Below are 127,884 nucleotides of genomic sequence, written 5' to 3' on the forward strand. Positions count from 1 at the left end.
CATAGTATTTGACAGTTATAAATACCCACTGGTGGATGTGTGAGCATGGTATTTGACAGTTATAAATACCCCACTGGTGGATGTACGAGCATAGTATTTGACAGTTATAAATACCCCACCGGTGGATGTACGATCATGGTATTTGACAGTTATAAATACCCACTGGTGGATGTACGATCATGGTATTTGACAGTTATAAATACCCACTGGTGGATGTACGATCATGGTATTTGACAGGTATAAATACAACACTGGTGGATGTACGAGCATGGTATTTGACAGTTATAAATACCACACTGGTGGATGTACGATCATGGTATTTGACAGTTATAAATACCCACTGGTGGATGTACGATCATGGTATTTGACAGGTATAAATACAACACTGGTGGATGTACGAGCATGGTATTTGACAGTTATAAATACCCCACCGGTGGATGTACGATCATGGTATTTGACAGTTATAAATACCCACTGGTGGATGTACGATCATGGTATTTGACAGGTATAAATACAACACTGGTGGATGTACGAGCATGGTATTTGAAAGTTATAAATACCACACTGGTGGATGTACGAGCATAGTATTTGACAGTTATAAATACCCCACCGGTGGATGTACGATCATGGTATTTGACAGTTATAAATACCCACTGGTGGATGTACGAGCATGGTATTTGACAGTTATAAATACCACACTGGTGGATGTACGAGCATAGTATTTGACAGTTATAAATACCCCACTGGTGGATGTACGAGCATGGAATCTCACAGGTATAAATACCCACTGGTAGATGTACGAGCATGGTATTTGACAGTTATAAATACCCCACTGGTGGATGTACGAGCATAGTATTTGACAGTTATAAATACCCCACTGGTGGATGTGCGAGCATGGTATTTGACAGTTATAAATACCCCACTGGTAGATGTACGAGCATAGTATTTGACAGGTATAAATACCCACTGGTGGATGTACGAGCATGGTATTTGACAGCTATAAATACCCACTGGTGGATGTGCGAGCATGGTATTTGACAGTTATAAATACCCCACTGGTGGATGTACGAGCATGGTATTTGACAGTTATAAATACCCACGGGTAGATGTGCGAGCATGGTATTTGACAGTTATAAATACCTCACTGGTGGATGTACGAGCATGGTATTTGACAGTTATAAATACCCACGGGTAGATGTACGAGCATGGTATTTGACAGTTATAAATACCCACGGGTAGATGTACGAGCATAGTATTTGACAGTTATAAATACCCCACTGGTTGATGTACGAGCATGGTAATTGACAGTTATAAATACCCCACTGGTGTATGTACGAGCATAGTATTTGACAGTTATAAATACCCACTGGTGGATGTACGAGCATGGTATTTGACAGGTATAAATACAACACTGGTGGATGTACGAGCATGGTATTTGACAGTTATAAATACCCCACTGGTGGATGTACGAGCATAGTATTTGACAGTTATAAATACCACACTGGTGGATGCACGAGCATAGTATTTGACAGTTATAAATACCACACTGGTGGATGTACGAGCATAGTATTTGACAGTTATAAATACCACACTGGTGGATGCACGAGCATAGTATTTGACAGTTATAAATACCACACTGGTGGATGTACGAGCATAGTATTTGACAGTTATAAATACAACACTGGTGGATGTACGAGCATGGTATTTGACAGTTATAAATACCCCACGGGTGGATGTACGAGCATGGCATTTGACAGTCATAAATACCCACTGGTAGTTGTACGAGCATGGCATTTGACAGGTATAATTACCCACTGGTGGATGTACGATCAAACATGCTGAAGAGAGAAGCTCTATCAATACCATTTCCTGGAGACAAGAAAACGAAATGGCCCCTTGACCTTTGAATCACTCAAGCATTAGTAGTTATTTTACGCCAGCTTCTTTCGATAATTACCGTTTTGTTAAGAATTGACTTCTTCGCGGACTTACATGCTGCGTGCTAGGGCTGGGGCAAGTCCAAATTTACTACCCGGGTACCCCCCCCCCCCTTTTCCTGACCCTACCCGGGTACCCACTGTAGGTCTCAGGAGATGTCTCAAGTCCGATTGGGAACATTTTTAGCAAAGCCCTGGCAAAACGTATTTAGATACATGTATTAAACAATCTGGTCATTCATACACTGAAGCTGAATTAAGTTATATTTTTATTCAACCGTATAAAAAATCGGAAGGAATGCGCATGGGTGCATAGTCAGAAAGAAATGCGAACATTAGTGACTTGTAGTGTAACCATAGAGTTCTAGATAATTTTTGTCATTAAAACGGGTCCGGGTAGTCCTGTACGTGGTACCCGGGTCCTACTCAGTACCCACCCGACCCGGGTACCCGAGTTACCCATCCCAGCCCTACTGCGTACACCTGTTTATGCGTTTAAATCTCCTGGCAAACAAAAAAGTCAACAATACTTACTTCACAGACTGCTTATGTAATCATGAACAAAAATATAGACAACGATACGAAATCAGTGACATCGATCTGCGCAATAATGCAACACAAACTACTCGATGATCATTATTATTATTATTATTGTATATTACTGTTGTTTGTTGTTAACCCCCCTGGATGCCATTTGGACATATATATATGTCCCTACACAAAACGCATGTTAAAAGAATTGAAATAAAATATTTTTGGATTACCCAAGCCCATAGCAATTGCAACATCGCAAAAAGCAGTAAATTTCCATCACATCTGTGTCATTTTCACAACTCTACTGTCAATAAATAACGCATATGGACATTTTGTAAAAAATCGCATATTCAATACGTTTGCCGAGCTATAAACTACTGTTAATCACGTTAATGCTTTACAATATTTACATAGACAGTTAGGGAAATGGTTGTGCTGTTATAGTGTGAAATTTGAAAATTGTGGGTTTTATCGTTGTTACGTTACGTCGTTTTTAGACGAAAGTGTGCAGTTTCCAGAACGTCACTCGCAAATAAACTCGGCACAGCGATAGTACACAGGCTATTTTTAGGTGGCAGCCAGAGGGTTACGCCGCAATCAGCAATATTTCAGCTATATGACGGCGCGGTCTGTAAATAATCGGGATCGGGTGGTCTGGCTCGCCGACTTGGTTGATGCATGTCATCATATCCAAATTGTGTAGATTGATGCGCATGTCAATCACTGGATTGTCCGATCCGGTCTCGATTATTTACAGATAGCCGTCACATAGCTGGAATATTGCTGTGTGCAGCGTAAACAACAAAACAACCAACCAACAACCAACCCACGCGTTTGACGGTCCCTCAATCCAGAAATAAATTACGCCTACACTAAACATTAGATCTTGGGCAATTTGGGATATTGACGTCCTCCCCTTAGACTACCCCTATCGTACCCAATTCGCCATTTTGTCTGCTCATTGAGATACTGTCTTGGAGGCACATTTAAAACGTGTACTTAGTTCATTTGCATAAGTGATTGTGAGTCGCAATACTTGTGTGCACGTGCATCGAGTGCTGTACATGCATGAAACTGTGAAATTCCATTGCGATTAGATGTAGCGTTCAGGTGAGCGAGAGCATGGATCGCTTTGCCGCCAAAAAGTGTATGACCCGTTGCTAGCATATGACATCATAATAGTTAAATGACGTCATCATTTCGTGTGCTCTTTTGTCAACATTGACAAAATGGCCGATGTACGTTGACTTCAGGTGGCCGAGGTTTGTGAAGCGTTTTTTCTCATAATCTGACCAAACAAAAAGCTGGTCCAATGTACTTGGTAATCTTTCACTTCGTTATCTATGCATGGTAATAGTCTCAATGCAATGCAATAGCATGGCAATGTCGAAGGAATACTATTTTGGTGATAAGCTATGAGATAATGAAGATACAAAATACGTTCTAGGCCTCACGGCACAATCTAACATATATACGTCACAAGGCACATTCCGAGACCGACATATTAACGATTAAATTGGAGCTTCAAATGACCGGTATTCAGATATTCGTAGGTTGAAGAAACCTGTTTTGCCAAGAGATAGACGCCATCATCTTATGAACGTTCAATTTTGTTTTCAAGCGCGACCTTGACCTTTCAGAACTTTTGCGGCGAGTTTGTTTGTTATTATTATTAGTTACATGGTCCTGTGGTCTATGTGTCCTATATCTATTTAATAAATGTATATATTAAACTTCTTAAACTCAACAATATTCCGCTTATATGATAGTAGTTTGTAAATATGTAAGGATCAGAAAGTCCAGTGATGGGCATGCAAATGGGAAATGATGGTATGCACATAGAAATAAATATGTGCCGTTTGGTTACAGAATAGCGTCCAAAGAATATAGTTTTGTATTTATATGCATTTAAAAATATAATTGAGCACTTGTTTATGTTTGGAAAAAAATTATTGAAAGAAAATAATGCTGAGCTCAAATCAAATCCTACACCCAAATGAAAATCTGCAAATGGTTGCTCCCCAACCGATATCCAGTACTATCCACTAGGGCTGGGACGAGTCCAAATTTACTACCCGGGTATACCCACCCCCCTATTACCCGACCCTACCAGGGTACCCACTGTAGGTCTCAGGAGATGTTTCAAAATGTCCGACTGGGAACATTTTTAGCATAGCCCTGGCAAAACGTATTTAGATACATGTATTAAACAATCTGGTCATTCATACACTGAAGTTGAATAAAGTTTTATCTTTATTCAACCATATAAAAAATCCAAAAGGAATGGTTGCATAGTCAGAAAGAAATGCGACCATTAGTGACTTGTAGTGTAACCATAGAGTACTAGATATTTTTTGTCATTAATCAATATATCACGTTACTAACCACGGGTCCGGTTAGTCCTGTGGGTACCGGGACCTACTCGATCACTACCCAGCCGACCCGGGTACCGAGTTACCCGTCCCAGCTCTTCTATTCACAGTCTGTTATGGCTGGATGGCGGCCTTTAAAATTATAGTAGAACTTCCGACATTGGGGATTTCCTTATATATTTTCAATATTTGTGCTGGTAATTGTTTCAGGCCAATTTTGCTGGCTGCCCTCAGTGTGTTAAGCGTGCTTTGACCTTGGTCAAAATGAGCAGCCGTCAAGTCCCAGCTTCTGTGCAACATGACCTTGCCTGACCTTGATGGTTTACTGACAATGATACTTGATGTTTCAGATGATGAAGATGAAATACTAGCAAGCATGATTAAGGCCATTGGATTGGGTATTTTCCTCATCTGTTTGGCTGTCACAAGCTCACCAATCCCCTTGACCCTGATAACGGTAACAATATTGGGGCTATTTTCACTATTGCCACTATCGCAATAGTTCGTTCGTTGGTTTGTTGTTTAACACCGCAGTCAGAAATAGTCCAGCTATATGACGGTGGTCTGTAAATAATCGAGTCTGAACCAGACAATCCAGTGATTGACACCATGAGCTAGATCCACGAAGTTGGGATACGATGACATGCATCAACCAAGTCAGCGAGCTTGACCACCCGATCCCGTTAGTCGCCTCTTACGACAAGTTAAAAAGTATAGCCGCCTTTTACTGCAAGCAGGGTTGCTGAAGACCTATTCTAACCCGGATCTTCAAGGGTCACTCATAAATAGAAGTAGCAGATAAAGTAGAGTGTTAGGGAGGTTTGAGTGCGGCGTAAAAATACAAACGGACAAAACAGAATATGTAGCCACGTTCCTATCATCAGGTTTAAACAAAGGAAAATTCAATAACAATTGCCCCTTTATCCGCTTTGTTTTCTCAGACGACAGGACCAGCGAGTGACAGGAATGCAGGATCATAAATGAAAGCAGCCCTCTTAACTAATCCTGTTTTTTTTCAGTTTTGAAGTAATTAAAATTCCCTACGTGCCATAATTGCCAGGGGAACTCTATGTCAGAGGTAGTGAAGCTGTTGTAGCATCTCGATATTGTTTCAGACCTGTGAAGATTCCGGGGTAGAATAGGTCTTCAGCAACCCGTGCTTGCTGTAAAAGGTGACTATGCTTGTCGTAAAAGGCGACTAACGGGATCGGGTGGTCAGGCTGGCTAACTTGGTTGATGCATGTCATCGTATCCCAATTGCGTGGGTCGATGCTCATAATATTAACCACTGGATTGTCTGGTCCAGACTCGATTATTTACAGACCGCCCTCATATTGCTGGAATATTGGTGAGTGCGGCGTTAAACAACAAACCAACAACCAAAACCATATTGTTTCTCAGGAACGTCCCTACCCGCAATTATGTCAGACGCAAGGAGACTGTGAAAACCTCTATCAAACGTGCCTCAGGCCACTGCACCAGAACTTTGGGCACTGTATTGGGGAGGTAAAACATATCGTTCGTTTCAACCATAAAGAACTAAGTAATGTTTATATTTTATGGCTTGACCTTTGACCTTCCATTAAGTTGAGCTGCCTAACTTGCCTATCCTGCTTCCTTAAAACGGGAATATCGACAAAATATGCGTATTGCTATTATAAATTAATTCTCGAAAATATGGAAATTGTATTTTCTAATTGAAATTGAATTTCTAACGAGCTTCAATGAAGTGACACAATTTGAGCACGCATCTTCCCGAGGCAAGAGCGTTAACTGGCTATAAAAGTCCAGTTTTTCCTTCGGAGAGAGGCTGAGCTAGTCATTTTGAAATACCTTTTAAACTGCATCATGCTATATGCTTCATAGGAGCCCGGTACTACCCCAAAGCCAACCCCAGGTGTCACAGAACAATCCACCAAAGATGGACGCCAGAAGAGAGAAGTCATCAGTCAATGTATGTGTACAGGCTGTTACAGGCCCGTGAAGATCTGGGGCAGAATAAGCCTTCAGCAATCCATGCTTGCCGTAAAAGGCGACTATGCTTGTAAGAGGCGACAAACGGGATCGGGTGGTCAGGATGGCTGACTTGGTTGATGCATGTCATCGATCCCAATTGCGTGGATCGATGCAGCATGCTCATGTTGTCAGTCACTGGATTGTCTGGTCAAGACTCGATTACTTACAGGCCGCCGTCATATAGCTGGATTATTGCTGAGTGCGGCGTTGAACAACAAACAAACAAACAAGCTGTTACATCGATTTACATGAAACTTTCTCACTCAGTCCATGGATATCTCGCCAAGCCATATCGGAACGAATTTTGTGGACGCGACTTTAGCCAGTAGTCCGAAGCCAAACTCTAGTCAGTTTCTGTTTGGTCTAGTTTGTTCAGCTAATTAAAGTCCACACAATAACACTAAAAACTAAGATGTTAAGAGACAAGTCGGGCTAGTGTAACTGTTGTGCACAGACGGTGGTTGTCACTCAACATAACACGGCCTATCAGATGTCATATATACAGAGACGCTAAACTGTGCGTCCAGTATGCACAGATGTAGATAATGGATCCAGAAAACTATGCACTGCGTCTCTGGTGACGCACAATGATATTCATTGTACCTGCAGTGCATCAAGTGAGTGAGTGAGTGAGTTGGGTTTCACGCCGCTTTTAACAGCGTTCCAGTTATATCACGGCTGTCAGCTTAATGTGGGAGGAAAGCCCGAAGTGATGCAGGTCTCAGACGTTTACCACTTTGGTGAAACCCACGAGCACGGGTATGGTGCTGACAAACCTAGAAACATAATCGAGGCGAACCGGGATTCGAACCCACAATCATAGGTTTCTGGCGTGCCCAAGGGACGCAACTCTGCACAGCGAATCTCGGCTCCTTAGACAACTGGGCCACCCGTGCCCTCAGTGCATTAAGAGCAGTTATGGGTGTCTGTCATTTCATCCATCAACCATGACCCGTGTCCGCATGATCTTTGATTCATTCCGGTACTAAAGAAATGATCAACATCTACAGTACTCAGTACTTTACAGGACCCTCATATTGCCTGCACGGGCCCTTTAATATTATTATTATTGGGGTCTCTAGACCCCCACTTTGGTAAGTCAATGTAAAACCCTGTACAACAGCTCCTGTCTCCAAATCAAAATGCATACAATAACACGTCTTCAAAAATGACCGTGATGTTGTAATTTATATGTGACAATCAATGAACTTCAGTGTATCCCATGCCCTGTGGTTCACTTGAATAGATTACGTTCTATCCCTGCCGTTGATCCCGCTAGTGGTTTGGAGACTGATGTGGACGATGTGAGGCAGTGTTAAGACGTGTCTGTCATGTGGCACACTTGAATAGATTACCTTCTATCCCTGCAGTTGATCCCGCTAGTGGTTTGGAGACTGATGTGGACGATGTGAGGCAGTGTTAAGACGTGTCTGTCATGTGGCACACTTGAATAGATTACCTTCTATACCTGCAGTTGATCCCGCTAGTGGTTTGGAGACTGATGTGGACGTATGTGAGGCAGAGTGTTAAGACGTGTCTGTCATGTGGCACACTTGAATAGATTACCTTCTATCCCTGCAGTTGATCCCGCTAGTGGTTTAGAGACTGGTGTGGACGATGTGAGGCAGAGTGTTAAGACTTGTCTGTCATGTGGCACACTTGAATAGATTACCTTCTATCCCTGCAGTTGATCCCGCTAGTGGTTTGGAGACTGACGTGGACGTATGTGAGGCAGAGTGTTAAGACGTGTCTGTCATGTGGCACACTTGAATAGATTTACCTTCTATCCATGCAGTTGATCCCGCTAGTGGTTTGGAGACTGATGTGGACGATGTGAGGCAGTGTTAAGACGTGTCTGTCATGTGGCACACTTGAATAGATTACCTTCTATCCCTGCAGTTGATCCCGCTAGTGGTTTGGAGACTGATGTGGACGTATGTGAGGCAGAGTGTTAAGACGTGTCTGTCATGTGGCACACTTGAATAGATACCTTCTATCCATGCAGTTGATCCCGCTAGTGGTTTGGAGACTGATGTGGACGATGTGAGGCAGAGTGTTAAGACTTGTCTGTAATGTGGCACACTTGAATAGATACCTTCTATCCCTGCAGTTGATCCCGTTAGTGGTTTAGAGACTGATGTGGACGATGTGAGGCAGAGTGTTAAGACGTGTCTGTCATGTGGCACACTTGAATAGATTACCTTCTATACCTGCAGTTGATCCCGCTAGTGGTTTAGAGACTGATGTGGACGATGTGAGGCAGAGTGTTAAGACGTGTCTGTCATGTGGCACACTTGAATAGATTACCTTCTATACCTGCAGTTGATCCCACTAGAGGTTTGGAGACTGATGTGGACGTATGTGAGGCAGAGTGTTAAGACGTGTCTGTTATGTGGCACACTTGAATAGATTACCTTCTATCCCTGCAGTTGATCCCGTTAGTGGTTTAGAGACTGATGTGGACGTATGTGAGGCAGAGTGTTAAGACTTGTCTGTAATGTGGCACACTTGAATAGATACTTTCTATCCCTGCAGTTGATCCCGCTAGTGGTTTGGAGACTGATGTGGACGTATGTGAGGCAGAGTGTTAAGACTTGTCTGTAATGTGGCACACTTGAATAGATTACCTTCTATCCCTGCAGTTGATCCCGCTAGTGGTTTGGAGACTGATGTGGACGATGTGAGGCAGAGTGTGAAGATTTGCCGGTCCTCTGCCGACTGTGAGGCCATCAGTCAAGTGTGCAACACTTCACGTCACCAGCTCTCTGGACATTGTATTGCAAAGGTAAGACCACCATTTGTTTCATCCCTGAAGTGTTACACCTATTGGAAGTTTATGGTGTGAACTATGAACCATTTGATTTGTTGTTAAGAAAATATGTAGGTCGACACAAAGTGTATCGTACAGCAGCGTTAGAAACTTAATTTTTTTGTGTACTAGTCCTTATAATGATAGCATATAGCAAAACCCTTAAAAACGGCAAATTTCTACTACTCCTATTGGGCAAGGACCCCGGGACTAGTGCCAATTTCTATCGCTGTACAGTAGTTTTTAATCATCTAAAGTTTGATTTGGATTGGTAGGTGATGAAAAATAATATTCTTTGTCTGGTTTGGGTCCTTACAAATAGTCTCCATATTAAATAATATGATTTGTCATTGGAAAAAACTTGTTTTAGTACGCTGGATTAGTTTTTATCTTCAAGTGATCTTTTACTGTCTGTGGTATAAAAAATACCTTGTCATTTGGATTTGATTTTGTTTCTGAATTTACAATTTGATTTGTACACCAAGTTAATAAACGTAAGAACTAAATAATGTTTTGTAATACAAATGGTGTTTGTCATGTAAGTGACATACAGGTGGGAAATTTGAGTTTGAGATTAGAATTCTTTTCATATCCTAGTTTTGAACTGGGGTATCATCACCTTTTGTTTCCATTTCTATTGTTGTTTGTTTGTTTGTTGTTTAACGCCGCACGCCGAAATGATTTGGTATTGTCCGGCACAATGATCCGAGCAGGTCACTTGAAATTATCCTTTCAAAATGTTCTTGTCATCATACTCTGTTTCATAACAGGAAAACGTTACGACTACGACTACGCCTACACCTACCCCAGGTGTCACAGAACAATTGGAGAAGTTAGGACCAGGGAAGATCCATGGAAAGACACCAGCCGCCCCAAATCAGACCAAACGGTTGCAGAAGCGCATGAAGCGGAACAGTGACTGGATTAGAAATATCAGGTATCTTGCTCTATCACCTGGTTATGTTCTGTAAGTGAGGCAATGTTACTCAACATTTTTATTTATTTTAGACCCCAGAAGATCCAGGTAGAATTGGTCTTCAGCAACCCATGCTTGCCGTAAAAGGCGACTATGCTTGTCTTACAGGCGACTAACGGGATCGGGTGGTCAGGCTCGCTGACTTGGTTGATGCATGGCATCGTATCCCAATTGGCTGGATCGATGCTCATGTTATCAATCACTGGTTTGTCTAGTCCAGACTTGATTATTTACAGACCGCCGTCATATAGCTGGAATATTGTTGAGTGCTGCGTTAAACAACAAACAAACAATTTACTTTAGTTGGTTTACAAAAACGTTGTCCGAAAATGTGGATGGTTAAAAATGAAAGAAATCCTGACCAGTCGTGCTGCTTATACAAAAAACAAACTTAGGTCACACCATCACGGAATTACTGTTCAAGCTGAGAAACAATACCAATTGATAACTGATGTTTTGTTTTGTAAGGATATACACATTTTTTATACTTGTTATTCACCATTTCTTCTCATGTTTTTTTTTCAATTGAATTGAACGATGTTTAATGCAAAAATATAAGCATGAAAAATCTTTGTCACAGCTCGTAACCTGGCACGATTACATCTATGAAGTTCCATATTTCTAATAAAGATCGCAATTTCCTGCTTAAAACGTTCAGAATAACACGATTCAACAAAATTATTTCGTCAAATTCTGAAATTTATCATACCATAGATGTAATTTGATTGGCCGACTTAGGTCACGTGCTCAGATTTGACCAGTCACGAACCTTGTAGCAGATTTTGGCAAAGACAGAGTCATTAGAAACCTATTTTATCGAAGCTTTCTAGCGACGTGTCACATGGCAGTCTTCGACGAACGTGTTATTTGAAAACGGAGGTATCTCTTCATGTTACTGAACGGACAGCCGCTGTTATCGGGAAATGGGTGATGGCAGATACCAGATCTATTTACAATTCTTTTAAAAATATTTTTCGAATTGCGTTTTTTATGAAATCTTATAGATTCTGTTTGCAAATATCGTCAATTTTGCGCTTCCTTGGTCCTTAATCTGGACGTTATGAATGTGTTTACATTTTCATTATTTACAACGAACATAATTAAGTTGTAAATGCATTATCTAAATAATGTGATAAACATAACATATGTTATAAACAATAGGATTGGAACTTGAAATGATGTATAATATGTGGTAGCAAAGATGATTTACAAACATGCAGATATTTTCTTTGATAAATGTTTTATGAGTGTAATTTAATTACTTTGTTATCTGAATGTCATAACATGCATAATCAGCCATTATTTATATGCAGCATAAATCATGATCATGCAATCTTGTGATATATATTTTGAAGTTTTGAGTTGAGAAAAAATAATTGCTTGTTGATTTTTGATTTTGCTTGTAACTTTTAAAACCACAAGCAAAAATTTGCTTGTGCCTAAAAAAATTAAATTCTAACCCTGTAATTCACCTGAGTGTAATTAAGAATTGACTTCCACTTTGTGTGAGTTCATTGGAGTATAAACCTTCATAGAGTGAGGGCCAAACTGTATGAACGTCGGAGTAAAATAGTTCTTCAAAAAGAGAGGTGACATGAGCGTATGGATGCACAACTTGCTCTTCAGAAACATCTTACGCAGTACATGTGTTCAAATCATATCCTCATTAGATGAGAAAGTTCTGTAAAGAACTACCTCAGTAAGTCAGTCACAATGACAGCGCGTCGTAATACATTTACATCGAGTACAAGACGTCAAAATGGCCGACACGATGAACGTGACGGGAGAGATTTCCGAAGTTGTTAATGAACCTGTGGCGGTTACATGTGTTAGTCATCATTGATCAACTGGCCGATCATTGAAAGGTGAATAAAGATGCGTCAAACAGACACTAAGGCAAATTCATAGATTGCTGGAGACGGTCAGTGTCAGCCGAAGACACGGATTGAGTCGATACTACGATAGTTTAGATTTCTTCGTTTGTTCATTGGGATAGGCCGTAGCGAGGATATTCGTGAACAATCATGCAGTCACGTTCTCTGACATTTCTCAATGTATACTCATTACTGAAACGCTGAGACCAAAAATAAAGGTTCTAAATGATCAGGAAGAACACTTACCGTATTCGACGTAATAAGCGCCCCGCTCTAATAAGCGCCCACGGCGATATTTGCTAATATATTGGCTAGTGAACAATTCCAATTCCTTCCGATTGATCAATGTACACAAGACTTATTTATTCGTGTATAGTACACACTCGTGTGTTATATGCACCCTTAATTATGGGCAATTAAATTCTTGAAAAATATATATGTTGTGTATAATACACACAGACTTTTTTTTCTATCATTTCAGGCTGTCAGCATAAACCACGAAATTTACGATCTTTCAACTCTGTTGTTTTTCACCAAAATTTTATTCTAATAAGAGCCCCCTATTTCTAATTTTGAGAGCGCCCTGAGCGCTTATTATGTCGAATACGGTATGTATGTTTTCGTGCTAGGGAATTCCCAGGGGTTTCCCCAGGAATGTGGAAGTAGTCCGTCAGTGTTTACGTCATTTCAAGAACACGGTCGCGTGAAAAACGTACAAGTAGAGATTGCTGCAGAGCATCAATAGCTCCCCGCCATATAATGTTATGTGCAGAGGAAGGAAGTGTAAGCTATGGGAGGAGAGAATTTGTGTTAAGTACAAATTGGTTGTTATTAATGTACTTATCTTTGGAAAGCACAATAAAAGAAACAGTGTCTTTAATTGGTCAGCACAAAGATAACCCAGGCAAGAAAACTGGTCCTGTCAGGCAAAACTTGATGTATACCCACTATTAGTACCAATAAAAAAAATCCTATATAGATAACACAACAAATGTCACTCTAAAGCATGCTTTTGCAGCAAATATCAATATTTCTGGTCAAAATGTTGGTTGGTTTAAATAAAGCAAACTTTTAAAATAGTAAACACAAAAAATGTAATGAATACACTCTAAATATACTTCAGTTCAAATGTAAAAAATCACGCAATCATTAATGGATTCCCATTTATCTAGCAGCAAGTTAGGAACATACAGTTTGGTCACGTTATCTATAAATATTGAGAATTATCTTACATATTGTAAAAACAAAGGCCATAGGTCACTTTTCTCAAAACTTCGTTTAAGTAATCACAAACTAAAAATTGAAAAAATTGTAGATATACAAAAACACCAACCCCATTTGAACAACGTCTCTGTGAAACATGTGATGTCTCAGAAGATGAACAACATTACGCACTGTCTTACATAATACAACCAAGAAAGAGAATCACAAATAATTCCCAATCATTATAAAGAATTTGGTACACTCTGTTAAAAGGAGCAGATTCTTAATAAGTTTACCAACAGTTATCCAGAAACAACTTCCAAGATCTGTTAACATATCAACAATTACAAACAAATTCCTTGTACATGTATGTACTACATTACCATAGTTTTGCTCAATTCTCATATTAATTCCATATCATTATAAAACACTTGTTTTAGAAATTAAATTCTACCTCTTTTGAATGTTGAATGTTCCTGTGTTTTTTAATTGTCGTTTATTGTGCATGTATTTTGTAGTTTGTGATTGTGCAATATTGCCACTGTTTCTTCATGGAATGTTCTGCAATACATATGTCATCTAAAACATCTTTGTTGTATAATAGTTTCTTACAGTTGTTTACGGGGGCATGGTTGGCCCAGTCGCCGAAGGCGCTGCAATTCGCTATGCAGAGTTGTGTCCCTTGGGCACGCCAGAAACCTATGACAGTGTGTTTGAATCTCGGTTCGCCCCGATTTTGTTTTCAGCACAAAACCCTTGCTCGTTGGTTTCACCAAAGTGGTGAACGTCTAAGACCTGCATCACTTCAGACTTTCATCCCACTTCAAGCTGACACGGAATACTATTCAAGACGGCGTTAAACCCAACTACCTCACTCACTCTTGTGTATGGTTCCGTTTGGTTAACTGGGTTTGTGTTGTGATTGCTTCCGGCTTAGATTGGAAATTTGTTTAGAAGAATGTTACTATGTTCAACCCAAACATCGTGAAGATATCATGCAACCGTATTATCTTTTTGGAAAATAATTGCAAACTACAGACCAACCTGTTGATTTCCTATGTATCCAGAAGCAAAGAACATATACGGGTGTATGATCTCTGCTGGAAGTTATTTTTTTTGTCAAAGCAATAAACCATGCAGAAACGTAAACCGCCGCATGAAACGGTATGTACCATACATTACATACAGTGAAGTATTTAAAACAATGCTGTGCTCAACTATGCACAGCAAGCGCCATACATGTGATTATGAAGACAACTAATAAACAAATTCTCATATCAAACCCGTTGTTTTACATGTGTTGTTTATTGAAGAAAGTCATACTTTATGGAAGCCTGTTAATTAATCGTGTTGAACAATATGTTGCAATAGCAGTGTGAAAATTGAGTGCGCGTGACAGGCTTGGCCTAAATTCCTTCCTGGAACGTTTCTCGATGGCTGCCTGAATAACATACGATACATTGCAAAGGTAGTGCGCAATTGAACTGTTCGGGGAAGGGAGACAATCACTCACTCTCAGTGATACAGCTTGAATAAGATACGATGTACAGCAATGCAAGGTCAGTGCGTGAATTTATCACTTCTATACTACGCCTATAGCTAATGGAGATAATCGCTCAATGCGCAATAGTTTATTCTTACAAAATATAGACCGGTTAACTTTAGCGAAATGGGATCATTTTTAGCTCTTTTAAAAACAAAATGAACAGATTTCATGGGTTATCAGCATTACGAAAAGTGACTAAGTCTCAGATAGCAAGACGATTTTGAAGTATCTCTTATTGCTGGAAAAGATAAACATCAACATTTCACGCACATTTCACATGATTTGTATGTTTCGTTTCGGTAACTGTGTGGCTTGAAATTTCTAAGAAACCAACATGTCGACTTACATGCTCCAAAATTAACCTCTCCCGTATACTTCCCCGCCTTAAGGGCGGGGAAGAATGAACGTCAAATTGTGTCGTTCATACACTTATGAACGTCAATTTCGCGGTCATGTGACCGACCTCTCGTCCAATGGAAAAGCCGTATATCGTGTAAACTTCAAATTATAAAATTATAACAAATTATCAACCAAAACTGGCTCTCACAGGAGATATCGCTGCAATGAAATTGCATCACAATGCTTTGGAGAGCATCATGATGTCATTGGTTACCATGACGTCACAATCAAATGACATCACTAATGGCTCTGCTACTGAAGCTCTTAGCAGTACTTTTTAGTAATTTTACACTTAACACTTTCAACACCGTAGGCCGGTTTTCCGGCCAAGAAGCATCGAGTCCCCAAACACCGTAGGCCGGTTATCCGGCCAAGTATATATTTTTATGGACCCTCCTGTAATATCATTCATTTATCAAATCTATTACATTTCCCAATGTCTGAAATACGTATTCCATTTCAATTTATCATTTTTTATCGATAAATTAAAAAATTATTCACTTTTTCCCGCGATGTTATTGAAAATAAAATTCTCGGACACACATTTCGACAACGGGTCCACATCGAACACGTCAAAGAGGAAAATAAAGACGTTTTAAAAAAATCTTTAAATATATTATACAAAGTAATAAATAAAATCAACAAAAATATATCTAAAAGTAATCAAACTTACATCTAAGTTATTATTTCCATCTGTTCGTGCGATCGGGTGTAACGTAAGTCAAATGACATCTCGGCTTTCGTCGCCTCCTTGAATTCTCGGCTCGGACACGATGTTTAATGCAAAAATATATGCATGTAAAATTTTTGTCACAGCTCGTAACCTAGCACGATACATTCACGAAGTTCCATATTTTTAATATATATCGTGATTTCCTGCTCAAAACGTTCAGAATAACACGATTTAACAAAAATCTTTCGCCAACGTCTGTAATTTATCAAACACGAGCTTGTATCATATGTATCATATGCCATTCTTCGACGAACGTGTTATTCATACGAAACCTCGAAAACGGGGGTATTTCTTCATTTTACTGAACGGACAGTCGCTGTTATCGGGAAATGGGTGATGACAGAAACTATTTATAATTCTTTTTAAAATGATTTTCCAATTACGTAAACAATGAAAATAAAACAGAAATAGGTAAGTGGATTTTATGAAATCTTATATTTGCCGAAAATCGTCAAGTTTTCGCCTCCTTGGTCCTTAATCTGGATGTTAACAACGTGTTAGCGTACATTTTTATTTACAACGAATTAAATTAAGTTGTAAATGCATTATTTTAAATAATGTGAAAAACATAACTTTCATAATTATAAACAATAGGATCAGACCTTTCAAATGGTGTATAACATGTATTAGCAAATATATTTTACAAGCAGATATTTTCTTTGATAAATGTTGGCTTCATCTATCACATAAGAGTCTCTGGGAACTCGGTGTCCCAGCAGTAAACACTTCTGGTTGACTGGTGTTGAAAGAGTTAAGACACTGCTTATTACTGTCTACAAACTGAAAAAGTTGGAAGAATGATGTTGCATGATAAATCAAATCTCACCCTCGTGTCCATATAGTTAAAATGAATAACTATGTCGGACAAACATGTTTTTATCAAAAGTCTTGTTTTACTTCTTTCGTATTTTTTTACTGTCAATCAGTCTTGTGAACCAAAAGAAACCACGGTTTTGTAGAGTTGATAGAATATGAGTGGTTCCATCCCCTGGCCATATCTCTCCAGGACTTAAGAGATGGTACTTGTTGTTACCCTGTCTGCCGCTTGGGGATAAAACAAGGACTGGTCGGCTTGTACTCAGTATAATGTGTTTGTGTGGGTATTCAGGTTAAACTGCCGCATGATATCTCAGGGGGCTAGCAGTATCAAACTGAACTTGTGCAAACAACCACACATACATGTGCATAATATTTAAATATAGGTCCAATGATGTTAAACACGAAATTAAACCCTATTTCACCTCTCCTCATTAGCATTTCGTTATAAGTGTGTTCGTTATAAAAGTAGTTTACTGTATTATGTCACAATACTTTGCAGGTCACAGCCTCAGCCCAGGACAGTTTCCACCAGGGACCCAAGCAAACGGTATCAAAAGCGTTCCCTGAATCTCGATTTAGACATAGACCATGCTTTGGATAGTACTTTGTCCGACTTGGAGGTCAGTCGACTATCTGACTCTGTGAAAGCAAGTAAACCCCTCATGGATACCCCCAAAGCTGGAGCAAACCTGAAGAGAGATAGAGGGGTGGTGGTGAAAGGGGATGTGGAGGTCCATGTGACACACCATGTTATTCATACCACGGCTGATAATACACCCATTGGCAACACATCCAGTACCTCAAAGGTTGTCAAACTTAAGCAGTTACATGGGCTTGAAACCAACTGGAAGAGGATCATGAATGGAGGAAATGATTTCCTCAATGCATCTCTTCCTAAGCAGCAGCTTGACTTGCGTCAGATGGGCTCTCTGTTAACCAGTGTGGCGAAGGCAATAAAACATGATGTTAATAAAGATCCTTTGAAAAAAGGAAATTACAAGTCTTATTCTGGAGACATTGGCGACATTCAAAAGGAAGGCCGTCGTGATCCTTTTAAATATGATGATATTAATGATCTTCATCAGGGTAATAATCATGATGATAAATCGCGTAAAAATGATAAGGAGGAGAAGGAGGAGGAGGATGACGAGGAGGAGGATGACGAGGAGGAGGATGACGAGGAGGAGGAGGAGGAGGATGACGAGGAGGAGGATGACGAGAAGGAGGAGGAGGAGGAGGATGACGACGAGGAGGAGGAGGAGGAGGATAATGACAAGGATAAATCGAAGAACGTCAAAAGTAAGAAGAAGCGCAGTTACGACAATAACACCAAAGCATTACACAAGAATAGGAAGGGTGCAAAAGGTAAACAAAAGAGGAGTTTTGGTATTGTTCAAGAAGCTGTCGAGGCAGTGTTTTCTGACAATCATCATCACTATTCAGACGAATTCTACAAATATTCAAAAGTGAAGACAGACAGAGACAGAAGAAATATAGGGTCAGTGAAAGAGTTAGCTCCCGTGCCTCACAACGGGAAAATTGTCCCACAACAATATGCTGTTTTGCATACGCCAAAAGATGTGTCATCGTATCACAAGCAGTCTCAGGGAATCCCAGGTAATTATACTCGTAATGTGTTATTACTGCCTGTTTTTCTCACAGTCAGAACTTCTCAAAGTCAACGGTTCATTGGGAAACGCAGATGTCGGGAGCTTCAAAACAGGGATAGATAATCAGCGGTAGAAAGTAACAGTTTCAGTCTACTAGTCCTTATATAGTCCATATAGCAAACCCCTTAAAAATGGCAAATTTCTACTAGTGTGCTTGCACTATTGTGCAGTTTGGCAAGGACTAAAGGACTATTGCCAATTTCTAACGCTGATAATTCTCTTGACACTGGATTTTAAATACAGTTGGGTCTTTGACAGCCATATACCTAACAATTTAGTCCACTCGTCCTTAAAATGATAACATGTTGCAAAATCCTTAAAAAGGTCAAATTTCTAGTCCTTGTGATAACATAACTATTGGGCATTTTAGCAAGAACTATGGGACTAGTGCCAATTTCTAACACTGGTCTTTTGGTTATCTTCGAATTCAGACAGGTTGTGTTTCAGGTTTTTAAAAATAATATTGGACATGCTGGGTTTTCCTGAAATAAATATGTTGTCAATTAAAATAAATAGAGAATATAATGCAGCCAAGTGTGTTTTCATATATCGTAAATATCATATAGTTTTGTTTGTTGTTTAACGCCGCACTCAGCAATATTCCAGCTATATGTTATTGTACATGTATTAGGAATAAACATTGCATCGTGCTAATTTGTGAGAGCTTTTATATTTGATATTTAGCATGTTAATGATATGGAAATACATGAGGAAAATAATATCTTTTTTTTTTACTTGGCCGTTGAAGATACAACTGTTTTATGGCAATAAGCTGGCATTACACATTGTTTGATACCAAGGCCTGTGCTTATGTACTCCCGGAAGTAGTTTCACAAACAAATATTGAAAACTTTCGACATTGCTGAGCTTATTCAATGACATTACGTGTAGAGCTGATAGATCTTGTGCTTAAACACCTGGGACCTGCATCACTTTCAGCAATAGAAAGTGGCACTGGTCTTGTAGTCCTTGCCAAACTGCCCAATAGTTAAGGTTTCATAAGGACAAGTAGAAATATATATATGGGAGTTTGCAATATGTTATTATTATAAGGACCAGTGGACTAGAAATGGACTTTGGACCGTCTTCTCTTTCTCCCCCCCCCCCCCCCCCCCAAAAAAAAACAAACAAACAAAAAAACACCAAAAAACAAACAAAAACAACAACCAACAAAACAAAAACAAACAAACAAAACACAACAAACAACAACAAACAAACAAAACAAACAACAACAAGTCAAATAGTCTGTTATATTGTATCTAGCAATTTGTTCTTTCTTAATACTGAGTAGATTACATAGAACTCTTGTTCACTGTTACAGCCAGCAGTAGGTGGAGCGAGTGTAGTGTTACCTGCGGCCTGGGGTCTCGGCGGAGGACGAAGGTGTGTGCGGATATGACCTGTACACCTGGACAGACAGAGATAAAACCATGCATGATGCCGACCTGCTGATGCAAAGCAGCTCAGCCACACCAGCTGAACACTGTCTGGCGTTGACCTAGACCTCCTGGATAACCTAAACCTAATTCCCACAATGACTCGCAATATAACCTTTGAGAGACTAACAGTGAAACTCTGCTACTCCAGGGCCCACTTGCACAAAGCGATCTTAGTGCTACGACTATTGTAAGCCTATGTTAAAGCATGGTAGTTACGATCATCTTAGCGCTAAGATCCCCTTGTGCAAATGGGACCAGGTCCTGTTATTTTGCATGCCCCGATTTCCGGATGATCGATGTTGGGATTATCAGTATGTTAATTAGGGGATTCTTTTTACATAGTTGGTTAACGGAATTGTGTTTTGATCCTGGTGGTGAAAAGACATACATATCTTGACGAGGCACATCATCCTGTATATCTTCAGGGCTTCCAATTCGATAAACCTACACAAACCCAAGGACCTATTCACATTGTTTTCGCGTTAATTACCTGCCCGTGATTTTCATGAACATTTTACCAACCAGTCAAATGTTGAGATAAAGAAAAAGAAAATGGGTAAGGGATGTAACTCGTATTGCCTAGAAACCAAAGCCATCGATATTTTTTTTTGGACAAATTTTTTTAGGGGTTTCTTTTGCGTGTCAGTCAGTTTTTCAAAGTTGAATCCCTCGCAAACTCGATCATAATCTGTGGTACATATTAACATGTTGCTTATATCGCCAACCAAACACTGAGGCTGGTTTGTAACTCGCATTCTGATTAGTGCGTTAGACCTAGTAGCGTAGCCAATCAAATTGGCAGAAGGAAATCAAGGGCAGGTAATTCAAGATCGCGAAAACCTTGTGAATAGGTTCAGTTCAGGTTTACCGAACTTCGAGCCCTGTGAGATATAAAGGATGGAGGCACATGTATGTCGCAATTTTTACCACTTAAAGGTCAAACGGATATGTCATATAAAAGGGCCGTAACTCTTATGTCTAAATTGCTTCAAACTTTGCAGTGAACACTTCTCAGTGTATTTTAGTATTTAGCATTTCGCAGTGACTCCTCCATTGAACACAAATTAATTTGAGTGATATTTCATGTTAGGTTTGTCATTTTTCATGTCAACATTTTTCACACCAACATCTCCACCCAACCACCATAATAAATAAGCACAATAGGATGTCAGCTGGAATTATTTAGTAAGGCTGTTAATAAATTGTTTGTTTCTCATGGCTTTTTCTCAAAATCAAAAAGGATTTTTTTTTTTAATTTAGGTTACAAATCTCACAAACTAACATTGATTTAATGTACCACTTAATGTATTTTGGCCACGACAGAAGAAAAAGAAAATTAACTTGAAAAAGTAATTTCTTTACAGTGATTAAAAATAATTATAAATAAATCGGGCAGGGGCTTGTCGTCATGAATACAAGAAATGCAATTTCCCGAGCCTCTTGTCAGCATTGCACAACTCAAACTGTTGTCTGTGGGAGTGTCAACGACATAGTTGTAGTCAATATATCGCCCATGAGAGTGAGAGAGTTGAGTTTAACGCCGCTTTTAACATTATTACAGTTATATCACGGCGTGTCAGCTTAATGTGGGAGGAAAGCCCGAAGAGATGCAGGTCTCGGACGTTTACTACTTCGGTGAAACCCACGAGCACGGGCATGGCGCTGACAAACCTAGAAATATAATCGGGGCAAACCGGGGTTCGAACCCACATTCATAGGTTTCTGGCGAATCGCGGCGCATTAAACGACTGGCCCATCCGTGCAAACGGTGCAGTCGGTAATATTCCACATATATTTCAGTTGTCAAAGATACACCTAAGTACATCAACAAAAACAAATAAGTCCCATTTGCTTAAAATTAATATGAGAATTTAAATAATGACGACTGTATTGTACCTTCTGAAAATATACAGTGATGATTACACATGTCAATCGTTCGTCCGGGCTGTGAAGATCCGGGGTAGAATAGGTCTTCAGCAACCCATGCTTGCCGTAAAAGGTGACTATGCTTGTCGTAAGAGGCGACTTACGGGATCGGGTGGTCAGGCTCGGTGACTTGGTTGATGCATGTCATCGGTCCCAATTGTGTGGATCGATGCTCATGTTGTCAATCACTGGATTGTCTGGTCCAGACTCGATTATTTACAGACCGCCGTCATATAGCTGGAATAATGCTGAGTGCGGCGTTAAACAACAAACCAAACCAAAAACCAATCGTTCATCCGGAATTTTGTTTATTCAGAATAGTGTTCATCCTGAAATTTGTTAATCAGGAAGACATCACTGGACGTCTCAGATATTCTTTAGGATTAGCATGTGCTTGTCAGACATCCTTGTCATTTTGTACATAACATGTATGATAGCATTACTCACCATTGCATTTGTAACATATATATTTATAGATTATATAGTTCATTGTTATCAGATACCCTTTTGTATTTTGTCTTTGCAACATGTAGATACAAGACCAGTGGATGAATGTTGAACAGTGCTGTCATCAGTACTTACAGATTTGTGTTTTGTTCGTTTGTTGTTTAACGCCACACTCAGCAATATTCCAGCTATATGACGGTGTTCTGTCAATAATCGAGTCTGGACCAGAAAATCCACTGATTGATATCATGAGCATGGGATACGCAACTGGTATACGATGACATGCATCAACCAAGTCAGCGTGCCTGACCACCCAATAACGTTGGTGGCCTCTTACGACAAGCATAGTCGCCTTTTACGGCAAGCATGGGTTGCTGAAGACCTATTCTACCCCGGATCTTCACGGGTATGATCTACTAAAAAGTTGGATACTTACTCATCCACATCAGATCATAACCAAAGCCCAGGTTTCAGGAGCAACCAAGGAGCATTCAACCTGGATGGCTGAAACTGGGGTAGTTGGAAAGTCATCCATGCTAATTCGCGAAGCTTTAGTGAGTGAGTTGGGTTTAAGGCAGCTTTTAACACTATTCCAGTTATATCGCGGCGTGTCAGCTTAATGTGGTAGGAAAGCCCGAAGTGATGCAGGTCTCGGACGTTTACCACTTTTGTGAAACCCACGAGCACGGGTATGGTGCTGACAAACCTAGAAACATAATCGGGACGAACCGGGATTCGATCCCACAATTATAGGTTTCTGGCGTGCCCAAGGGACGCAACTCTGCACAGAGAATCACGGCGCCTTAGACGACTGGGCCAACCGTGTGCCCCCCTGACATTTTGAGGCATGGTCAATTCTTGATAGTATTAAATAATACTTTATGAAACGATAACATTGAGGATTCATCACACACACAACATAGAGTCATAACATCCCACCCTTGTTTTGGCATTAATGCACTTCAGCAGATATATAACTTGACTACATTTTTTCACAACATGAAATGTTATAACCCCACGTTAGTCTCCGGTCAAAATGAAAACCAACGCCCATACAAATTCTGTTTCGTGGTCACCAAATGTTAGCTCTCTTTTTGTGGGAATTTTACGTAGGGTTATCATTGCAACAAATTGGCATTGAAAATACTTATTACATTTTTCATTTGGTAACCAATATTTTTTTACTCATCTTTTCATCACTCTATTGGTTTTTTTCCAAAATGAGCTAACATTTTGAGATTAAAAAAAGTAATAAAAACGTTTTAGATATACATAAGTGTTCTAACTAAAGGAATGACTCGGAAGGTAAATTAGGTCGTAATTGTGTTTCGGAAATTAGCTCCATTGAACATGTTGAACGCACTCAAACTTAATTGGGTATTTACGCATGCTGGTTTTTTTTATACATGTGAGTTTTTCATTAAATGCATGCGTTGCTGTACTCAAGTTACTCAGTGATTGGGTTTTTCATATAATTTTTTTGATTTATTAATATTATTATTATTTTAAAAAAAAATTATTTTATTTTTTTTTGGGGTGGGGGGGGAGGAGAGGGGGTATTTTACGCAAATACGCTGCTTATCTGTAGCTCTGTAAATCTGTGAAAAAGACGTAATTATAACATTGAAAAGCACAGGCTAGTAACACTACCTTGTGGGGAATAATTTTATATCAAATGTATACCAGGGAAGCCCTGTCCGACGCACACGAATCCTCATAAACCAATCACGGGTGTCCACCATTGTGTTTGCGTAATAACCTCTGAGGAAGACCTCGTGAGTTAGGTAGCAGATGAAGTATGGACGTATGGGCGTAGTGTTTCAAAGGTCCAAAGTCAACAATTGAAACTTCATTATGGATGACCCACAACCTCCTGATCAGTGGTTAGGCACTCTTACAAATACTCCACAGTACTGGTTGAAGACGTGTGGTTCAATCCAAGCACAGGCGTCCGTATCTAAAAATAGACGGCCTCATGCATATTCATGACCATCTCCACACGCGAATTTGTAGTATATGTAGTTATCTGTTATCGCGAGCCCGTGTGGAGATGGTCATGAATATGCACGAGGGCGTCTATTTTTAGATACGGACTCCTGCGTTCCAAGGTACCACCATGTCAGAGAATATGATATATTTTAGGAGCGCTTCTATAGGCTGTCGTAACGCACTTGTTTCGACAGTTCATAAAACACCCCTCACATTATATAATTTTAAAATAAATCCGTGTCTCCATTTCACATCATATGGTTTTTCAATATCGAAAACGCACAACACGTAATCTTGATTGCATAAAGCTTGCTTTGCTTCTGTCTGCAGTCGTGATGGTGATCTGTACATGGACGACCCTTTCTAAAACCGGGTTATAGCTAAAATGGCACCTCAGCAAAACGTCACCGGGCCAAAACGTCACCTCGCCTCAAAACGGCACCTTAACATTCACGGTCCTTAACATTGTTGTCAGGACGAACAATGAAGATGACAACTAAGATTGGTTGGTTTGTTGTTTAACGCCGCACTCAGCAATATTCCAGCTATATGACGGCGGTCTGTAAATAATCGAGTCTGGACCAGACAATCCAGTGATTGATATCATGAGCATCGATCCACGCAATTGGGATCGATGACATGCATCAAACTAAGTCAGCGAGCCTGACCACCCGATCCCGTTAGTCGCCTTTTACGACAAGCACAGTCACCTTTTACGGCAAGCATGGGTTGCTGAAGACCTATTCCACCCCGGAATCTTCACGGGTCGACAACTAAGAAGAACTGTATAATGTGTATATATATGTGAATATATGTAGTTATCTATGACTAACTGGAAAACTGTAAACACATCAAATAACATGTAAATACATCAAATAGCACGAAATAAATCATATATACTACTACATAAATCGCTCTTATCGTTATTAAAAATAGAGGTGCCGTCTTCGCCCGGCTCAAAGTAGCCGTTTTCGCCAAATGCGGTGCCGTTTTCCCCAGAGAAACCTGTGACGTTTTGCTGAGGTCCGTTTTAGCCTGGACCCACTGCATGTGCATGGCCGACTTGCACAAAGCGATCTTAGCGCTAAGATATTCGTAACTCCCATATTTTAACATAGGCTTACGATAGTCGTAGCGCTAAGATCGCTTTGTGCATGTGGGCCCAGCTGCACCCTCTAAAACCTGAAAACTTGTGGGAGAAGCCTATTCTTCTCGAGACAAAAATCCAGTATATTTGTGACCATAATTTCCATAATTTTGCATAGATTGGACGTGAGTGAAATATTTGTCTAAATGATGCAGGTTCAGTTGAATCTTTCACTTGTTGGGGGTACTGGACTCGGTGAACATTTCAGTTTTTGTAGAATTAACTCCCTTGGCTCGTTAACTGCAAACTCAATGCAGCGCGTTAAATCTTCGTCGGTGTGAGGAGATACCGCCACTTCCGCTTATAAACATTTACTTTGTTTGCATGTGAATTTTATCACATCGATACAATTGACAATCAGCGATGCTGTCGAGGTCTGTACGAGCTGAAACTCGAAGTCGAGCTAAAGAGGATATCAAGAGAGTTATTAATGCTATAGATAAAGTTAGAAAATGGTGAGTATGACTTTACCGGTGGCATTTTACAGGGTTTCTCGATCTATGGATTGAGGTCCAACAAAAGCCACCTGGCCACAGATTTGGTCAGGACAGTACAATGAAATCTGTGTATTGTAATTCGACCTGAATGCATTCCGAGTGTTTCCTTTTATCTACATCACTATGGTGAATGATTATGCGAAAGCCATAAGAGCCCATTAAGCCCAATAGTTATTGCTTACACTGTTACAGTGAGTGAGGCAGATCAAACGTTAAAACGTCAATAATACTAAAACTTACTATGTATTCTCAGCAATGTTTGAGATAATTTTAAAAACCCAAGAACACAGTCGGGCAGGTGACTGTTAAGTGTTGCCTGCTGATCTTCAAAGTTACCTGCCCACATAGAGGCATTATGAATATTGAAAAATCGCAGAAACTAATAGAAATCATGTCTTGATTTTGTTGAAATAAAGCAAACAATAACTTGAGAATTTACAAGAAGTTATAATAAGACTGAATATGTAAGTTGTCTTAAAATTAAATTATCTGCCAGACAGTCGGGTAGGTGAAGGAAAATTTCATGCAGCCTGACAGGAAAGTTTCGGGCAGGCAGTTATTCTGGGCACATTTTTTGGACACTGATTATTAGACACATCAGCTGATCCCTTAATTATAGATTGAAGATTTGGTTACAGCTCCACCTATCAAAGTTTAGCCCTATTATGGTGTGGGTGGGTGGGGTGGGAAGAGGGGTGCTGGGATTTTGTATGAAGACTCCTGCCATTGAAACTAAAAAGTTTTGTCCACTTGCCCATGTAATGAAATCATATATCATGTATGTAGCAAAACCCTTAAAAATGGCAAATTTTCTACTACCGGTAGTCCTTATAATGCCTTAACTACTTGGCAGATTGGCAAGTATAGAACTAGTTCTAATTTCTATCACTGAGAATAAATATTTTTTTCAGCTACACGTACATCATGGTACATCTGAAAAAACACATATCTCTACAACAATGTATTTTTTATGGCAGACAATTTCTACTTTTTTCAACCGTAAAAAGCATATTTTGTTTCAAGCAATATTTGGGGGTCATATTTGTTTTACAATATATTTTTGTAGTAATCACAGTCTCTTAAAAATAGTCATGATCCATAGAGCTCCAGATAAGCTTTTGGTGTGGTGGGTATTTTACACATGCATTTTAAAATCATTGGGTATCAGTAATTCTATCTGGGTATTCAAATTTCTGTTACCCACTAGTTTTTACACATGTAGGTATTTAAGTTAAATATTTAAAAACACTATTCATCTCGTCCCTGCAAACTGGTGCCGTGTGGGTTCGAGAGCTTTATCGGACTCAAAAATACCACGATACTTCCACAAGAAAGTGTGATGGCAAATGATCATGATGTAACTGTCATCGTGGAGTTTGGCAAGGTTGATGGAATGCCCGTTTATAATTTCAAAATAAGATGCTGATTTGCTAATCGAATACGCAGGGTTACTTCACAATATTTTGATGATACGCACAAGTTTTATTTTTGTAGCTTATCTGTAATGTTCGTTGCGTATTTGATATGCTTGGATTTTATTTTATTGCGTATTTCTGCATTTCTGATGCGTATTTTACGCAGATACGCAACTTATCTGGAGCTCTGGATCCTAATCTTTTTGTTCAGTACAGAAGTATGGCATTGCAACAAGCACAGAGGTACGAGAAATGCAAATAACATGAAAATGAGTTCACTTGTTATGTCATGGAAATATATGTCTATTTTTCAATTAAGTTTGTTGTGTTTATGTATCATAGTTACATGAGGAACTGATCATGCTTTTATGCTTAGTGTAGCAATATTGTCCTTTTCAGGGAGAAGAAATGGGTGACAATTGGCGACACCACCATGAGGATATACAAATGGGTACCAGGTAGGACATTTCTGCAATGGCATTTTTTTCCAAAGAATCGGGGGCACGGGTGGCCCAGTTGTCTAAGGCGCCGCGAATCGCTGTGCAGAGTTGCGTCCCTTGGGCAAGCCAGAAACCTATGATTGTGGGTTCGAATCCCGGTTCACCCCAATTATGTTTCTAGGTTTGTCAGCACCATACCAGTGCTCATGGGTTTCACTGAAGTGGTAAACGTATGAGACCTGCATCACCTTGGGGTTTCCTCCCACATTAAGCTGACAAGCCGTGATATAACTGTAATGCTGTTAAAACCCAACTCACTCACTCACTCACTCACTCCAAAGAAGCACCTGATTGCATTAGATGTTGGTTAATAGTGTGATTATTTAACTGTACTATTATATATATATTCAAGAAGGACACAATTTTATGAATAACAACTTCTTTAATACTGTAAAAAGTGACGTTTCGGTACAGATCCTTATACCGTTGTCAAGCAAGACTGAATGAGGGACATAGTACAGAATATGTATAGTAGGTGGAGGATTAACAGTGCATACATGAGTTGGATAACATGTGTAAGTGTGGACAACAGAGGGATAATACTGTCACAACACGGTGGCCAGAGAACAAGTAATGCCTATCAAACAATTTATTATGTACAGTCATGCCCCGCTTATACGGACTTCAGATATCCGGAAACCTCAGTTCCCGGACGATTTTCATTCAAAACGAAATAATTACTATATAAATTTACCCGTATATACGGAAATTCAGTTTCCGGAACCGGATGGTCATTTTCATACACAAAACAAGGAAATGCACACAAAATTGTCTCACTTACCCAGACAATACACTTCCGCTGGTGGTAATCCTTTGATTCGTGAAAAGTCAATTAACCAAGTGACACTGAGTTACGTTTGAGATGAGCTTGTTTATTGTACATGTAATCCCATTCAATAAATATGGCGTCTGTGGAGGTCAGAGGTCAAAGTTGTGACTTCAAACTGTGAGTTAACTGGCCTGTCAACCAGCGAAACGTAAGCGACACGCAGTTACAGCACGCGAAAAAAGGGAAATTTGTCTGTTTAACATGTTTAAGGAAAAACACCCGTCAGCAAGTTTGGAAACCATCAGTAAGCATTATGGCACTGAATTTGGACATCGACAATTGGTGACATTTTAAAAGACAAACAGAAGTGGCTAAAGAAGCTGGCTTCAGTTAAACGGAAATTCGTTTATACGGACGAATTGTGAAATGACACAAGTGTCCGTATAAACGAGGCACGACTGTATATTTTTTCAAAACACATTGCTGATACATGAATTCTGAGTCTATCACTTGTTTGATGTTTACCTGAATCCCAGTTGTTTTTCATTCACATGAAATCAATCCATTAACTTGATTAATAAAAGAAGCATTCCCTGCCTCATCCAAATATTTCGTGTAAATTCGTTGACTTGTCATACAAGACAGGCCCATACATAGAGAATCTCACCCGAGTGTCTTTTGATATCAAATATATCAACACGAGTTGATAAAAGTGGAAAAATTCCGAGGGCTTGCCGAGGGTTTTTGCCACTTTTATCAACGAGTGTTGATATATTTAATGTCAAAAGACACGAGGGTGAGATTTTATTTATCATCCAACATCATTCTTCAACATCATCAGTAATTAGCAGTGTCTTCAGTGTAAAAGGTACTGCTAACAGCTTCAGTAGCAGAGCTATTAGTGATGTCATTTGATTGTGACGTCATGGTAACCAGTGACGTCACAATGGTCTGCAAAGCATTGTGATGTAATTTCATTGCAGCGACATCTACAGTGTAGATATCGCTTGATCTCATCCAAGCGATATCTCCTGTGGGAGCCAGTTTGGGATGATAAATCTATTACTGTTTGTTCTCTCTAGTTTAAGGTGAATGCTTGTCGTAAGAGGCGACCAACAGGATTGGGGGTCTGACTTGGTTAATGCATGTCACCATATCCCAATTGTGCAGATCAATGTCAATCACCTGTCTCTCTGGTCTAGATTTGATTATTTTCAGACTGCTGTCATATAGCTGGAATATTGCTGATGTTGTCGTTCGAGAAAGAAAACCCAATTAACCTTTTTTTATAATTGTTACCTTTGCTAACTGGTTGATGGCAGATATCTTGGCTCTGGAGGTCTTTGACTAGTGCTGTAACCATGGTAATGATACGGCGATACAGTATTGTATCTCGATACAGAATAATAACAGAAACTCTTCAACAACCAGCTTCGCAGATTTTCTAGTATTTCCCTGTTGGCTATAAATAGCACAACAATCACAGAGCCCTCCAGCCTGTGTTTCTGCCCTATGATATCCCATCTTCGAACTTTGAAATTGAAAAACAAATGGTTATGGGTTCATGGGGTTGTGATTCACCTGCAAAAAGCAAGAAAAAAGAATATCAACTTATGAAATACAAGTACTGTTTCAGGATATGAATTGTATCGCACCCATAGCATCGGGATATAAAACATATTGCAACATCACCATATTGTAAAACCTCTACTTTTGATGACATAGATCTTTTTGGGGCAATATCTGTAGACCATGTAGATCACCCCCAATCTTTTGACAATTGTACTTAGTGCCCCTCCCACCCCCCATCAATAATGATGTTGGTAATCAATGCATAAACATTGCTTTTTCATTTTAACAACAATGCTGTAGACAAATGGTAGAGAATGTGAAAATATTATTGCACATGTTCTTCGCATAGATATTTAGATTTTTTAGCTTGAATCGTATGGATAATAACAATAATAATTTGTTACACATGTATTATTATGAGATAAGAATCCTAGTTGCCATGGTTACCTGTTGACTCATTAAGGGATGTTGTCATATATGTATCTATGGTAACTGATCAAGATATTTCTGTAATTTCAGTTGCTAACCAAGGATCCCCTCAAGTAAGTATAAGCCACCTCATCCCTGTGAAGATCCGGGTTAGAATTGGTCTTCGGGGACCATGCTTGTCATAAGAGGCGATGTACTGCATCAGGTCGTGAGCCATGCTGACTTGGTTGATGCATGTCATCATAATCCAATTGGGGGCACGGGTGGCCCAGTCGTCTAAAGCACGGCGATTCGCTGTGCAGAGTTGCGTCCCTTGGGCACGCCAGAAACCTATGATTGTGGGTTCAAATCCCGGGTTCGCCCCGATGATGTTTCTAGGTTTGTCAGCACCATACCCGTGCTCGTGGGTTTCACCGAAGTGGTTAACGTCTGAGACCTGCATCACTTCGGGCTTTCCTCCCACATTAAGCTGACACGCCGCGATATAACTGGAATACTGTTAAAAGCGGCGTTAAACCCAACTCACTCACTCACTCACTCACTCACTCATAATCCAATTAATCAATACTCACGTTGTCAATCACTGGATTGTCTGGTCAAGACTAGATTTCTTTACAGACAACCGTCATATAGCTGGAATATTGATGAGTGCAGCATTAAACAACAAAGAAACCAACAAACTAGCTATGTCAACAATGTTATTGCATTATTAGTCAAAGTGAAACTTGTGTGATGTGATTATGCAAATGTTGGAACTTCTCTCCCTTGTGTGTTCCACGTGTTCAGGACCGTCACCATGGTCCAGTGGTAGAACGTCCGCCCAGAGAGAGGAAGGTCAGGGGTTCAATCCCTTGTCACGTAATACCAAAAGACGTTAAAAGATGGTACTTGTTACCCTGCTTCGCCTTGGCATTAAGGGCTAAAACAAGGACTGGTGGGGTACTCATGTTAAACTGTGGCATGGTATCTCAGTGGGCTAGCACTATAAATCAGCATCAGTCCAGACTAGTACAAGCAGCCACACTTCGCTATACAAGTGCAATAATCCTGGACGTGTCGTTAAATGCTGTTTCACATCACCATGTTTTCAGATAAATTTGAATGTATTTGTTTCTGGGTCATGTGATTCCTAAAGGTGATGAGTCAGCAAAACATCATTTCCTTTCTCTGGTATTCATCAGATATTGACCAGTAAACATGGTACAAAAATGGCTTGGACTGAACAAATCAAGGGCTATTTGTTCCTGTGTCAGTTAGAAATATGGAATGCCTTTCATGGTTCGCAATTCCTTGTCTTTTAATGACAATGGCATGGTTAAAATATTTTTCCCAGTGCCTAAAAGGCACACTTATAAATAATGTTTTTTAAACTTCAGTACCTTGTGACAATGTTTGTTACATGGAGCTGGGGCGGTCTAGTGGTTAGAGCATTCGCTCGTCATGCCGAAGACCCGGGTTCGATTCCCAACATGGTACAATGTGGGAAGCCCATTTCTTGTGTCCCCCGCCGTATTGCTGGAATATTGCTAAAAGCGGCGTAAAACCACACTCACTCACTCACTCACTCACTCACTCACTCACTCACTCACTCACTCACTCACTCACTCACTCACTCACTCACTCACTCACTCACTCACTCACTCACTCACTCACTCACTCACTCACTCACTCACTCACTCACTCACTCACTCACTCACTCACTCACTCACTCACTCACTCACTCACTCACTCACTCACTCACTCACTCACTCACTCACTCACTCACTCACTCACTCACTCACTCACTCACTCACTCACTCACTCACTCACTCACTCACTCACTCACTCACTCACTCACTCACTCACTCACTCACTCACTCACTCACTCACTCACTCACTCACTCACTCACTCACTCACTCACTCACTCACTCACTCACTCACTCACTCACTCACTCACTCACTCACTCACTCACTCACTCACTCACTCACTCACTCACTCACTCACTCACTCACTCACTCACTCACTCACTCACTCACTCACTCACTCACTCACTCACTCACTCACTCACTCACTCACTCACTCACTCACTCACTCACTGTTACATGAAGCCAGTGATGAGTGTACTTTCACACAAGGAACCATGACACACACATGGAACATAATGCCCATGTGAACATGCTTAATGCACATCATGATACACAAGTTCAGGCTACCCACAGGACTACCTGGACCTTGGGGTTGTCACATCATATATATTTTGATGACAAACATTATCTAGAACTCTATGGTTACACTACAGGTCACTAATGATCACATTTCTTTCTGATGATGCACACATTCCTTCTGACTTTATATGTTTGTATAAACATAAGACTTCGGTCAACTTCAGTGTAAGTATGACCAGACCGTTTTATACATGTCTAATTACATTTTGCCAGGAGTACAGTCAAACGTTTCTCAATCTCTTGAGACCTATAACAGGTACCTGGGTAGGGTCGGGTATCCAGGTAGGGTTGGGTAATAGGGGTGGGTACCCGGGGAGGTTCGGGTAATAGGGGGTCGGGTATCTGGGTAGGGTAATAGGGTTGGGTACCCGGGGAGGTTCGGGTAATAGGGGGTCGGGTATCTGGGTAGGGTAATAGGGTTGGGTACCCGGGGAGGTTCGGGTAATAGGGGGTCGGGTATCCGGGTAGGGTAGGGTAATAGGGTTGGGTACCCGGGTAGAAAATATGGACTCATCCCAGCCCTAAATTCCATTCCAACAAGATGTGTGGATGTGATATGTTTGTGTTCCAGTCGTCTCGGTCAGCCCAGAAGGGTTTGTTTAAACAGAAGGGAGGCAAGTCTGTCGGAGACAAGGAGAACATGAAAGAATTGTCTAACGGTAAAACACTGTGTGCTTACTTCTTCTTGTATACTTGTAATCATAATGACTTGGTAGCGTTATCTTCATGATAGGGAACACTTGCATTATACTGGATGCCATGTTTCCATTCTCCTCTTTCAGAAACAAATATTTGGAAAATAGTTAGGCAATACTCAAAATTAACAGTAAATTATTAGCCATTTCATAGGCATTAAAATTTGAAATTCAATTTATACATAAGTGGTAATAAGATGCAAATAGAAGTTTTATAATGGCGTGTGACCACCTATCATGTATTTAAGTCAGGAGGAACATTTCATTCTACAATGCTCTAGTAATATATTTTCTGAACTTTATAATAGACGTGAATAGACCATGCTAATTTAGAAAGAGCTCAAATGTAACAAATGTTCTATTTGGGATAACACTTTCTTAGTAAATTCCAAATTCTAGTACGTTTTGGGGTTGAGTCTAGTCCAGGATTGGAACCCATACTCTCAGATGAGGCACCTAATTGCCAGCACACAAAGTCAGCGATCTAATCCACTTGGTAATAGGCGATGGCATTTAGTAATCTGAATAATGTAAGACTTTATTCAAATCCATATGGATGAACCTGTGATAAGATGGCCTCTTTTTCATTATTGTTTGCATATAATTGTAGTCACTTAAAACATTTGTAAGAACTTCTTTTTGGTGAGCTGCAGAATTGTTTTTGTTGAATTGTGTTTTTATTATTAGGCATGGCCAATTTTGATCTGTTTATAGAAGTCCTGTACCAACATGACGTAGGGTGTGACATACTCCGGGTATACCGTATTCAACGTAATAAACACCCAGGGCACTCTCAGAATTAAAAATAAGGGGGCTCTTATTAGAATATAATTTTGGTGAGAAAAAAAAACAGAGTTGAAAGATCGTAAATTTTGTGGTTTATATGACATTTACATACAACAAATACATTTTTCCAGAATTTAATTGCCCATAATTAAGGGTGCACATAACACTTGAGAGTGTAGTATACGTGAATAAATCAGTCTTGTGTACATTGATCAATCAGAAGGGGTGATAATTGGGATTGTTATCAAGACAATATATTAGCAAATATCGCCGTGAGGCCAATCCAGAAAAAAACTGGCCATGTCATAATAAGATTTTTTTTTTTTTTAAATAATAATGATGATATTAAATGTGTTTCTTCAGTTGGTTTCATTGTGAATTATTACTGTATTCTCTTCATATACTATGATATACATGGGGGTGTCAGGATTCACGATGAGTCAATGAATCGCAAGTTTCCACCTCATGTTGTAATAAACCTTCATATATAAGTTCATATTTTTATTCTGTATTAATTTTCAAGACATGAAACTTTTTTGGATAACAACATAAGATGTATCATGTCTTTGTCGTCGTCCACTTTCTAAATTCCCATCAAAGACATAGTATTTACAATATCTAATCAGGCTAGCATTTACCTACCGTCTGTCATGAAACGAAATTTTAATTTAGATTGATGCTACCTTTACAACGATCCTGAATAAGTCAGCAAGCTCTTGCCAACCAGGGCCCACTAGCACAAAGTGGTCTTAGCGCTACGATGATCGTAACCCCCATACTCTATCATAGACTTAAGATAGTCATACTGCTAAGATCACTTTGTGCACGTGGGCCCAGATTGCATTGAAATGGATTAGTTCATGCAAAACCAGTGCAAATTAAGTATAGCGATGGGTATCATGACTCAAGTATCTTTAAGATAGGTGTATCGTGACACCCCTAATATAATTCTTTGTATATTCAATGTTAAAGTGCTTTCTGTGGGATCTGCATTATACATCATAATACATGTTACTTTCTACAGCATTATCTTAGTATTTACCATGGAAAGGCCCCATTCCATACCCCTACCACCCTAATCTAATGCCTTGATGGCAGAAGAATTACGATGACCGTAGCTATTCCATGACTTTGTGTAAAGGGGTTGTGCTAATTGTGTTTAATATGTTTTAATGATTAATTAGAATGATATCCCCATTGCTGTTTAGTCTACCCGTACCTACTGTGATGGCATCTGTCTGTGCTTGCCCGGACCCTGTTGTGTGTGTATGCTAATTGGTTGCTGCCATTTTATTTATTTCTCCCAGATTCCTCCTCTCAGTTTAGTAACCATGGTAACCACCTGCCTAAGGGCGGGACTCCATCGTCCAAGAGTCGTAGCTCTAGTAAGTCGGCCCCCGCGGTCAGTGGGCGGGGTCACCAGTTGGGTCCCGCGTCATCCTCGTCCTCGTCATCTGCTGATAAGCCAGTTCTCGCTAAAAGTCAATCTAGTCTAGGTTTGCTTTTCTGTTCTGCCTCTTTCGTTGCATCCATTCACAATGTTCTGCTTCTGTTTACACAAGTGTTCGAAACTAAGGAGGAATCACTCGGGGTCCTAGTTGTAAGCAGTGTTTGCATTTACGGCGTCCCATTTACAGAAATATGTACTGAAAAGAAATGGGACGCGAAAAAAGAAACCTACATTACATGTTTTTCATTTTGAAAAAATAGTTTACTGTACACATAACTTAATGTTTTTTTGTTTCGAGTTTCTCTCACCTCCCAAAATCCATGTGATCCACATGAAGACAGACACTTAAAAATTTCAACCAGACACTTTATTTGTGCTCAGAATGGCAGGGGGGCGGTCGGGTAGCCTAGTGGTTAAAGCGTTCGCTCGTCACGCCGAAGACCCGGGTTCGATTCCCGACATGGGTACAATGTGTGAAGCCCATTTCTGGTGTCCCCCGCCATGATATTGCTGGAATATTGCTAAAAGCAGCGTAAAACCTCATTCACTCACTCACTCACTCACTCAGAATGGCAGGTTAAAATTCACACATTCACCATTCGTGCCTACAGTGACTGTGGGTAACGCGTCCAGGGGGACCCCATTATTTTAGAGTCCAAACACTGGTAAGCAATGTCCAGAACAAAACATGGAGGTCCATAGGTTAATCTAAAGGACCTTGGATCACCTTAGTTTCGAACACTGCACTTGCTGTGAGGTCACATGGACATGCCTGAGTTAGACTATACTGATGGTAGGAAATATGGGAACATCTAACAATGGATATAAGGAGTTGGTGCAAAGTGCTGTGTGTACTATGAGGAAACTGGGTATTTTTCAGAATCTAGTGAACGTATCAAATACTATTGTTTCACTCCAACTCCAACCTGCAATATTTCTTCTGTTCCCATATTTAATTCCATCAGTGTAATTGTTATGTATTGTTGGTTATGGAGAGGTATCTATCCAGATAGTTGGATTAATGACTGAAACTTGACTGATAGATCCTTGACTGATATACACTTGACTGATGGGTCTTTAATAGATAGATCCTTGACAGATAGATACTTGAGTGTTGGACCCTTCACTGATAGTTCCTTAACTGACATATCCTTGACTGATAGATCCTGGACTAATGGCCCTGACTGACAAATCCTTGTCTGATGGCTCCTAGACTGATAAATCCTTGACTGACAAATCCTAGACTGATAAATCCTTGACTGATAATAGATCTTTGACTGATTGATAGATCCTTGACTGATTGATGGATCCTTGACTGATTGATAGATCCTTGACTGTTAGATCCTTGATTGACAGATCCTTGACTGATAGATCCTTGATTGAGAGATCCTTGACTGATAGATCCTTGATTGACAGATCCTTGACTGATAGATCCTTGATTGAGAGATCCTTGACTGATAGATCCTTGACTGATAGATCCTTGATTGAGAGACCCTTGACTGATAGATCCTTGATTGACAGATCCTTGACTGATAGATCCTTGACTCTTCCTGCACCTGCATGTTCGACCTCCTTGCTGTTTCTGTGTTGAATGTGTGTCCTATAGTGTTTGTTGTTGGGTAGAGGCTCAGCCTGGTGTGTACTGTTTCTCCATGCGGCGTGCATGCTGGGCCCAAGGAGATTCAGTCTCCTTTCAATCAGATCTATTGCTCCAATATGACACCTCTCTGCACGAAGATCCGCATGAGACGCCTCCATAGAAGATTGTGTCAGTTGAACCATCTAATCAGCCAACCAGTGCCAAGGATTCTAAATTCTTGATGTAAGTCAGTTAAGCTTTCAAACAAGCATATCTGACTTCTGTATCTCTAAAACGAATACAATTGGGGAGTTCTGACTGCCCAAAATAAAGCCGCATGGCTGTATTGTTGTGGATATACTATGCACCCTGTAGTTTCTGACGGGCGTGTCATCCCAAGGGAATACGATCGAAGGAATATTTGTGTTTGAGTAGATTTTCATTTGTACAATGGAGCTGGTAAAGAATAAAGTTGAAATGTTTTAGAAAGCTGGCATTTGATTGGCTCAAGAGTCCATGTATGCTTCAATATCATTGGGCAGTCCCGGTTCTCTCCAGGTCCATCTGACACGACATTCTATGGAGGTGTTCGTAGGTCTGGACTCAGAGAGGTATAGTACCCGAGTACAAGATCAGGTCGTCATAAGATTGGAGGTGATTATTTGACATTGTGGACCTTGTGGGACATCTCAGTTGTGGCCAGCAAATTAATCTGTAGCTAACTATTTACGCATCACATTTTGTATGGTCTTCTGTGATATGCACACATGTTCAGGGAATGATTATTGCTTGAAGATATGCATGTTTAATGTAACACATGGACACTGATATGACAGACAATTATACATGTCGTATGATTTGAAATTCTCTTTTTTGTAATTTGGTCAGTACTGTCAGTGACATACAAAGAATACAAAACATGCTAGATTCTGAAAAGTTTTCTTTTTTCATAGAGAAAAGCTAAAATCATATCAAGAAGGGGAAAAATATCCATACGAGGCAAATTCCAGTATTGGTGAATGCTTGTGGTTAGAATTTCAATAAAATATGAAGAAAAATGTTATATTGTTTATTCACCATTTTCACAAGTATTGATTTTTTATGTGAAAGAAATCAAACAAACAAAATCAATCAAACAAATTGAATTTTGTTGTTGAAAGAACAATACTCAAAGGGAGGTAATCCTGATTAGCTGGTATTTTTATTTTTTACATTTTTTGGGGGCACAGAGAAGAATTTAGAGGCTGCAACCATCACTGACCCTGTTAGGAACTGAATTGGTCCCCAGTACCATGTTTGCCATAAGAGCTGACTAAATTTTGATTGGATGGTAATATGTAACCATTGTAACCTAAGTAATGTACTACTAGTGCATCAACCAAGGGTTTGTCTGGCACAGGGCCCTGTTCCACAAACAATCTTAGCGCTAAGGCAATTGTTAGCCTATGTTAAAGTATTGAAATAATGATCTTCTTAGTGCTAGGTAGACTTAACATCTAGTCTCTGAAATGAACGGGCCGTCGGTTAGCCTCGTGGTTAACGTTCGCTCGCCACGGCGAAGACCCGGGTTTCGATTCCTGACGTGGGTACAATGTGTGAAGCCCATTTTTGGTGTCCCCTGCCGTGATATTGCTGGAATATTGCTAAAAGCGGCGTAAAACCATACTCACTCACTCACTCTGAAATGAACATATTTACAGGTACAAACAGTTGTTAAGTTATAGGTATGAAATATAATAAAAAGGAGCCCAGAGACTCTTCATATTCAGCAGTCATCTAGACTTGCTAAATATTATAGACTTGTATGGGTTGTATTGGATATATTTGTTTCAGGGCCTGCATGACAGACATAGACTCTGATATACATAGGCCACCATAATATAACTGATATATACTGTTGACTATGGCATAAAACAACATTCACTTGACTTATGAGCCAAGCTGTAATATTACTGGCTACAGATTAACACCCCATTTAGCCACTCCCATATGCATGGTGATAGTACTAATACGTGTTGTGTTGTTGAACACCCCCAGGGTGTGTCCCACCTTTCCCAGCATGTATCACTGTCCTGAGCTTGTATGATACACTGTTGATGTGAGCACAGTTGTCTCCCTTGCCAGGGATGTCGTCCATGATTAATGGTGTTGATAGAAATAGGATGTTTATGGCTGTTACTAATGTTATTATTCATGGTGAGGGCTAATGAGTTTAGAAAGAGTTTCAGCATGATGTGTTGGGAATGGTTTAAATCTGTGATTCTTTCTTGATACAATAGAATGAAAATTGATAGATATGATTATTACCATGTGTCTATTTGCAAGGTAAATGTGGAAAACAAAATATATACTCGATTCTCATGCCTCCTTCAGCTGATAAAACACTCCTAAAAACTAAAAAGGCATAAAAGTCAATGCTTTTATCGTCTGTTTATATTTTTCCCCCTTATTCAAGCGATTCTAATTTTTAACAAACAATGACTCAATGTAATTTTATTATTGCATTTTATAATTTTGACCCGGGTAGAATTTGATTGAAATCAATATGCGAAAATTTTATGCTTTTTAGTACTTTTCAGAGACAGTTTACCATTGTAAAAGATGTGATGAAGTTTACCATTGTAAAAGATGTGATGAAGTTTACCATTGTAAAAGATGTGATGACTAGTCAAATTCAAGTTTAAAGGGGTGTCTTCTTATATTTCCAACCTGGCAGAGCTATTGTCAGTGTTCACAGGGGTGTTCACAGGGGTGTTCACACATATATTTACTTCAACGTGTGTAACTCTGTTGTCTGTGTTGACACAAATGTTTGCTACACTGTGTGTAACATGCTTGTTTGTGGACCACTGGCATGCAATGATATACCTACCCAGCCATACAGTCAGTCAGTCCAGTAGGAGGACACATGCTTGTGTGGACCACTGGCACGCAATGATATACTTGTACCTACCCAGCCATACAGTCAGTCAGTCCAGTAGGAGGACACATGCTTGTTAATCATTTGCTTTAAATTGCATGTTGAGATAAATATTCTATTTAGTTACTGAGCTTGATATATATAGTAGAGCATCACTTACTGATCAGATAATGTGCATGATTCATTACAGTAAATGCCTGGAGAGTTAGTGTAGGCTGAAGAATAAATGATGTCACAAGTTCACAAATTCCTTTCCAACCATTCTGAATTGAAGGGATGTATCTTCGCCTGCCCAATGATCAGTCTGTAACCCGATGTTTGCAGAAAATGTCCGTACAAATTCCCAAATTGGTGTTAAAATTTCCAAATTTATTGTGTTGTATTTGTAACTAATGACATGGATTTGTAGTGAATTGTATTTCACTGACAACAGGACCAGTGAAGAGGAAGTGGCCTTACTGAGTGAGTGAGTGAGTTTTACGCCGCTTTTAGCAATATTCCAGGAATATCACGGCGGGGGACACCAGAAATGGGCTTCACACATTGTACCCATGTTGGGATTCGAACCCAGGTCTTCGGCGTGACGAGCGAACGCTTTAACCACTAGGCTACCCGACCGCCCCCTTACTGCTTAGTTTGACATTATTGCAATTATGCAATGTCAAAGTACAATATTAAATATTTCTGGATTTAAGAAAGTAGCAAATTTATGTTAAAAATTCCAAATTTTAAATGTTTTTTTTTTTTTAATTGACCCCAAAGGGCATTGTAGGAACTCTTTTAGATAAATCCCTGAAAAATCTGACAAATGTTTTGTCAGCTTTGTGAATTGTGAACTTCTGACAGTGCTTTGAGTCATGTTATTCCCTAGTGTTATACCCTGTCTCTTCCTAGTCTGTAGGAACTTGGCTTTTTCTGTAGTTTATTTGAGTCTATATAGGTACACTGATGATTTAGGACGAAGGACTTGAAGCTAGGTGAACGGTTTGACAGTATGCTGGATGTTGCTTGTGTATTTCAGCTTCCGCCATGTTTGGTGAGGACAGCACCCAGCAGTCCTTCAATGACAGTGAGAACATGAATGAGGACTCCAACATGTCCTTCCCGGATCATTCTGTCCCGGACTTTTCCCAGGACAGCAATGATGTGGATCCAGATCTCAGAGTGGGGTTGTGTAAGTGTGCTGTAGGTCCAGATCTCAGAATGGGGTTGTGTAAGTGTGCTCTAGGTCCAGATCTCAGTGGGGTTGTGTAAGTGTGCTCTAGGTCCAGATCCCAGATTGGGGTTGTGTAAGTGTGCTCTAAGTCCAGATCTCAGTGGGGTTGTGTAAGTGTGCTCTAGGTCCAGATCTCAGAGTGGGGTTGTGTAAGTGTGCTCTAAGTCCAGATCTCAGTGGGGTTGTGTAAGTGTGCTCTAGGTCCAGATCTCAGAGTGGGGTTGTGTAAGTGTGCTCTAGGTCCAGATCTCAGAGTGGGGTTGTGTAAGTGTGCTCTAGGTCCAGATCTCAGATTGGGGTTGTGTAAGTGTGCTCTAGGTCCAGATCTCAGAGTGGCGTTGTGTAAATGTGCTTTCGGTCCAGATCCAAGATTGAGGTTGTGTAAGTGTGCTGTAGGTCCAGATCTCAGAGTGAGCTTGAGTAAGTGCGCTCTAAGTCCAGATCTCAGAGTGGGGAAGTGTATGACTGCTCTCCTTCATAGGACTATGTATATGGTGTAATTCAACATGTTAAGAAAGAAAGAAGCTCACACAGCAATTTTCTTCATATGTAGAAACTTAAAATATACTGTAGGACATTAATTAGAATAATATTTGTCCCAGAAACCTACAATTATGAAGTAAAATCCAAATGGAGCCCATATCATTCTAGGCTTTATTTCAATTTCAATTCTATTTTTTTTTTTTATTCATAGTAATAATAGATATCCCCGTTTAATCACTTTAAATATATTCTCATGGGTCTGGGACAACAAAATGATGTGAGGCAGGGGTAATCGTATGTGGGGTGGGTAGGAATGAAAAGCTAATAGTTATTATATTTCGGCATTAATATCTTTACCATGGTTCCTGTTGACTTAATACTGATGTTCTCTTTTTCCTGTATCAGCCATGAGCCTGAGCCGAGACGAGGACAAGTCACTGAAAGGAGATGAAACTAACGGTAGGTGTGGGGAAAATAGTATATCTCACAATATTCCATTTAAACATGCAATGCACAGCAACTTTACTTGGCCACACAGTAGTGATTTTTCAGTATGAGGTTCGACCAACAGGACTCACCACAATCAGAATATGTTCTGAAATGTTTTTAGGTTTTGTTGGATTGGATGGGAAGAAATATAAGACAAAAATCTTTTTAAAAAGTAGCCACAGTAACTGTTTGACTTCAGACATAATAAACAAATTTTATATTTGGAATAACACTTTCTTAGTAAAGTACAGATTCTAGTCCTTTGGGTTGAGTCCCATCAATCTAACCCAGTCAGCCACCTAGGCTTCCATAATAATGAAAGTCTGACAACTGGTAGTCTAGATCACATACTTTGTGTACCCCTCTGACACATGTAAATTGACAAGGCTCCCATCGCTGAAAGCTATGAATACACAATGCCTTTTAGAAAGTAAGACATAATAGTTGAATGCATCGTATTCTACTGAAAAATAGTTAAGGACCATCTGATTCTTTCATATTACTATCGTTAATCTGTCAAGGCAGAAAAACCAGCATTGTAATAACATCATATATTATAGTAAAAGGTGAGAATAAGGGGGGCACGGGTGGCCGAGTCGTCTAAGGCGCTGCGTTTTGCTGTGCAGAGTTGCGTCCCTTGGGCACACCAGAAACCTACGATTGTGGGTTCAAATCCTGGTTCGCCCTGATTATGTTTCTAGGTTTGTCAGCACCATACCCGTGCTGTGGGTTTCACTGAAGTGGTAAACGTCTGACACCTGCATCACTTCGGGCTTTCCTCACACATTAAGCTGACACGCTGCGATATAACTGGAATATTTTTAAAAGCGGTGTTAAACCCAACTCACTCTCTTAAAGGTGAGAATAAGATTTCCCAGTCTGACGTCACACAAGCCCTATTTCACGGTTTATATGCAGTGTTTGAAATAAAGTTGCCAGGCTGCCAGATTCTTTCATATTACTATAGTTAATCTGTCATTGTATCAATCAAGTGATCCCTAACCCTTTAGTTGGTATATATATATAGTCTCTAGTCACAAACGAAGACTACAAAGCCTTCTCTGACAAAAATAAGTTTATGTAAACATGGTATACGTTAATGCAAAAGTATTGAAAGCTTTAAATAGAATCTGCTGACCAACAATAATGTATTTCCAATTCAGTGACTAACAATCAGTTGTGTTGATGACAGCATCTTTAGGTACACTGTCGTGATTAGAAAGTTGTCAGCCATACAGTTTCTTGTTATTAACTTCATAAACAAATAAGAAATATTGAACTTCACAACAGCTACCTACCCATCATGCCCTTGGTATTCAGTTAGTGAGTGAAAGAATATTTTTATAAACTGTTCAAAATAAGCGCCTGCCCATAGGCCCATAGCAGGTAAGTCTTATGTTGGGCCGGTAGTTTCAAATTTGTATGGGACCCTATGACCTGCAGTAAATTTATGTGTCAATTTATTTAGTTTTAAATATGAGGCCCTGTGGATCCTGATGGCTGGCATCTTTATATATATTTCAAACACTGCATATTAACCGTGAAATAGGGCTTGTGTGGTTTCAGACTGGGAAGTCTTATTCTCACCGTCGACTATGATATGTGATATTCATTGGATGCTGTGGGAGATCTCGCTGACCGGAATATGGACTGGTGCCATGATGTCATATTTGAAGATGGGATGGGTGGATGCAATCTCATTTAAATCAGGGCCCACTTGCACAAAGGGATCTTAGCGCTAAGATGATCGTAACTACCATACTTTAACATGGGCTTACAATAGTCGTAGCACTAAGATCGCTTTGTGCGATCGCTACCACTACACTAAGATCTAAACGCATCTTATTACAAGTCACATGTGAACTTTGACGGACCAATGAAATGACTAACAGGAATTTAACACTGGCCAATCAGAAAACAACTTCAAGCACCGCATATAAACAGTTAAATAGGGGTTGTGTGGTCTCAGACTGGGAAATCTTATTCTCACCTTTGACTATAATATGTGATGTTATTTGAATGTTGTTTTTTCTGCTGTATTGGGTGATCATGTGACAAAGGACAAATTAACTATTAACACACAAGAAAGTGGTCAAATGTAACAAATGTTATATTTGGGATGACACTTTCTTAGTAAAGTACAGATTCTCATACTTTTGGGGGTCGAGTCGAAACCCGGATGCAAACCCACACTCCCAAAGTGAGGCAGCTAGTCGCCAGCAAACAAAGTCAGCGATCTTATCCACTCAGCCGCCAAGGCTTCCACAAAAATGAAATTCCGACAACTGGTAGTCTAGATCACATACTTTGTGTACCCCTCTGACAAGTGTAAATTATCACGGACCCAATGGCCAAAAGCTATGAACACACAATGCTATTTAGAAAGTATTCAAATGTTACAAATGTTATATTTGGGATTCACAAAGTATCTGATCCAGACTACCAGTTGTCAGACTTTCATTTTTGTGGTGCCTCACTCAGGGAGTGTGTGTTCCAATTCCGGATGGGACTCAACCCCAGAAAGTACTAGAATCTGTACTTTACTAAAAAAGATTCATTTTAACATTTTTTAAATTGACTATTGTCACAAATTTTATTGATTGTATCATGTGGCATCTAGATCAATCTCATTAAAATCAGACCTTAGTTCTCACTACCGCTAAACAAATATCTGAAGACATCCCATTAGGGGTCACATCAGAACGACCTTTCATCCGACCAATCAGTGCGTCGCTTACCAGATTATTACCACTTTTATGATTATGAAAGTGACAGTCAGAATATGATTTCTAATCATGCAATCTCGAAAACTTTAACATGGGGTATTCCGAACAATAGTTACGGGTTTAACGACTGAATCCTTACAATCTACACCATCGATTAACCATTCCAGAATATATTTTGTTCAGGTTTCAAATTTTTAATTGAGAATTTGTCAAAATATGTTTCGAAGCATAGTCGCCAATTTGAAATTTGTGCCATAAAGCACGAGAAAGCTGCCTTCTGATTGCTCATTCCATTGGTCAGTCAAAGGTCGGTCTGGCGTGACCCGTAATGGGATGTCCTCAGATCTTTGTTTAGCGATAGCGAGAACTTAGATCTGATTTTAATGAGAATGCATCTAGATTAGTAAAAAAAGTCGACATCACCAGCTGGTTACTGGCAGAGAATGCAAGTCAAGTGGTGTGCAGATGTGTTGCGCAGATGTGTTGCGATGTCTTGCTTGGTCTTCCTGCGTTGGCTCTAGAATGGAGGCCATTTTGTAAAGATGGTGTGTCCTGTGTCACATGATTCACAGTTAGAATTCTTCATGCTAAAACTCTTCACTACCGCCAATTTACAGTTAAATCAAACTCACTCACTTACTCCATGTTTATTCCATCACAGATTCAGAACCCCCAGTGTTGGAGCCTGAACTCGACCAGCCTCCCAGCAAGCGCTCCCGCTCAGACACGCCCACTGCCAGCTGATGACGTCACTGCTAGTCATGTCATTGTGTAATGCATTGTCATTGTCATGTCACGGTTTGGGGATCAATGTCAGTACACTGGTAACAGTGTTCAGGGTGCCGTTGTACAAAACAACCTTAGCGCTAGGACTGTCATAAGTCTATGTTAAGGTGTGGGAGTTACGATCACCTTAGCGCTAAGATTGCTTTGTACAACAGCACCCTGGACTAGGTTGAAACTGGACAAGTCACAGTAATGTCGGCAACAAGCTCCTGTATGCTGTAACAAATCTCCATGCATTGGACACTTTTACTATTTTACTTATGTTCATCAGTTAGATTCCGACTTTAGACTGTCATTGTCACACCTGAATAAAAGGGGTTAGTTTTGTATGTGCCTGTGACTGTCAGGTGAATCAGTGGGGATAGTTTTGTATGTACCTGTGACTGTCGGGTCTGGTGTGACAGGTGAATCAGTGGGGGTAGTTTTGTATGTACCTGTGACTGTCAGACCTCGTGTGACAGGTGAATCAGTGGGGGTAGTTTTGTATGTACCTGTGACTGTCAGACCTGGTGTGACAGGTGAATCAGTGGGGATAGTTTTGTATGTACCTGTGACTGTCAGACCTGGTGTGACAGGTGAATCAGTGGGGGTAGTTTTGTATGTACCTGTGACTGTCAGACCTGGTGTGACAGGTGAATCAGTGGGGATAGTTTTGTATGTACCTGTGACTGTCAGACCTCTTGTGACAGGTGAATCAGTGGGGATAGTTTTGTATGTACCTGTGACTGTCAGGCCAGGTGTGACAGATGAATCAGTGGGGGTAGTTTTGTATGTACCTGTGACTGTCAGACCTGGCGTGACAGGTGAATCAGTGGGGATAGTTTTGTATGTACCTGTGACTGTCAGACCTCGTGTGACAGGTGAATCAGTGGGGGTAGTTTTGTATGTACCTGTGACTGTCAGACCTGGTGTGACAGGTGAATCAGTGGGGATAGTTTTGTATGTACCTGTGACTGTCAGGCCAGGTGTGTCATCTGGATCAAGGGGGGTAGTTTTGTATGTGCCTGTGACTGTCAGGTGAATGAGTGAGGGTAATTTTGTATGTACCTATGACTGTCGGGCCTGGTGTGACAGGTGAACCAGTGGGAGTAGTTTTGTATGTGCCTGTGACTGTCGGGCCTGGTGTGACAGGTGAACCAGTGGGAGTAGTTTTGTATGTACCTGTGACTGTCGGGCCTGGTGTGACAGGTGAACCAGTGGGAGTAGTTTTGTATGTACCTGTGACTGTCGGGCCTGGTGTGACAGGTGAACCAGTGGGAGTAGTTTTGTATGTGCCTGTGACTGTCAGATGAATCAGTGGGGGTAGTTTTGTATGTGCCTGTGACTGTCGGGCCTGGTGTGACAGGTGAACCAGTGGGAGTAGTTTTGTATGTGCCTGTGACTGTCAGATGAATCAGTGGGGGTAGTTTTGTATGTACCTGTGACTGTCGGGCCTGGTGTGACAGGTGAATCAGTGGGAGTAGTTTTGTATGTGCCTGTGACTGTCAGATGAATCAGTGGGGGTAGTTTTGTATGTACCTATGGGGGTAGTTTTGTATGTACCTGTGACTGTCAGGCCAGGTGTGGATCTGGATCAATGGGGGCAGTTTTGTATCAGAATAAGCTGGAATCCAAACTTCTATAATTTGATATTGGTTTGATTGGAGCTAATAATATTCAATGGCTGGCCTTAAAAGCTTGTAAATCAATTTCTAGATCATGGACAGAATATGTCTAGTCAACAGTGACATGCACACCCATGTATGAAAAATGAAATGTCTGGTTTGAGAGAAAATTTTCAGCAAGGGAATTTATTCAATATAGATTAAAGGAGGACTACATCTGAAGGTGAACCAGTATCTGTTTGTAAAGAATCTGATCTTTTACACGTATTTCCTTCAGACTTCTGTGTTTGTGACAGCTCTACACATTGTTAGGTACACTGGCCAATGACTTGTTAGTTATGGCCGATACTGCTGATGTTTGTATGAAGTTTTGCCATAATGCTCGTCATCAACCATGGGCATTAGCCTTGCAACATTTATATCAACATGAATGATAGAGTGGAAGAACATGAGAAAATAAAGTTGAAATTATAAACTGTGTTCTTGTAGTCTGTTGCCTGACCGATGTTGTACTAATGGTAAAAATATTTCTAACAGTGCCAGACTGCCATTCACTCACTTCGGGATTCCGGGTTTGAATCGGTCCCAAGCAACCTATGCTGGTTGTAAGAGGCAACCATATTGATTTCTGGATTGTTTGATCCAGACTTGATTATTACTTCGTTGGGCGGGGGATATAGAAACGGGCTCCATCTGTCCGTCACGTTTCGTTTCCGGAGCATAACTCAGAAACTGTTCAATATTTTTCCATGAAACTTTGCATGTCTGTCAGGTACATGCTGATCTGGTGCCTTTTGCTATTTAGAAATTTTAGAAATGTTTATTTTTTACGTTTCCATGGCAACAACATGGACTTAGGTTCCAAACACTTCTTTTTTTTACAATTTCCATGACAAGTTCCAGGTTATGGTTTGTCTAGATTTAATTATGTCATAAATTCTGCAACAGGGGTGTGGGATATAGCTACGTTAGTGGCAAACTCTTGTTTACAGCTTGAATAATGCCAAGTGTGCTGCCTGTCTCACATTTATGGAAAATGGAAAAAAAGTTGTATTTGTTAACGTTCATCAGCTGATGAAGACAGTGCCTCACGTGACAAATTCTATGATGTGCGAAGTGCTTCATGACAGATTTGCTCATGTGAGGCATGTCAACAAATACAACTTCAATCCTTATATTGACAGATACATAAATCATAACAAAACAATCCATTAAACATCAATCTTTAATTATCTAAAGCGGACTATATGAACGCAGAGGGTCGTCCCAAACATTCCATTTTGAGTGACATCCCTTGGTTTTACAAACGGCAGAAATGGCAATGTCATTCACTTGAAATAGAAGTTGCACCCAGTAAAGTTGGCATTGGAAAGAAATCCAGACCGGGCTGAAAATGGATTGATGTTACCCGGTAACGTTCTGCGAACTCTTGGTGATTGTTTGAGTCATACTATGGCTGCTGATGACGGGGATTACCGCTTGAGGCGCCGCATTTGGATTACCCGAAGCAATACACAAGTGTGGAGCCCAGTGATTTCTTTTGGTAAGTCGAGCATTCTCTGTTATAGCTTCGAATGGACGCTTCATTTCAGTGACCCGACATATAAATGATCTGTCTGGCTTCAAAGCCTGCATCATTCATAGCCTGAATCTCAGTTTTCCCCAATGATTTTTAATGTTATTTTTAGACATTGAGGAATTCCCCTAAAGTAGTTCTGTATGTCTCCGCTCACGTGACATACTGACGTTCATCGGGAAATGAACGACCGTCAGCTTGGTAGTGTTCACCTAGGCGAGGTCACCCGCTGCTGTCAATATATATGAAGATAAAGTGCATTATCAGACGTAGTTCTGCAACTCCTAACCCTTCTGGATTCTGGGTTAGAATTGGTCGCTAGGAAACGGATCGGGTGGTCAGGATTGGAGATTTGGTTGATGGCCTGCATCATACCAAGACAGCATTAATTGTTAATCTGGAGCAATACTGAGTGCAGCATTAAACAACTCACAAAGCAAACCTTTCTCAGCATCTACACTCTTACCTATTGCAAGATAGGGGTGGAACAATACATCGGTGCATTGTGTATTTTCATGCAACAATACAAAGTGATACACTTGCTAAAATTGATTACTTATGACTAGTTTAATGAGCCCCGACCCCAGCGTTTTTGTTGGGCAACTATTGCAAAAATAGCAGCTATGAACAAGTCTACGCTAGCTTATCCTTTGGAGTGAGTACAGTTTTACGCCGCTTATAGCAATATTCCAGCCATATCCCGGCAGGACACCAGAAATGGGCTTCACACATTGTACCCATGTCGGGAATCTAACCCGGGTCTTCGGCGTGACGAGCGAGTGCTTTAACCACTAGGCTACCCGACCGCCCCCTTCTCCTTTGGAACCTCTGAATCTTTATAGTCAAGACATTTCCCTGTGATTTGATGTACCTATACCTATTGCGATATGTATTGTATCATGACCTCTGTATCATGATACATGTCGTATCAAGACCTTGCTGTATCGTTTCATCCCTATTGCAAGGGTTACTGTGTTTTTTCATAGAAAACAAAAAATAACAATAGATATTTGTTAACAAAATGGCTTTATTGCCTATTAAGCTATGAGTGATTTTACTATAACAGATTAGGTACAAATTCATATGGTTATATTTCAAAGGACAGTTGACAGGACAGCAGAGATAAGAGAAGACACGGAAAGACAGAAACACACGTTCCTCTACACACTATAATCATAATACTGACAGTTGTGTGGAATATGTTATATGTCAGAAATCACAAGAATCTTGATTCTGGAAATAGAGTCAATAGATTCGAGTGATTTCTCCGACTTAAACCATGTTATAGTTGATATATCATTTCACTATAACTTTTGGATAATGACTTAGTGTTGCATTACCGGTAGTTCTTAAAATGCATGTTCAGAACGGCCAGTGAATTCCAAGTCCAGAATCACCTGCAACAATAATAGCACAACGTCTTAATGGTTCAACAGAAAATAATTGGAAGTCAAAACATTTATGACTTGTAATGCTCGAAATATCACCACAAATATTAGATTCAAGTGTCTCCATTGATCTTTGAATAAAATATTAATAGTGATAGATTCACATGACACGAATACACATGCTTATCGTGTCAAGTAATACCAAAATCGGAAGGGTAAAATTTAACAATTTGGATTAAAAACTAAATTTTATAACCAACTTGTAAAACCCTTCTCTATAGTCATGATTCCTCACACTATATAATTATGCAGTACTTGCTGCAGAAAGTACATCAAAATCACAATGAAAATGTAAAGGCTAGTAAATACTGTTATTGCCTGGGCAGGCATATATATATTTTTTTAATACCAGCTAGTCTGAAAAATGAAACCTCAGTGTTTATTTTTCTGCAAGAGGAACTGAAATGTCCCTTCAAGAGCGAGACATTCAGTGATGATGATAAAGTTTGTGTGAAACTATAGCAGTATCCTACAGAATCCACTTTAGTGACATCAACATTATTAATGACAATACATCATCTGTCTTAAATACATGAAAGTTCGAACTGAACAACTGCACGACGGTGAAGAGATACAGACAGGGAGACAAGAACAGATGAAGAAATGCAAGCTGTACAGGTGATGGAGATGATGAAACTTCACCATCCTCACCAGTCAAGGAATAGCCTAAGGTACAAGAAATTTTAGAACTGCTGTTGTAAACAACATTACAAAATGGCATTCTACTGAGATGATCGATATGTATCTTTCTTTGACTTAACCACAACCTCTCTCTTCCCCCCACCCCCCTCTCATGTAGGTTACCTGTGAGTACCAGTCAGTGTTTGTACAAGGAAGTTACACCCGTTACACCCGCTCAAAGCCAATTTGATGCTGAATCTCAGATATCAAATCAAGTTTGTTTGTTCCATGATAAAGGACAGAATTCATGCTCAGTGTAGTTTAACAACAAAACACTATGTACTATTGACTGACTGGACTATTCACACACCAATACAGAATGCACAAAGGTGTTTCACATGGGCAAAAACAGGTTGGCTAACTCCATAAAGTTTTCACATACAAATATTTGTGGCAGACGCAAGTGAAAATCATGTGATATCTATGCAGTATCTGATTGGTTGTAAGCAGCCATTCACACATCAAAATCTAAGGAAGAGAATATATGGATGTCAACTTCTTTATTATTAGGAACACAACTTTTCGGAGTAAGCATATACTCCTAAATGTTGTGTTCCTCATAATAAAGAAGTTGACATCAATAATCTCTTCCTTATGTGAATCACTTCTAAAGGCCTTTCAAAGACCTGATCAAAATCTAGTTTGAAAAATGTTGGCCAAATTATTGGTGAAAATAGTAACCGATTTTTTCTCTCGCTAACAGTTTGTCAAACTCTTGAAATTGAAATTGCAATGTTCACACAGTCAAACGTATGTTTGTCAACACAAACTGCAAACATAAATTTGTTGAGTGAAGCCACCTTAGGACAAGCATGATCGTTTGCGACTGTCAAACCTCCTTGTCTCGTATCAGAAGGCACCAATGATTCATCCAAAAACATCAGGACATCAGTATACCACTAAATACCATTTTGAATATTCTATTAAAAGACGAGATTTTCACAAGATCAGTCATCTTTCTTGGCGCCGTTGTACAAAGCGATCTACCTTAACATAGACTTACGACAGTCGTAGTGGTAAGGCTTCTTTGTACAACGGCACCCTGGTGCGTAACGCAAGCATCACTTGAACCGACTCACCAGTAATGGTACGATCATTACCAGTGAATTTGTTCCGGAAAAACAGATTTGACAGTCCCAACTACACACAAAACCTGTATTCCAATTGACAGCAAATTATAAATATGGATGGAATTTGTGAACTTTATCAGAATGGACCAATGACAAACAGGACAATATGGATACCTACACCCTGACATTGGTGTGATTGCATGTGTAACCCCTAGCAACGAGTCCTGGACTGGCGAGGATGAAGTACAGAATGTCCCTGTGGGACTAGCACTAAAGCAGCACATACGAAATATATACATCAATGCTGAATACATCTGTGGCGAGTCACACAGTTATACAATAGATAGGTGTACAGATAGATACACTGTGCATACAATGCACCTGGATATTCACAATGAGAACACTCACCTAACTTTGTACATAAAGGAGCGCTCGAAACTAAGGGGGTCCTAGGGTCCTTGAGGATTGCTCTATTAGCATTTGAATCTAGGGACCCCCTCAATCATGAATCTACGGACCCCTCAATCATTAGGGCACTGACAAGGACCCCATGACTTTCAAACTGTTAAGTTTAACATTACAAAATTTCAACCAAAACCAAAGTTGAACTGACAGCAAATATAAAGACTCTTGTTCGAAACAATCTGTCCCACAATCAAGGTATTTTCTGGACGAGTATGAGTTTCCTATAAACAGTTTTCATATTTAATTTTACTATTCAGGTGAGAGTTGGGAAAGTAATTTTCCCAGGTGATGAAGAAAAAAAAGGATTAGAGAAAGATATAATAAACTTGCAGCTGACAATGTATTCAGCAAGGACACTGGCCAAATTCTGTGTGATGATAAAAAATGATGAACAATAATGAAATGTTATCTAAAAATATGGCTAAAAGAATATACAAAAGCAGGGTTATTTGAGCTAGCTTCTAAGTCATAAATATATCATTTTAACAACTAATCCCCACTTTGTATTTTCAGTCTAAATCTACTGAGCAACACGTATGGACTCCTCCTTCTGGTCAGTCTGTTTCATAATACTCTTCCATTCTTAGAAGCCCCTCCCTAGAGGTGTGAGCAAGTTATTCCTACATGTAAACTGCTATGGTTGGCTGGTTTGTTGTTAAACACCGCATTCAACAATATTCCAGCTATATGGCGGCGGTCTGTAAATAATCTAGTCTGAACCAGACAATCCAGTGATTAATATCATGAGCATCGATCCACCCAATTGGGATATGATGATATGCATCCACCAAGTCAGCGAGTCTGACCACCCGATCCCGTTAGTCGCCTCTTATGACAAGCAATAAACTGCTATGGAATGAATGTAAGGCACATTGGCCTTAACCTTTGAGGAATTCTTATTAACCTGAAACTGAGGTATAAATATGACAATGTTAAACCAGGGATTCAACTTAACAATACCCTGAGTAGTTTGCCAATGTTAACATGTCCCAAGGACTAGTAGAATGTCGGGGTTTCAAGGCACCCTTACATGTTATCACTGTTTGTAAACGTCAGGTTAATTTCTATCCCTGTAAACCCTGTAATATTCACATGCACATCAGCTGGATATTAGTCACGGTTTCCCATAGATTGTACTGGGATACACTGTTTTGCTGTCACTAATGTATCTGAATGATATTTGGATATACTTTTACCATAAATGCGATCACACAACCATTATCAATATGCTATTCAAAAGAAGTTAAAGAACACCCAATTCTTTCATATTACTGTAGTTATCTTTCATTTGAGTAGAATATTTGCAGACTGTATTAACTGTTATTGGAAGAGATAGCCTATAAATACTGGCACTGGCATTTTATAAGCAATCGTCAGAAAAAATCTGAAACAAAATAATTCAAGATGCAGAAGCTTTAGCAATTGTCGAAAAATAAACTAATATCACAATATTAACAAAATGCCTATTTAAAATCCCTTAGCAAAGATGTAATAAAATGTAGCAAAAGAACTAAAACATGAGAGTATTTCTGATGTCATCTAGGAATACAAATGAATGTGTGCTTCTGGAAGTAACCAAATCACAGGTAATATATATATATACACAACTAGTGTACAATCTGTCAAACTGAAATGCCACAGCACGACATGTCTACAAACATTGTTAATATCATGAATACTGATGCTCTATGATGCATTGTCATGGCAACACAGGTCATGTGACATCACAACGCTACTACAGCACAAAGTCTAGCACTTTTAGTACACAGTGGTCTCGATTCTTCGCCGCGCTTGAGTTCGAACTTTCAGGCTGCCATTTGTGATGGGTGATGCTGGTCGCCTGAAAGCAGAAGGATTCAGAGAATGGCAATCACAGACAATTTTAGGTGTGGTATTTCAGTTAGGTCACAATAAAAACATTTTGTTTCAGGCAACCCCCTAGCCTGCAAAATAATTAAATAAGACTGAAAGGTTTGTTAGAACCATTAACATTCTTATTTTTTAAAATGTAAATGTCCCCAAATCAACATGTGTATGTTTGTTGATCTGTAAACATTTGCAGTTGATCATATATGAATCTTCCTACCCACTCAGTCTCATAGGACCCGAGTCCCTTGCCATACACAAAATAGTATCACTGATGGCCTCATCTGATAAGTGATTGCACAACCATGCTATTTCAAACCAGAATCTCTCAAACAAAGGTTCCATAATACAGTCTGTCACTACCTTTGGTCAAGATATGCAAATCAACCTTTTTGTTTTCCGAGATAGTGAAGTGTGTGTTACCTGATCTTGGCCCGGTCTCGGAGCGTGGTGGGCGTGAGGGCGGCCAGTGCCTGCATGTTGGCTGTCAGTGCCTCCACTTCCCGTCTCAGGCGTGTCGGTGTCTCCACCATCTGTCTGCAATATACATACATCACACTGATACACAGACTCATACATGGCTCTGAAAAACATACTTTAGGACCCTCTTTTTTTAAGCAATTGGAACATTCTTGCATATTTTTCAATATAGGGTTGTATTTGAACACTTCAACATCATTACCCTCAAGCCAGTAGCTATTGCTGGGCGGTTTTGTTATGTGACGTCTAGTTTTGTCAACAAGTTTGTTTGTTTGTTGTTTTACTGCTGCTCAGCAATATTACTCTATATGATGTCAATCTGTATATAATCGAGTCTGGACCATACAATCCTGTGAATGACACCACGAGCATCGATCCTCACAATTGGGATCGATGACATGCATCAACCAAGTCAGCAAGCCAGACCACCCAATCCCGACATCTCTTAGGACAACCATAGTCGCCTTTTACAGCAAGCATGGGTTGCAGAAGACCTATTCTACTCCGGATCTTCACAGGTCTCTTCAACAAACATACGCAGAGACTAAAATGAAACTATCAACCAAGTCACCAAGCCTGACACCCAATTAATATAAGCTGCTCTTACAGACAGCATAGGTTGCTGGGGACCAGTTCTAACACAGAACACCCACATTCCTAGACGTCCAATCACATCAACCTCATCTGCCATAAAGGAAACAAAGCCTACCCTTTGCCCATACGGGGTCCATGTCTGGGTGCCTTCACAAGCTCCTTAGGGGTCTCTATGTAGAAGGGGGAGTAGATCTTGGTGTTTCGGTACGGAGGGGTCTTCCCAATGGTTCTCTTCCCCGCCCGAGTGGGTGTCCGTGGCGACATGCCTTTCTTTTCCTTCAGTCTCATCTTCCTGCGGGTCGACATGCGGAATTTCTGGAAAAGAATTAAACAGATAATTATCCTGATTACACTTAGAATAATCCTTAGTCTCTGAAAAAATACAATTATGATTTAGAAATGCAATTACATTTAAATTGAAAAGGAGAACCAGTCAGATGGGAGGATTCAGAACCTGAACTTGTGGAAAATTTAGACTTACTTCATATAGAGCTATAGGCATAGCATTATAGTAAGGGCTGATAGGAGGGGAAAATATTTTAGTTGAGGAACTGAGACCTACATTTAATCAAATCAGCTTTCACTGAAAACTTGAATGAATCTAATGATATGTTATTGTATTGTTTGTTTGTTGTTTAATGCTGCACTCAGCAATATTCCAGATGTATGACAGTAGTCTGAAAATAATAATGTCTGGACCAGACATTGACACCATGAGCATCAATCTACACAATCGGGATCGATGACATGCATCAACCAAATCAGTGAGCCAGACCACCTGATCCCGTTAGTCGCCTCTTACAACAAGCATAGTACCTCTTATGGCAAGCATGGGTTGCTGAAGATCTATTCTACCCTGGATCTTTACAGGATTAATTGCAAAGACAGACAATCCATGAAAAATAATAATCAAGCACTGCTAATCTTATTTTCCAGCTTGTGAAACCAAGTAAAACCAAACCCAAACAGATTCCAAAAACGTGTGTGTCGTGTTGGTAAGGGTCTAAACAGTCAATTACTACAAGGCATTGTTGAGACATTTCATTATCACTATTGACAACCCTCTGTCTTTAATCTCCTTGTTTATTAGCCCACCACTATCCCTACAGTTGTGGAAAACAAACAATAACAGCTCAACAGGTTTCCATAATCGTGATAATGGGTTTGAAAGTTCACACTTCCTTGCTTATCAAATCTGAAATAGGGCAATATCAGTCTGTATATTCCTCTTGTCATAAGAGGCCAGTGAAGATCCAGGTAGAAAATAGGTTTTCAGCAACCCATCCTTGTCCCTAACAGATGACTATGCTTGTCGTAAGAAGCGACTAACGGGATAGGGTGGTCAGGCTCACTGACTTGGTTTGATGCATGTCATTGTATTCCAATTGTGCAGATGCTCATGATGTTAATTTACAGGCCGACGTCATGTAGATGGAATATTGCTGAGTGTGGCGTTAAACAACAAACAAACATCAAAAGACTGATGATTTGGTACGGATGGTAGTAGTATGAATGTTACTTTGGACAGGGTGACTTGTATTTCCCAGATTACCACGGTTACAGCTTAGCTTGACACTACTGTATTTAATCCAATGCTAAAGTAATGATAATTCCTCTGAATTTATCAAAATAAGGACAAAAACACCTTCCCACCATTGTGCCTTGAGCCAGGCTTCCACTGGTCCTCAGCTGAAAGTCCTAAATACATCCCTGGCATGTTTACTTTGAGCTGCTTGAAGGATTGACACTGATGCATCAAGCCATGTCTCTGATTACTGTCAGTACAACACTAGACACATATCAGGTTACCCCTTCAGGGATTTAACTAAACCTGTGTTCAGAGGCCGATACTCGAACCCAGGTCTGTAAGAAATGTCAGAGCAATTCACAAAATGGAACAAAGAGTTTCCCAATTCATGTTCATATAGTTATAACTAATGTTATGTCTTTCAGGTGGACTTGTATCTCACTGATATTAGGACTCATGGAAGGAGAGGCTTTGATGCATGGTTTTACATTATTGCTTTGAATGCAGTGTTAAAACACCTTTGAATTGCAATTTTATTTAAAAAATGCCAAGTTTGAACAAAATAACTGTTCCCCTCAACTTTTGACAGAAATAATCAGATATGTCAGATATACTGTATTCGACGTTATAAGCGCCCCACTCTAGTAAGCGCCCAAGGCGATATTTGCTAATATATTGGCTAGTGAACAATCCCAATTAGCACTCCTTCCAATTCAGCAATGTACACAAGGCTTATACATTTGTGTATAATTACTCACTTTAGTTTTTATGCACCCTTAATTATTGGCAATTAAATTCTGGAAAAATATATTTGGCGTATATTTGACCACAAAATTTATGATCTTTTACTTCAGTCCCCCCCCCCGCCCTTCTTATTTTTACAGCACCTTGAACGCTTATTACATCAAATACAGTATTTAAATATACATTTGACATATTGTGAGAATCAGTTTTGTGTATCATGGAGAGATAAAAATATTCCCAAAGTATATTTTCTTCCCAATTTGCCTGACAAGGGTCCTCAGTTTGAAATCCCTGCCCTTTCCTCAGACCCCAGCCACATGGCCAGGGAGTCCCACATTTAACACCCAATGATGCAACCCATCTCCAACACTCGTTACAACTCAAACAGCTCCCATGGGGCACCTAGCCCCAGGGCATCAAGACAAGGACTTTGATTAAAGGGGCCAGTATGGCCTTGATGGACAAAGGATGACCTATCCTAGGGGTGTGTGTACAGCCTAATCTCCGGCCACTCAGTGGGGTCCAGAATCCATCTGGGTTGACCGGTCCACAGACTGGACCGTCCAAACTGACCATGTGTTGCAGTGAATAATGTGCATCTATTTAGCATGATGTATGGGCAAATAACCAATTACAGGATTACTTCAGTGTTTACATGGGATGTAAGGGGAATGTTAGCAATTAAATTCAAACATGAACAATGGTAGCTTGAGACCAACTTCAAAGGCTCCCCAAATAAGTTGATGTAAATAGACATTGATAAGTGTGCCTGTTTAAGTAGGGCCATTTTGTTGCCAGACCTCTATTGTTCAAAGAGTATCTAATTTGAGACTGTAGCCATGTGCAAATATGGCTGGCAAGAAATTGTGCAATTGGATTGTCTTAGATGTAATGATGTAACTCTGCGTCATAAATCTGTCAATCATTGGGAAATAAATGAAGCTGAAGTAACAAGTACAGAGCCTAGTTATTTCATACTATTCAAAGTAGTGTGATCTGGATTTTGACAACCTTTCAAATTGCAAAGATAGACACCAAATGTTGTCTAGTTTTGTTGAAAATTGAAATTAGCTCATGTCCCATAGTCCTTGCCAACAGTTAAGTTATCATAAGGATTTGTTGAAATGTGCAATTTTTAAGGGTTTTGCTATATGTTATCATAATAAGGACTAGTCTTTCTTGTTTCCTGTTAACATAGTACATGTGACTACATATCACATTTAAAGTTTGCTTGTTGCGTAGCACCACACTCAGGAATATTCCAGCTATATGACAGCAGTTTGTAAATATTCAAATCTGGACCCAAGAACCCAGTGATTGACATCATGAACATTGCTCTACGCAAATGGCTAACGATGAAATGCATCAAACAAGTCAGTGAGCTTGACCACCTGAGAGTCGCCTCTTACAAGCATAGGTTGCTGAAGACCAGTTCTAACCTGGGTCTTCTCGGGGAACACTTTAAGTAGTAATGTCAGCCACAGGTACATTTCTTTAGAACGTAAGACAAATTTCTAGGCCAATAAGCTAAGATGCAGCTATCAATCCATACACTCATAGTTCATGGGAGATCAAATACAGAGATATATATAGATAACACTCTTGGAAATACATTTGTTCATTTCATTAAAAACTTATTTCCTTTTTGATCAAAAGTCTAGCTTAAAATACAGAACTACCCAATCTGGCATTTGAAATAAGCATAACATAGTAATTTCATTTATAGTATTTACCTTCTTACACTTTACAGTATGCAGATATAGCTTTCCACGTTCATTTGCAAAATTTGATACCATTTTTCCTTAGTTTCAGAAACACCATACTTCTTCAATGATTATCATTGACATCATACTTCTTCAATGATTATCATTTATCAAGTGTTTTGTTAATCCATACTAAAACATATTGCAATTTGCAATAGCAATCAAGTCAGAATGGACAACAATATTAGTTAAACCTTTCTGAACCCTATAAAGCTTAAGTTATCAAAACAATTCTGCAACCAAGCCCATGACACTTTTATTCCCAAAATGTTTAACATCACACTTCAAAATCACACATCTAACAGCTGTGACATGATAGATTTTTTTAGGGAACCTTACAATCACATGGTCATTGTCATTTCACACCTGTTGCCATGTCAATTCTCACCTGGCCACGATGTTACAAGTCCACTCGTCCATATCGTTATCTCTTTGTTCATAGGAACTTAGCTGATCTGTGTGCTTGGGGGTTATACCAATTAGCTAGATTAGGTCAATGTTTACAAATGCATTAAAACTTAGAGGGCTGTTAAAGGGCTTGTTTGAATAAACCTCTCTTATGTACAAAACAATATTTACATAGTAGATTAAGCAGAAACAGACTGTCTGAATGAATCTTCACATTGATTTGTGATGAGATGACTCGATTCTCATTGCCCAAAGGAATCAACGTAGAAACTAACATTTTAAGCCCACTATTCCTTATAATACTTTAACTATTGGGCAGTTTGGCTAGGACCAGTGCCAGTTTTTAACAATCATCATCATCATCATCATCATCATCAGTGCAAAACTTTGTCAGCATCATCTTCAGTGGATCTTCGTGTTACATTCACTAGTTTTAGCTAAGCATAACAGTAGACTGAAAAAAATATTATTAGGTGACGTCTTTGGACTTGTCAACAGACTGATAAGTTGTTTCTCGTGATATTTCACCCAATCTTTATTCCTGTGAATGTTTTGGGATTAGATCAGGGGTAAGGTGACAGCATTAGAAACTGGCACGGGTCCTATAGTCCTAGCCAAATTGCCCAAGAGACTAGTAGAAATTAGCCTGTTTTAAGGGGTTGTGCTATATATTTTCATTATAAGGACTAGTGGACAAAAACTGTTAGTTTCTATCACTGGGTTATATGAAATGGAATTTAATGATTCGTTCAAGATTATTGCACTTATATAGCAACGTGCATATAGCAATGTCAGAGGCTGTTTGTATTACTAACTTGACCAATGCTGGGTTTTAGTGCTAGCCCACTGAGTACCATGGCACAGTTTAACATAGATACCCCTTTCAGACACAGTTTACTGACTCCTAGCCAACCAATCCTTTTTTATGCTTTAATGTCGATCACCGGGCAGGGAAACAACAAGTAGCATATTTTCTGATTTTGAGGGTATGATAAAAATGGATACAAATTTCCTCTGATTCTAAATCAGTATCTCAGATGTACATGGACTGCAATAACATGTCAAACTAAAGATGCAATGTTCATGGCATGTTCATAAAATGCAGTGATAGAAACTAACAGTTTTAGTCCACTAGTGCTCATAATGTAAACATATAGCCAAACCTTTAAAAGGGACAAATTTCTACTAGTCTTTATGATACCTCAACTTTTGGGCAGTTTGGCAAGGACTACAAGACTCATGCCACTTTCTAACGTGTAATGTTTTATTCATGAACAAGTAATGTGCTGACTTGAGTCTGACCTAGTTTGAAAGCAGCCGCTATTAATTCGTAAAACATATCCCCAGGATGGTGACTCACTTAGCATAATGTGAAGTTGGGTCCCAGACAGGATGCCAGCTGCCTCAAGAACAGGTATATTTGGAACTGTAAACATGTGTGCTGTCTTTCTTGGACAATGGTTTTTAACTGATATCTTGAATATTCAAATATTTTTGTGCACATGTTTGCAAACTGACACACAGAAAAACTGACAAGACACAAACCACTGCACATTAAATTGTTATAAATTTTCTGGCTAAATATATTCATACATTTGCCCCACAAAGTTTATTGCTTATCATTTTGACCCAAAAATGACAAGATTGTAACAAAATAAACTTAATACAATGTTCAAATATTACACAAAAATTAAAAAATACTAATTAACCAGAAAATATCAAAGTGTTCAATTCCAATGGCATTTATTTTCCTTCTAGTCTGGCTTGATCATTTTTAGTGTGGGGGTGGGGGTGGGGGAAACACAAAAACCTGTTGGTGATTCAGACTGTCCAGCTGACATCCTGTCACAGAGGATGAAATACAAGCTTAGTTATTAAAACCAGTTTGAAATGTGCGCCCTGGTGACAATAGCCAATTGGAATGTGGTGTCTGACATTGTTACAGTTCTATGACCTATGATGAGCAAGCAGGAGCTGGGAAGCTGGGCTTGAATGGGATGTCTTGTTTCCCAGAACACCTCATTATACTGCTATTCAGGCGTTTCATTGTGTTAATTCCCCAAATTAACTTTTCAAAAGTATGCACTTCAGGAAATGGAACACTAAATTCTAATGCACAATTCATGTTCAAATTTGAAAAAGATTGTAATTAGCTTCTAATGTATCTAGTTAGTGTTATAACAAGGCAGGATGCTGACGGGTCATGTAACCATGATTACAGTCACACTGAGTCAGGGAGATGAGAGTCAAGTGGCCCCTGTCATGCCTGTAAGCTTCCAGTTTCTATAATTAATCACATAAAAACAGATTGGTCTGTAACAGCTTATTTCTGTTTCAAATTCAAATGTAGATACTATTTGTCCGAATTCACTTGACACAAGCAATTGAAACAGAAAATTATGCTACTAGGCCTATAAAGCTTTTGTACAACGGTGTGTTTCAGCTCATTTGATATATATCTTGGTTCCGAGATTCTAATAGTTTGATTATCAATATGAACTTTTGAAGGCTTTAAGTTGCCACACCACTAACTTTTACCATATCATATTTTTGGGTAATTTGATGTCAAATGAAATCAGGCCCATGTCTTACTTTACTTAGATCTAGATGCAGTTTTCCCATACCATAGAAGTACTGATCATTAAGTAATGCATTAGTGATTATGTTTGAAGTCACACTTGATATGGTTAGTTAATGGTAGATGTCTAAATATCTAAAAGCTACTATCAATGTCAATATCCTCAAATGACAAGGCCTAATTTTTAAATGGCGATCAATGAACAATTTAAAGGGAAGGGAAAATCGGGGTTACACATTTCATATGATCTGTTCTCCACAAGTTAATCTGTAATCAACAGCAATAGCGTAAAATATTCCGTCTCACCTGTCTAATGTTTCCCACTGCATCTCTGACGGACTGGGTAACTTTGGAACCACGTCTTGGCAGCCTCACTTCTCCTCGATCATCGCTGTTGGACGAGTTGCCGTCCGAGTTTCGTCGCTTAGCGTATTTTGGTGTACTGAAATAGTCTGTTTGAGTTCCATCAAGAACACTGTACCGTTTTCCACGAATCGACATTCGCAGTGCCTTCTTAATAGTCGCCATTTCACTATGATCGCCGTAAACACGTTGTACAAAAAAAATCCCACTCCTTTCAAAACAACCGCCAAGTCAGTCAGGTCACTTGCACATGTATGGCGATAGGATGTATGTCACGTGACTCTGTTATTGACGGAAGTACTGTGTACCTAACGACTCCTTTTATATGTCCTATGTGAGCAATACTGCAGCCGTAGACTTTCTGATGGTCCAATCAAACCGGATGTAATTAGCATAATGACTGTGTATTTATGACTGTGTACATAAGTGTCACGTGTGACGTGCTCCCAAATTAATTAACAACCGGTGTGTATATTGCAATCAGTTTAGCTCATTATACGATCCCACCTGATTTTATGGTATGGCACGAGGAAATTTAAATTGTAGGAAACGTTAAATCCAGGCAAAATAGTGATATTTAATGTTCTTTCTTAAAAGGTGTTGCATACAACACATTTGGTTTTTTTCACATGTTTGAGGGCCACCGGGATATAGAACACCATGGAATAATATGTCTCGGTTTAAAAAAAACAAACCTCATAGATTTCACACCAAGACTTGTATATCGAAATAAATATTTATAGGTTACTCGTAATATCTGATATTGTAGAACCACATACCACATTCTTCTAGAATGTAATTTTTAGGAAGTTCTTTTTGACGAATGTCAAACTATCATAGTTTACTTCCTAAAATAATAGTTATTCTGATGCAAAGAAACTTGGTAGCTGAAATGCAGGTTATGGAATATGTAATTTAATGCAAAAATATCAAATCAAACAATTTTGAATGAAGTCTTCTGTGTAAATCATCTTACGTCCCTAACGAGTGAGTGAGTTATAATACAACGTCCCATCAGCAGCATCACAATATTGGTTTGAAACACAATCGCTACGTTAGAAATATAAGACAATGTGATGTGCTAAATTCTTAGTCTTATATTCCCAGCAGCATCTGTCTCTTAAACGAACCATGTTAACATTTGAAGTATTATTTTACAAAATCTTGTTTCTGTTAAATAAAGCCACTAGTTGAAAAAAAAATCAGACACTTTTTCCATAAGTTGCTTGTAAATTTTCTATTAATTTATTGCCATGTTAACATCTTAAGTATAAATCATTTGGGCCTTTCTTAAATTTGAACCAAATTCCCAAATCGGGTCATAAGGTATTATGTTATTTATATACATTCATTTATTGAATGCAGATGCCCGGGAATCTGCCCAGGGCTTAATTTTGCAAGTCTAGAGGAATTGTCGGTAAAACGCTTTGAAATCCCAGGAATTAAATGCGGGTCCTGGATGATGACTCTACCAGCAACACATAGCATACAAAGCATGTGTATTAATAATAGACTATCAGTCTGTCTGTGATCCCTGACGTTTATCACAGATGGGGAGGTCCTTGTCTGAATCTGTTGTTGTTGCTTCAAGTGTATATAGTTCGCCTTGTGTTCTAGCAATTTCGGCTGACCTGTCCCAGTTTGGGATTAAAGCGTATGAGTAGGGTGCACATATCTACTGGGAGTTTTTATAAACTTTCTGTTTTTGTATTGATGAGATTTCTATTTTCGTGTATTGATATGATTTCATATTTGGTATTTGGCTGCTCTGTTCCTATACGTTCGAGTAGCTGTCCATCTCTCAGAAATAGAGTTAGTTTGGCCTTCGCTGTTGCAACTCTTGGCTTTAGGATCTCTCTCTCTCTCTCTCTCTCTCTCTCTCTCCCCCCCCCCCCCCCCTCTCTCTCTCTCTCTCTCTCTCTCTCTCTCTCATATGCAACTGCACCCATTCGGACTCGCGGTAGATATTATTCTTCATTCTGTTATCTGTTCTTAATATATTTTATGCGTACATGATGAATTAATTTGCATAAAATAAAACCCTGCGACGCCTAATATTCGTTGTTGTACATCTCAAATAATACAATACTACTTGAAGATAAGAATCAAGAATCGCAACATAAGCGTGATCTGTAAATAATGGCCGATTACACATGAAACCATCTGACGATGCCCTGTCCTTGCGTGTGCCCGTCCGCCCACCCAGTGCGTATGACGTGTATATTTACTGATGCTACCACTGTACTCTCACCACTAACGACATGGAAGTACATGAGATAATTATAATTTGATGGGAAAATCGGCTTTGTTTATTTGCGTGCACTTGCTGTTGCATAATTTAACAAAATGCCAGGCTCGTGTTTATTTTATTGTTTGAAACAAGTTAAAAATAATTCATACCTACCGACGTGGTTATAAAACATCGAACGTCTATTCGTGCAATTTATTCAGATTTTCCCCACACAATTAAGGTGTATTTTTACATGGAAATCCCGTTTAAAAGATAAAACGAAATTTGAATATTATGCAATTCCGCAAATCTTGTACATTTGTTTAATTCTACAATTTAGGTTCCTATGCGTAAGAGTTCAAATTTCCCAGAATGTTACATCAGAGACCATAAAACAGTCCTATTCTATGGTCTCTGGTTTCATCTATGTAAGTGGAATGATTGAAAAACAATAACAATTTGAATATATATTTCACCTGACGCCGTATGTTCCCAATAACATAAGTTGTTAGGAATATCAAATATATGTTATAACTTCGTTTTTCCATATTAGAATGCTTTTATTATTATTAACACCGGGCGGCAATATTTGATCAAAATGAATGTATTTATTACCCATTTCAGAAGAATATATATTGTATGCAAAACTATTCTCGATCTCGCGAGAACTTGCCAACATGACTCTTATGAGTAACATGGCCGACATGGGGAACTTGTGGGAAGGTAAACACAGACGCGAACTTGTCAAAGTGACAGTCTATGAGATTTCACCTTAATCGGCGATGATACAGAATGATGAGATTGAAATGTTTTAACCGGTGAAATGACTGCCATTTGTAACAATACTACACTAAGTGAGATCAATACAAAAAATAATCACTTGCTGAGATGTCAAATCGATCGATTTTGACAAATACGGTTACTTTGGTATCGGTGTGAGGTTCGACTAACATTCCGATATTTTTGTAAGAACTTGATAAAAAGCTAATATATGTGGACAAGAGGAGCCACATTCCCAATTGGAAAATGTAGATGTGTGCATGGATTTGGACCTCAGTCAAAGACCGTAATCTTTAAATCAAGATAATGTAGCCATTTCAGTGAAAGGAGTAATTTTTAAGATCTTTTGAAGTTCTGTAGGCCTCTATGTAGACTAACATATAGTCTCTGAAATGAACATATCGTACAGAAAAAACAGTTGTTCAGTTATCTTAATAAAAATCTAATAAAAAGGGAGCCCAGTGATTCTCTTCATTTTCAGATACTGCAGTAATCTAGACTTGCCAAACATTATAGACTTGCATGGGCTGTAGTTGATATAAATGTATCAGGGTCTGTAAGACAGACTAGCCTCTATGACTGATAGTAAGTACAGACAATATCTAAATAATCCTTCGATATATGGTCATTTAATAAGTATTCCTCAGTGTAGCTGACAATCTGTCGCTGTGTAAAATTGTAAATGTGATTGATATATTGTATTTCCCAGAATTATCCCAGTAGAAAAATTTGCGATTGATAATAGTCACCATTATTTGAACGATATTCAACATCATCACTGTATCGGTAATACATGTTTTAACACTCAGAAGTTGATGATTATGTTTTGCTAATGTGTTTACATGTCAGATTGAGTTTCTTTAGCACACTGTATGTACCGTTTCATGAATAGATTACCTGTGAAGATCTGGGTTAGAATTGATCTTCAGCAACCTATGTTTGTTGTAATAGGCGACTAACAAGATTGGGTGGTCCGGCTTACTGACTTGGTTGATTCTTGTTAAATCCCAAATGCATAGTTGATGCTTGTGATGTCAACCACTGGATAGCTGGACTACTGCTGAGTGTGGCGTTAAAAAACAAACAACCTATCAAATCATAAATAGATATTGTCATTTGTTTCATAATTCATTAATTGGTGGCTTGCTTGACTTTTATTGATCAGCGTGAAAGTTTACCAGCTCCCTTAACAAACATTTCCTTATTAAACAAGTGCTTTCGACTTATCAAATAATAAAACATTTGCTCTGTGTCTAGATAACAATGTTACAAAGCATAAATTGATATGACATATATCTGTATAAACAGACCAGACCTACCGTATTTGACGTAATAAGCGCCCTGCTCTAAGAAGCACCCACGGTGATATTTGCTAATATATTGGCTAGTAAACAATCCCAATCAGCACCCCTTCCAATTGATCAATGTACACAATACTCATTTTTTCGTGTATAATATACTCCGTGTGTTATATACACCCTTAATTATGGGCAATTAAATTCTGGAAAAATGTATCTGTCGTATGTAGACATTTCAGGCTGTCAGCATAAACCATGAAATTTACGATCTTTCAACTCTGTTTTTTTCACCAAAATAATCTTCTAATAAGCGTATTTCTAATTTTGAGAGCGCCCTGGGCACTTATTATGTCGAATACGGTAATACTATTTTTAGTGCATATGTGAATTTGGTATACATGCAGACATATGCAAAGATATCTAACTATGTATGCACTGCTTCCGGTGACAAAGGATGTAACTACATCTTCCTCATTTGCATCACTAAATGTGAACTCAAAACTCTTTACAGCAATACCTATACAACTGAAGAGCTAGATATAACCATGATAACATGTGTAAGGTGTAGTGAAGATGACATGAGCTGTACAGAGTTTGTTAGCTAGCTGGTAACTACTCATTCCTCACTCATATAGCTGCCATTAATGGTCGTCAAATACATATTTATGGTAGAATTAATTTTCAAAGAATATACAAGTAATTTTGTTATTGATTTTATCATGTTTAAGATTATGTGATAATTTAGTTTTGGCCTACAAATGGTTTGTGAACCGATAATATGATCAATTTTGTATTAAGCATTAAACTTCATTTGTATTTAACATTAGCTTTTCAAAATGTATAAACAACATATTTTGGATTTTCAGATTTACGAAAACAGGCCCGACAACTTGAAAATGAAATCGACCTTAAGCTGGTGTCATTCAGCAAACTTGGAACCAGTTATTCCTCTCAGAGAGACTATGAAAGGTAACCTTTCTCCACATGTTTCAAAGTTTCATCATATCATAATTTATTTTAGTGATATTCAAGTCAATTCACTTTGTGACCAGGATGGTGTTTTCGGAGAAGAGTCAGTTGGATCTTCATGAAATATATACAGGGGTGGAAATTTGCCATTTCCCGACTCCCGGGGCAAGTAGAAATATGAGGTCGGGCAACAAAATCACTTACTTTAACTTGTCCGGAGGCAAGTAATATTGGAAATTACTATCACTGTCGACATGTCTAACTACTGGTAAAATGGTACAATAAATTAGCTGAGAGAAATTTCGTAATCGCGCTTTCGTGAAACACTGACACTATTAAAGAACACACGAGACTTAGTGTTACGTCCCTTTTCTATTTTCGTTTTAATATTCAATCGGAACAGTATGAAACAACATTCTACACTCGGTTTGAATGCTTTTCTCGCATTGCGGCCTAGAGGGATCTCATAATTGATACACGATCAATACTGCCTAGAGGGGTCTCGTAATTGAAACACGTCTTGGCCTCTCCAATGTAAACAGTTACGACCCGGTTATGGCGACACACAAGCAGGCGTCGATTAAAAGTTTTTTCGGTAGGGAAAGTGAAAATAAATCCCAATAAATCTGAAAATGCCGATGATGGCGAATCATGTAAAAGAAAACGACCATATGAGGACACATGTTCTAACAACAAGTATGATGCCGAAAAACGGGACAGGAAATTCATTCAGAGTTGGTGTGATGAGTTTCCATGGGTAGTGTATGACGAAATACAAAATGTCATGAAGTGCAGAATTTGTTGTCAGTATCCAACTGTAACATCCAGAAATAAGAAACATGTTTTTGTTGACGGTTGTACACAATTTTGAAAAAACATTATTTGACAAGTCATGAGGTTTCTGATATTCATTTAGAATTTACCTGAATCCTTATGTAGATATAACAGTGCTGGTGTAGTGTAATTTTGTTCAACGGTAAATAAACACATATTGATGATTTGAAGTTTTATTTTGAAATTATTTGGGCAAGTGAAAATGAAATCAGGGCAAGTGAAAATTGTCTTTCAACTTGTCCGATGGCAAGTGAAGTTTTTTTAAAAATTTCCACCTCTGATATATTGTACTTGTTTAATCAGACATTGAACAGTGAAACAGTTTATCATACTTAATCATGTTAATCTATATGATATGACATTTAACATAATGTTTGCTGCGAGATCTGTTAATACATTGATGATTTGTTTGATCAGCCCTCCAGCGAGTGATGAAAAGAGGTAATGTTGCTATGTTCTATCAGGGAGAATGGATCTGGATATTTCTGTGTTGTTGGTAATGTCATTGTGACATGTTTCATAAGTGTCTTCCCAAGGCAAGGGAGTTAACTCACTATGAAAGTCCAGTTTCCACACCTTACCGAACAAGGATGAACCAGAGGCTATTATGAGTTATGTCCCTTCTTTGTCCCTCAAATTGACCAATCAGATTCCCCTCATATCACTTGCATTTGCTTCAAACAAAATGGTGTTGCCCAGTCAAGACGATAGGATCGACAATCAAGATCTATATTGTAATGAAACTGGTCTTACCTTGCATAAAATCACTTGACCACCTTGATTAAAACATATAAGATTTGGATAAATCTGTAGACGCTCAGTTGATGATAAGCTTGATTTGCAAATCCTGCAGTTGACTAAAATCTACACGGCAGTCACCACATTGTTTATGAACAGGATGTTGATTTCATTACACAATTTTTTATTGGACTATGCATAGACTCTTCAGGCCAGCCAAACTATTACAGCCTAGTTCGGCAAGGGTGGAAACTGGACTTTTATTATCAGTCAACTCTCTTGCTTCGGAAGGATGGTTTCATCGGTGTCATGATGAGAATGCTTTGCTTTTTGGTGTGGGAGTTTCCCTATTTCCAACTTTGATACTTTAACTTTTTCTATCGTCAATACTTCATGAGATCGCCCGTGAATACATACGTCCATGTTGTGGTGTAGTCATTATTTCTAAACAATAAATCCAATAAAGGCCTGGTTCCAGAGGAACCCAGCAAGTGTTCAGACCAATCAGTGTTCAGCTTACATCACACAAACAGGAATGACTCTTGCTTGACATTGTGTGCACCATGTACCTAGTCTTGCCTGCTGTGTGCTTTGCCTCAATATGGCCAAACGTAAAATTCACACAGTGTTCATGCGACCCGTGAAGATCCAGGTAGAGAATAGGTCTTCAGAAACCAACGCTTGCCATAAAAGGCGACTATGCTTGTCGTAAGAGGCGACTAACGGGTTCAGGTAGTCAGGCTCTGACTTGGTTGATGCATGTCATCGTATCTCAACTGCATAGATCGATGTTCATGATGTCAATCACTGGATTGTCTGGTCCAGACTCTTTTTTACAGACCGCCGCCATATAGCTGGAATATTGCTGAGTGCGGTTGAAAATCAAGCAAAAAGCACAATGTTAATGCAAGAAGCAGGGCTCACGATATGTACATGAGATATAAAACGCCTCATTTCATTAGCTTACTAAAAAAAGACATGTCTCAACTTCACCACACAAGTCAGTATGTTTTCATAGGAGATTGCAGTGCATACTATTTTGAAAGCATTTGTGATGAACGTTTTCTTGTCGAATACATCTTTAGTTTAAAATTAACATTTTCATGTTCATCAGGGGGTAAATTGTTCATGACAATTAAGGCAAAGTCAAAGTCAGTGGGAGTCAAGGCAGGGAAAAAACTTGTCGATAACTCTCAGCATGATACAATGTAAGTTGTAGCAGGATCATGAGGGATTCATGGGGTTTTGTGCTAGGTTTTATACTAAGATCCAGAGGCGAGTGGTACAATACCTAAAGGACACATAAAACCCCATGTACCCTCAGTGATCCTGCCACAAATTTTTTATCTTTCCGTCATGTTTTAATATGACATTGTAAAAGAATTCAAACAAGCCGAGGTTAACTTGTGCAATGTCACTTGACTTTCATTGACTCGGAAAAGTAATGTGTCTTTTTACTTCAAGGCGGGGTATAAGCGTGTCTTGTTCAGGGTGGGGTATAAGGGATTTATTCTCCCGCTGAGAAACTTATTTCCCTCCAAGGTGGGATACATGATGTCCCACCACAGGAGCGATGCTAGACTGATATATGACATTATTTTGATAAGGTGTTAGCTGTGATGTAATCGTCATGTTCATTATGATAATCTGATACAAATAAATATGTATGTCTGATGGGAATGTTTGAAGTGTTTTGTATTGATACCATTTTTGCCATCATGTGTATTGGAATTATGCAAAGTCATTACCAGTTCTCTAAGTTGATGTGTAGGTGCATGTTGCCATGGTAACAATGTTACTCCAAGGTTACACATGCATGTTGCTATGGATACATTTTGTCATCAGTGATGTAAAAGTGCATGTTGATATTGTTTGATGAATGATATCTCTGTCAGTTGCTGTGGTACCTGGACACCCACAGGTCAAGTTGGTTGTAATGCTCTGTGTGTGTGTGTGATATCCATCTGTCAGTTGCTATGGTACATGTGAGACCTGCAAATTGGTTGCTATGCTGTGTATATGATATCCATCTGTCAGTTGCTATGGTACATGTGACACCTACATGTTGGTTGCTATGCGATGTGTGTGACATCCATCTGTCAGTTGCTATGATACATGCCACACCTTCAAGTTGGTTGCTATGCGACATGTGTGATATCCATCTGTCAGTTGCTATGATAACTGTGACACCTGCATGTTGGTTGCTATGCAACGTGTGTGATATCCATCTGTCAGTTGCTATGGTTTCAGTGATACAGCCCCCCTGTTAAACAAGACCAACAGTGAGCATATGTTTGACACAATGGCAATGGAGATTAAACAGCTGTTGGCCAAGGTAAGCACAGCTATTAATGATTAATAATAATTGATTTGTAAAGCGCCTAATATCCATCGACAGTAGCTCACTGGCACAATGATGTCAGTCACTGAACAATGATGTCAGTCACTTAAGGCCTCTGCTCCACGATGTGATGTCCATTTAACATGAATTAGGACTTAACCTTGAGTCTTTGTGTACAATGTAATAAGGGTATTTAAATATTTGTAAACTGTTAGTTTGATTTACATCATACAGTTTGAACTGGAGAAGCTGGTGTTTTAACAATTTTAATAAAACTTGCAAGGGCTGCCAGTTGGAGTATTACAAAAATGGTATAAAACCATTCCACTCACTCAGTCCTCGAGACATGCAACTTTTTATGAATAACAAATTCTTTATTGCTTGTAAATATGTCCCGGGGCTACTTCTTGACTGTCAGAATAATGTTGATATTCATAAACTGTTTCATGTCTTCATGTTTGTCAAGACCGCCTCTGTGGTCTAGTGGTAGAGTGTCCGCCCGGAGAGTGGAAGTTCCGGGGCTCGGTCCCCGGCCGCATCATACCAAACGGCGTCAAAAGATGGTACTTGTTGTTACCCTGCCTGGCACTTGGCATTAAGGGGCTAAAGCAATGACTGGTCAGCCCGGAGTCAGTATACTGTGTCTGAGTGGGGTATTCATGTTAAACTGTGGCATGGTATCTCAGTGGGCTAGCACTATAAAATCAGCATTAGTCTGGACTAGTACAAGCACACAAACACAAACACACAGACACACACACACACACACACACACACGTGTTGCTATGTAAGTGCAATAATCTTTGACGCGACGTTAAACCCCATTTCACATCATGTTTGTCAACTTGTGAATGAAAGACGTGATGCTGCTTCCTGCTGCAGTTGTCTGGAGTCAACGAGCGGATGGTGGAGTACACACAGAACATCAGCATGAGTTCGCCCAGCGCCGCCCTCCTGCACACGCTGCAGCGGCACCGTGACATCCTGCAGGACTACACGCACGAGTTCCAGAAGACCGAGGCCAACATCACGTCACTGCGTGAGAGGGAGGACCTGCTGGGCTCCGTACACAGAGACATCAAGTGAGTACACACTGTCGCAAGATGCTGGGCTCCGTACACAGAGACATCAAGTGAGTACACACTGTCGCAAGATGCTGGGCTCCGTACACAGAGACATCAAGTGAGTACACACTGTCGCAAGATGCTGGGCTCCGTACACAGAGACATCAAGTGAGTACACACTGTCGCAAGATGGCGTGGAGTGTTCTGTGGTGGTGCATTGGCTGTAGGAAGGTGAAGGTTGGGTGTATGAAAGAATAGTCAAAGAGGTAGGGTGTGTTTATAGTGAGAATGGGGTGGGTGTCAGTCTATGTGGGGCGTCCTCTGTGTGAAGGGGGGGCGGTCGGGTAGCCTAGTGGTTAAAGCGTTCGCTCGTCACGCCAAAGACCCCGGGTTCGATTCCCGACATGGGTACAATGTGTGAAGCCCATTTCTGGTGTCTCCTGCCGTGATATTGCTGGAATATTGCTAAAAGCGGCGTAAAACCATACTCACTCACTCCCTGTGTGAAGGAAGGAAGGTGAATCAACAGTGAGTCAGTTTAGGTCATAGTAGGTGAGATGGGTTTGGGGGCGGTCAGTGAATATTGAGAAGTGTGTTTGGAGGAAGTGGTGATGGATGGTAGGTCTTCATGGTTACTCAATAGTAGTCTGTAGTATGGAGGTACCGGTCAATATGTTATTTGGGCCTGTATGAGCCTGGAAATGTGAGGTTTGGAGGGAGATGAAGAGTGTTTTGCACTTGAAGAGTGCAGGTTGAATGCCTGTGAAAGGGATGCCTTGTTTGTGAAAGTGATGGCTGGTCTATCAAAAGGATGGTTAAGATCAGGTTTGGTAGGATTGTCATATATTGGAATGAGTTTTGAATGTGTAGTTTAAGGCCTGTGACAAAGACTGGTAGTTTGAAATGTGTGGATAAAGGTGGTTAAATGAAAGATGGAAAAAAAATTGAAAGTAGACAGTGTTGTAGGAGACACATGTCAGATCAAGTCCTTTTCTAGGTCCAAGATAATGAAAATAATGTAGATTTAACAGAAAAAAATTCTATCAACCCCAGTTTACTGATATTTTATTCTTTTTTTTTCAGTGCATATAAAAATTCCTCTGGTTTAAATAGAAGAACAGATCTATATTTGAAAGAAAATGACCACATCAGAAAGTAAGTAATTGTGAGAAATTAAATTGAAATGTTTACTTTCTAATGCTTAGTCATTGTGAGGATTACGCATTTTCACCTGTTTCTTGAGCTGCAAAAGACGACAAAAGATGGTACTTGTTGACCCTGTCTGGGATTCAGCAATAATCTTGGATGCGACAGTGTTTGTGATAGCTGGTATTTCTTAGAGGTAGTTCATGTTTTGTTCTCCTTGTCTTACTGTGTTTGCAACCTCCTCCGTGGTCTAGTGGATAGAGCGTCTATCCCCAGCCACGTCATACCTAAGACGTTACAAGATGGACACCCGTGAAGATCCAGGTTCGAATAGGTCTTCAGCAACCCATGCTTGCTTTAAAAGGGCGACTGTGCTTGTCGTAAGAGGCGACTAACGGGATTGGAGGGTCAGACTCACTGACTTGGTTGATGATTGTCATCGTATCCCAATATTTTGTGGATCGAAATCACTGGATTGTCTTGTCCAGATTCGATTATTTACAGACCGCTGTCATATAGCTTGAATATTGCTGAGTGTGACTTTAAACAACAACAAACAAACAAACAAGACTTGTTGTTACCCTGCCTGATGCTTGGCATTTAGAGTATAAAACAAGTACTGGATGACACAGAGTCAGTATACCGGTACTATGTCTGAGTGGGGTATCCATGTGGGACTAGCACTATGAATCCAGCAAGTCAGGACAAGTAATCAGCCACACACACACACACATGTGCATGCCTCAATACATTGTTCTGCCTCAATCATTCTACTCTGAACCCGTGACGATCCAGGTTAGAATAGGTCTTCAGCAACCCATGCTTGCCGTAAAAGGGGGCTATGCTCGTGTTGGTCAGGCTCACTGACTTGGTTGGCGCATGTCACCGTATCCCAATTGCGTGGATCGATGCTCATGATGTTAATCACTGGATTGTCTGGTCCAGACTCAGTTATTTACAGATCACCGTCATATAGCTGGAATATATATGCTGAGTGCGGTGTTAAACAACAAACAAACAAAACAAACATTCTACTCTAACGGTCAGGTGAGAGGTAGGTGACTCGCCATGCAGTCATGTTGTTTTTAGATGTGTGACAAACGGTGGGTGTGACAAATCAGGCCTCAAAGTTGTGACTAAAACGGTTGCCAATTCGACCTAAAGTCCAGTTTGTCTACTGTCTAAAATTCAGAGGTAGCCAAATGACTACCTTGAAAAATATTTTGTGGCAACTAATTTCTATTGCTTCACATTTGAAGACACAAAAATAAATAACAGCTGATCTTGGAAAACATGTCTGCTAATAATTGTACTTGCGTATAATACCTCCTAAAGTCAACAATGAACAGAAATACAAGAATATCAATGTAATTATTTTTTTGTTTCAGTTGACAGTGCTCATTGCATAAGCAAGGATATACCTAAATGATCTAGTAACATAAATTGCATTAATGTTTGAGTCACAAATAACAAAAATCAAGTACAGTTTCCACTAATTTCAAGACTTGTGCTATGACTTATACATACTATAATAGTTATTTTTATAAAAGATTCTTTCAAATGCTTTTGGCTACCTACAACATTTGCTTGACTCCTTAATTTTACCACTGGCTACCTGGAAAAAAATGCTTGTAGCCATATGGGTACTTGGTAAAAATTAAACTTTGAGGCCTGCAAATGGGAGGATACCCAACTGAGTGCAGGGTTAAGCAACAAATAAACGAGTCACACTGTCCTTACTTGATGGCATAAGATTTCACCACATTGAACATGTTAAACATTCAGTTCAGTTTGAGGGAGCCTGACAAGCAACAGTCCTTTAGTGCTAATGTTGATGATGATAGAAACTGCTGTTGTAACAATTGTCCTCTTGATTTTCACAGCTCAGAGAGATTAATAGATGACCAGATAAGGTGAGTGGCCTTTGTGATATTATTAGGTTTTTATTAACACATAGTTAGTGAATCTTTTTTGACGCTTGTCTTTGTCCTCCCTGTGGGCATTCTGGGTAAAAATATAGGTCCCCAGCAACCCGTGCTTGTCTCACTATGGGGAATCCGGGTAAGAATATAGGTCCCCAGCAACCCGTGCTTGTCTCACTGTGGGGATTCTGGGTAAGAATATAGGTCCCCAGCAACCCGTGCTTGTCTCACTGTGGGGAATCCGGGTAAGAATATAGGTCCCCAGCATCCCGTGCTTGTCTCACTGTGGGGAATCCGGGTAAAAATATAGGTCCCTAGCAACCCGTGCTTGTCACTTTCGGGATTCTGGGTAAGAATATAGGTCCCTAGCATCTCGTGCTTGTCTCACAGTAGGGATTCTGGGTAAGAATATAGGTCCCTAGCAACCCATGCTTGCCTCACAGTAGGGATTCTGGGTAAGAATATAGGTCCCCAGCATCCCGTGCTTGTCTCACTGTGGGGATTCTGGGTAAGAATATAGGTCCCCAGCAACCCGTGCTTGTCTCACTGTGGGGATTCTGGGTAAGAATATAGGTCCCTAGCAACCCGTGCTTGTCTCACTGTGGGGATTCTGGGTAAGAATATAGGTCCCTAGCAACCCGTGCTTGTCTCACTGTGGGGATTCTGGGTAAGAATATAGGTCCCTAGCAACCCGTGCTTGTCTCACTGTGGGGATTCTGGGTAAGAATATAGGTCCCTAGCAACCCGTGCTTGTCTCACTGTGGGGATTCTGGGTAAGAATATAGGTCCCTAGCAACCCGTGCTTGTCTCACTGTGGGGATTCTGGGTAAGAATATTGGTCCCTAGCAACCCGTGCTTGTCTCACTGTGGGGAATCCGGGTAAGAATATAGGTCCCTAGCAATCTGTGCTTGTCTCACAGTGGGGATTCTGGGTAAGAATATAGGTCCCCAGCAACCTGTGCTTGTCTCACAGTGGGGAATCCGGGTAAGAATATAGGTCCCTAGCAACCTGTGCTTGTCTCACAGTGGGGATTCTGGGTAAGAATATAGGTCCCCAGCAACCCGTGCTTGTCTCACTGTGGGGAATCCGGGTAAGAATATAGGTCCCCAGCATCCTGTGCTTGTCTCACAGTAGGGATTCTGGGTAAGAATATAGGTCCCTAGCAACCCGTGCTTGTCTCACAGTGGGGAATCTGGGTAAGAATATAGGTCCCCAGCATCCCATGCTTGTCTCACTGTGGGCATTCCGGGTAAGAATATAGGTCCACAGCAACCCGTGCTTGTCTCACAGTGGGGATTCTGGGTAAGAATATAGGTCCCTAGCAACCTATGCTTGTCTCACAGTGGGGATTCTGGGTAAGAATATAGGTCCCAAGCATCCCGTGCTTGTCTCACAGTGGGCATTCTGGGTAAGAATATAGGTCCACAGCAACCCGTGCTTGTCTCACAGTGGGGATTCTGGGTAAGAATATAGGTCCCTAGCAACCTATGCTTGTCTCACAGTGGGGATTCTGGATAAGAATATAGGTCCCTAGCAACCAGTGCTTGTCTCACTGTGGGGATTCTGGGTAAGAACATAGGTCCCTAGCAACCTGTGCTTGTCTCACAGTGGGGAATCCGGGTAAGAATATAGGTCCTCAGCAACCCATGCGCGCTCACTGTGGGGAATCCGGGTAAGAATATAGGTCAATATATATTGATCAGGTGGTCAGACTCTGTGACTCGGTTGATTGCATGTCATTGTACCCATACGGTGTGGATCAGTGCTCACAATATCAATCATTAGATTGTCTAGTCAAGACTTGATTATTTACACGGGGTTCCCACAGATTTGAAAAATGATTTAATTTAACCATGTCCTATAAAAAGTGCTTGAATTTACAGTCCAGAGATCCGTATGAACACTGTTACAGACTGTCTTCGTTTAGCTGAAATATTGTTGATTGTGGCAATAAACAACAAACAAACAAACAAACTTTGCCTTCATCGTGGGGAAATCATGTTTAATGGGTATGACAATGCTGTGACCTGGGATTATGTGGGAATTAAAACTAAGCGTCATGTTGGTCAAATTGGGGATTTATTTTTGTTTGCCTGACTCTTTGTCAGATTCTATTCACCTTGTAGGTATTCACAGGCTTCAAACCAAAAATTTAAACCATATCACATATGCAAAGATATTTTTACCAATATTTGCAACAGACTTAGGGCCACATTTGAGCCTCTGAAATTCTGAGGTAAATCTCTGGTGATTCAACAAGGGAGCTGTGATACCTAAGCACTACTGTTTTATCAGTCATTTATATTATACAAGTTTTATACTTCAAATCAACATGTTTATACTTAGTTTATCTTGTGTGTTAATTCAGTTGGTTTTGAAGTCTTCATCCTAGCAGAGTAAACTATCAACACATGTGATAAAGAGAACCTGTAATATCTTTGCACCCCTGCTGCCTGGGTGTTAATGTAGATTCAGGGGAGATAATTGCTGTTTGGTGTAGATCCAGGGGAGGTAACTTGTGATGGATTCAGAAGCGGTATGCTAAGTTGACTTCCATTAGACAATGTAAGAGGTGTTTTTTTCCGCATCAAACATATACCAGGTATATGAATTACAGAAGTAGGATTGGGCAGATCAGATAGTTTTGCATTTATGGTGTTTATTATATTATTTCTCTTGATTACAGCATTGCTATTGCAACCAAGGAAAATCTTTCATCACAGAAGAAGCTATTGGGAACCATTACACAGAAAATGAATTCATTAGCAAGTATCCTTTGCAACCATAGGGTCAGCCAGTATTATGTTTAGTACTACTGTACTAGGGCTGCAATGAATACACTATGAGGCGAATACGATTCGTATCAAGAATATAGGGTAACGATTATGAATATTAAATCACAAATACAATAAAAAGTCAGCAGTTGATTTATTATTAGTTATATTCAGTGAAAAAATAACAACAAAAAGTATTTGACATGGTTTGTTAATTATCAATATATTATACATTTATGTACTGCACTTATCCAGGTACTAGTATCTGCTCAAATGTGACAATGACCTGTGAATACAACACTGTCAAATTAAATATTATAAGAGTGTTGTCTTTGAAGAAATGTATGCATATAATATGTTCTTATGGATATTTTTAGGTACAGGGTATTTAAATGCACATGATTGCATATTCATAAATATTTGATTCTAGTGGCCATGAATAACGAATTCAATTCATAATTGGATACGGTTCGATTCACCGAATACGCGAGTGAATCGTAACAGCCTATTTAGTACTACACGTTGTCCCTGTAAAGCAGCCCTCCTGCTTACCTACAGGCACAGGTGGGTCGCTGTGCAGAGTTACTCCCCTCAGTTTGCCAGGATGTGCTAAACATAGGTTCAAATGCCAGATTCATCCTCATCGTGGTCCTTGGTTTGTCAGCGTCACACCTGTGCTCAAAAATGATAAATGCCCTTTCCACTTGGGGATAAGTTGATTTTAAAGGGATGGTTCTGTGTGTTTTTTAATCATACATGAATTAATTTCCGAGTTTGATGTCACATACCTCATTCAGTTCTCACTGGAACAGAAACGCAATAAGGTGATCAGAGCCAGGTTAGCGTCTACTGTTTACAAACAAAGCTTTTGAACGGTCGATGTCCTGTCCCTTTAAGTTGAATTTGTTGTACAATCCGACACAAAGGACAAATTTCAAAATGATGTATGAAGTATAAATATGTAGGTTGAGGGGTCCTAATCATAAGACCCGTGCAGATTCCGGGGTAGAATAGGTCTTCAGCAACCCATGCTTGCCGTAAAATGTGACCATGCTTGTCGTAAAAGGCGACTAATGGGATCGGGTGGTCAGGCTCGCTGACTTGGTTGATACATGTCATCGATCCCAATTGCGTGGGTCGATGCTCATGATATCAATCACTGGATTGTCTGGTCCAGACTCAATTATTTACAGACATATAGCTGGAATATTGCTGAGTGCAACAAACCAATCAACCAACCAACCTAATCATAATGTTTTAAGGGGTCCTCAGGTTAATGTACCGGTTCTATTGGAACAAACTTCCTTGACTCGAGAACCCGTTTAATTTTGATCACGTCACACTGAATACAAATTATTTTAAGGAAAAAATGTATGTAACAATTTCCCTTACTGTTTGTCCTTGACCTTCACCAGATCGCTTCCCACTGCTCAACAGCCTCATGCAGCGGATTAATCTGCGGAAACGCCGCGATTCCATCATCCTCGGTGGCGTCATCGCAGTCTGCGTCATTCTGCTTCTACTCTATGCCTTCCATTAGCATCCTGCTCATATCATAGCACACAAAGATACTGTTTGGCTGATGACAAGAGGACAGGGACAATGGCCGACTCACACAGTGGAGTTCAGCATGTCTTCGACTCCTAGTCTGTGACTGGGGACTGGTGTCGGTCATCGTCCGTGACTGGGGACTGGTGTCGGTCATCGTCCGTGACTGGGGACTGATGTCGGTCCATGTCAGCCAGCCTGTGTCACTGGTTGGTCTAACCATCGTTCACAACTGGAGAAAATGTCCGTCACGTGTGATCTTGTTTAGTCCAGCTCATCACCCGTGATCAAGTACAGAGTATGATGTATTCGCTGGACACCTGTGGCTTTTTGTCTCTCGTGGCTGGATACAGGAAGCAGTGTTGCCAACAAAGCAAGCAGCGATAGAAATTGGCAGTAGTCCTGTAGTCCTTGCCAAACTGCCCAATAGTTAAGGTATCCTGAGGACTAGTAAAAATTTGCCCTTTTAAGGGGTTTGGCTATATGTTGTCATCATAAGGACTAGTGGGCTAAAAACTGTTTGTTTCTATCGCTGCAAAGTGTGTCATTTTGCTTGCTCTTGTATCTGTTGGTCCGAATCTGAGATAATGGCAGTCACATACAATTGTGATGTACTGGGTCAGTCATGAAACTGCAGCATTTTGAGCGCCACTTGATGTTAATCAGCATTGATGTACCTTGTTTTTAAAATAGAAGGGTTAGTATTGTAAAGTACAAGGTGAAATCTTTGCTTTCCTGGTACCTCTAAACTGAGTGAGGTTGGGAGGTGAAATGGGTTTAATGTCGAGGTTATTGCACTTGTTTTGTCTTCACTGAGCATTTGGTTAAATACCATGGGGTGTATTTTGTAGTCTGGCGATTCATGATTCAATGAGTCATGTTAAATCATGTCTGAAAATGAAGCCTGTAATTATCTCAACGCCAGACTTTTATCAAACTTTGTTTATAAAATCACCGGACTCCCAAACATTGGAATTTGATTTAAAATAATAACAATAGAAAACAGTCTTTTTTTATTCTGCCGACCAGAAATTAGTAAAATGTTAAGAAAACCCAACTCATTTACTGCTCTATCAAAATCAATGAATCATTGAAGATGTACTCCTGTTTATCTTAATAAAATCCGAATATTTTTTACCTTACCGACCTAAAATTTGGGGCCAAAAATCTGTTAACCCCCAAGAGGAAACAAGGCCTGGCCTTGTTTGCAGCTATGTTTCGCCATATATTGGTGCACTCAAAATACTTGTTCACAATCTGTGGAGTTTAGCTTGGTAGATTAGGGACAGAGGGGCACGGGTGGCCCAGTCGTCTAAGGCGCCGCAATTCGCTGTGCAGAGTTGCGTCCCTTGGGCACGCCAGAAACCTATGATTGTGGGTTCAAATCCCATTTCGCCCCAATTATGTTTCTAGGTTTGTCAGCACCATACCCGTGCTCGTGGGTTTCACCGAAGTGGTAAACGTCTGGGACCTGCATCACTTCGGGCTTTCCTCCCACATTAAGCTGACACCACGATATAACTGGATTACTGTTAAAAGCTGCGTTAAACCCAACTCACTCACTAACTCATGGTTACACCAAAGTGGAATACACCCTAGACCTTCATCGCTTCAGGCTTTCTTCCAACTGAAATAGGGCGGTCGGGTAGCCCAGTGGTTAAAGCGTTCACTCGTCATGCCGAAGACCCGGGTTCCATTCCCAAATGTCTGAAGCCCATTTCTGGTGTCCCCCATCGTGATATTGCTGGAATATTGCTGAAAGCGGCGTAAAATCATACTCACCAACTCCAACTGAAATACTGTTCAGACCGGCGTCAAGCCCAACTGACTGACTCACTCAGGTGAATCTGTCTCGACAGATACAAAATGTTTACACTTGAAATATTCACTTGCTGCATGTGCATTATTATAGTCCGATACTGTAACACAAGAAACTATGAAGCCACTGACTAATTTATGGAGGCAGATACAGATAACCAGTGCCATCTTCCCGAGGCAAGAGAGTTAACTGACTGTAAAAGTCCAGTTTCCACCCTTGCCGAACTAGGCTGGTATTATGGAGTTACATTTTGGCTGGACTAACGAGTCTATGCATAATCCAATCAAAATCGTGCATCAAAATCTGGTTCGTAAAGTGTCATGCAGATTTCGGTCAACTGCAGGATTTGCAAAGCATGTGCACCGCTAACTCGTTGTCAACAGATATTTTCTAAATCTTTTCATGCTTTTAATCAAGGTGCTCACGTGATTTGATATACTTCGCGATGTAAGACTCGTTTTATCACAATATAGATCTTGATTATCAATCAGATCGTCTTGGCTGAGCGCCACCGTTTTGTTTGAAGCAAATGCAAGTGAGTGATACAAGAGGTTGAATCTGATTGGTCAATAGGAGAGGCATAGAAAGGACATAACTCGTAATAGCCACTGGTGGCGCTACGATCGAGCCCAGGAATTCCAGCCTAGTACGGCAAGGGTGGGAACTGGACTTTTAAAGTCAGTTAACTCTCTTGCCTCGGGAAGATGAACCAGTAGATGCTTGAATAAATTAGCTCAAGAAAATAGATTTTAATGATTGAGATAGTTAGGTGATTCAGTTTGAATTGTAGAAACATTCTTTAGAAAGATATCAAATGTTTCATATTATCCAAGAAAGCAAAGTGGTGCTCTGTGATAAAAGAATCTTATTTCCATGAAAAGGATTCTGTGGTATTTTCTGATCCTTTGAGCCCATCATCTTGCAGTAATTTATTTCCAGCCAGACCTGTGCATAAACATGAAACATGGTGATGTAAAACTTCAAGAAGGGCTGGGTATGCTTAATGTGTCAGATACAAGGTGATAGAAAATATGGCTGATTTCCACTGAGGAAAGAAGACAAGGGAGATAACTGATGGTGTCATGTATCTGAGCTATGTTGTGACCGTGACTGTTAGTGGAGGCTGGTGACAAAGTACTACGTTTGACTTGGTGAACTGAATGTCTTTTTGTGATATGTGGTGGTGTGTCCACCAAGGTGAACTGCTTGGTGTCTCCCAACTGTGTGTGTACTGGTTCTATACCCTGTGATACTGGGGACAGTAGAAGACTGCCGTGGGAGGAGAAGAGGACAGTTTCCCCATGACTGATCTATGTGAATGATATTGCAACTGTAGTGGAATGAGAGACGTTTGTTGTACATATTGTGGAGTAGCTGCGGTAACCACGCCTCTGTTCTATTCCCTACACATGATTTGATTTTGACTTGTCTGGACACAGAGCTACAGGCTGTTCCATAGTGTTTTCTGATAGATCCCCGATTCAAATCTGCATCACACTGAATATGCTTCATCAAAGTTCATGTGATGGGATCTAATGACAAATGCAACATGATTCACTTCCTAAGACACTTGGGGCGGTGGGGTAGCTTAGTGGTTAAAACAGTAAAGTGGTAAAGACCCGGTTCGATTCACCACAGGGGAACAATGTGTGAAGCCCCTTTCTGGTGTCCCCTGCCGTGATATCGTTGGAATATTGCTAAAAGTGGCATAGAACCATACTCACTCACTCACTCACTCCTAAGACACTTGCCTAGTACTTTTATTTTTGGCCATGCAACTATATTTACTTTCCACGTTGGAAACCAAAACAGTAAAGATTTTTTATCTGCCATTCGCTCAGTGATGGCAGCCAAACATCCATACCCTCTAGATTCCAGCCTGACATGTACATAGAAAGTGACATGGTCGAAAATATGAGTACACATATTTGAAGGCAAGTGGTTTAGGAAGCGCGTCGTGTTGCAGTTTTTGTGGGATTACGATTCATGTACATTATGGCAGGGTTGTCAACGAAGTATGTTCCAAATCGGGGATCTGTAAGGATGGAACGGTCTGTAGTGACAAGTCAAAATCAAAACCGTTTACAGGGAGCAGCACAGAGTTACTGCAGCTACTTGTGAAGTTTGGGAGACTGTTCTGGCAGATGAGCTATCTATGCTTGTATCTTAACATTGGAAGCATGTATTCCCTTGTAATCATGTCCAAGTGTTCCACTCTGGTGACTGTTGATGACTTGATGTCAGCATATCATGTTTTGTCTTTTATTTATTCATGAATATATTTGGTAAACCTAACATTACTTATTTTGCATAATTTTGCTTCTTTCTAACTTACAAGTTGTGCATGCTGGGTACTCGTCAGAATCCCAAGAACTGACCATTTGTTAGTCTTCTTCAGAGGAGGGGTTGGGGTCCAGTGTTAATACAATATTATTTGCACCCAAAGAAAATGGAGATATTTTTTTTTTTCTCATTTCTTGTACACATAGTATTAAGCAGTTCCCAATTGCCATGGAAAACAGTTGTATGTCTTTAAACAGTGAGTGAATAAATATTCTGTCTCTAACAGAAATCAAAGGCCCATCCTCCCCCTTGAGAATAAAACAGTCAGCTCCTTATCGTCACAAGGGTCTATTATCAGGATCAATCCTGAAGTAAATTATTTCAATGATTATAACAGCGTTCGAAATACCTGCATGCCCGACCATCCGAGACGGGTTGATTTCAACTTGGGCTGTCAGATTTTCAAATCCCCCTGCCCGACGGTGGGGTTATATTTCATAGGTGAAAATATTCTAAATATTTCCCGATGATAAGCATTAATTCACATGTAAAGATGAATGATAAAATGTAACCAAAAAGAAACCCCGTTAGCTTTTAGACAACCTAACATTTAGCGATGCGCTTATGCTACAAGCAATCAGTTTTCATATTTTTATTTAAATTATCCTGAGAAACATATGATTATAGTGGGCAGGCAGGTTTTGGTCAGGGCTGGCAAGTATTTCAGCTAGCCAGTCCTGTGGTCTGGCTGAAATTTTTGGGAGTTTCATACCCTGATTATAATGCACTAATACTGTCAATATCCCCTATTAACCCTTGTGGTATATGTTCGATTTCCTACCTCAGTAAAATAATCCATTTTATTCACACAACTAATATTTTCTCATGAACAGCCATTTGGTCAGGATAATGATGTGAAAAAGCATAAACCCTCATCTTTAGAAGTCTAAGAAGAATTTCTTGTCTGGGGACACGTCATGCCACTTGATATTTTATATCCCAAGTGGGAGTGACAGCATCACTTGATCTGTGTATGCTCAGTGGGATGCTTCTGCTGCTTGCATTTAGTTGGTTCTTGTAGTAATTACGGATAGCTCTTGGATTGACCTTCAGCCATTGTGACATCACATACCAGGTGGCTTAAGTCAGACAATGTCAAGGACAAATATTGGCTTTAGAGTTGGACCTCTATCAGTCGGTCGTTTCACTCAATTACTGTGACTATAAATACAATGTCAGATCATCTTTAATTCCTTGAAGCTTGTAGGCTATTGTTTGATTAATCTCATAGAATCTTGCCAAGGTATTTGTGTTTGATTCCTTCAAACTTGTACTGTGCCATTCTATCACATCTCTTTAAGCCTACCTGCCTGGGTTTGTGTGGACATTAAGCGAAATGTAGCACATGGTGGTCATATCACCTTTTGAAATTGGTGGGGCGTGGTCTAAGACATTGGAGTTCACTATCCAGAGCTGCCTCCCTTTGTCATCTCAGGATTCCTTGGTTTGTGAACACCATAACCCTGGTGGAGAGTTTCACCAAATTTGTAAACATCTGGGACATGAGCAACTTTGGGTAGGTCTGACATACTTACATAACTGAAATATTGTTAAAAGCAGCATTATTTCAAGCTCACTTTGCATAGGCGGATCCATAGTGGGGTCCAGGAGGTCCGGATCCCCCTTTTGAAAACCAAATGTAGTATGTTGTAGACAGTAAAATTATCTGAGAGAAGATTTTGATATTTTGGACCCCTCCCTTTCAAAAATGCTGGATCCGCCCTTGCTTTAGGGCACAGCAGAGTTGCGTCCCTTGAGCACGCCAGAAACCTATGATTGTGGGTTTGAGTCCCTGTTTGCCCTGATTATGTTTCTAGGTTTGTCAGCACCATACCCGTGCTCGTGGATTTAAAGAAAGTGATAAACATCTGAGACCTGCATCACTTTGGGCTTTCCTCCCACATTAAGCTGGCAGGCAGTGATATAACTGGAATATTGTTAAAAGCGATGTTAAGATAGACTCACTCAAACTGTATAACTTGTGAAAGGAGTTAATCATCTGAACCATGGTGATGTCTAGATTGATGTTCAGTAGCTCACCCTAATACACCACTCAAAGCTTGTTTCTTGTGTGAGCATAGCTTCAGTACTGGTAAATCCTTGGTGAAAACTATTGGCACTCTACCACCAGATGATTTTTGTGCTACAAGTCTTATTTTTCAACATGGATGTTGATGGCTGGTATCTACCCTATAGTTCGGGCAAGGCATGTGCTGCCTGCCTGTAGGTCAAGTGGCTGCCATCTTAAGTTCAGGCCAAGGGCAACAACTCTTGGATTTCAAATGGTTTGACAGCCAGTCTTAACAATACTTTGAAGCTTAACTGTAATTATTGGGTTTTATTTATGAACATTGTGTGGTTGAAACTGTGGGTTGTACAAATGTAAATGTTTGTGAATACAAAATGTACATATGAAGACATGGAAATAAATTGTTATATCACAAAACATCTAGCTGTGTTATGGAGAAGTGTGAAGATTCAGAGAAACTCACCCCAGTGTCTTTTGATGTCAAATACATCAACACAAGTAAATAAGGAAGCAAGCCTCAGAGTTTTTAACTTTTATCGAGGAGTGTTGAAGTGGAAGTCAGTTAGGGATGATAAATGGTTATCTAAGAAGTAGAAAGCCCAAAATTTGGATTGGATGGTCAAAATGGCTGCCAAGTATTGGGCGACTTTCTCCTCATCTCAAAGAATGGCTTTTGAGTGATAGCTCGTCACGCCAAAGACCCGGGTTCGATTCCCGACATAGGTACAATGTTGGAAGCCCATTTTTGGTGTCCCCCGCCGTGATATTGCTGAAATATTGCTAAAAGCGGCATAAAACCTTACTCACTCACTCACTTTTGAGTGATACTGAAGTATTAACCTCAGTATGGCCTGACCCATTACATATTCCTTGGTCAAGTGGTAGAGCAGAAGGTCCGGGTTCAATCCACAGCTGCATATTGCCAAAAGACGTTAAAAGATGGTTACCCTGCCTGGTGCTGGTATTAAGGGGCTAAAACAAGGACTGGTCGGCTCGGGTTCAGTATACTGTTTTCTGAGAGAGGTATTCATGCTAAAGTGTGGCATGGTATCTCTGTGGACTAGCACTATAAAATCGGCTTTAGTCCAGATTTGTACCATCTTCCCGAGGCAAGTGAGTTAACTGACTTTATCTGGACTTTTACAGTCAGTTAACTCTCTTGCCTCGGGAAGATGGACTGGTACACGCAGTCACACGCACGCACACGTGCATGCACGTCGCTATATAAGTGCAACAATCTTGAAAGCCAGGTTTAAGCCCATTGCACCTTACCTCATAATCCTTAGTATAGTTGTATTCTCATATGCTGTGAAGCAAAGCCACAACCAACAACGACATCCAACAGGACTTGATACAGAAAATAGTTTGTTGTTTAATACCACACTCAGGAATATTCCATTTATGTGACGGCGGTATGTAAATAATCGAGTCTGGACCAGACAAACCAGTGGACAATATTGTTATCAACGACCCATGCTGTCGGTACGATGCCATTCAACCAAGACATCAAGCCCGACCACCTGATCCATTTAGTCGTCTCAAACGACCAGCTTAGGTTATTGGGGACCTATTCTAGCCCGGAATACCCATGGGGTGACGGCCCGTAAAGATCCGTGGTAGAATAGGTCTTCAGCAACCCATGCTTGCCGTAAAAGGCGACTATGCTTGTCGTAAGAGGCGACTGAGGGATCAGGTGGTCAGGCTCGCTGACTTGGTTGATGCATGTCATCGATCCCAATTGCGTGGATCGATGCGCTTGTTGTCAAACACTGGATTGTCTGTTCCAGACTCGATTACTTAAAGACCGCCGTCATACAGCTGGAATATTGCTGAGTGCGGCGTTAAACAACAAACCAAACCATGGGATGACAACTGAACAGTTCCATATAAGTTATCAGTCTTAATTCTATAATATACTCATCGCGTGCCTGGCAACAACAAAGTAAACTTTTCAGTTTGAATAATTCAAGATGGTTGCTGCTGGGAACGGCCCTTTCCAGTGGAGAATATAGACCTTTTCGGGACATATTCCTTTCTGTTTAGAGGGTAGACCTGCTTTATAATGACGTATCTGATACTTTTAAAAATGTTAAAAATGGCCGCCATTGATAGGGCGTGTGAAATCCGTTGAATATCTAATTTTGTCTTCCGGATGTTGATGGTGTGTGTCATACTTGGAACATAGATATATTCTATATAGATACATTTCTATATGGTGAGAAGATCTTTCTGGCGCATGGTTAGCTGATTGTGAATGTCAAGGCCACTACTTGTGAAATAAGTAAACATTTTGACACTTTATAATGAGACATTCAAATAACTGGGCATTTTCGTACCTGTGAGTGAGTGCGTTGGGTTTTAACGCCGCTTTTAACAGTATTCCAGTTATATCGCGGCGTGACAGCTTAATGTGGGAGAAAGCCCGAAGTGATGCAGCTCTCAGACGTCTTAGACCGCCTCGGTGAAACCCACGAGCACGGGTATGGTGCTGACAAACCTAGAAACATAATTGGGGCGAACCGGGACTCGAACCCACAATCATAAGTTATGGCGGGCCCAAGGGACGCAACTCTGCACAGCGAATCGCGGCGCCTTAGACAACTGGGCCACCCGTGCCCCCGATTTTCGTACGAATCTTCTTCGGCAAGGCCAACTGGCGTTCTACAATGATCCCGTAATATTCAGTTGGCATGAATTGTGAAAGGAATAATTTTCAAATGATTCAGAACGTAAATAAGAAATCTCTTTGTGTATTATTTAATTCATTGAAGTTGCCGTGTGTGGAAAAGAAATTTCATATATTTTCTTTATGAACGAACGATCCCTGTAATTAAGTTAGAAAGTATTTTTTCTAAAAATTCTGGAATCGGTTTGCTTTGAATTATTACATAATTTATCTGGTGCAATCGTTTAATTTTATGCTGTCATAGGGATCTTATTAAAATGCGTTTAGGAATCCACCGACACCCCCCCCCCCCCCCCCGAAAAAAAGAAAAAGAAGTATAACTTTAAAAAATGGAATGCAATGGGTTTTATTATTCAACGGTCAGAAAAAAAGACTTTAAGGTTTTATACTTCGGTTTTATGGAGCTGAGATACCATGTCGCAGTTTGACACTAAGACACAATATATTGTCTCCGAGCCGACGGCCGGTCCTTGTTTTATCCCCGATGCCGAACACCAGGCAGGGTAACATCAAGTCTGTTATACAGACCCTGATACATATATATCCAATACAGCCCATGCAAGTCTATAATGTTTGGCAAGTCTAGATTACTGCAGTATCTGAAAATGAAGAGCCTCTAGGCTCCTTTTTATTATATTTTTATTAAGATAATTTAACAACCGTTTTTTTTCTGTAGACTAGATGTTAGTTTAGGTAACATCTTTTAATATCTTTTCGAACCGCCGACATTCTGCACGCCGGGCCGACTCTCTAGCCACATATGCACACACACAAGGGACTGTTATCCGTATTAAACGTGGTTACCCGTGAATATCTGGGTTAGAATAAGTCTTCCTCAACCCATGCTTGCCGTAAAAGGCGACTTTGCTTGTCGTAAGAGGCGACTAACGGGATCGGGTTGTCAGGCTCGCTGACTTGGTTGATGCATGTCATCATATCCCAATAGCGTAGATCGATGCTCATGATGTCAATGCCTGGATTGTCTGGTCCAGTCTCAATTATTTACATGCTGGAACATTGCTGAGTGCGGCGTAGAACAACAAACAAACAATCAAAAATGAAACGTGGTTGCCTTTCCGTGACCACTCGGAACCACTAGCATATTTCCGTAACCGTGAATGTCCCGGTCGTCACGAATGGTGCCACTTTCGGCACAAGCTTCATTCGTGACCACGCGTGCCTTAGGTTACGGAAAGGTCCGAGTGGTGACGAACAGTGGTGGTCTCAGGTTGTCTTCAACCGTTGACAAATGGGGAGACAGTTTGTCAGACAAAAGGGCTAAAGCGGTGATCAGTGGATAACATATAAATTGACCCCACTGTGTAATAAAAGCAATTGTTGCAAATTATTTATTATTTTTTTCAAAATCAACTTCATCAATACAGTTTCAAATTAAGTTTGACCTGGAGTGAGTGCACAGGAACTCATTATTGGTCAGTAAATACAAACATATACTTAACGAGATGCGATATAGTGGCATAGTACAGTTTTTAATACAACAACACCAATAATAATAATAATAATAATGATAATGATAATGATGATGATGATGATGATGATGGTGATGATGATGTTGATGATATTATTATTATTATTAGTGATGTAAAAATATTTTTAGCATCGTTTGAGTCATTTCTGCAAACCACTGTTCTGTGTCAGGGTAGTGTTATTCCCGAGAATTGCCTGAAGGAAGTATACATGCATCAAGGCATCACGGAACACGCCCCGACGTGTGTGTCATGTTCACACACGGATACAAATGAAATTATACTTAGATAAAACCTACACTGAGGAGCAAACGACCCTACACCTCTCAATTGATTTTCTCATTTGACTTTCAATTGAAAATATCTTTAATTTGCGATAGTGTATCCAGCACTGTACTGACGCTTAGTCAGCAATCACAGAATACTTTTAAATGGGTTTATTTTGTAAAATATAATTTGAATCAGACCATTTGAAAATCAAACCTTCTTCTTTCATAATACACAAATGCTGATGGGAATCTTATCTTTGAAAATCAATACATTGTTTTTTTTCGGTACCAATTTACAACATTTCGTCACGGTAGGGGCTATGTGGTTCCAAATTCATGTTTTACGCCTGTCTCTTTGCAAAACATTACCCCGCCATGATAACATTTTACAAACTGGTGCAGGAATGGGGGATGGTGAAAGAGACATAATCAAATTTAACAAGTTTTTATTTCAATTGTCAATTACATAAAAACACAAACTCGTAATACTTTCTTTTCCCCCTCAGTTTATTAACAATATTTTAATATTTTGTATTTGATAGACCTTAGGGAAACGCTTTAAGCAGTCTGGCTTTCACGAATTTGTCCAGGTTTTGAACGACTGACATGATGTATTTTGAAACAATTACAACTCTCAAACAAATGGACCGCCTCCGTGACCTAGTGGTAGAGCGTCCCCCCGGAGAGCGGAAGGTCCGGGGTTCGATCCCCGCCCGCGTCATACCAAAAGACGTTAAAATGGTACTTGTTGTTACCCTGTCTGGCGCTCGGCATTAAGGGGCTAAAACACGAAATTGTCCAGGTTTTGAACGACTGACATGATGTATTTTGAAACAATTACAACTCTCAAACAAATGGACCGCCTCCGTGGTCTAGTGGTAGAGCGTCCCCCCGGAGAGCGGAGGGTCAGGGGTTCGATCCCCGCCCGCGTCATACCCAAAGACGTTAAAAATGGTACTTGTTGTTACCCTGTCTGGCGCTCGGCATTAAGGGGCTAAAACACGAAATTGTCTAGGTTTTGAACGACTGACATGATGTATTTTGAAACAATTACAACTCTCAAACAAATGGACCGCCTCCGCGGTCTAGTGGTAGAGCGTCCCCCCGGAGAGCGGAAGGTCCGGGGTTCGATCCCCGTCCGCGTCATACCAAAAGACGTTAAAAATGGTACTTGTTGTTACCCTGTCTGGCGCTCGGCATTAAGGGGCTAAAACAAGGACTGGTCGGCTCGGAGTCAGTATAGTACTATACTGTGTCTGAGTGGGGTATTCATGTTAAACTGCGGCATCTCAGTGGGCTATCACTATAAATCGGCATCAGTACGGACTAGTACAAGCAGCTACACATACATGTGCATGCACGTCGCTATATAAGTGCAATAATCTTGGATGCGACGTTAAACCCAATTTCACCTCACCTCACCTCACCTCAAACTAATGTGTTTCCATCAATGCAGTACAGTACAATGCACGTACATTAACGGATGTTTTAAATTAATCAGAACAGTTGCTTTGACGTTTCTCTATTCAATTTAATCAATCAATTCACTTGTGCGTTTCTTAAATGCAATTATGTTTGATTTATTCAACAGTTATTTAATAATTTTTTTTGATAGAAAACAGTTTTATTTAAATCAAGGTGGGGACAAGTGAAACTAGTACAAATATCTGCTTATATATTTTACAATAGTTACGAATTCACAATCGATTCGTCGTAGGTCATCATGCTAAATGTTTCTGAGTCTGTCTTTACCACTCTTCCTCTTTATCATATCCCTAACAGCACGGCGGAAGTTGACGCTGCAGAAGCTGTAGATGATGGGATTGGCGGCGCTGTTGATGAAGTAGGATCTTTGACAGATGTTGTAGGCGGCGACCTGGGCTCCTTGGAGATTGTCGTACAAATTCTTGTTGATGACGGTGGCCGCCATGATGCCGAGATGAGGCAGGAAGCTGATGATGAAAACGAGGCTGATCAGGAACAGCATTAATGTTGTCTTCCTGACTTGTGTTTCACGCTGTAACCTCAGCGTGTCCTTGACCTTGACTGTACAGCCTGGTTTGTCAGAGTGAGTCAACTGTGGTGCGTCTTCAAGGTTTGTTGGTCTTTGAAAAGTTGAAGCATTATCGTTCTCGGAAAAGGTCGAGTTTTGCGATTTGCTGATATTTGAGATACTTTTACCCTGTTCGCAGTCAATGGATGATGACATAAATAGATCTCCAGTTGACACTGACGTGACCTGGTCCTCGTTGCTACGGGCAACATGAACCGGGAAGGTTCCTCCAGTATTCGCGGATGTTGTCAACGTGCTTACGTATTTGTGCTGCCTTGATATCTGGCGCCATACCAATACATATAACACGATGATGGCCACTGTGGCTATGAGAAACTGCACAAACTGGACTCCGTTGTAAACGACAGGGAACACACTCCCTTTAAACGAATCCGAAATACTACATTCCGAACCGGTAACATTCTCCCCAAGCTCGACCGTCCTTGAACCAAACACAAACACACTAGGTAGCGTCATAACGGCGGACAATGAACAGCATAACATTATGGACAACTTTGCTGTCGTTTTCGTCACTTGTTTGCGGAAAGCATGGCACACCTTGCGGTACCTGTCCACGGCTACGGCTAGCAAAACATTTCCGGAGGCAAGAGATACGAAGGTCACGGTCACCGGCATGATCTTGCAGACGACCGATGCACCTAGGGTAAAGTTATGCCTGAGGTCGATTATTTCGAAGGGGATGCTTGTTATGCAGTTTATGAGGTCAAGCACCGCCATCGATACAACGAAATACGTTGTGGTTGTGATTCTTTGAAACTTGAAGAGATAAACATAGCAGACGACCGAGTTGCCGACAAAACCCAATAGCATCAATATGGCTAGGTATAAGATTGCGGGAATAGCTTGGATGGCGTAGTCGTTGTCATGACGACGTAGGAAATCCAAAGTGGCTTCTTCGGATAAGTTGAGGAACATTGTTCGAGTTGAACCTCACACAGTCTGGAACAAGAACCGGTGTTAAGTCATTGTTCCTCTGATACTAACATATTTTATTGACATACAATAGGATTGGCAAACTTCTCCAGGAGCTTACTCAAACATCGTACAAAAACATTAATTTATCAATAAATACGATCATAGACCTTACATACTGTGAATATGGTCTCTGATACAATCAACGATTTACAACAAACAGTTGTTCACAAAAGCATGAATTTTGGCCACTGAAGATTGATTTTTTTCTTTTTCTAGTTGTTTAACACCGCACCCAGCAATATACCAGCTATGTGAAGGCGGTCTGTAAATATTCGAGCCTGGACCAGACAATCCAGTGATTGACATCATGGACATCGATCTGCGCAATTTATATAGAATGGCATGTATCAACCCATTCGTCACCACTCGCCCCTTTCCGTAACCTATCAAAGGAATGTTATGTGCGAAAATACAACAAACCAATCAGAATGCGCGCATTTCAAGTTCTTCGTCAAAGAATCCCCCAGAAACAATTTTTGATTTAACATATGTCTTGCATCTAAAATGTGGTCAATCATACTGTATAATTCCGCATGTCCCGATGTGCTTTAAATTGCATCTGAAATATATATAATATATGGGGAAATATATGTGAACCATTACTCAACGAGTTGACAATTGTTTTAGGTATGCCCGTTTGCGCTAAGACGGAACCCGGTCGCAAAAATGGCCATGAGAGGGGCACGAGTCGCTCTTCGGCTTGTCCCGGAATAACACGAGTTGGTCACGAATGGTATCAACCAGGTAGACGTGACTTGTTTGCCACGTCACAATTAACGCAGTTCCTACGTCGAGATACCGTATTCTGTCTGAACACGATCGGCTATTTGCGGTTACGTGGGGACTTGACGAATTTTGATACCGAGTCGATGCTCGAGAAAAACATTCTTTTCGCAAACTTCTTTATTACGTTGTTAATGGGCAAGGAGGGCCTTGCGGTCTGAGGCGTATCAATCAGCTGTACACAGTAGCGTCCCTTAGCCACGCCAGTATTCGATGTCTTAGGAACAAGACCTAAATTCACACGATTAGGCGACACTTTTTTTATTTCTTGGTTTACGGATTTCAAACTCATTTCAAAAGTGAGGCAGGCCAATTAAAAAAAAAGAAGAAAAAAAAAGCCTCTCACATTTATTTTACCTGAATTTTGTCCTAAAAAGTTAGGTAGGTATGAAAAAAAATATACTGGCGTAATAAAAGTAAAATAACTCAATTTTTCAAGAACATTTTATTATATCCCTGGCACTCAGCTTGTGCAAGGATGGCAACATAACAATATTCATGTAATGGGTGGAAATGCATGAAAGACGCTGCTATTTTGGCAGCACGGGCAACGTTTAACTCTTTCAACACCAGCCAACCAGAAGATTACTGCTGTGAGACTGTTGTGTGATAGATGAAACCAACATCAAGGAATTATCTGCTGAAATTAACATCTTTGCTACTACATGTTTGGCCATACACTATTTGAAAGGTCTAATTAATCCTATTGTTTATAAATATGAAACTTATGTGTATTTCATTATTTAAATTATTCATGAACAACTAAATAAAGTTCGTTTTAAATAAATAATAATGTAAGCTAAAACATTCCTAACGTCCAAATTTAGCGCAAATCTAACGATTTTTTCGGCAAATATAAGAATTCATAAAATCCACTTACCTATTTCTTTTATAATTTTCATTTGTTTACGTTGTTGGAACATTATTTTAAAAAGAATTACAAATAATATCTGTCATCACCCTTTTCCCGATGATAGTGGCTGTCCGCTCACTAACATGAGGAAATACCTCGGTTTTCAAAGCTTCGTATGAATAACACATACGTCCTGCCATGTCAGTATACATTAAAAAAACTTATATTGTTTAACCGACAAAATCTGCTACAGGGTTCGTGATTGGTCCAATTTAAGCACGTGACCTAAGGCAGCTAATCAAATTACAGCAACGATAATTTTTAGACTTTGGCGAAAGGTTTAGGTTAAATCCTGTTATTCTGAACGTTTTAGCATGAAATCGCGATCTATATTAAAAATATGGAACTTTATGGATGCATAGAGCTAGGTTACGAGCTGTGACGAAGATTTCTTATGCATATATTTTGGCATTAAGACATCGTGTCCGAGCCGAGAAATCGAGGCGACGAAAGCCGAGATGTCATTTGACTTACGATATGCGATCGCACGAAAAGTTGGAAATAATAACTAAGATGTCAGTTTGGCAACTTTTATAGATATATTTTTGATGATTTTATTACTTTGTAAATAAAGACGTTTCAGCGCGTGAAACGTCTTTATTTTGTGCTATTTGACATGTTTGATGAGGACCCGTTGTCGAAGTGTGTCCGAGAATTTTATTTTCAATAACATTGCGGGAAATAGTGTCAAGTGAATATATTTTTAATCTATAGATAAAAAAATGATTAAATCAAATGGAATACGTATTTCAGACATTGTGAAATGTGATAGATTTAATAAATGAATGATATGACAAGTAGGTTAATATAATTATAAACTATTTAGACGTGGCTTGGACAGTCTACCGTGCGGTGTGACTTGTGGCTTGGAACGGCCAACAGTGTTGAAATAGTTAAACTGGTCACCACTGCGCTTTGCGTTGACAAGCTTTGATGGTATTAGAGAAGGATCCCAGCAAGAAATATCAGAGTGACTTCCCTTTGTTTTACGCTCGACGAGGAAAAGAAATCTTTTTTTGTTTGAACTTTTTGTCGAAAAGGTCGGCGGTAATAAAAAAAAGCGTAATTTTCATTTTTTAATTTTTTTTTAACATTTGGACTTTGAAAGAGCGGCGCATCCGTAAACCAAGAAATAAAAAAAAAATGTCGCCTTAAGTTCAATAGTTCGTCATCACCATACCCATGCTTATTGTTTCATCAAAGTAGGAAACAGCTGATGCCCGCAGCCCTTCGGGATTTCCTCCCACATTAAAAGGGAATTGACAATACCAGCAAGTTTAATTCAAATCCCTAAAACACTTAGCTAATTTTACGATGTTGTTTTGTTTGTTTGTTGTTTAACGCAGCACTCAGCAATATTCCAGCTATATGACGGTGGTCTGTCAATAATCGAGCCTGGACCAGACATGCCAGTGATTGACATCATGACCATCGATTTACGCAATTGGGATACGATGACATGCATCAACCAAGTCAGTGAGCCTGACCACCCGATCACCCGACAAGCATAGTCGCCTTTTACCGCAAGCATGGGTTGCTAAAGACCTATTCTACCCCGGATCTTCGCGGGAGAATTTTACGATGTACATAAATCTATCAGTAATGTGAGAGTAAGCAAACTGGGGCAATTCTTGCCAGGAATAAAAGAAAATGCGTTTTAGGCAAAGATGGGGATATTTCAGTACAGACAAGTACACGTGTTGGACTCACCTGTGACAGTCGCTGTCTCTCCACCGCGTGTGTGTGCCCTGTCCTCTGGATGGCTTTGGTTATGTCGCCCAGGATATGTAGTTTGAACATTAAACAAACGGTGATTTGTCAACTTGTATAAACCAATGAATGCAACAAGGACGGAACTGACTCCTCCCCAGTACAAAACTTTGTCAGTCAACGACAGTGTTGCGCTTCGATTCCGCGAAGTTGTGGTATTTTAGAGAAAGAGTCGAGGCAGAGTATTCATGTTTTAATAATAATATCTGAGTCGATGTTATAATATTCACTTCCCGCTTTGATCTCAGTGAGATAAATATTTCCCACGGTAATGGAGTGGCGTGGCGTGTTATGTTGTGTTGTGTGATGTGTGGTGGGGTGTGTCGTGTTGTGTGTCGTGGTGTGATGTGTTGCGTTGTATGTTGTGTTGTGCTGTATGTTGTGTTGTGTTTTGTGTTGAGGAGTGTGTTGTTGAGTGTTGTTTCGTGTGGAGCGTTGTGTGTTGTGGAGTGTTGTGTTGTGGAGTGTGGTGTTGTGGAGCGTGTTGTTGTTGTGGAGTGTTGTGTTGTGGAGTGTGGTGTTGTTGTTGAGTGTTGTGTTGTGGAGTGTGGTGTTGTTGAGTGTTGTGTCGTGTGTTGTGTTGTGTGTCGTATGTTGTGTTGCGTTGTGTCGTGTGTTGTGTTGTGTGTCGTATGTTGTGGAGTGTTGTGTTGTTGTTGAGTGTTGTGTTGTGGAGTGTGGTGTTGTTGTTGTGTGTTGTGTTGTGGAGTGTGGTGTTGTTGTTGAGTGTTGTGTTGCGTTGTGTCGTGTGTTGTGTTGTGTGGCGTATGTTGTGGAGTGTTGAGTTGTTGTTGAGTGTTGTGTTGCGTTGTGTTGTGTCGTGTGTTGTGTTGTGTGTCGTATGTTGTGTTGCGTTGTGTCGTGTGTCGTATGTTGTGGAGTGTGGTGTTGTTGTTGTTGAGTGTTGTGTTGCGTTGTGTCGTGTGTTGTGTTGTGTGGCGTATGTTGTGGAGTGTGGTGTTGTTGTTGAGTGTTGTGTTGTGGAGTGTGGTGTTGTTGTTGTGTGTTGTGTTGTGGAGTGTGGTGTTGTTGTTGTGTGTTGTGTGTTGTGTTGCGTTGTGTCGTGTGTTGTGTTGTGTGGCGTATGTTGTGGAGTGTGGTTTTGTTGTTTAGTGTTGTGGAGTGTGTTGTGTTGTGTTGTGTGGCGTATGTTGTGGAGTGTGGTGTTGTTGTTGTGGAGTGTTGTGTTGTTGTTGAGTGTTGTGTCGTGTGTTGTGGAGCGTATTGTTGTGTGTTGTGGAGTGTTGTGTTGTGGTGATCAGCTAAATATGATCCGGTCCAAACAACAATCCCACCGCTTCAACCCGAACCCGCACCTTCCTCCAACCCCATCCCACCCCTGTATAATGCATGACAAATCCCTAACAATGTAAACATCTTCGTATGTATATTAAACACTTGTTAACCTTGAGACCCCATTATGTGAAGTAAATAAATACAAAAGTAATTGTTTAAAATTTTAGCCATATTTTTTCTCAGGAAATATTAAACTCCACAGGAATGTCTTTTTCGGGGAAACGTGGTTGTGTAGAAGCTGGTATGTTGCAGCATGGAGGACCTAGAAACAAGTGTTCCCAGAAAATATGAGTGAAACTTGATTATATTGTTTTTCTGTTTGAAAGGATATAAGTTTTTCACATATATTGTTGCATTTGAAAGATTGTTTATTCACACATAGTAAAAGGTTTTAATTTACATTTAAAGGGGAACTCAGCTCGGGTCAATTTGTAGTCCACTAACCACCACATTGATTGTCAACTCGCTCCACTTAGTGGTGTGTATCAATTTAGCAGTTGGGCTTAACATTGTAGTGCTTGGTCCACTGATCCGCCGACCTTACAATCGAAACTTCAGAAAACTAATAATCAGAAATATACTGAGTGAGTGAGTTGTTTTTGAATTTGAAATATAACTTCAGCGGTTGTTTCGAAAAACACGTTATTGTTATAAACCTGAAAGACATCTGAAGGTTGTAGCTCGTTTTGCAACATGAGTGAGTGAGTTGGGTTTAGCGCCGACATTAACACTATTCCAGTTATATCACAGCGTGTCAGGTTAATGTGAGAGGAAAGCCCGAAGTGGTGTAGGTCTCAGACGTTTAAAAGTTCGGTGAATCCCACAAGCACAGGTATGGTGCTGGCAAACCTAGAAACATAATCGGGGCGAACCGGGATTCGAACCCGCAATCATAGGTTTCTGGCTTGCCCACAGGATGCAACTCTGCAGAGCGAATCGCGGCGCCCTAGACGACTGCTTTATCAAGGTTGAGATAGATGTCCAGTCGCATGGTCTCTCCTTTGGTTCATCAGAAACGACAGGAATGACCCAAATTTCTTCGAATTCATCGTTTAAGCTCACTTAAATACCCTTAAGGTGTAAATACGTCAGGTCCTCTATAGGACGTCAACAGTTACGTTCTGTCCGTGCACTTCTGTAGCTCAGTTTGTGTAAAGAAATAACCACTGCCGGTTTCGGACGATAGATGTATAGTTAATTTGAATCATATATCATATATTCCCATAGTTTTAACTCAGTTTCTTAGAAAATGACTAGTGCTCCCTCTTTTTGAATTATAACATTAGCGGTTGTTTCGATGAACACGTTATTGTTCCAACCTGAAAGACATTTGAAAACTGTAGCTCGTTTTTACAACAAGGCTATTAATGTGTGAATTGTCTAACTTGCAATGGGGGGCACGGGTAGCCCAGCCGTCTAAGGTGCCGCGATTCGCTGTGCAGTGTTGCGTCCCTTGGACACACCAGAAACTATGATTGTGGGTTCGAATTTCGGTTCGCCCCGATTGTGTTTCTAGGTTTTTCGGCACCATACCTGTGCTCGTGGGTTTCACCAAAGTGGTAAACGTCTGAGACCTGCATCACTTCGGGCTTTCCTCCCATATTAAGCTGACACGCCGCGATATAACTGGAATACTGTTAAAAGCGGCGTTTAACCTAACTCACTCACTCACTCACTCTAACTTGCGGTTTCTTACCGCATTCCGCACTCAATGGCCCCGAGCGCTCTGATTGGTAAATTTCCCGATGTGCGTTTGTTATGGTTGGAGCGCGGACCAATCACAGCACTCGACGCCATTGTGCGCGGAGATTTGTTGTTTACTTCAAACGTGACCCATAACCGCGACTGGGCCCATATTTCGATAATATCACCGGATATAGGTAATAAATTGCCAAAAATGAAGGTTTGTGGCATGCAGGTCGTATGTGGAGGGAGGTGGGGAGGTACTGTGAACATAACATGCATACATTTCCATATTATTTAAACGATACAGCCGATTACAACTTCGGCCAAGATGGCGAGTGACGTACCTTGTCTATTTATATATATGGCATTATGGGTCCAGTGTTTCAGTAATATCACTATCCTGCTTCAGGGGCCTGTGTGGCAAACGGTCTATTGAAGATGCGTATACAACTGACGTGGTCAATTTGAGACAAAGACATTTTGAGAAGTTTCTGTCACCTCTCGGCGAGTTTTTACCAGACCCATTACTCCTGAAACATGGCTGGGGTGGCAATGTTGAACTTGTGCCATCATTTAGTTCAAGTGATTTGTATAATCATTTAGTTTTGAGCAAACAGCGGACACTCGACACGGGCCCAAACAACGCTAAACGTCAGTTGAAAGCTACGGTTTTCTATGAAGATAGACACGTCAATACAATGTGTGTATGGACTCCTCACTAAAGACGGGGCGGTCGGGTAGCCTCGTGGTTAAAGCGTTCGCTCGTCACGCCGAAGACCCGGGTTCGATTCCCGACATGGGTACAATGTGTGAAGCCCATTTCTGGTATCCCCCGCCGTGATATTGCTGGAATATTGCTAAAAGCGGCGTAAAACCATACTCACTCACTCACTCACTCACTAAAGACAGTGTTCATTCTACTAGCTCAACAAAATGTAGGGCTCTCTGGGCCCATAAAAATGGGATCATTTTAAAAATAAGGGAGACACAACCTTTATAAGCCTTAAAAGTTTAATTCAATTATAACAGCATTAATATGTAAGTTTAACCAAACGGTTTTGTCGCTTTTATTTATACCAACACTTCAATGACATTAGTTGGTTGGTTGGTTTGTTGTTTTACGCCGCACTCAGCAATATTCCAGCTATATGACGGCGGTCTGTAAATAATCGAGTCTGGACCAGACAATCCAGTGATTAATGTCATGAGCATCGATCCACGAAATTGATAAAAGTGGAAAAAATCATCGGCAAGCCTCGGAGTTTTCCCACTTTTATCAACTCGTGTTAATATATTTGATATCAAAAGACACTCTGGTGAGATTCTCTATATCTCTGTTTTCGAAAGAGTTCGCAAGGGGGGATGATAAATCAGGGGGAGATAAGAACTTATTGGATAGGACTATAGGGGAAGAAGGTCATTGTAATTCCCGTTATATGGATTTTATTGTTACTATCTATAAATAAACCCCAATCTCATACGTTTACAATAATGGAATTTCCCAAAACTGTTTTGACGAAGGTTGTAGTTTTATTTTACACCAGACCCCGTGTCGATGTAAAGGCAGTTATTAGGCGTAGTTCCCATATTTTATTTACGCTTCGTCTTAATGTCGAAAGAAGCGCCAATAAAATGTTAAAACACACACCGTTCACTGCCTTCATACTGCCGGAGGAACTGGTGTAAAGTCAAACAAAGCCTTTTACACCGTTTTATTTGAAGCTTCATTACCGTACTACAGTCAAAATGGATGAGCATCAAATGACGGTGTCACGTGTTAACTCTGGAAGGTGTGCTCCAATGGCTTCTGAGATGTATGATGTTTAATGCCATTTTTTATGAACTACATTGAGGCATTCTTCAATCCAACATGGCCGCCAACCGAGGCGACTTTTGACAAGTCGCAATGCAATGCATTCTATAACACCTTGAGTAGATAGTCTTTTGCAAAGTAGTCTGATTAGAAACTACTATAATCCAAAACGGCCGCTAACCAAAGCACATATTAACATGTCTTTCGAACTCAAACTTAAGATCAGAAGTAAAATCCAATATGGCGGCGAAAATGAAACACCGTTTCACATCTGTAGGCCACAGTGACGAAAATAGAAAGCGGTGGTACATGCATCAGTTTAATTTGATTGTGTACTCATCAGTTTAATTTTATTGTACATGCGTCAATTTAATTTAATTTTGCATGCAGCAGTTAATTTAATTGTACGTGCAGCAGTTTAATTTAATTGTATATGCAGCAGTTTAATTTAATTGTACTTGCAACAGTTTAATTCAATTGGATATACAGCAGTTTAATATGATTGTACATGCAGCAGTTTAATTCAATTGTACGTGCAGCAGTTTAATTTAATCGTATATGCAGCATGTTAATATGATTGTACATGCAGCAGTTTAATTTAATTGTACATGCAGTAGTTTAATTTAATTGTATATGCAGCATGTTAATATGATTGTACATGCAGCAGTTTAGTTTAATTGTACATGCAGCAGTGTTCCAGCCAGTTTAATATGATTGTACATGCAGCAGTCTATTCTAATTGTACATGCAGCAGTTTATTCTAATTGTACGTGCAGGAGTTTATTTTAATTGTTCATGCAGCAGTTTATTCTACTTGTACGTGCAGCAGTTTATTCTAATTGTACATGCAGCAGTTTATTCTAATTGTACATGCAGCAGTTTATTCTTATTGTACATGCAGCAGTTTATTCTAATTGTACATGCAGCAGTTTATTCTAATTGTACATGCAGCAGTTTATTCTTATTGTACATGCAGCAGTTTATTCTTATTGTACATGCATCAGTTTATTCTAATTGTACATGCAGCAGTTTATTCTAATTGTACATGCAGCAGTTTATTCTTATTGTACGTGCAGCAGTTTATTCTAATTGTACATGCAGCAGTTTATTCTAATTGTACATGCAGCAGTTTATTCTAATTGTACATGCAGCAGTTTATTCTAATTGTACATGCAGCAGTTTATTCTAATTGTACGTGCAGCAGTTTAATATAATTGTACATGCAGCAGTTTATTCTAATTGAACATGCAGCAGTTTATTCTTATTGTACGTGCAGCAGTTTATTCTTATTGTACATGCAGCAGTTTATTCTAATTGTACATGCAGCAGTTTATTCTTATTGTACGTGCAGCAGTTTATTCTTATTGTACGTGCAGCAGTTTATTCTTATTGTACATGCAGCAGTTTAATCTAATTGTACATGCAGCAGTTTATTCTTATTGTACGTGCAGCAGTTTATTCTTATTGTACGTGCAGCAGTTTATTCTTATTGTACGTGCAGCAGTTTATTCTTATTGTACATGCAGCAGTTTATTCTAATTGTACATGCAGCAGTTTATTCTTATTGTACGTGCAGCAGTTTATTCTAATTGTACATGCAGCAGTTTATTCTTATTGTACGTGCAGCAGTTTATTCTTATTGTACGTGCAGCAGTTTATTCTTATTGTACGTGCAGCAGTTTATTCTTATTGTACGTGCAGCAGTTTATTCTTATTGTACATGCAGCAGTTTATTCTAATTGTACATGCAGCAGTTTATTCTTATTGTACGTGCAGCAGTTTATTCTTATTGTACATGCAGCAGTTTATTCTTATTGTACGTGCAGCAGTTTATTCGTATTGTACATGCAGCAGTTTATTCTTATTGTACATGCAGCAGTTTATTCTAATTGTACGTGCAGCAGTTTATTCTTATTGTACGTGCAGGAGTTTATTTTAATTGTACGTGCAGGAGTTTATTTTAATTGTTCATGCATTAGTTTATTCTAATTGTACATGCAGCAGTTTATTCTAATTGTACATGCAGCAGTTTATTCTAATTGTACATGCAGCAGTTTATTCTAATTGTACATGCAGCAGTTTATTCTTATTGTACGTGCAGCAGTTTATTCTTATTGTACGTGCAGCAGTTTAATCTAATTGTACATGCAGCAGTTTATTCTTATTGTACGTGCAGCAGTTTATTCTTATTGTACGTGCAGCAGTTTATTCTCATTGTACGTGCAGCAGTTTAATCTAATTGTACATGCAGCAGTTTATTCTAATTGTACATGCAGATATGTCATTGACACTTACATGCCCTCATCTCCTTTCGCAGGAAATGAAACATACAGGAACATCAAAGGAGGCCAAGCTGACATCCGGGTGGACTTATTGATGGGAGGAGATAGTTATCCGGCTTTCTTCCTTACGTGGCTTACCGACTGTGGCAATAGTCCTGTTATAGCGCAGTGTTCCAGCCATGTCAACAAATCGCTTGTTAAGTGCAGATCGTTGACAGTAAACAAAAGTGAATACGTTCATTTAGCTTTGACCAATATTCCACTGTAATTAATCGCGTCTGGACCAGGCAATTCAATGACTAACATCACGAGCATCAATTTACGCAAGCGGCGTAAAACCATACTCACTCACTCACTCCAATGTCCAATAGAAATCTCTACATAAATCAGAGTCGAACAATCCTTAAAATAAAAAAAATTGAGAAAATCCTGATTGAGATTCATTTATTTGCTCAAAACTACCCACGGTGGTACAAGACTACAGTATATAATTTATGTCGGACAAACATAGAAGAGAGAACATACGTACATTGTAGGTTTAAGTCAACACGATGAACCCATTCATTAGTATATTAGTATACTTTTCTCAAGTATTTAGTGCTTTTGTTTTAAATTTGCCTTACTCCTTTATGAGTATTGGGCAACTCTGTGTGTACTAGGGGATGTGAGGGGTGTGTTGTCTGTGTGTACGAGTGGGAGTGAGGGGTGTGGTGTCTGTGTGTACTAGTGGATGTGAGGGGTGTGGTGTCTGTGTGTACTAGGGGATGTGAGGGGTGTGGTGTCTGTGTGTACTAGTGGATGTGAGGGGTGTGGTTTCTGTGTGTACTAGTGGATGTGAGGGGTGTGGTGTCTGTGTGTACTAGTGGATGTGAGGGGTGTGGTGTCTATGTGTACTAGTGGATGTGAGGGGTGTGGTGTCTGTGTGTACTAGTGGATATGAGGGGTGTGGTGTCTGTATGTACGAGTGGATGTGAGGGGTGTGGTGTCTGTGTGTACGAGTGGATGTGAGGGGTGTGGTGTCTGTGTGTACTAGTGGATGTGAGGGGTGTGGTGTCTGTGTGTACTAGTGGATGTGAGGGGTGTGGTGTCTGTGTGTACTAGTGGATGTGAGGTGTGTGGGGTCTGTGTGTACTAGTGGATGTGAGGGGTGTGGTGTCTGTGTGTACTAGTGGATGTGAGGGGTGTGGTGTCTGTGTATACTAGTGGACGTGAGGGGTGTGGTGTCTGTGTGTACGAGTGGATGTGAGGGGTGTGGTGTCTGTGTGTATGCTAGTGGATGTGAGGTGTGTGGGGTCTGTGTATACTAGTGGATGTGAGGGGTGTGGTGTCTGTGTGTACTAGTGGATGTGAGGGGTGTGGTGTCTGTGTGTACTAGTGGATGTGAGGTGTGTGGGGTCTGTGTGTACTAGTGGATGTGAGGTGTGTGGTGTCTGTGTGTACTAGTGGATGTGAGGGGTGTGGTGTCTGTGTGTACTAGTGGATGTGAGGTGTGTGGTGTCTGTGTGTACTAGTGGATGTGAGGGGTGTGGTGTCTGTGTGTACTAGTGGATGTGAGGGGTGTGGTGTCTGTGTGTACTAGTGGATGTGAGGGGTGTGGTGTCTGTGTGTACTAGTGGATGTGAGGTGTGTGGGGTCTGTGTGTACTAGTGGATGTGAGGGGTGTGGTGTCTGTGTGTACTAGTGGATGTGAGGGGTGTGGTGTCTATGTATACTAGGGGATGTGAGGGGTGTGGTGTCTATGTATACTAGGGGATGTGAGGGGTGTGGTGTCTGTGTGTACTAGTGGATGTGAGGTGTGTGGTGTCTGTGTGTACTAGTGGATGTGAGGGGTGTGGTGTCTGTGTGTACAAGTGGATGTGAGGGGTGTGGTGTCTGTGTGTACTAGTGGATGTGAGGGGTGTGGTGTCTGTGTGTACTAGTGGATGTGAGGGGTGTGGTGTCTGTGTGTACTAGGGGATAAGAGAAGTGTGGTGTCTGTGTGTACTAGTGGATGTGAGGGGTGTGGTGTCTGTGTATACTAGGGAATGTGAGGGGTGTGGTGTCTTTGTGTACTAGTGGATGTGAGGGGTGTGGTGTCTGTGTATGCTAATGGATGTGAGGGGTGTGGTGTCTGTGTATACTAGGGGATGTGAGGGGTGTGGTGTCTATGTGTACTAGTGGATGTGAGGGGTGTGGTGTCTGTGTATGCTAATGGATGTGAGGGGTGTGGTGTCTGTGTATACTAGGGGATGTGAGGGATGTGGTGTCTGTGAATACTAGGGGATGTGAGGGGTGTGGTGTCTGTGTATACTAGTGGATGTGAGGGGTGTGGTGTCTATGTATACTAGTGGATGTGAGGGTTGTGGTGTCTGTGTGTACTAGTGGATGTGAGGGGTGTGGTGTCTGTGTATACTAGGGGATTTGAGGGGTGTGGTGTCTGTGTGTACTAGTGGATGTGAGGGGTGTGGTGTCTATGTATACTAGGGGATGTGAGGGGTGTGGTGTCTGTGTGTACTAGTGGATGTGAGGGGTGTGGTGTCTATGTATACTAGTGGATGTGAGGGGTGTGGTGTCTGTGTGTACTAGTGGATGTGAGGGGTGTGGTGTCTGTTTATACTAGGGGATGTGAGGGGTGTGGTGTCTATGTATACTAGGGGATGTGAGGGGTGTGGTGTCTGTTTATACTAGGGGATGTGAGGGGTGTGGTGTCTGTGTATACTAGGGGATGTGAGGGGTGTGGTGTCTATGTATACTAGGGGATGTGAGTGGTGTGGTGTCTATGTATACTAGGGGATGTGAGGGGTGTGGTGTCTGTGTGTACTAGTGGATGTGAGGGGTGTGGTGTCTATGTATACTAGTGGATGTGAGGGGTGTGGTGTCTATGTATACTAGGGGATGTGAGGGGTGTGGTGTCTATGTATACTAGTGGATGTGAGGGGTGTGGTGTCTGTGTGTACTAGTGGATGTTAGGGGTGTGGTGGCTATGTATACTAGTGGATGTGAGGGGTGTGGTGTCTGTTTATACTAGGGGATGTGAGGGGTGTGGTGTCTATGTATACTAGGGGATGTGAGGGGTGTGGTGTCTATGTGTACTAGTGGATGTGAGGGGTGTGGTGTCTGTGTGTACTAGTGGATGTGAGGGGTGTGGTGTCTGTGTGTACTAGGGGATGTGAGGGGTGTGGTGTCTGTGTGTACTAGTGGATGTGAGGGGTGTGGTGTCTGTGTAGACTAGTGGATGTGAGGGGTGTGGTGTCTGTTTGTACCAGTGGATGTGAGGGGTGTGGTGTCTGTGTTTATTTCTGTTCCAAACGATGCTTTTGTATGATGTACAATGTACATATTGATTGCTGCTAATTTTGAATATAAATTCCTTCCACTCTTTTCGCAAGTATATATAAAAACAGCTTTCGTCAGCAACATCTTGTCCAAGCCACACATTAGCAAATCCGAAGGAAAATAGCATAATTATATTAAAATTTAATAGAGAGAGAGAGAGTATTGTTTATTAAAGTGTCACATGTTATATACACTTCGTGATAGGATATATACAAAACAGTAAAATATAACATCCGGCCAAATATGGCCTACGAGACATTTTAATCCCAGTTATGCCTACCGTTATCATCAAGTTGTTTTAATAATTTATAACATTGATGGGGATAGCTTTTTGATTCCATTTATAATAATTTTTTAACCAAATGAATACATAAGTTCTCTAATTTGAACGGTCTCACCCAATACTTTCCAGCACTAAGGGATTTTTAAAAAATATGGTGTATTGACTTTTTCGAAATCATCAAACTATTTAATTCCCCCAATTTCCGTTCCATGCAAAAAAACATGAAGCAATTTTGCATTCCAAAATAGTACACGTTGGTGGAAAGATAATAAATATATTTTGCTTAATTAATGCATTAATAGGCATAATTGCTGTAGAACATCGACACGCTAGTGAATCTTGAAGAAAACTTTAATCCCAAATGTTTATAATAAGTAACAGATTCTAATTTGGAACCATACAATGCCCATTTTTCATAAAATACGACCATTTCTAAAAACGATAACTTGTTTAAAATTACCATGAGTCCTCATTTAATAACAATGTTCTAATCTATATAATTGTGTTTTTAAACCGGAAACAATTTTATAATTCAACAAAACAATATCAATCAATTTTTATTGCTAAATACCGAGATGGCCATAGGTCTATAGTACATGCATACAAAGTAGTTAGGGTACATTTTTACAATACAACATACATCAATAGCCATGGAAACTGTTAAATTACATCAAGCTGTTGAGTATGTGCATGCTTTCTAAGATTCATGGCATATAAAATTGACATTGACAAATATTTCATTGTGACAGTTATTTTTAGTCTTCATTGGTGAGTAAAATTTATACAAGTGATGATCCTTGAAAATATAATCATTAATAAATTGTTTTTTAATGTCAACATAGAATGGACAAACAAGTAAAAAGTGATATTCATTCTCTATTATTGAAAATACACAGTTGACAGATTCTGTCAGTAATTTTCCCAGGGTTGCTACTAGGTCCATGCGTTTTAATAGCTCCCAGAGTTTATCTCTGAACAGTCTATTACTTTCGCAAAATCTACAAATAAGACATAATTTGCCACCCTTTGTTGTTAGATATCTTTGTATAATTGACTGTAAAATACAAACGTTATCAATTGTGCGTCTAAATCCAGATTGTGCCTCGATGGCTTTTTCAAACGTGTCTGTCCAAATAACCAAACGTGTATCAATGATATGTGTGAACATTTTACTGAATACACTTGAAAGCACAATTCCTCTAAAGTTATTTGTATCAGTCACAGTTCCTTGTTTGTGAAGTGGAATAATAATGCAAAGTGACAAATTCTCAGGAAAGTAAGAATTTTCTAAAGAAGATCACTTCGAGATAAGAGACCAATATATCCGATGAAGTTTTGAAACATTCTGAAATAGTCATCCGCACCTGATGTCTTATTACCGTATTCGACGTAATAAGCGCCCCGCTCTAATAAGCGCCCACGGCAACATTTGCTAATATATTGGCTAGTGAACAATCCCAATTAGCACCCCTTCCGATTGATCAATGCTCACAAGACTTATTTATTCGCGTACAATACGCACTCGTGTGTCATATGCACCCTTAATTATGGGCAATTAAATTCTAGAAAAATATTTCTGTCATACATAAACATTTCAGGCTGTCAGCATAAACCACGAAATTTATCTTTCAACTCTGTTTTTTTTCACCAAAATAATATTCTAATAAGAGCCCCCTATTTCTAATTTTGAGAGCGCCCTGAGCGCTTATTACGTCGAATACGGTATTCTTTAAATGATGAATACTATCAGCAATTTCTTTCTTGGTAATTGGATAATAATTGTCTGTTGTCAACTCGTTAGAATGATTATCATCGAGAAATTAAACATCCCAAATTCATTGTCGTTTCTATCATAAGGATTAGAGAATAAATCGCATTGGCATTCACTAACATACCTTTGCTGATGTGATTTCCTTTTTTCAGTTATTTTTTTCATACACGAAGCAACAGTGCATTAAAGCATCTGTGATATGTCTAATGCTGTCATTATCAAATGCTGTGTCAACTCCCTTCTCCAGTACATCTTAGACAGTTTTAGGGAATAAGTTATCTCAAATTGATCAGCCTCATTGTCTACCAAAAAAACATTAGAATGAAGTGTTGCTGTTTGAAATGTCTGATTTATCATGAAGCGTGAAGCGTACGTAATTGTGACTGGAGGATGTGAAGACTCGGTGCGGGGGGGTCTTTTAAAACTTTCACATTTATCAACAAATCAGTTGAAGGGATTACCTGGTCAACCACATCGGTGCCCTGGTTTCCAATAAAGGTGAAATCTCCATTACCGATGTCTGTACCACATCTTCCATTCATATGTATATTCAAAACACTACACATTTAACAAACATTTGCCAAAGTTATTTATACCCGAATCTGCAGAACATCTTTTTAAGTTGAAATGATCATTTACAAAATGCCACATGTTATTATCATGGCTGTCAAAGTATACAAGAATGTCATCTACAAAATCTGGTTCTTCAAGTCTTCACCTACCATTATGTAAACATCGTTACCCTGAGAGAAGACATCTAGCAAATCATTCTGCAGGAGTATAATACCATCAGTGCGCTACCTTATTGGATCATAATACCAGGTTAGAGACTCTAGACGAATATACACACATACATATAATACATCTTTCTGAAAATTAAATAGTTTTTTGTCAAGAAGAACAAATATACCACTATCAATAAAAAAATTCATTTCACAAACTATCATTATCAAACAATAATAACATTATAGCCTCTTTTTCTTGAAATACAAATATTCCATGAGAACATTAAACATTAACATTAAACGTGAGGGGTGGAGTGACTATGTGTTTGTTCGGGGACGGATGGGTGGGGTGTCTTTGTTTATCCTGGGGGACGTGAGAGGTGGGGTGACTATGTTTATCCTCAGGGACGTGGGGTGGCTATGTTTATCCTCAGGGACGTGAGAGGTGGGGTGGCTATGTTTATCCTCAGGGACGTGAGAGGTGGGGTGGCTATGTTTATCCTCAGGGACGTGAGAGGTGGGGTGACTATGTTTATCCTCAGGGACGTGAGAGGTGGGGTGGCTATGTTTATCCTCAGGGACGTGAGAGGTGGGGTGAATATGTTTATCCCAGGAGACGTCAGGGGTGGAGTGGCTATGTTTATCCCAGGGGACGTCAGGGGTGGAGTGGCTATGTTTATCCCAGGGGACGTCAGGGGTGGAGCGGCTATGTTTATCCCAGGGGACGTCAGGGGTGGAGTGGCTATGTTTATCCCAGGGGACGTCAGGGGTGGAGTGGCTTTGTTTATCCGAGGAGACGTCAGGGGTGGAGTGGCTATGTTTATCCCAGGAGACGTCAGGGATGGAGCGGCTATGTTTATCCCAGGGGACGTCAGGGGTGGAGTGGCTATGTTTATCCTAGGGGACGTCAGGGGTGGAGTGGCTATGTTTATCCGAGGAGACGTCAGAGGTGGAGTGGCTATGTTTATCCCAGGAGACGTCAGGGGTGGAGTGGCTATGTTTATCCTAGGGGACGTCAGGGGTGGAGTGGCTATGTTTATCCCAGGAGACGTCAGGGATGGAGTGGCTATGTTTATCCCAGGAGACGTCAGGGGTGGAGTGGCTATGTTTATCCTAGGGGACGTCAGGGGTGGAGTGGCTATGTTTATCCCAGGAGACGTCAGGGGTGGAGTGGCTATGTTTATCCCAGGAGACGTCAGGGGTGGAGTGGCTATGTGTTTACTCGGGGACTGGGGGGGGGGGGGGGGGGGGGGGGTGGAGTGGCTATGTGTTTGCTCGGGGACTGAGGGGTGGAGTGGCTATGTGTTTGCTCGGGGACTGAGGGGTGGAGTGGCTATGTGTTTGCTCGGGGACGTCAGGGGTGGAGAGGCTATGTGTTTGCTCGGGGACTGAGGGGTGGAGTGGCTATGTGTTTGCTCGGGGACTGAGGGGTGGAGTGGCTATGTGTTTACTCGGGGACTGAGGGGTGGAGTGGCTATGTGTTTACTCGGGGACTGAGGGGTGGAGTGGCTATGTGTTTACTCGAGGACGTCAGGGGTGGAGTGGCTATGTGTTTGCTCGGGGACTGAGGGGTTCGACGACTGCGGTGAAATGCACTGTAGTCGCTTCATTTCGCTACAATCTCGAGTGGATGTTGTTTTACTATGACGTCTTCTCGTAAACGACTTCATAATAGCACGACGAAAGTTGACGCAGCAGATGCTGTAGATGATGGGGTTGGAAACGCTGTTGATGAAGTAGGATCTGAGTAATATGTTGTTTAAGGCGAGCTGGGCTGTGGGGAGATTGTCGAAGACGTTCTTAGTAAAGATGGCGGCAATAATGGTCCCAAAATGAGGCAGGAAACTTAGGACGAAAATGAGGCTGATGAGAAACATCATGACTGTTCTCTGTCGGACTGTATTCCTTTGTTGTTGCGTCATGGCCGACCGAGTTGAAAGCAGGTCGCTTTCAGAAGCTTTTCTCTTCCTTGTCAAATCTTTCCCACGCCCCACAACTTCACCATTGATTCCCAAGGTGGTCTGAGAAGGAATGCGTCCACTAGCTGATGACGTCCTGAATCGCCCGACATGAGACAGTTGGCACCATATTAAGGAATACACCACGACGACGGTGACTAACACCGCCATGAAGACAACAAGAACAACACCGTTGTAGATAAGAGGTACGAAGACCCCAGCCTTATCGGATATACTGCATAATGTACCATTAATACGCCCTTCATTCAGGGGTATGTTCCTTGGACCATATACAAACAAACAAGGAACAGACAGAATGCATGTCGCCACGCAACATAACCCGATGGACAATTTGGCCCCAGACGCTGTCATCTGTCTGTGTAAAGGGCGACACACCCTCCGGTATCTGTCAACAGTCATTGGTAACAGTATAATCGCCGACATCAGTGAAATAAGGTTATTTGTCACTGATTTGATGTAGCACAGACTATACGTTCCTATAGTGTATCGGTGCGACAAATGGAAGATGTCAAAAGGTATGTTTGTGACACAGTTGGCTAAATCAAGAACCGCTAAAGCCAAAATAAAGTTTGCGAAAGCGTTGGTTCTCTTGATCTTGACCAGATACACATAGCAGACCAGAGAGTTGCCGACAAATCCAACCAGCAATATGATGGCGAGAAACAAGATGGCTGGCATAGCTTTGATTGTGTAGTCATAGTTACGGCTGGTTAAATACTCGGGAGAGACGTCACCGGAGACGTTTGGAGACATTTCTGGATTCTGTTCAAAGGAATGGGAAAATTTTATCACATTGCATTTAATCAGCAGAAATCAAAGTACATACTGTCATATATCGCACACGTGTAATCCAGAAGTTAAAACAAATTGAAATTTGCATGTGGTGCCTTCAGAATCAGGAATGAGAATATGGCACATTTCGGTTCAAAATCAGTTGTGTAATATAAAAGTAGAAAGCAAACATGGTATGAAAACAAAACTTGTAATTTTTTTTCACAACAATGACTTCTTGAAAGATTTGTTTTTGTTTTCGAGGCGACTTACGGGATCGGGTGGTCAGGCTCGCTGACTTGGTTGATGCATGGCATCGTATCCCAATTACGTGGATCGATGCTCATGATATCAATCACTGGATTGTCTGGTCCAGACTCGATTATTAACAGACCGTCGTCATATAGCTGTAATATTGCTGAATGGGGCGTTAAACAACAAACAAACAAACAAATCAAGGAACATGGGATATTAAGTTGACACAACCATCGTGGTGCCCGTAATACTGTTATACATTGATCTACCTACAATGGTAAAGTAAATAGCTACACTGTTGTAATATTATTTTATGATGAAGTAGATTAGTAGAAACATGCAGATTAAAATTGAAACCCACAACGTTGTGAGTGTGTACTCTTTTCTGTTTAAAAAAATATGAACCATACTTCTCTATGATAATTATCTCCTTAATCCTAATATGTCTATTATGACAAGTCAATTATTCACACTGTCCAAAAGTGGTAATATCTCGCTACACGGAAATGGGTCAACGTTTCCCGCAAAGCGAAATGCTGTTGGCCTGTCCCCGGCCCTGTCGATGGGCAGACCTCGCTACACGGAAATGGGTCAACGTTTCCAACATAGCGATATGCTGTATGAGGAAATAGGTCGGCGAGAAACCAGTGCTTTCCTCTTATCATTGTGCCGAATAACGCAAACATGTTAAGTGTAATAACTTACAGTTAAGATATGTTTAAAATTAAAAAAAAATTTACGCTTATCATTATAAATATGAGACAAATATTCATTAAAAACAAAAACAAACTTGTTTACATCTTTTCAACTGTTACTTATCCCCATGTCGCTTTCTCAAACCCAAAACTAATAGAGTAGGGCGCCATAGGGCCATTTGTTTTTATATTTTCAAGATACTAAGTTGAAATTTCAAGATACTAAGTTGAATTTTCAACTTAGTATCTTGAAATTTCAAAATAGTATAAAAAAAACCCAACAAAAACAAATGGCCCTAAAAGGCTTCGGTAGGATCTTGAAATTTCAAGATTATTCACTTCGAACGTATTTTTACATCTTAAGATGTAAACTTATTATCTTGAAATTTCAACTTAGTATCTTGAAATTTCAAATTGATATCTTGAAATTTCAATTTTGTTAACTGAAATTCAACTTGATATCTTGAAATTTCAATTTTGTATCTTGAAATTTCAACTTCTGTATCTTGAAATGGATAGTATCTTGAAATTTCAACTTTCGTATCTTGAAATTTCAAGATAGTATCTTGCAGTTTCAACTTAATATCTTGAAATTTCAACTAAGTATCTTGAAATTGGCCAAATGGCCCTAAAAGGCTTCCGTAGTTTTATGATAATTCTATCCCTTTTAGCTATAATATAGGATGACGTCAAACAAGAAACGTGACGCCAATGACGTCACAAAGCAATAGAATAGATAGCAGCCCGTCGTTAGGGGGAAGCGGACAGCTATCAAATTACAGTTGGCCGCAGATTTCTGTTAACATGAGGGATTTTTTAGGAAAATTTCTATCCATTTTAGCTATAATATTTGCTTAAACATTCACATTTAGTAAATAATATATTCCAACGTTTACGTTTGAATTGAAGAGCTGCATTGGAAACATATGTACTGGTCCTGTCGTTTGTACCGGTTGTACGTTTTGACATGACATGTGCAATAAAGATACCATATAGTGTAAACTTTACGGCATAATAAATTCGTTATGGTGCCTATAGTGGTCGTATACGGAGTCATATTAGGGGAGCAGGAAAATATATTTCTGGTAACCTAATATGACTCCGTATACGACCACTCAAGGCACCGTAACCAATAACATACATACATACATACATATCTGCATTATGTGGTCAAACTAGAATTCACAATGGAATGATGACCTCGGATACAAGAACCTTTTTCTTGTCTCTGTCGGGGCACGCGTGACCCTGTCGTGGCACCGCAATTCGCGGGGGAGGGTGTGTGTCACCAAAATGGTAAACTTGTCAGACCAGCATTACTCCGGGCTTTCCTCCCACAAGACACGCCGTGTTGTGATAGAAGTATTATTCAAACCTCACGTACACATGTCCAAACGGGACAAATGTGTGACCGAAAGAGTTTTCCGGTTTAGACAGTGGCCCCGTTAGCCCGAAATAAGCAGCATTTACAAATATACTGAAATATTAGAATCGCAACGTGTGTGAAACACTCACTCACCTGTGTATCACAAGTGCCTTGTGTTCTGAAGGTTGACGTGATGCAGACAAGAGAGAAGAGTCAACCGAGTCGCAGTGACGTGGTTTGGTGAGTTGTGCACGTGCGAGTCAAGGATGTACATACCACACACCAGTAGATCTGATTACATACTTCTCTACCAAGGATGTCCAATTCTGAGAAGGCATATGACCGGATCCTGCTGTTCGCCTTAGATAACAAGAAGGTGTTTCATTATGCAGTGAACTAACACTATATCCAGTTCCGGAAACTGTTAGAGTTCTGTTATCGTATTGTATCATATATTAGAAGCAAAACAAATCCTATTCGAACCTTTGTATATTCGATTTGGACAAAAAAAACATACGACTGCAACCAGACGTTCAAGTGATGAACCAGGAACAGTCACACGATAATGCATTTACTGATTTTTTTTAAATTATTATTTTTTTTGTTAATTTTGAATTACGTCTGCTGTGTTCAAGTGAAGAGATTCTGCTGCTTATAGTTAAACAGGATCGCGTTGAAGAAATATGTTCGTTTTGCAACACAGCTGAGGAGGGGTGGGGGATGGGGTGGGGTGGGGTGGGGTGGGGTGGGATGGGGTGGGGTGGGATGGGGTGGGGTGGGGTGGGGTGGAATGGGGTTGGGGTCCGTTTCAATGTCTCTGCCCAAACATTTCTTTGAATGAAAACGTGTATGAATATACAGACCCAGGCAACTGATGAATCACTGATGCAGAATGCTAATTCTTCTCATTTAAGTATAACAGAAGAATGCCGATACTTCTTATTTAAGTATAACCCCGTTTTTGTCTGTGATATACTACTCAAAAGAAAGTAAGGTCCACCCGATTCTTTCATTATACAGATTAACTATAGTAATATGATAGAATCGGGTGGCCCTTAACTCCCTTTGAGTAGTATGTAACGACGGGCCAGTTCAATATGGAAAGAAATCCCAAAGTGACCTCGGTCGCATAGGTTTAACGCCTTGGTTAAATTCCCATGTATGACAGCTTATAAACATGGCGAACCTGGGAAAGGAAGCTACGACTAGCGGATCCTAGCCCCACTAAGGGAGGTAAGTCAGTATTTACTGTCGTATCGACAATATAACAGCCGTTTTGCTACATAAAAGCAACAAAATCCTGTACAATGTGCGCCCAGTCCCTACAACTGTCGATGAACTACGCACAGCTGCTCTGGATGTGTGCTTATAAACATGGCGAACCCGGGAAAGGAAGCTACGACTAGCGGATCCTGGCCCCACTAAGGGGGGTAAGTCAGTATTGACTGTCGTATCGACAATATAACAGCCGTTTTGCTACATAAAAGCAACAAAATCCTGTACAATGTGCGCCCAGTCCCTACAACTGTCGATAAACTACGCACAGCTGCTCTGAATGTGTGCAGGAGGATCCTAGGGCCTTCACAAATCGTCTGATCCACTCAATGTACAGGAGATGTGTGGCAGTGATCAATGCTAATGGTGGTCACACCAGGTATTGACTGACATTTTGGGTATTGACCCGAAACTGTGTAAGCCCTTAACATTTGAAGAAACCCAATTATGTCATCTGCCTTTTAATCCATTAAACTGTCTTCAGTCAATTTTTTGTCAATCTTGCCCTATTAGTATTTCTTGTCTTTACTGTTGAAAATAAATTACATGTATACTGCATACTCGACTTGCGTTTCTTTTGCGTGTGAGTATATTTGTTATTTAAAAAATGTGAATGATTCTCGGTGTGCCTTGTGCTAGGCATAAAGGTGCTAAAACAAGAACTCGTCTTACAACAACAGAGCTGTGGCTCAGCTTCCTCGGTGACGGAATATTCCAGTTTCATAACTGAACGACTCTGGTGTTTATCATTAACGTAATTCAAAGGTTCTCGTAACAGTGTCTTGTGTCAAACACTAACTCAAAAGATCGAAGTCAACTAGCAGACACACAGTCACTACCTCTCACGTAAACTAGCAGACACATAGTCACCACACCCCTCGCGTAAACTAACAAACACATAGTCACCACACCCCTCACTTCAACTAACATATACATAGTCACCACACCCCTCACGTCAACTAACAAACACACAGTCACCCCCCCCCCCCCCCCCTCTTACGTAAACTAGCAGACACATAGTCACCACACCCCTCACGTCCACTAACATATACATAGTCACCACACCCCTCACGTCCCCTAGCATATACATAGTCACCACACCCCTCACGTCAACTAACAAACACACAGTCACCACACCCCTCACGTAAACTAGCAGACACATAGTCATCACACCCCTCGCGTAAACTAACAAACACATAGTCACCACACCCCTCACGTCAACTAACATATACATAGTCACTCCACCCCTCACGTCCCCTAGCATACACATAGTCACCACACCCCTCACGTCAACTAACAAACACATAGTCGCCACACTCCTCACATCAACTAACAAACACATAGTCACCACACCCCTCACATCAACTAACAAACACATAGTCGCCACACTCCTCACGTCAACTAACAAACACATAGTCGCCACACTCCTCACGTCAACTAACAAACACATAGTCACCACACTCCTCACGTCAACTAACAAACACATAGTCGCCACACTCCTCACGTCAACTAACAAACACATAGTCGCCACACCCCTCGCGTAAACTAACAAACACATAGTCACCACACCCCTCACGTCAACTAACATATACATAGTCACTCCACCCCTCACGTCCCCTAGCATACACATAGTCACCACACCCCTCACGTCCCCTAGCATACACATAGTCACCACACTCCTCACGTCCCCTAGCATACACATAGTCACCACACTCCTCACGTCAACTAACATATACATAGTCACCACACCCCTCACGTCCCCTAGCATATACATAGTCACCACACCCCTCACGTCAACTAACAAACACACAGTCACCACACCCCTCACGTAAACTAGCAGACACATAGTCATCACACCCCTCGCGTAAACTAACAAACACATAGTCACCACACCCCTCACGTCAACTAACATATACATAGTCACTCCACCCCTCACGTCCCCTAGCATACACATAGTCACCACACCCCTCACGTCAACTAACAAACACATAGTCGCCACACTCCTCACATCAACTAACAAACACATAGTCACCACACTCCTCACATCAACTAACAAACACATAGTCGCCACACTCCTCACGTCAACTAACAAACACATAGTCGCCACACTCCTCACGTCAACTAACAAACACATAGTCACCACACTCCTCACGTCAACTAACAAACACATAGTCGCCACACTCCTCACGTCAACTAACAAACACATAGTCGCCACACCCCTCGCGTAAACTAACAAACACATAGTCACCACACCCCTCACGTCAACTAACATATACATAGTCACTCCACCCCTCACGTCCCCTAGCATACACATAGTCACCACACCCCTCACGTCCCCTAGCATACACATAGTCACCACACTCCTCACGTCCCCTAGCATACACATAGTCACCACACTCCTCACGTCAACTAACAAACACATAGTCACCACACCCCTCATGTCAACTAACAAACACATAGTCACCACACCCCTCACGTCCCCTAGCATACACATAGTCACCACACTCCTCACGTCAACTAACAAACACATAGTCACCACACCCCTCACGTCCCCTAGCATACACATAGTCACCACACCCCTCATGTCAACTAACAAACACATAGTCGCCACACTCCTCACGTCCCCTAGCATACACATAGTCACCACACTCCTCACGTCAACTAACAAACACATAGTCACCACACCCCTCACGTCAACTAGCAGACACATAGTCACCACACCCCTCACGTCAACTAGCAGACACATAGTCACCACACCCCTCACGTCAACTAACAAACACATAGTCACCACACCCCTCACGTCCCCTAGCAGACACATTGTCACCACACCCCTCACGTCAACTAACAAACACATAGTCACCACACCCCTCACGTCAGCTAACAAACACACAGTCACCACACCCCTCACGTCAACAAGCGGACACATGGTCACCACACCCCTCACGTCAACTAGCACATACATAGTCACTCCACCTCTCACGTCACCTAGCATACACATAGTCACCACAACCCTCACGTCAACTAACAAACACATAGTCACCACACCCCTCACGTCAATTACATACATACAGTTACGTCAACTAGCATACATACAGTTACCACACCCTCACGTCAACAAGCATACATACAGTTACAGCACCATCACGTCAACTAGCATACATACAGTTACCACACCCTCACGTCAACTAGCATACATACAATTACTACACCCTCACGTCAACTAGCATACATACAGTTACCACAACCCTCACCTACACTAGTATACACATCGTCTCCACGCCACTCACGTCAACTAGCATACATACAGTTACCACATCCTCACGTCAACTAGCATACATAGAATTACCACACCCTCACGACAAATAGCATACAAACAGTTACAACACCCTCACGTCAACTAGCATACATACAGTAACCCCACCCTCACGTCAACAAACATACATACAGTTACCACAACCCTCACCTACACTAGCATACATACAGTTACCACACCCTCACGTCAACTAGCATACATACAGTTACAACACCCTCACGTCAACTAGCATACATACAGTTACCACAACCTTCACCTACACTAGTATACACATCGTCTCCACGACACTCACGTAAACTAGCATACATACAGTAACCACACCCTCACGTCAACTAGCATACATACAGTTACCACACCCTCACGTCAACTAGCATACATACAGTTACCTCACCCTCACATCAACTAGCATACATACAGTTACCACACACTCACGTCAACTAGCATACATACAGTTACCACAACCCTCACCTACACTAGCATACATACAGTAACCACATCCTCACGTCAACTAGCATACATACAGTTACCACACCCTCACGTCAATTAGCATACATACAGTTACAACACCCTCACTTCAACTAGCATACATACAGTTACCACACCCTCACGCCAACTAGCATACATACAGTTACCACAACCCTCACGTCAACTAGCATACATACAGTTACCACAACCCTCACGTCAACTAGCATACATACAGTTACCACACCCTCACGTCAACTTACATATATACAGTTACCACACCCTCACGCCAACTAGCATACATACAGTTACCACAACCCTCACCTTCACTAGTATACACATCGTCTCCACGCCACTCACGTCAACTAACATACATACAGTTACCACACCCTCACGTCAACTAGCAAACATACAGTTACCACACCCTCACTTCAACTAGCATACATACAGTTACCACACCCTCACGTCAACTAGCATACATACAGTTAACACACCCCCACGTCAATAAGCATACATACAGTTACCACGCCCTCACGTCAACTAGCATACATACAGTTACAACACCCTCACGTCAACTAGCAAACATACAGTTACCACAACCCTCACGTCAACGAGCATACATACAGTTACCACACCCTCACGTCAACTAGCATACATACAGTTAACACACCCTCACGTTAACTAGCATACATACAGTTACCACAACCCTCACCTACACTAGCATACATACAGTTACCACACCCTCACGTCAACTTGCATACATACAGTTACCTCACCCTCACGTCAACTAGTATACATACAGTTACCACACCCTCACCTACACTAGCATTCATACAGTTACCACACCCTCACGTCAACTAGCATACATACAGTTACCATACCCTCACGTCAATTAGCATACATATAGTTACCACACCCTCACGTCAACTAGCATACATACAGTTACGTCACCCTCACGTCAACTAGCATACATACATTTACCACACCTTCACGTCAACTAGCATACATACAGTTACAACACCCTCACGTCAACTAGCATACATACAGTTACCACACCCTCACGTCAACTAGCATACATACAGTTACCACAACCCTCACCTACACTAGTATACACATCGTCTCCAAGCCACTCACGTCAACTAACATACATACAGTTACCACAACCCTCACCTACACCAGCATACATAAAGATACCACACCCTCACGTCAACTAGCATACATACAGTTACCACACCCTCACGTCAACTAGCATACATACAGTTACCACAACCCTCACCTACACTAGCATACATACAATTACCACACACTCACGTCAACTAGCATACATACAGTTACAACACCCTCACGTCAATTAGCATACATACAGTTACCACACCCTCATGTCAACTAGCATACATACAGTTACCACACCCTCACGTCAACTAGCATACATACAGTTACCACAACCCTCACCTACACTAGTATACACATCGTCTCCAAGCCACTCACGTCAACTAACATACATACAGTTACCACACCCTCACGTCAACTAGCATACATACAGATACCACACCCTCACGTCAACTAGCATACATATAGTTACCACACCCTCACGTCAACTAACATACATACAGTTACCACACCCTCACGTCAACTAGCATACTTTCAGTTACCAAACCCTCACTTCAACTAGCATGCATACAGTTACAACACCCTCACGTCAACTAGCATACATACAGTTACCAGACCCTCACGTCAACTAGCATACATACAGTCACCACACCCTCACGTCAACTAGCATACTTTCAGTTACCAAACCCTCACTTCAACTAGCATGCATACAGTTACAACACCCTCACGTCAACTAGCATACATACAGTTACCACACCCTCACGTCAACTAGCATACATACAGTTACCACAACCCTCACCTACACTAGCATACATACAGTTACCACACCCTCACGTCAACTAGCATACATACAGTTACAACACCCTCACGTCAATTAGCATACATACAGTTACCACACCCTCATGTCAACTAGCATACATACAGTTACCACACCCTCACGTCAACTAGCATACATACAGTTACCACAACCCTCACCGACACTAGTATACACATCGTCTCCAAGCCACTCACGTCAACTAACATACATACAGTTACCACACCCTCACGTCAACTAGCATACATACAGTTACCACACCCTCACGTCAACTAGCATACATACAGTTACCACACCCTCACGTCAACTAACATACATACAGTTACCACACCCTCACGTCAACTAGCATACTTTCAGTTACCAAACCCTCACTTCAACTAGCATGCATACAGTTACAACACCCTCACGTCAACTAGCATACATACAGTTACCACACCCTCACGTCAACTAGCATACATACAGTTACCACACCCTCACGTCAACTAGCATACTTTCAGTTACCAAACCCTCACTTCAACTAGCATGCATACAGTTACAACACCCTCACGTCAACTAGCATACATACAGTTACCACACCCTCACGTCAACTAGCATACATACAGTTACCACACCCTCACGTCAATTAGCATACATACAGTTACCACACCCTCACGTGAACTAGCATACAAACAGTTACCACACCCTCACGTCAATTAGCATACATACAGTTACCACACTCACACATACAGTTACCACACCCTCACGTCAACTAGCATACATGCAGTTACCACAACCCTCACCTACACTAGCATACATACAGTTACCACGGCCTCACGTCAACTAGCATACATACAGTTACCACACCCTCACGTCAACTAACATACATACAGTTACAACACCCTCACGTCAACTAGCATACACACAGTTACCACACCCTCACGTCAACTAGCATACTTTCAGTTACCAAACCCTCACTTCAACTAGCATGCATACAGTTACAACACCCTCACGTCAACTAGCATACATACAGTTACCACACCCTCACGTCAACTAGCATACATACAGTTACCACAACCCTCACCTACACTAGCATACATACAATTACCACACACTCACGTCAACTAGCATACATACAGTTACCACATCCTCATGTCAACTAGCATACATACAGTTACCACACCCTCACGTCAACTAGCATACATACAGTTACCACAACCCTCACCTACACTAGTATACACATCGTCTCCAAACCACTCACGTCAACTAACATACATACAGTTACCACACCCTCACGTCAACTAGCATACATACAGTTACCACACCCTCACGTCAACTAGCATACATACAGTTACCACACCCTCACGTCAACTAACATACATACAGTTACCACACCCTCACGTCAACTAGCATACATACAGTTACCACACCCTCACGTCAACTAGCATACATACAGTTACCACACCCTCACGTCAACTAACATACATACAGTTACCACACCCTCACGTCAACTAGCATACTTTCAGTTACCAAACCCTCACTTCAACTAGCATACATACAGTTACAACACCCTCACGTCAACTAGCATACATACAGTTACCACACCCTCACGTCAACTAGCATACATACAGTTACCACACCCTCACGTCAACTAGCATACTTTCAGTTACCAAACCCTCACTTCAACTAGCATGCATACAGTTACAACACCCTCACGTCAACTAGCATACATACAGTTACCACACCCTCACGTCAACTAGCATACATACAGTTACCACACCCTCACGTCAATTAGCATACATACAGTTACCACACCCTCACGTGAACTAGCATACAAACAGTTACCACACCCTCACGTCAATTAGCATACATACAGTTACCACACTCACACATACAGTTACCACACCCTCACGTCAACTAGCATACATGCAGTTACCACAACCCTCACCTACACTAGCATACATACAGTTACCACGGCCTCACGTCAACTAGCATACATACAGTTACCACACCCTCACGTCAACTAACATACATACAGTTACAACACCCTCACGTCAACTAACATACATACAGTTACCACGCCCTCACGTCAACTAGCATACATACAGTTACCACACCCTCACGTCAACTAGCAGACATACAGTTACCACAACCCTCACCTACACTAGTATACACATCGTCTCCACGCCCCTCACGTCAACTAACATACACATATTCATGTGATACATTTATCAGTAAACGAGTTTCAGCTTACGCTTGAACCATAGGTTATGGTTGTTACCACATAGGTTATGGTTGTTACCGCATAGGTTATGGTTGTTACCACATAGGTTATGGTTGTTACCACATAGGTTATGGTTGTTACCACATAGGTTATGGTTGTTATTTTCAGGATCTTTCCTCATTCACACTCCTCATCACTGTGTCCACTTTTCAAAGTTATCCAAATCAATCTTACACATGATGTCTTCATCGATCTGCAGGATAGTGAGTTGGGATTGACGGCTTTCCTAACTTCCCGCACATGTACACGAGAACCCCTGCATTACCTTCATGATAAACACGAGCTTGTTCAGTTAAGTTCAGCTGTTCAATTGTTCAGTCAAGAAACTGTCACTGTGTAACCTTACCACTGCTTTGTTGTTATGAGGCCAGGTGTTTTTGTTGAAGACGGAAATAAATATGATTTAAAAAGTTTATTTTCTCTTTCTACAATCGTTATTTTTGTGTGTGTTGTCATGTCCAATACAGTCAGACCTCAGCGTGTTGCCGTAAGCTAGGTAGCCTAGTCGTTTAAGCGTTCGCTCGTCACGCCGAATGTCCTTGTTCGAAACCCCACATTGGGGGTACACTGTGTCAAGCCCATGTCTGTCTGAGTGTGGAATACGCCGTTTGTAGCACCAGACATGGTCACGTGTGTGTGTGTGTGTGTGTGTGTGTGTGTGTGCGTGCGTGCGCGCGTGTGTGTGTGGATAGATACCCCACTCAGACACAGTAAACTTACTCTGAACCAATCCTTGTTTTGTCCCATTAATGCCGAGTGCAAGGCAGGGTAACAACAAGTACCATCTTTTAACGACTTTTGGTATGACGCCGCCGGGAATGCAGCAAAAGACCTTCCGCAGGCAGGGGCTCCACCCACTAGGCCACAGAGGCAGTTCCCGCATCTGTCAGGAAGGCTGGGTTTGATAGACTAAAGATGTGAAATAATATCACATATATTTTCAATTGTTAAGTAAATCCTTTTTGTTGTTACCGTTATGTATGTTTCAGACAGACAGACAAACAGACAGTTTTATTCAGCAAAAGGCCGCTGGTCCAGAACACATACAATAATGATCATGCATGCACATTTTAAATCAGATTTACAATTGAGTGTTTCTTATTTTATTTACATGATATAGACATACATTTCTGATAACATAAGTGCTCCTACTCTGTATTATAGAATAAAATGATCATTTGTAGGATATTTACTGAAATATTTTGCAGTGCACTAAACAAATTACGTAGCGGTCTAAAAGTCCGGAATAAAATCACAAAGAGCTCTGTATTTCTTGTATTTCACAATACTCTAACGCCTGGTCCCATCATTAAGAAGAAGAAGAAGAAGAAGAAGAAAATGATTTTATTTACGTGTCACACACTGTACAACAATGACAATAAAAATACACAAATAGTGTGTACAGTGTCCGGCCATTATGGCCTCCGAGACACGCAGGACGTTACATACATATGAGTAAAAATGAGAAATATCACAGTACATACATATACATAAAAATGAGTTATCACCAGTTATCACCAGTTATCAGAACATTCTGATACTAAGATACATTGAACTAAGTTGGTAGAGGCGAAAGACACAGTTGTCTTCGCTGATACATGTGATGAAGAAGCGCGGCTAGGGGTCTGACCACCTTATTGTTCCGCATAAAGAACACGGTCTGATCGGCAGCGGACATCTGTATAAAGTTTGGAGTTGATTGAGAAGCTAAATTCCATAAATCATAGCGTAAATCTGTATAGAGAGAACATTCAGCAAAAAAGTGTGTTTCATCCTCAACAGCATTGCAATTACAGAATTTACACATACGTTCAATAAGCGGTGTTTTGGGGCGGGTGAATCTTCCCAATTCTAAGGCTGTGGATCAGGCTCAGGAACATGTACACCCCTGGTAGGATAAATAATCCTACTATGAACAGCTGCATCATGAAGATAGATGGATAGCTTCATCAATATTAGTGTGCAAAAAATTATATACATTACAAAAGGATTCACTTACGAGTGAGTGAGTGAGTTGGGTTAAACGCCGCTTTTAACAGTATTCCAGTCATATCACGGCGTGTCAGCTTAATACGGGAGGAACGCGCGAAGCGATGCA

General features: G+C 40.5%; 6 protein-coding genes and 1 long non-coding RNA gene across 18 annotated transcripts; 3 read left to right on the top strand and 4 right to left on the bottom strand.

The window, feature by feature from the left end:
- The first annotated feature begins 3,673 nt into the window (after positions 1–3,673).
- On the top strand, positions 3,674–20,430 carry LOC124121321 (myelin transcription factor 1-like). 2 transcript variants are annotated; one of them, XM_046484318.2, is made up of 8 exons: positions 3,674–3,733; positions 5,194–5,300; positions 6,245–6,349; positions 6,710–6,797; positions 9,502–9,644; positions 10,439–10,605; positions 17,718–18,835; positions 20,210–20,430. In XM_046484318.2, the coding sequence occupies exons 2-8, from the start codon at positions 5,220–5,222 to the stop codon at positions 20,338–20,340; spliced, it is 1,833 nt and encodes a 610-aa protein (XP_046340274.2). In that variant the 5' UTR covers positions 3,674–3,733; positions 5,194–5,219; the 3' UTR covers positions 20,341–20,430. The 2 variants fall into 2 exon arrangements, with proteins under 2 accessions (XP_046340274.2, XP_046340275.2); XM_046484319.2 differs by lacking the exon at positions 6,245–6,349.
- Positions 20,431–25,810: 5,380 nt separating this feature from the next.
- Positions 25,811–48,433, top strand: LOC124121306 (B-cell CLL/lymphoma 7 protein family member A-like). Of its 9 annotated transcripts, none has more exons than XM_048401285.1 (9): positions 26,011–26,291; positions 28,148–28,206; positions 31,109–31,131; positions 33,796–33,883; positions 36,013–36,201; positions 41,676–41,828; positions 42,759–42,812; positions 46,230–47,371; positions 47,910–48,433. In XM_048401285.1, the coding sequence occupies exons 1-8, from the start codon at positions 26,200–26,202 to the stop codon at positions 46,310–46,312; spliced, it is 741 nt and encodes a 246-aa protein (XP_048257242.1). In that variant the 5' UTR covers positions 26,011–26,199; the 3' UTR covers positions 46,313–47,371; positions 47,910–48,433. The 9 variants fall into 9 exon arrangements, with proteins under 9 accessions (XP_048257249.1, XP_048257242.1, XP_048257246.1 ...); XM_048401289.1 differs by having other exon boundaries at positions 46,230–47,091; positions 47,915–48,433; XM_048401290.1 differs by lacking the exon at positions 47,910–48,433 and having other exon boundaries at positions 46,230–46,701; positions 47,158–47,262.
- Positions 47,246–47,911, bottom strand: LOC125382928. Its single transcript, XR_007222616.1, has 2 exons — positions 47,873–47,911; positions 47,246–47,401 (listed from the first exon to the last, which is right to left on the bottom strand). It is a non-coding gene; the product is annotated as an uncharacterized LOC125382928 (long non-coding RNA).
- Positions 48,434–50,543: 2,110 nt separating the features above from the next.
- Positions 50,544–63,785, bottom strand: LOC124121304. Its single transcript, XM_046484288.2, has 4 exons — positions 63,466–63,785; positions 56,254–56,453; positions 55,488–55,601; positions 50,544–55,038 (listed from the first exon to the last, which is right to left on the bottom strand). Exons 1-4 carry the CDS (start codon positions 63,685–63,687, stop codon positions 54,957–54,959), a joined length of 618 nt encoding a protein of 205 aa, XP_046340244.1. The 5' UTR covers positions 63,688–63,785; the 3' UTR covers positions 50,544–54,956.
- Positions 63,786–66,412: 2,627 nt separating this feature from the next.
- LOC124121310 (Golgi SNAP receptor complex member 1-like) lies at positions 66,413–82,453 on the top strand. Of its 2 annotated transcripts, XM_048401293.1 has the most exons (9): positions 66,413–66,475; positions 68,697–68,799; positions 70,051–70,074; positions 72,622–72,706; positions 73,595–73,794; positions 74,860–74,931; positions 76,806–76,835; positions 79,532–79,614; positions 81,035–82,453. In XM_048401293.1, exons 1-9 carry the CDS (start codon positions 66,430–66,432, stop codon positions 81,157–81,159), a joined length of 768 nt encoding a protein of 255 aa, XP_048257250.1. In that variant the 5' UTR covers positions 66,413–66,429; the 3' UTR covers positions 81,160–82,453. The 2 variants fall into 2 exon arrangements, with proteins under 2 accessions (XP_048257250.1, XP_048257251.1); XM_048401294.1 differs by lacking the exon at positions 70,051–70,074 and having other exon boundaries at positions 66,417–66,475.
- A 10,655-nt stretch (positions 82,454–93,108) lies between these two features.
- On the bottom strand, positions 93,109–98,319 carry LOC124121317 (orexin receptor type 2-like). 2 transcript variants are annotated; one of them, XM_046484311.2, is made up of 2 exons: positions 98,256–98,319; positions 93,109–94,813 (listed from the first exon to the last, which is right to left on the bottom strand). In XM_046484311.2, exon 2 carries the CDS (start codon positions 94,787–94,789, stop codon positions 93,527–93,529), a length of 1,263 nt encoding a protein of 420 aa, XP_046340267.1. In that variant the 5' UTR covers positions 94,790–94,813; positions 98,256–98,319; the 3' UTR covers positions 93,109–93,526. The 2 variants fall into 2 exon arrangements, with proteins under 2 accessions (XP_046340267.1, XP_046340268.1); XM_046484312.2 differs by lacking the exon at positions 98,256–98,319 and adding an exon at positions 96,513–96,806.
- A 14,684-nt stretch (positions 98,320–113,003) lies between these two features.
- LOC124121325 lies at positions 113,004–113,615 on the bottom strand. Its single transcript, XM_046484323.2, has one exon. The coding sequence runs from the start codon at positions 113,613–113,615 to the stop codon at positions 113,004–113,006; it is 612 nt and encodes a 203-aa protein (XP_046340279.2).
- Between the last annotated feature and the right edge of the window lie 14,269 nt (positions 113,616–127,884).

This window comes from Haliotis rufescens, unplaced genomic scaffold (genome assembly GCF_023055435.1).
Source record: "Haliotis rufescens isolate VD_foot unplaced genomic scaffold, xgHalRufe1.0.p SCAF_21, whole genome shotgun sequence".
Taxonomy (NCBI): Eukaryota; Metazoa; Mollusca; class Gastropoda; order Lepetellida; family Haliotidae; genus Haliotis; species Haliotis rufescens.

Excerpts from the sequence above, each read along its gene's own strand:
- LOC124121321 (XM_046484318.2), top strand. The coding sequence starts at position 5,220 with ATGATTAAGGCCATTGGATTGGGTATTTTCCTCATCTGTTTGGCTGTC. Across the intron at positions 6,798-9,501 it reads GAGAGAAGTCATCAGTCAAT|TTGATCCCGCTAGTGGTTTG; the intron begins GTATGTGTACAG and ends CTATCCCTGCAG. Across the intron at positions 18,836-20,209 it reads GCAGTCTCAGGGAATCCCAG|CCAGCAGTAGGTGGAGCGAG; the intron begins GTAATTATACTC and ends TCACTGTTACAG.
- LOC124121306 (XM_048401285.1), top strand. The coding sequence starts at position 26,200 with ATGCTGTCGAGGTCTGTACGAGCTGAAACTCGAAGTCGAGCTAAAGAG. Across the intron at positions 31,132-33,795 it reads CTAACCAAGGATCCCCTCAA|TCGTCTCGGTCAGCCCAGAA; the intron begins GTAAGTATAAGC and ends TTTGTGTTCCAG. Across the intron at positions 41,829-42,758 it reads AGATCTCAGAGTGGGGTTGT|CCATGAGCCTGAGCCGAGAC; the intron begins GTAAGTGTGCTG and ends TTCCTGTATCAG.
- LOC124121304 (XM_046484288.2), bottom strand. The coding sequence starts at position 63,687 with ATGGCGACTATTAAGAAGGCACTGCGAATGTCGATTCGTGGAAAACGG. Across the intron at positions 56,454-63,465 it reads CAGTGGGAAACATTAGACAG|AAATTCCGCATGTCGACCCG; the intron begins GTGAGACGGAAT and ends ATTCTTTTCCAG. Across the intron at positions 55,602-56,253 it reads GGACCCCGTATGGGCAAAGG|ACAGATGGTGGAGACACCGA; the intron begins GTAGGCTTTGTT and ends TGTATATTGCAG.
- LOC124121310 (XM_048401293.1), top strand. The coding sequence starts at position 66,430 with ATGACTCTTATGAGTAACATGGCCGACATGGGGAACTTGTGGGAAG. Across the intron at positions 73,795-74,859 it reads TCCGTACACAGAGACATCAA|TGCATATAAAAATTCCTCTG; the intron begins GTGAGTACACAC and ends TTTTTTTTTCAG. Across the intron at positions 76,836-79,531 it reads TTAATAGATGACCAGATAAG|CATTGCTATTGCAACCAAGG; the intron begins GTGAGTGGCCTT and ends TCTTGATTACAG.
- LOC124121317 (XM_046484311.2), bottom strand. The coding sequence starts at position 94,789 with ATGTTCCTCAACTTATCCGAAGAAGCCACTTTGGATTTCCTACGTCGT.
- LOC124121325 (XM_046484323.2), bottom strand. The coding sequence starts at position 113,615 with ATGGCGGTGTTAGTCACCGTCGTCGTGGTGTATTCCTTAATATGGTGC.